We start from the raw sequence: 144,179 nt of genomic DNA, 5'->3' as shown, positions 1-144,179 counted from the left end.
TGGAGGAAATACAACATAATGTTGCTCTTGTAGAAGTAGCTACATATGGGTTGCAGGTATACAATAAGGGAGATGATGAAGGTGCAAGAGCTAAAGGTGATCTGTGGCCTTATGTTTTGAAGACAATGGAAGCAGGCAAGGTGACTTATGGAAAGCTATGCCAGGTTCGGAATTGCATTCGAGAAACTACAGGGTGGGTTGATCCGGTGGATTCTCTTTCAATATATGCATTTATTGCCAAGTCTAATGAAGCCATAGTAGAAGAGGAGTGAAAGAGATGAAGATACTATAAGAACATAAAAAAGAGCTACTATATCTAGCAGCAAGCAAGCTGAAGGGCATGCTCCCAAACCTTCTCCCAAAGTGGTTATGGAAGATGCACCAAAAGATAAGAAGCAAGGTAAGCTCAAGGGACCTTCTTATAAGGTGATATCTGACATTGAATTGGCTACATATATAAAGAAGGTTTTTGAAGAGCGCATTCTCAATAGCAAGGTGGAGCTCACATTGGGTGACATCTTGGGAATTGCCAAATGTGAGTTTCATGAGGAGATTATTGACATTATCAAGAGGAAACATCAAATATCAAGTGGGCAGGAACCTACAGTTTTTTGTTTCGAGAAAAGATCCTAATGAAAACTGCCCATAGGGCTACAACCACCTCTGCAATAGAGGGCTACAACAAACATGATGGGGAGACTCTCCCAATAAAAAACAACATATATACAATGAGGCTAAATCAAGAGATGGGAGGAGGGAAGAGCCACACAGGTGGACTGTAGTGCCATCTGAGCACACCCTGGACAATGGTGTAGAAAGGCCCAGGGCGCCAGAGTCGGAGGAAAGCCTCGCAGCGCTCCCGCATGCGGTCGAAGCTGCCCTGTAGTCCCTCAAGCTGTCCTCTAAGAGTATGGATCAGCTCTAGCCAAAAGTCACGAACAGTCTCTGCTGGTGGCACAGGGCGAGCCTCAAAGATGCGAAAACAACGGGCCCGCCAGATGAACCAAAGTGTCAGGCCACTGATGAGCTCCCAACACTCCTCTCTCTCACTGCACCACTCGTGTGGAGTAAGCTCTGTAGCAGGCTAAGGTGTAGGTCGCCCCCCCTGTATCACCATCATCCTGCTGGTGGAAGATAGCTCAAACTGAAGTGTCGGGCCCGTGAGAGTGGACCAAGCCGCTGCCCCCCAAGTGTACTGTCTAGCTGTGGAGAGAGTAGGCATCAGCCGAAGAACTCGTAGCCACACCTGCTGGGCCGAGGGACAGTCCCACAGACAATGACGCTGACTCTCCACCAACTGGTCACAGGCTGCACATGCGGCCGAGAGACCACTATGCACAAGCCAACTCCCTACTGATGTAGCTCTGTGTGCAACCAGCCACTGAAACAAAGTGACGCGCCTCGCTGTCTGGAGTCCCACAGCCTCTGCCAAAAGGCTGCCAAGAACTCGACTGTGAGGCCCTCCTCCTGCCAATGACGTGCTGCAGCGGGGAGGGCCTCTCTCTGTGCTGCAAGTATATGACGTCCAAGCCGAACAGTGTACTGAAAGAAGGGGACTCCGTCAGCCCATCCTCACCTGGATAGCTACCACGAGGGAGGGCCCTAAGAGCCGTGTGCAGCTCCTCAAGCTGAAGCCAATTTCCTAGATTTTTTTCTCCCTATCCTGCTCGTGTAGCCCCTCTTTGAGCTCCTTTTAGAATTTTGTGTTAAGGTATATGACGTAGCTAAGTAGATAATTGAGTAGTTTACTTAATGGAGAGAGATAATTTTCACACACGAGAGATTATTGGAGGAGAGAGAGAGAGAGAGAGAGAGAGAGAGCACACAATATATGTGGCTCACCCAATGTGGGTTGCGTCCACGAGAAAGCAGCCACTCAATGGCTTTAGTACTTCAAAACAAGAAGTAGATTACAAAGGGATTATACCCTTTTTGGAGCTCTCAGCTTGCTTCACTCTCACCACCTCACATCAACTTCACAATGCTTCACAATCCATTTTGGTGTGTAGAAAAGGCCTCCTTTTATAGCCCAAAAGGGTTGTCTCTCTCATGAGAGACAACCGTGTGTAGTCGCCCTTGTGTAGACAAGTCCGAGTTGAATTCTCCCGTGTACCCATGTGTGGCCACCCTTGAGAAGACAAGTCCAATTTGAATTTGCCCATCAGCCATTGACTTTTGGCCACCGGCCATTGACTATTGGCCATTCGATCGGCCGTTTTTCGACTATTTTTCAGCTATTATTTAGCCATAATATTTTGGCAAAAAGGAATATTCTAACTGGCCGTGAAAATTTTGGCTTTCGGCAAGTGATTTCTTTTCATGCACGATGGCTTCTCCTCATAATGGGGGCCTTACAAATGTGCATTTTTAATACAAAAAATTACAAGGGGTAAATTAGGCTCCATACTTAACAATCTCCCACTTGAAGACTGATATCCACACCAAACCTGTGACTTCTTTCCATCCTAGCTTACCCTTGAATGCCGATTGAAGATGAGCAAAAGCTCAACTTCTCCTTGTTGACCACCTTTGTAAACATGTCTACAATATTTTCACTTGTATGCACCTTTCTTAGCTTTAGATGTCCCTCTTCGAAAAGTGTGCATATGAAGTGATATCTCACCTCAATGTGCTTTGTCCTTGAATGTTCTTCGGAAGATGGATAGCGCTTTGGCTATTGCTGTACAAGACACAATTGTCTTGTTTGAATCCAAGCTCCTCTAAGAATCTGTGAAGCCTTTGCTTGCCTCTGTCATTGCTACATACTTTGCTTTCATGGTAGAAAGTGAGACCACTTTCTGCAGCTTTGAAGCCCAGCTTATTGCTGTGCCTCCAGCTGTGAAGACATAGCAAGTAGTGCTCCTTCGAGTACCTCAAACACCTTCGAAGGTGGAGAGAGCTAGCAGGGAATGAGGGTAGGGAAGAGGAAGAAGAAACATTTCGTAGGAGAAAGAATTAGTTCCTCACTTATCATAACTCTTGTTGCTAGCATACATAATAGCATAGTAATGAAGAAGAAGGAGATGGCAAGCTTAAGCATTGAAGCATGGCTCTTGGTTGGATTTGCACTCCATATCCAAGAGTGTTGGTGTAGGCTCTCAACCTCTACTTGCTTGGAGAAGGAGAGGGAGCTCTTGCACTTTGCATAGCACACAATGAGAGTGTTTGTGAGTGTGTGTGGGTGAGTATACCCCCTAAGCAACCCCCCTCCTTGCTAGGTCGACCCCCTCTTCTAGCTCATCATTGAAGCTCATTGGCTCATGCCAAGCCTAGCCAATCACAAGCTTGAGCCATTTCTAGCAATAGGTGTAGTCTTGGGACAAGTGCCCCCCTTTCCCCTTTGAGAGAGAGGACTTGATAAATGCAAAAACAATTAGATAATTGTTGTAAATTATCATTGGACCCGTTTGAAGCCTAGCCAATAGAGTTCAAGCACCTCATGGAGGTAACATGGGTAGGGGCTTGACATGTGTCCCTGTTGCCTCTTTAAGCTTGGGCTTTCCTTGAGAGTGTGTGTGTGTGTGTGTTCTCTCTCTAGCTCCTAAGAAAAGGGCTCGCCCCCCTCTTTGTAGGGATCTTTTTGACCTTTGGTGCTCAAGCACCTTAGTCATCAAGCATGACTAAGCACTTGGACTAGGGGTGTTCCCACAAGCATCTCAGGCAAGCATGTCAAAGCACCTCAAGAACCTTAATCATGCAGCAGGTCAAGTACCTCAAGCACCTTAATCAAGCACCTCAAGCACGACAAGCACCTCGATCTTGGGCCGGGTTCCCACCTCAAGCTCAGACCTAGCTTACCTAAGGTCAAAGGACTTTTACACACATTATTGGAGGTCTTCAATGAAGCCAACCCTAAGGTCTTATGCTCCATTGGCTAGCCTTGCTCTTTGATAGACCATCTCTCATTTGGGCCCCTTTACCATTGGCCCCGTGTTGAGATAGATCTATAAGCACATATCTATATCTTAACACTTGTTCCCGTTCATTCTCCCACATTAAGTGATCAATTTAATATGAGAAAATCATTTGGGTTGGTTAGATATTAGATTTTATGACAACCGAGAACTTCCTTTGGTTGGGATTGTGTAGCTCCTTTTCCACTTCCATCCTTTGACAGCAAGGATTGGTCTTTGCCAGCTTCACAAACTAGTGAAAGCTTTAGGAATAGGTTGTTTCAGGATATACAAAAGCCTCTCAAGTATTCAATTGCCACAAAAATAGTTCGGCTTGCACTATTTATGCCTCTTGAAGTGTTTGTAGCTTTCTTCTTTGATGAGCAAATAAGAACTACCGCAACAATGTTCATTTGCAAGTCTAAGAGCTGTTTGGACTTTTTAGATGATAATTGGGATAGGAAACAATCACAGGGGAAAATATGTATTTTGCAAAATCTATCGTTTTACTATTTTAGATATCATCTTTTGAGTGGAGAGCTTATTCCAATCAACCAAGATACAGAGTCTAGCCCTAAGAACGAACCTTTATCAATGGACCTCTACTTTTGAGACAGCTTACTTACTGTGATGGAGACAATGTCAAGCACAACTCTTGCACAGCTCAGGGTAGATCTTACATGTGAAGAACTTCCACTTTTGCCAAAATTGTATGCATTCAGTCTCAACAATAGAAAGGTGCTTACTAAATCGATGAATTTTGATTGTCTTTAATACATTGAGACATAGAATCTAACTCTTTCTTCTTCTCAGATTCCAAGACACAAGGAGAAAACAACATTGTGCAAGGAGTCCCTCTCAAATACACTTCACTTAATTGCTTCCACCGGAAGCTAGGTCACATACATTGTGCACGCAATGAGATTTGATGCCATGCAAACCATGATGTACTCTTCAAAATGACTAATACAGAGACATTTTGTACCGCTCAAACAATGTTTAAAAAATGTACACTTTTCATTGTCTCAAAACTTTACAAATTGTGTTGTTTCTGTCAAGATGTATACAAAGAGAGGTAGTTATTGCTCCCTTCCCCTGCTACTGCTCCCGTGTCCTCTCCCCCGGTTGGTGCCACTGGTCCCCTACCTTCTCCCTTGGTTGTTGCCATTGCTCCCCTGTCCTCTTCCCCGGTTGCTGCTTCTTCTCCATCGGGGGATGCTAGTCTTGGACATCCTTTCACGTCGTTTGAAATCATGGGCCTCTTCCATGGCTTCCCATGCATCTTGCACCTATGAAGCTTCTCTCTGTTCTTGCTCTTTCCGCTGACGTGTAGCCCATTCCTCTACTTTTGTGGTGTCCACATAATATTGATTGATTACTTCTTGCATATTTTGAACCTCCTCTTGAGTCTGCTGGTAGCGCTACGTCATTTTGTCAATGCGAGCCTGTTCGAACTCCTCAACTCTCGCGCTTTCCTCTCTTGAACGTCTGTTTACCGAGATTATAATATGTTGGATGGCCATTACAAAAAATGTCGCACATCGTTGGTGGTGTAGTTATGTAATTGAAGTTCTTGTAGTAGCGTGATAATAAGAAAGTAAGTAAAGATGTTGCTTCTTCTAATACAAACATTGTAGCAAACAAACAATGAAACAACACGATTACTTACGTTTGGTACATCCAAAATTTGACTGAGGAGCAACAAGGCATTCAAACACGTACGCCAGCCACAGCTATAGTCATCAACCTGCGTGGGCACAATGACCCGTTCGTGCCGGATGGTAGTCCCTAGATCATGTTCTAACAAAACATGCTCTACACAGCATACAATTTTTTTGGCGGCGCTACATACGTAACCACTTGAGTCAGTAACACATTACAAAGAGATACTACTTCCAAATGTATCCAGATGTGCCTTACCTTTTTACACTCTCGTGAAACAACCTGCTTTGCCCGGAGTTTGCGTAGTAGACAATCTTAGCTTCAAGGTCAAATAACAACAGACTCCAATGATCACTACACCAAAACCATGAAGGATGAGGAGAAAGATCCTAAATCCAACATGGTTTTTACAAAGCAAGAAGAAACTCGTGATTGATTGTACGCAGTGACCAAAAAACGTGCTAGATCAAAATTGACTCTGCTAAACCAGCCCAACAGAGCCAAAAAGGAAACTCCGTTGTTCTGCAGCATAGGCGAGATCAGTGGATCTATTACGTATATTTTGTTCCAAACACCAGCGGGCAGAAGCGAGATAGCATACCTAACATGAAACAATGGCAGAGATTAGACTTTTTAGTGGGCTGTCACACTGCCACAAACACATGGGTCAATACCGAGCGATTGGGGTACATAAGCCACTGACTTGCTTGGGATTGACCCATGTCTTAACAGCAGTGAGCCATCTAATGAACCAATCTTGACTCATAAAGAGCTTGAGACGGACCACATAGCAATGTTGATGACTGTCGCAAAGACATGGGTCAATATCGAGCGAGTTGTGTACCTATCAAATTCCATAAACCACTGACTCGCTTGGCATTGACCCATGTCTTAGCACTAGTGAGCCATCTAATGAACCAAGCATGACTTATAAAGAAAAGCTTGAGACGTAACACATAGCAATGTTGACGACTGCCGCAAAGACACGGGTCAATACCGAGCAAGTGGTCTAACTATCCAATTCCATAAGCCACTGACTCGCTTAGTATTGACCCATGTCTTAGCAGAAGTGAGCCATTTAATGAACCAAGCGTGACCTTGAGAAGTACCACATAGCAATGTTGACGACCGCATCCATTGTGTTGGAGTTGGAGAAATTGCACATGCACAAGAAATCTTGTTGATCGAGGTTGAAAATGCAAGACTCCTCTGACCTTCCAGGCAGCAGTATTTGTGCATGCAGAGGCATTGAGCTTATTAGAACTTGAAATTCCTCTTTGTTTTCTTCGTTGATTTGCTCTAAAATAATCTATTCCTCTGGTAACAGGCTCCTTGTTGGATGGCCCTCGTGAAGCAGAGGCTTCCCCTTGCCTTTTTTGAGCTTTATCCATGGATGGCTCATTCTTCTCCCTGGAAGGCACATTTTCCTCCCTTGCTGGCACAAGCTCCTCCCTAAAAGGCTCCACCCTTATCGGCACAGGCTCCTCCCTTATTGGCACAGGTTCCAGATCCTCCCTAACTGGCTTAGGATCCTCCATGCCTTGCTAATTTTGCTTTCTAGTTGTTCCTCCATAACTGTCTATGTTTCTTCAATGACCACCTCAGGGTCCATCGTGGCCTGCTCATGCCCCTCTGTGGCTGGCTCAGCCTGCCCATTTGTGTTGTTTCTCTAGACCCGTGATCGTGTCCTTCTGCTGTTTAATTCAGCCCTAGAAGGCTCTGTCTGTCATGCACAAGGATGGAGAGGGGGGATGTTAAGAATATCCATGGTTCTACATCTCGGATAGATACAGGATGAAGCAGCCCATCGTAGCGGAAGCGTAGCCTCCAAAGAGTGTCAAAATCCCGTGGCATGATAGTAACACGGTGTGCATGGGCAGCCAGGATATATCCATCACTGAAGAATTCAACGAGGTAGTCTTCTGCAATTTCTTGCAGGCAGAGATGTGCACTGCTGGCCCATTGCATGCCCACTCTCCAATGCTCGCAAATCTCTTGCACTACTCGCTAGAAAGGAAGACGTGGAATGGCCGGTTGCATGTGTCGTTCGATCCTTTGTAGCTCTTGCAGGACACCTCTGTGCACCTCATATTGGCGTCTTCTTGCTTGAGCATGCAAAGAGTCACCTGTTGCCCTTCTAGGCGTGGCCTTTGCACGAGGCATCTCTACAAATAGCATAACAAAAAACGACATGTCATTTGTTGCACAAGGGACTTAAGCTTTCTAAGGTCAACACAAAGTGAAGAAGTGCACCAAATACGGTTGTATTGCCTCTACTCGCTTGGTACTGACGTCAGAAAAGTATAATAGCATACCTCCCTTGCACAGAAGGTGCTCCAAGCGACGGTGGAAAACAGATGCAACGAACAGAGTTTGCCTTCCCTTATTTGCTTGGTGCTGACCTCACAAACCTTGCGTAGAAGGTGCTCCGAGCAACGATGGTCAATACCAAGCAAAGAGGTGCAACGAACAGAGTTTGCCTTCCCTTATTCGCTTGGTGCTAACCTCACAAACCTTGCACAGAAGGTGCTCCGAGCGATGATGGTCAGTACCAAGCAAACAGGTGCAACGAACAGAGTTCGCCTTCCCTTATTCGCTTGGTGCTGACCTCACAAAATACAAGTGCACAAAACTGTAGTAGCATACCTCTTCACCGTGTGTAGAGATCTGCGTCACTAAAGCCCTACAGAACAGGAGTCCAAAAAAGCAATGGGAGCACTAGAGAGTAGGAGTAGGATGCACAAATAGGGTTGGGAGCACAAAAGAGATGGTTTTCTCACTGCGTAGCATCGATTGGGGCAAAGTTAAAACATTGGGCAGCAGAGGATGCGAAAAGAGACAGAAGAGCACTCAAGCTTTCACTGTTTTTTCATTGCATGAGCGCTTATCTGGGGCGAGAGTATAATTAAAATGTTTGGCAGAGGTACTGGATCTAAACTTAGTATGCTCACCTCAATGAAGGTGACAACTTCACTTATGCACATGATTACACCCGAGATTGCAGTCGGTAGACCATATTGCATGGGAATCTGAGCTTGTTTATTGCTCCCAAACTGGTTGTCCTTGTGAGCACAACCCACGTGCCATTTTTGAGTGACCGTTTAGAGTCAAACGCCAATCGCGGTTGCAGTTGCCATCTCCATCTCCAAGTAGAACAAACAGATCATCCTTGCATTTGCCTTTTCTATGCTCTTCCCCTTGGCCATCTCTCATGATCCAGCATTGAGCGACCTCCACTGGTTTGAGTCCTTTGCTGCCACGTCACCATCGCCGTTGCCCTTGCCTTTTTGTCCTCATCCCCCTGGCCACCTTTTGGTTCTTGCTCTCAGCGACCTGCGACATCACCATCCACCTCAGCGCCATTGAATATTGTAGATACAGGTTCTTTCTCTCTCTCTCTCTCTCTCTCTCTCTCTCTCTCTCTCTCTCTCTCTCTCTCTCTCTCTCTCTCTCTCTCTCTCTCTCTCTCTCATCGCTCTTCTCTGCCTGTGTGTTGTTAATTGTGTGCGCACCGAAGCCACTACGTTATGGGGTTAGGGCACAAGGGGAACAACACTCCAAGGGCCAAGAGTGGTCGTTAGGGTAAGGTTAGAAGTCTTGCAACCTCAAGATTGGCATAGTTACAAATCGTACGTATTAGTTGAGATTCTCCACGCAACACTGTGAGGTTCAAGGCATGGTTGGAATAATGACTCCTTATGTGATCATGCTTGAGTTTTTTTTCAACGCTATGTTCCAATCCACCTATTCCGAATGGACGTGGGTACAACGTAAATTCAACTTGGGTCAGAACCAAGCGAATAGGGCCCTTTGGAGATTCTTGGGGGCCCTATTCACTTGGTTCTGACTCTAGTCACCTATTATGCATTAGCGCACAGGACAGAACCAAGCAAATAGAGACCTTAAGGGATACTCCAAGCCCAATATACGCTTGGTTATAACACCAAATACAGACCAATTTTGAATAGTAGTTTTGGCTTGCTTTTTCTTGCAGACATGGGGATCATAGTCCTGGAGACACACGATATGGGTGAGGATACATGTGAAGAAAAACTATTCACATTCTTAAACAACGCCCGTGCTCATCATCGTGCACTAGAACTATCAGGAATGTTTAATGCAAAGTTTTCTATACAAAGGATCATAGATTGCTCATTTGAGTACCTACAAACCCATTTGCAAGAGTATGCGGCAGACATTTGTGACAATTCCATGATAATTGATGGCATGAGATATGTGCACCCAGCCGACCTTGCCCCTGACAAGAGTGCGGCAAGGAGACTAAATTGCTATCTAGAAAAGTGTCCCTCCAATGCACTGCTTGTATAAGACAAGTGTATGAAGCACTTAAAAAAGTGTTGCTTAGTGGAATTCAACCACGGTTTTGTCTGTTACTTGTACTTGCAGACGGATGGTGAGTCAGAGACTTCCCAATCATCAACTTTTGGTAGTTGCCCATTGGTGTCGGAGGAAGAGGTAGAGGATGTGGAGGTGCAATTTGACCCGGAAGAAGAGTGGGTAGAGGTACTAAAGGAAACATTTGATGCGGGCTTAACTCTTGATTCTCTTGCAAATGCAGCATTAGCATACAAGCAAGAAAGCCCAAATAAGGAAGTGACTTTGCCTCTGAATTGCACTCCCAGCTTTGCTATGGCAAGTGACACCCACTACGTTCTGCTTATAGATATCATGCATGAGCTGAATATACGGGAGGACTACTGCCTAGCTGCAATTGCAAATTTGTGAGGCAAACATGGGAGTTGTGGATTATGATGGAGTGGAGCAACATCTTCTTGCTGACACAGCTGTCCACGACTCACAGTTCACTTCAGGGTGGCAACTAATCAAAGATACATTTAATGAAGTGAAGTCCGGAGAGGCCAATTTGCCAACAGATAAGCAATTCCAATTGACAACAAAACAACTCAGCTTGGAAAACATGGGTAGGCCTGTGGCACCCAAAGCTCAGGTACTGAATAGTCAGTCTATTCACTTGTGGGGAAGGTCGATGCTAGAAATGGACGAGAATCAGATGGTAATTTTTAAAGGCATTCAAATGGTATTGGAAATGGCCCAATGATGAAATATCATGATCAATCTTTTTGTTGACAAGTGCTAGTGTTTAACGATAGTTTCCTTAGAAGAGCGGGAGGCTCACAGCAAGGGCTTATCACTGGAGTAGAAGGCAAGGATGTGGTGTTGTATCACTACATCGGGTGTTTCAACCACAAAAAGGTTTGTATAAACAATTCAAATACTTGGCAATTGTACTCATCTCACTTACGACCCATAAATGTTTTAATATTGTTTTGTAGATCATAATATACCACAAGGAATACTCCGAGGACAATGCAAAGTTCCCACTGATTGCAATGAAAGTTATTACAAGATTGTGTGGTGGGCACCCCCTCCCACTAAATGCAGAAAGACTAACTTTGATTGAGAAACAGTTTGCTCTACGCGTCTTCGGCATTGGGTATGGGTGCTAAGCACTCAGAGTCCCCTATTTCATGTCCTACACAGCTCAGGCTCTAGCTGCAGGGGTTGAAGACCCGAAGATCTTAGATCCATACAAGAAGCGGCTATTTATGAGGGAAAGAAGACGCCTAATGCCTGTGGGGATGCTGCCATCAACAGAGGAACGAGCTCGTCTATGGAGCTTGCACATCAAAGAGGTACAGAGTGAGGAAGAAGGAGGTGCATCAAAGAGGATAAAAACGACGAGCTCAGGTCCATCTTTTCCCACTCCTGACTCGTGACTGTCGGGAGCTCGCATGGGCTCCTCCACATTTGAATTTCCCCAAGCCATTTGTTTCTTCTCTTTGTGGATGTGTTGTAAAGACCATGTAGTTTTTGAACTCTTAAGAAGCTCCTTCTGCCTTGGTCTATGAATAAGTCGTCTATAAGTCCATTGGTGTAACTCTAATAGGCTATTGGCCTTATCCTTTCCTCCCCCATGTCTAGTGTGCTTAAAATATCATGTTCTTGCCATGTAGTGGGTTTTTTCCATGCCTTGTGTGGACCATATTGATAGTGAGCCGTATGTCTTGGCAAATTATGGACCATGGTTGAACAGTATGTGCTACATTGAAACAAAACAAAATGGTGAGTTGAGTACAATTTTAAATTTTGTCTGTGTATGTAGCATGCTAACCCACAATGTAATGTGTGATATGTTGCCCTCACCACCCTGTAAGGTAATCCTTCTTCCAATCCAGCAAGGCTGCTTGAGATGATGTGAACTTACTTTGATCCCAAGAATGCTGTTCAACGTAGTGAAAAATTTTATTTAGTGATTTCCACACATTTTCCTTGTGATTTTGGATTGCCCCACCACCAGCATTGTCTTTAACCATTTTATGTAACTGTTTCCGTTTGTTGAACAGGTTTCTCCTCTCTTCTCTGTTTGAATCTTTTAGGCTAAACCCAAGAAACCTTCTAGCCTTCACGCCGCCCATCAATGCTTTCCTAGGTACCTTGTAACGACTTTGAGACATCTTGGGGTCCTCTTTGATTTTGACATGGCCTCCATGTAAACCAATGTCTGAGAGCACTTTCTCTAATGCTTTGATCGCTCTTTTCAACTCACTCTCTAGATTTAATGTCCATGCAAAACATATCTACAAATGAACCACTTTTTCAATTATTTGACAGAGTGCATGAAATGTACAGACGTGAACTCTACTTAGAGGAATATCAAGCATTGGCCTAAAAGTTTTATCTTGAAGATGTCTGTTGGGAGCTCTATTCCATTGCACACTCTCAAGAGATTTTGCATCAGCCATGCAATATAAGCATGGATTTTCCACAGTTGTTCTGTGTGTTATGTTCTACATACACTTAAGAGTCTTTAAGTCACCTACCATGTGCCATTCCACTATATAGTCACCAAATCCTTCCACTGAAAGTACGACTCTGTTTCTTTGTTCATTGATGATAGAAGGAATTTGGGTTTGACTAAAAACCCAATCGAGGATTTCAAAATCTTCCTTATCAACCTGCAATGAAAAATGAAAATAGAAAAATCAACAACCAAATAATCAATATTTTTGTTATTATAGAGTGAACTAAGTATACCTGAAATGATCCTAGGGTTAGAATGTTGTTTTCGGATTGCACGCTGAAGTATCGTGTGCCATGCCATGAGGATATGATCAGTCCACAAAGGGGAGTAAGCCCAAAGCTTTGCACAAAGCTTCAAACTTTTCACGAGACAATGCCCTTGCGAAAAGATCTGCAAGGTTGTCCTATGTTGGCACATAACCCAAGTTGATCTCTCCTACTGAGAGCATCTCCCTAACATAATGTTCATGCACCTTAATGTGCTTTGTGCGAGCATGAAAAATTGGGTTCCTTGCAACAACTGCCAATGCACTCTGACTCTCAGTGTAGATAGTGTTGGCAATGTCCTGTCCAACACCCAAATCAGCCATAAAGCGTCTGAGCCATACACACTCAACCATAGCTATGAAGACTGCTCTTTACTCAGCCTCACAACTAGAAGTGGCCACATTAGGTTGCTTCTTGCTCAACCATGATATACATGAACTGGCAAGCATGAAACAAAAACCACTTGTGGACACTCGCGTGTCAAAACAACCAGCCCTATCTGAGTCTAAAAAAGCATGTAAGTTTGGCGGCAATGATCCCCCCTTGGGATAAAACAAGCCAAGATGTAAAGTGCCACTCAAGTAGTAGAAAATCCTCTTGGGGTGACAGTCTGCCAATGCTTAGACCCTGGGCTATGCATAAATCTACTGACCTGTGAGACTGCAAACTGAATATCCGGCCTCGTGTTGCATACATAAATGAGGCCTCCAAAAACAGTTTGGTAAAGAGTGACATCTGCAGGATCACCAACATCATGAAGGATCAATTTCAAACCTATTTTTATAGGAGTGGCAATAGGTTTGCAATCCTCAAGTCCAAACTTACGTAGCAATGTCTGTATGTAACTTTTGTGACACAAGGCAATACCACCATCACACTGCTTAAATTGTGTACCCAAGTAATGATGCAACAGCCCCAATCTTTCATCTTGAAATTAGCATTCAAATCAGCCTTAAATTCAGCAATATGTGCATCATTGGGACCAGTGATCAGCAAATCATCTACATAAAGAACCACAATGAGAAGTACATCATCCTCACGCTTTACATACAGTGTGCTTTCTATTGGACTGTTACGAAAGCCTCGTTTGACTAAATGAGTGTCAGCCTTCTCATACCAATCACGAGGAGATTGCTTCAACCCATACAAATCATTGTTACATTTACATACCTTTTCCTCTTGTACATACCTTATCCTGTTGTACTTTCTTGACAAAATTGCAAGCTTGCTTTACATAAACTTCCTCAAATATGTCACCATTCAAGAAAGCAGTAACAATGTCTGCTGATTGATGTACATCCCAACCAAAATGAGTTGTCAATACACATAGAAAACGCAGAGTAGTCATACGACAAGTGGGAGCAAAAGTTTCTTCATAATCTATGCCTTTCTTTTGTGCATAGCCTTTTGTAACAAGTCTAGCCTTATGGCAATCAATTTCACCATCCGGCTTGCGTTTCAACATGTAAACCCACTTTGTACCAATGGCCTTTTTGCCAGGAGGCAAATCACATAAAGTCCATGTATCATTTTCTAAGTGCATCATATTTTGATTGCATGGAAGCCATCCGATTTTTTTAATTTTGTGCTTCATCAAAAGACAATGGTTCCTCAACATCATGTAAGCTAGACACAACCAAAGCATAACAATCTGATGCATAAGATGCATGGCAAAAGCATGAACGAGTATGACTAGACAAAGATGTATCCAATTTACTGTCAAGCAATGTATGCACCAACCATTTTGGCATACCTTTAGCCTCTAGCCTGCTCATTTTCAGGCCTTTCCTCATCATGTACATCTACATCAGTAATAGGCTGATCTCTAACATTTTCAAAAACCCCCATATGTTGTACATTGGCCTCATTGGAATTTACACAAAAAAGTGTCATAAATGTCATGTGAGCTTACATTACTGTCTCTAGTACATGACAACAAGGGCTGAACAGAATCTTCCACAAACACAAAATTTCGTGAAACCAGAATACACTTTGTTTGTGGATGATACAACATGTATTTGCTTTCAGCACTATAACCAACAAAAATACATTTGACAGCCTTATCATCCAATTTTCTGTGTTGTGTTTGTGGCACCAAAGCATATGCCAAACAACCAAAAACACGCATGTGCTCAATAGAAGGTTTTGGACACCTGTATAGTACATAAGTGGCACACATGATGGCCTCGAGCCAAAAAGAATGCGGCAAAGCTTGACTTTTGACCATATATCGTATCATTTTTGTATGTGACCTGTTTTTCCTCTTAGCAACACCATTTTGTTGAGGCGTATAAGGCACTATACATTGGTGTTTTATCCCACTACTAGTCATAAATGCATTGGAACCAACATTTGCAGTAACCACCCTCTTTCTTCTTAGCCTCTTTGGCCTTCAACTTAGGACACTACTAGATCAAGTGATCATTAGCTTTACAATAATGGCAAGTTGGCAACGCATCTTCTTTTTTCCCTTATCACCAAAATTCCAGATGAGTTGTTTTTTGCCAGCAGAAGCATTAGGAACATGTGATTTTTCACTTGCAGAAGAACCATAAGAAGTGGCTGCATTGCTATTACCACCCTTTCTTTGAGCATCAATAAAAGCATGTTCAATTGCACGCTATCTAGTCCTTTGTTTTTTAGAAAGTGACTCTTACAACAGCAATGCACACAATGCATCAAACTTGACAACTTCAAGATTTCCTTGGGTCATAAGTCTCCAAGTACTAGCAAAAGTCTGGTAAGAGTCTAGAAAGGCATCAAGAACAGTCTACACAAGGGAACTGTCAAAAATGACTTCACCTGCAGAAATAAGTTGCTCATTGATATCCTTGACACCAGCAAGGAAAGTGTCCATATCATCTTCCTCATGCATAATCTTCGACTCCAGTTCTTTACGCAGCAATGCAATTTTTGCCTCATTGCGGCTTGCATAAGGACCAGCCAAAATATCCCAAGCCTGTTTTGCAAATTTTGTTGAACGAATGTGAGGAGTAATGGTGCACTTCACAGAAAACGCAATCAATGCATGAACATGCGCATCCTCAACATCCCAACGAGCTTGTTCTATCATAGGCAAAACAACTCTAACAGCAGTAATCCTTGCAGCAAGACCTGCAACATCTTTAACATCACCTACATCCTCAGAACCAGGACGTACATCAATGTCATGCACTATGTTCCAAACTCCCTTTGATATAAGTACATGTTGCATCATGTAATCCCACATATGGTAATTGTCTCCATCCAATCTGTCCTCAACAGAAAACATTTTGAACATATTTGTGTTGTTATCAGCCATGGAAAATGCCTGCACCTAATGTGAAAACTGCCGACATGAGGAGAAACTGAGTGAGACAAGCACGTGCTATATAGCACAACCCGCAGTAGACTATATGGGACCTGTTATGCAGTAATTGGCACTGATAGAAATTTTGCACAAAATGAAGAAATAGCCTGTGCAGTACTGCTTGTAGTGGAAATGGAGGCCGAAATGAGCCCAAATCAAAAATCTGAGCAGACTAAGCTCTTTGAGATTCCTTGAAATTTTTGTCGACCTACGAACGCTTCCCAAAGCTCACTAAATTCGGAGAAAGTGAGCAGGCGTATGCTAGAGCTGCTGGCGACTAGGCCCGGGAGGATGCAACCTACTCTGATACCAATTGTTGGAATTAGGTTGCGGAAAACAAAAACACACAGCTTGGAGAAGACAAAGGAAGCTCAAGGCACACAACAGAGAGTATTTTACTTAGTGTGCAATGGAAATATAGATAGCCCTAGAGTGATGGGCGTATATACAATGCAATGGGGAAAAAACCTCGTAAAGAGGGGAAAAATGCCCCGATGGTCCTAGTGTGTTCACACACATTACTACCACATGTATATGGCAACATGAAGCAAGCCATATCCTTGGCATGCGCATTAGGCGAGATAGATGCAAGAAATTGGTCTATCTGTTACAATCTGAGTACATTGCTAAAGTGCTCAAGCGTTTCAATATGGAAAGGGGGAAGGCATTGAGCACTCCATTGCCTCCATATGTGAAACTTTCTAAAAATGATTGCCCTAAGTCTGAAGAGGAAAATGCTGAAATGGCACAAGTGCCTTATTCATCTGCAGTTAGGAGTTTGATGTATGCTATGATTGCTACATGTCCTAATATTGCTTTTGCAGTGGGAGTTGTTAGCAGATATATTTCAAATCTAGGTAAGAAACATTGGGAGGCAGTGAAAGGGGTTATGCGATATTTGAATGGTACAAAATACATGTCCCCATTTGCTTTGGAAGAAAGGAAGCATGTGTAATGCGTTACATGGATGCAGATTATGCAAGAGACTTGAACAAGAGAAGGTTCACTTCAGGCTATGTTTTTGAATTCACTAGAGGTGCAGTTTCATGGGGATCTCGTTAGCAAGATTGTGTTACCTTGTCTATTACAGAGGCTGAACATGTTGCAACTTCAAAAGCTTGCACGGAATCTATATGGTTTGATCGAATAATGGGAGACTTGGGAATTTATGTTGAGATGCCTGTGTTACATTGTGATAGCCAAAGTGCTATACAATTGGTGAAGAATCTAGTATTTCATGCAAAGACAAAGCATGTGGATGTGAAGTATCACTTTGTTCGTGAGGTGCTTGAGGACAAGCGATTGCAGCTTGCCAAGATTCACACCACTGAGAATCCTGCTGATCTTCTAACAAAAGGCTTACCTTCAAAGAGGTTTCCACATTTTCGGGCACTAATGAGCATTGGGTAGATGATTATGGTCATTGTCTACCTGTATTGTATGTATATATACATTGTCACCCCATCTTAAAGGCACATTGTACTTTAAGATGGGAGGTTGTTGGGGTGGTAAAGCCCAATGTGCCGCTCCTAATTGTTTGGCCTAGCCGGGAACCAACACTGACAATTCATTCTACATAAAACAATAAGGACTCATAAACCTAACACTATTGTGTTTGGGAGTCCACCCAAACCTGTGTCTCCTCTCTTCTTCTCTCTTCTACATTGCTGCACACACACACACACGTGCGCGCTCTCGCACGCACATTTCACATGGATGTTATCTAAAATCATATTGGACCTTGCTTATTATTACAGTAGAGAATTGCATCAAACACTTGCTCTATTTTCACTATTACGGCAATTGTAGCTAGTGGCTCTATTGAAGATACATGTCCAGCTTCTATTGTGGTCTCATCCTAAACTAGCTGGTCTCTAGGGAAGGTGGTTGGAGAATGTGTTTTGCTGGGACTTATATCTATTGACTCATTTGGCAATGAGTGATCGACCTTTGGGCTTTCCACTGATTCCTGGTTTTCTATAACCTCAATCTCCTTTGCCTCCTATATTGATGGTAATTCCTTCTCATTACCTTTGTGGTTGGTACCTTTTGTGTTTTAATTGCACTTGTTGTTGCCTGATTTGCTTCAAGCTCTTCTGAGGTTCTATTGGGTGAAAATGAAACAACTTCAATAAGCTCTACTTTGGCCTCTATTTCCACTTGTATTGTACTTGAAGAATTTGTGTTGTCTTTCGTCGTGATAATGTTAGGTTCTCTCCATTCTTGGTCATGTTACCATACTTACTAGTGGTAGTGATGTGTGTGAACGCACTTAGGACCACCGAGGCATTTTTCCCTCGCACTATGAGGTTTTTTTCCTCGTGCATTGTATATACGCCCATCATTCTAGGGCTAACTAATATTTCCATTGTGCACCAAGCAATACATACTCTCTATTTTGTGCATTGAGCTTCTTCATCTTCTCCAAGCTATGTGTGTTTCCTTGCAGCCCTAATTCCAACATTTGGTATCATAGTAGGTTGCATCCTCCCGGGCATAGTCGCCAGTATCGCCAATACACACTTGCTCAATTTCTCATATTTGAGTGAGATTTGGTGAGTGTCAGCAGGTCAATAATACTTTGGGTCAGCTTGTAGAGTTTGGTTAGCTCAAAATCTCCATTCGGGCTCATTTTGGCCTCCGTTTCTACTTTAGGCAGTACTACGCATGCAATTTGTCCTTTTGTGCAAAATTTTTGTGAGTGCTATTTTCTACATAACAAGTCCCTTACATTATTCTTTGGGTTGTTCTATATAGCATGTGTTAGTCCTGCTTTGTTTCTCCTCTTTTCGGATAGTTTTCACATCAAGTGGTGCAGACACTCACCATGGTGACAACAACACATATGTATTCAAGATGTTTGTTGGTGAGGATAAACTAGACATGGACAATTACCCAATGTGGGCTTACATGATGCAACATCTTCTTGTGTCAAATGGCATTTGGAATGTTGTTCAAGGCATTGATGTGCATCCAGATTTTGTGGATAAAGGCTCTGTTGAAGATGTTGCAGGTTTTGGTAGTAGGATTGTTGCTACTAGAGCTGTTTTTCCTACGACTGCACAGTCCTATTGGGATGAAAGATGTGCAGGCTCATGCATTGATTGAGTTATCTGTAAAGTGCACCATTACTCCTCACATTCGTTCATCTAAATCTGCAAGATAGGCTTGGGTACATAGCGAGCTTTGGAGGGAGCTTTTTCTGGAGAATGGACCGATTCGTAAAATTATTGAAAAATCTCTCTCCATCAAGTTGTGCTACATTCCCATCTTGTCAAAAAAGATCGCTCCACCAAATGGGTTCTAGCTACACACTCCTACTCCATGTCACTTCTCTTTCTCAATTTCTCTCTCTCTCTCTCTCTCTCTCTCTCTCTCTCTCTCTCTCTCTCTCTCTCTCTCTCTCCCCCCCCCCCCCCCCCCCCGCCCCCTCTTTCTCTTCTCTCTTCTCTCTTTATCTCTTTTGCACATATCAAATCTTCATATCTCTCTCACAGTCCACGTAAAAGGTTACAAGAATAGAACAAATCCATATAATCACAGGATTGGAACACTTAACAAAAAACATATCTCTATTGAAAAACATGGTAAAAGCGATTGTTCATAACGGTTTACAAAAAAGATCATTATCTACATAATGCTAGGTGTAGCCTGAAATATCTACTCTAAGTCATGGGTTGGTGGATCTAACTCCACAACGTTTGAAAGTGGCCCAACCAAATATGGTGCCTTCAGCGCACGATCCACCTCATATGCATGCCTCTTGTCTCGCTTCTGCATCTCTTTAAGTCAGTGGGCTTGCATTTCCAAAACGGTGCGTAGTCTGGTGGTGAATTCTTCATCGCTTTTGAATATATCACCATACAACCCATTTGTCTCCCCAACAAAGCAATCGCCCCACAGTCTCCTATGTATTGAACGACAACGTCGTGCTCGTTTGTATATTGCGCAAGCAATATCCAAACAACCCAATGCTCGTGTTCCGTACTTCTTGCATAACAAAAGAAAGTTAAACCAAGATATAAAACATTATTTTTAGATAGAAGATGCCAAAATGTACCTCACAAAGGTGTCCCATATTCGTCTTTTGTCCAATCCTCCTCCTCTAGCAAATCAAACCAAGCATCCTCTTTCGGTATCTCAATGGGCCTTGATGTCTCGGTGTGCTCTTTCCTCATTGCGGACACCAATCATGTGTGCATAGACCTACTTTCTTTCTTGCAGATTGGTGTCTTACAAATAGCCACATTTAGGCGCTCTTCATGCCATCCAACAACAACAATGACATCATGAACCATGCCATGCTTATTTGATTGGGAGACCACTACAAATACGCCTTTGTCATCAATTGTTGCAAGTGCAAGCCAAGCGAGTTGTCCAACCTAGAATACATCCATTTTGTTCCAATCTAGCACATTAGAATTGCAAAGACCATACACAAGAGTATTGGATGGAAAAAACAAAATAGCGACGCTCACTGTAGACTCAATGATCGACCCATCACGACACGGCTAAAGGAATTTCTCCATAATGTGTGGCTTCATAGTGCTAAACAAAGCATTCTTGAGGTCATCCTCTGTCTTGTCCAAGGTGAATGTGCAATCTGAATGTGACTGCCATTACTATCTACAAAAATCCTCAAACAAGAGCAAACCACATCAGCAAATCAAGCAAGATCCTAATCTACACGACAAAAGCTATCAATCATGAAGGCCACTTACCGATTGATGAGTGCATAACTAATGGCATGCAATATTTTTGTAATAGTGGGGGGGTCCACACAAGCCAACCAGTACAATCCTTCTTTCGTCACCCACTTTGGACGGTTGGTCCACTCACTTGTGCACAATATCCTACATGGACATCCACATGGATCAAAATTAAGTTGCACCCCATGCATATTTTCGTACACCATTACAGAATTAGGCACAACTAACCTCCACTGATCATCTCCCAAGGCTGGATCAACAATCGCCAATGCATGTTTTCTCATTTTTTTAGATGGCCCATCTGTTTCAAAGAATGCTTTCTTATATTGGGTCTAATACTCAGAGGGCAACATTCTATCCTTGTCTACCACAATCTTTTTTAGGGCTAGGGTATACTTTTCCTACACACATGGTGCCAATGACGATTCAATCTTTTTGAGAGAAACAAATTGTTCTAATTATTAATTGAGCACTTTGATGCTACTCACGGGATGAAGAAGCTGTGATGCCCGGGATGCAGGAACATTGTACCATGATTTCTTTCTAACTCTCCCATTGCTTGCCATAAGGGATCCCATGTTTGCAATATGTCGTCATCCATATTGACAGAAGGATGGGCTGATGCATCAAGTGAGCATATAAAACATCCCTTGGGCTCATAATACCCCTCCAACAAGAATGTATCAGCCAATGGTTTTAGCCGCTTAGGGTCCCAACTTACCTATCTAGCTGTCTCCAACTTAATCAATTGGCAAAGAGGAACCCAAGGTAATGGAGTATCGTGCTCTGCATGCATTGTCCAAAATATGTTAAAACCCACACTTTGCAACAAGTGTTGCTCCATTAATCTCAAATTCTCTTATTACTTTTAATTTTTGAAGATGTTTCAACAACATATCTTGGCAAATTGTGACATCTCCGTCCTCAAACATTTGCTCACACCGACATGTAAGGCTCCATTTCCTTGTCATCGATCTCTTCTTTGGAGTATTCAACATCATCCACAACTCCAGAAGATGCTCCTTCTTGCACTTTTGCTTTTCCTTCTGCACCCTTTTTAGATGGTGTTTTTTATGTCGAAACGGGTGGCAATGCACAATGCTAATTGTCTTGCTCTTGGAAAGCGAGACACTAGCAGATGGGGAAATTTCTTGTGGTTCTTTCCTTGCTGTCTTGGTGACTCTCTGACAAACGTGCAGTACAATACTGGTCCTTTAACATTTTACACACATAGAGGAGCTATTGTGAACCATTCGAGATAAAGCAAAATAATAACAGATCGCTTCTAGGCCATGCAATAAGACTATTTTTTGCCTTCTTCAAGGTAGTCATTTCTTCATTCGTCAAAGGGAGATGAGGGAGAGGAGCATCGTTACCATCATATACTTCTAACATTGCAGCAAAAAGCAACCAGATGGCAATCTGCTCCCATGAAGGTAAGACAAGTTTGATGTCTTGTCAATTTGGCCTACACCAATTTCTTCTCCATTTCAATGAACTCAACAAAAGCTGCGGCATCAGATTTCTTTGCCATTTTAAGTTTGAAAAAAATTGTAGCACAAATGCTCTAATCTACAAAATAGTGTTGTATGTGTTCTTTTTATTTTCTCTTCACCTCTCTCTCTCTCTCTCTCTCTCTCTCTCTCTCTCTCCCCCACTAATCTGGCTCCACCACTCTTTCTCTCTCTCTCTCTTCCTCTACACACCCCTCCCTCTCTCGCACTATCGCAGCCATTCAACGTAGCCCCCACTCCCTTCAATGCACGATAGAGTGTTGGGGCAATGAAGAAGAGTCAAATCGATTGTGCACATTATGTTCATTGCAAGTTCGAGAGTCTGAGTACCACACACTACTAGAGTGCTCAACCTTTAGTCACATTCAAATTTGCTTCTCTCACATTTTTAGCGATGACTCATCTCTACTTTCCTCTCCCAGCCATAGTGTGGGCTCTCCATTGCGACTCTCATCACCACAATTTGGGAGCATCAAGAGTCACTCATCAACCATACACATACTACATCACATGTAATTTTGGTCCCATAGGTCATATTTGGCCAAGGATGATAATAAAATCTCTCTCTCTCTCTCTCTCTCTCTCTCTCTCTCTCTCTCTCTCTCTCTCTCTCTCTCGCTCGTGCATCCATTTTTTGACCTAGTAGACATCAATTCACTCCTTTGATCATAACTTCTTCATTCAAACCTCGATTTGAGTGATCTATAGCCTCAATCAAAGAGCACAACACCCTCTACGCATTGATGTAAAGATAGAAATTTTTAGAGTTATGGAAGGCATTTCTATAGAAACATTTCTGAAGTGAACAGGTTCAGGAAAGTTGACCCTCATCTCATATTTTACATACAATGTCTTCTGGCACTCACAAGGGTTCTTATTCTTCAACAAGGTCCACAACCATTGTAGAAAATGATCCAAAATCTCTGAAGTGTGGAGATAGCAACACAACCACTCAACCAACGACATCAAAAACCATGATCATGTCATACCTGGTATCGTTGCAAGAGACTGTATACAAACAGGGTGAAGGCTTACAGGCACTTGCAATGTAGAATGGCACACTAAGGGTTATTGTGGTTGAAAATGAGAATCTCAAGAGGACATTTGAGATGCAAACAACACGTTTGATGCAACTTAAAGAGGAAGTCAAGAAATGTAAACGTTCTCTTGTGGACTTGAATGCTTTGAAGGAGCGCATGAGCAAAGTAGAGCATGACCATGTATTGAAAGAGGATAAATTTGACACCATGAGCCGGGATGTATGCGATATAAAAAATGTATGCATAAACAAGTCTTGGGCTGATGTATGTGATAGCAGTGTGGTTCCTAATTCCTCCCTCATGTAGGCTATGGCTCAAACAAAGAATGTTTAGAATATGAATGTGGAGGAGTTGAAGGAATGGCAGCGATGTTCCAAGAACATTGTGATTCATGGAATTTTCAAAGAGAAGTTAGAGACGCCTCCTTCTCTTGCCATTGTTATCGAATATTTCTTCAAAACCCACTTTGATATGTCTGGAGTTATGGTCTATGGAGCACATAGAGCGGGTAAGCAAGGAGCACCTCGCTCGAGAGAACGGCCAATTGTGTGCACCATACCAAATGAGACCAAACGAAAGATTATCTTTGATAATAGTTGGATCTACTTGAGGGATACAAAATGTTTTGTATGTGAAGATTGCACTATTAAGAAACAAAATATGCGTCACAAGGCATATGAGGAAAAGAATAAGAAAAACAAGGAGATCTCTCACGAAGAAAATGTGCCCAAGGAGGAGGCAAGTCCCTTGAGCAAATAGGGATGTGCGACCTATGAGGCTGAGTTACAATTGAAAATATGCTTTTGGAATTGCAAAGGATACCCATGGAATGCGGGGGTTGGCATTGATGAACTAACAAGCAAAGCCAATGTTGTACTTCTTGTTGAAACTTGGGATGATACACAAATGATTAATGGCTTGGAGGATTATAATGTATATTCATTGATGTGGTCAAAGAATCTCAAGCAACGAAGACGGAAAGGAGGGGTAGCATGTATGGTTAAGAAAGGATTGGAAGATTTTGTATCGATTATAAAAGACGTCAAAAAGGGCACACAGTTTTGTAGCCGATTGCTACATTCCTCATCATGATTCTCCCTTTTATGCTTACATGGATAGAGATCAGCCATTTTTTGATTTAGAAGAGGACATTGCTTATTCAAAGGCAAAGGTGATATTATTGTATTTGGGGATATGAATGCTCACACAAAAACATTGCAGCATGATACTCAACAATTTGATATGCCATACATTTTAAGGGAGTTGGAGGAATTTCACTTGGATGATCGTACTTCAATGGATAAGAAAGAGTCGGAGCACTATAGAAAGTTACTTTTACACATGTGTAATAGTACGGGTATGCTCATCGCCAATGGTGTATCTTTGTGGAGTGGAACCAATGGATTTACACGTAGAAAACATAATGGGGATAATGTGAATGACTATATGCTCTTCTCCAAAGCCATCATGTATCACTTTATGTTTGGCCAATGGACACCGGAATCAGACCATCGGACGTTATGTATTGATCTTACATGTGGAGAAGCAACTAAGCATGATAATCTCAGCCAAAGGGAAGAGTACATTGCAAACTTACCTTGGTCGCGCAACCCTGAGAGTATTCCCACTCCTCCTCAGTCACTTCTTCACCGCACTGTTGTGCGTTTTTCAATTGGTTGTGCAACCATCTTAAGCTCATGAATGTTGATAGGCTCTCCAGACCTGCCGGAGAGTGCATCAGTGGTCGTCTTCCCCATCTCTACTCGATTCGTGCCCTTTGTCGCTCTTGCTTTTCATCCTCATATTGTGAAATCCACTTTTGCATCACTGGATTGTGAAGCATGCAAAATCGGTTGATTTTAGCCTCTAGAACTTCCATCATCTTCTTCTCAACACCGAGATTGTACATGACAATCCCAGATATGCGCTCATCATCTATGGTTCGCCATAGCGTGTCCCAGGCTTTATCAAATCCGTCTAGCCACTCTCCAATGTACACTAGGGACTCTGATACTAGCCAACCTTCTGCCATGCTACCCTCCGGACGTGCCTTCTGACGCACATATCCCTTGAGCATTTTCATGAAACGTTGTAAAAAGAACATCCATATGGAATGTACTGTGCCAGCTATTTCCACCTCATCAACTATGTGAACAAGAAGATGCACCTGAATAGTTAGCATGGAAGTAGGAAAGTGTTTCTCAAACATGCACACAACCTCCACAGCGTTTAGTTTGGTGAATGGTATGGAGTCTACATTGATCTCCTTTTGTGAGATCCATTGCACCAACTTTGTAAGTTTGTAGATTGTGTTACGGACGTCAAGAGACAAATATCCCTCAATGGCCACCGATAAAATAAACTGCAAAACACGGGCAGCAATGATATTAAATTCCACACACGAATTTGTTACACAATTCCCACCATGATAGATTCCACTATGAACATACCTGACACATTTTATGCCAGTCGTATGACTTCAAACCGGTAAGCTTTCCTTCTTTAGTAAAACATGGTTCGAAGCGAGTGCATTACACCAGTGGGGGTCCACACAGATCGAATGGTCTCTTTTAATTTGCATTCTTTGAACAAATGGATTTATGCCATCCATAGCTAGGCCTAGGCGCAAATTTCGAGCTTCCTTGGCAAAATCCGACCATGTTTCATCTATATGTTTCTAGGCTGCGCAATTTGCAGGAATCCGTAGCACACCATCCGAAGATTTATTCTCCTCATGCCATGATGCTAGGGCAGCCATGGACTTACATTCAAAGAAATGCTTGATGTGAGAAAGCAGAGGAAAATGTCGCAAAACCTTTTGTGGGATTTTTGTTTCGTGGAGATCTACTTGATATCTCTCGAAATCACATTTCGGACACTTCTCCATGTCTATGTATTCCCCTTTGAAAAGAATGTAGTCGTTAGGACAAGCGTGGATCGAATTGTAATCCATCCCCAAGTTACGCAAGATCTTTCTTGCTTCCTCTCTGGAATGTGGCATCACATTATCAGCTGGCAGTATGTGCTCTTTGAGCAATCTACACAGCGAAAAAAATACGGTACAATTGTGTAAAAATCTATCAAATCATTATACATCTAGAGTTTTTTATTAAAGTAAACACATTGTAATAGATCACCTGAAAAGCATTGTGACGCTAGTGTCACTCCATCCAAACTTTGTCTACATGTTGAGAAGAACCAAGAGCGCCTTCAATCTAAATTTTGATACAGCCTTTTGCACACATGTTCCTATAGGTCTTCCTAGCACACTTTTGAAATATTTTCAAATTTGGACATGTTTTTCCTGTGTTTATTTAGTTTCCCAGTTTATGGCCATGTTTTTTCCGTTTTGACCATATTGGTTTTTTTAAAACCACTTTTGGGTACTTCCTTTGATTGACATCTGTTGTTGCCTTGATTCTAGATGATCTGTGTCTAAAAAGTACAGCTTTGCCTACATCTCCACCAATTTTCATAAGTATCTGAATCTATCTGAAGGGGAAATTGGTCCCGGTAATTTTCTCAATTTTGCAGGTACTCTTTTGCTTTGCTTTGACCCTAATTACATCTTTAAGTTCGATCTCTTTGATGAGGGTCTTACCATACACCGAGCAAACTTTACCAAGCGAATGGTAAAACCGAGCAAATCCCACCACAAAGAATGAACACTAGTTGTATACAAGATATCCTCCCCTCTGTCCATGTTTAGGGTGTGGGCCCATGGTTGTAAGACATCAAGCGCTTGATAGGTGCATTGCTCTAATTGGGATGAGTACTTTTTTCAAACTAGGAGGGTCCATCTCCATCTCTCTCTCTCTCTCTCTCTCTCTCTCTCTCTCTCTCTCTCTCTCAACCTTCAATGAATTGTTAGGCACAAGGGCCCACAGTGGAAGACAACACCTGAAATCCCATGTGACACAAACCTATGGACTCCAATAAGATTTCTTGTAATGAATTTTCAAAGTTTGGCTATTAACTATCACTTTCCTTAGAAAGGAATCTCATCATTAATAGAGATGTTTAGTAGAGAATTATTTTGGTTTTGGGGTTTATTAGGAGGTCTCTCCAAAAATACATTGATTTGAATGCAAAAAAGGGGGAGGGAGGGATATTATCAGAGAGGGGGAGGGAGAGCAAGATTTTTCTACAAACGAGAAAGGAGGGGTATAGATTAGAGAGAGCAATGTCGTGCATGAACTTGAGCGCGCAAAGTAGGGAGTGATGAGTCTCTCTCTCTCTCTCTCTCTCTCTCTCTCTCTCATAATGCCATCGATTATTGCATCCTAACAAGTTCTGGCACAACATTCATTGTGCTATTAATTGTGATAGGATAGGAAGGTGATGGCTAGAGTGTATGCAAAAAACTCCTACTCTACTACAGATTTGAGCCATCGACAAAGGTAAGCACTAAAGTCAAGTAAAAGAACTCCATCTTCCCTTCCCATGACACAAAGTATAACACTCTACTTTACCAAACTACAGATCGAAGAGAGCCAATCCCACTGCACTCTAAGAAGGGCCGCAAGAAAAAATCATGACTTCAGATCAGTGCCCGATGAGTACGAGCCCTCACTCAACTAGGGTACCTTTCACTCAACTAGGGCACCTTTCACTCAACTAGGGTACCTCCTTGACGAGCAGGATCTATTTGCCAATACCATTTCTTATTGCTTGTATAATCCTCATATTCACCGGCCCCTCTGAATGATCTGTCGTCTTTAGTACTCACTCCTGCCTGCAGGTGTGCTACAGGCAGGGTGACACAAGAGGGCATCGTAATGCAAAGCACGTCTGATAGAGGTCTCTCTCTCTCTCTCTCTCTCTCTCTCTCTCTCTCTCTCTCTCTCTCTCTCTCTCTCTCTCTCTCTCTCTCTCTCTCTCTCTCTCTCTCTATGGGTGAGTGTGTGTGTGTGTATAGTTGTTCCCTTGAGCTTCCTGCTCTATGCTTGAACCTGCACCTGCACGATTCTGCCCCTGCACGCGAGCCTGCAGTTTTGCAACAGGTTCGTGCTGTGCTCTGCTCCTTGCAAGCCTCCTGTTGGTGTGCGCCATTGAGCTCTATGCGCGACCTATGCACTTTCAGCGACCAGTGACCTGCACGGTATAGCTCGTTGTTGTGAAGCTGTCAGCCCCTGCACAAGATTTTTTGGGAGCTCTGTTTAGATCGATTTAGGCTACTGTTTAGACTTACTACGTGTGCGTGTGAGTGTGAGGGATTGAGTGTGTGTGTGTGTGTGTGTGTGTGTGTGTGTGTGTGTGTGTGTGTGTGTGTGTGTGTGTGTGTGTGTTTATGTGAGAGAGAGAGAGCACGTGAGTGAAATCTGTGTCGAGCTGTGGGCATCTTCCAACCTACGCACGCCACTGTGTCAAAGGTGGCTTGCCTACACGCTGTGGGTGTCTCCTCTCCTTGAGCGAGTTGGTCCTGCACAAGTTTCATGACGCTGTAGGTGTCTCCTCTGCCTGCGCAACTCTTTCTGTGTGTGTGTGTGTGTGTGTGTGTGTGTGTGTGTGTGTGTGTAAGGTGGCACCACAAGGTGGAGATGCCAATGAGGGCCACCTGCAAAACAAGAACGATGCTCTCTCTCTCAGGCACATGCAGCAAGACAAGTTTGACAATTAAATAATTATTTTCAAATTGATGGCGTCTTTATAAAAATGATCCCTACCTGGTTTGCTGCTCTAACTAGTCTGCGCCAGCGCGGAATGGTTCCAACACCAAACCAAGGAGGGATAGGGTCATGCGGGGACGGTTGTTTCGGTTTTTTTTTTAAAGTCAAGTAATCAAGGGAGCTGATGTAGCAAGCAATACCATAGGGAGATAAAGTGGTGCATGCGATGGTTTGCAGCAGGAGATCAATCAATTACCTGCCCAATCATGAGGCGGCATAATGTTGAGGTATTGAGGATGGATGACAATATATAACCACTACCATGTGATGGAGAGCAGTGCGAGGCCTTTTTATTTCCATGATTGAAGGGATTGGGGCATTAAATTGCAGCCACAGATGTTGGCATGTAGACGAAACAACTCTGCTCTTGCGATGGTAAACTCATAACCATACCTAAAAAGTAATCTAGTATGGTTATTGTAAACTATTAAACAACTCTGCTCTTGCGATAAAACTTTTGAACTAGTAAACTAGAACTTGTCAGAACCCTTTTAGTAACTCTTCTTGAAATACCTTGCAACTTTGCTTTTGTCTTGGACTCCTCCCTTAAAATATGTTCTAAGACCTCATGCATGTTAGTAGCTATGTTCACAAATCCAGAAAACAATCAGTTACCACAAGGTTAGGTAGATCTATGACAGATAGATATGTTAATAGCCTCTCAATCAATTTAATTGGCTTGTATAAGCACCTGCTAAATTTTTGGAACTGAACTCCATTTTATTTAAATTTTTCACTTTTGTGGGTTTAAGAGGCTTCTATACAAAAAATAATTCAATAGCTATTTAGATGCCTAAACAAAAAAACCTCTTAGGGAAATTCACACAACACATAGAATGAGTTGATAAAAAATGTCAAGAAAATAAATCAAGGGTTGAAGTTGTATTTTCTACATGGCCATCTCTAAAGAATAATTTAATAAAATGCGGATAATTTTACTGAATTGATTCAATGGTAGACCAATTTGTTTTTAAATTACAGACTCACACCTCTTTGAAAATTCCCTCAATATGTATGTAATGAGCCTATCACACTTCTATGTTGCTTACATAAAGACTCTCATGTCTTAGACACATCCTAACAAGATGTTCAAAGAGTTTCGTGAAGTTTTTATGTCATATGCAAAAGTTATGCTTAAGATACTAGAATCTAAGCATGAGACACTTTAAGGGCACCAACCACTTTTGTGACCCATTACAATAGTAGTGTTAATTACAAGGATTAACTATTAGTCAAGTATGGTAAAAAGTAATAGAAAACTCACACCTCAATACTCTGATTGAGATGGTCATGAGGCAGTTGGGTTGCTTGAGCTCATCATGCATTGGGCACATCACTTCATCATTGCCACCGCATACGTCATCGATGTAGTTGCAGTGGGTGTATCCACGTCTTGATGGCAAGGGAAAAGAAAAGGCAACTCAAGGATACTGCACTACGAAGTTGAGAGGAGAGAGAGCGAGAGTGCGCTTGTTTTCTCTTGCTTTAGGAACTTGTTTTTTCTTGATTACAAAGGTGGAGTTGTTTCAAGCTTTAGGAGGCTCTCATATAGCATTATAGGCTCACGAGGTTGTGTGTTGAGTACTTTTTTGCAAAATCTAGGTGCCAAATTTTTGGTGGGCTTTTATTGAGAGGAGGTATGCCACATGAAATTGAATTATATACGTTTCAAGTATGAAGTGATTGCGTGTCTCGAGTATTCAATTTTCATAATGTTTTTGAAATCTCTTTTTTTATCGATTAAGTGTCAAGTTTGTGGTAGTGAAAGTAATGTGCATGGCATAATTTTTTTCTTTCACCATTGTTGCTCTTGTATCAATTTGCTCGGATTTATCTTTGCTCGATTTTTTTTGCTCAATGATTAGAAACCCCCCTTTGATGATTGTCTTTCACTTTCTTCCGGACTTCCTTCTGTTTCAGCTGGTTTTGGAATAGAGTCCTAAAAAGTTCCACTTGGCCTGTGGCGTATCTTCTTACTCTTCTCCTAACCCTACTCCATGAGTTTTTTGGTGGAAACAAACCACTTTTCCTTTTATTACTGCCAAAAGACCATTTGCAGACTGAAGGTAGCAAACCATGAGGATTTGATGATTTTAAAATCCCTTTTTGTGACTATTTCTGCATGGTTAGTCATAATTTTGCATCCCGTAGCTAGTGAACCACTCCTGCCCTGATTTTAGCAAAAAGGTACATGGATCGCGATCCATGTTTGGAAGCATTTTTGCAATTCCAGCTAGTGGAAGTTGTTCCTAGGCATATGGGGATGCTCCTGTGCAATTTTTTCTAATTTTAGGGTTTGGGAAACATGGATCACAATGCATGTTCCACCACCTTTTGCAAATGTTTTTGCACTGCCTGATTCTGCCAATGACCAGGGGTCTAGTGATAAAAAGTTTTTGGTTTTGGGTGAGTTTTGAAGTCCCCCTTTGGCCTTGACAATTTGTAGATTTTGCGACTTTGATCTACTCTGATCTGTTGTTTTTGGTATTGTTGGTGCAGCATGGGGCATACGCATATGTTCTTGTAGGGTTAATGATCATACCTGTCGAATCCGGTGTAGTAAGAGCTACCGAGGTAGTCGCAGAGGGCAGAAACAAGGCGGAAAACCCTATGATTTTGTGGCTCTCTCTCTCTCTCTCTCTCTCTCTCTCTCTCTCTCTCTCTCTCTCTCTCTCTCTCTCTCTCTCTCTGATAGCAAATGAGGTTATGTTGCCCCATTTGGCTATATGTTCCCAATCTACTTGGAATGCCCCATTCATACTTACCTCCATTGATCATATCTTGCTGTTCATATCACCTGCAGTTCAAACCTTTCTTCATTCTGATATTCAATCAAAATGGCCTTCAAACTGCAGTTTTGATCCTTAGAAGTTGGCTCAAAATCCGTCGTGTGTCAAATCTTTCCATATTTGCCATGTTCAAAGCCCTTGCTTTGAAGTTTTGACGTTTGCTTTCAAAAGTCAATTCCGGCTTTCCTAGTTCAACTTATTAATTTTTATTGAAATTTTTTTGTTTTAGCTTTTTAATAAAGGAAAATTAGTTATAATTATTATTATTTGGCCACAATTTTTCCAAAATTAGTATAATCTCTCATACATACATATTCTTAACTTGGCATTTAGATGGTGTCAATATGGCTCATGATTATGCCTGCTAAGAGTTAAAGGGTTCTGAAAAACTGTTAAAGAAAAAGAAAGAAAAAGAATGATGCTAATATATACAAAATGATGACCTTGCTGCATTTTCCCCCCTTCCTAGAGTGAGTCGCCCCAGACGAACATGTGTCAGAGTGCATCGGAACGAAGTATGTGTCTATGCATAGCCGTATGTTGTGTCTCTATGATGTGACTCAAGGATATGCATGTGGTAACAAAATGTTGTGCAAGAGATGGGTTCTGAAAATAAGTTTAGCGGTTTTTGATGGTGAGGTTATGTTGAAGCTGCATGGTCCGAATAGAAGTAATTATAGAAAATGTGCCCTTTGTTGGATAGTGGCCTCTAGAAGTTGTGACCCAACATTGTCTTGTGATTGAGGGCTTTGTTTTGGTCGCCACTGAAATTGCTTGGATGTGGTCTTCATTGTCGAGGCATCCTGTGAGCTAGTCTGTTTTGGTTTCCATACACACTTGTCCTCTTTTGCTTGTCGATGTTAAGATTGGATTGGCCTAGGTTGGTTGACAAAAGCCTTGGGCAGACTGGAGAGGTCGAGTTTTGGGGGATGCATCGTGGTTGGACTTGCATTGCCATGTCATTTGAATATCCATAATTTCTTTGGATTGGTTTGCATAATGTACTTTTTTACCCAAATATTTTTGGATTAGATCAATTGTTGATTGAAGAGGTTCCCATACATAGTTTGTTGCTACAAAGGGTATGGCAAAAGATTGGTCATCTTGCTTGAGCTACAGAGTATTATCATGTTAGTTTGGTGTGGCTTGATAAGTGTGCATCCATGGCACTCCCAAAATAATTGCTTCGTTAAGATCCTTATCCTTGTCTACATGAAACTAATGAGGATAAACTGTGCCATCAATCGTTATTGGTAAATTTACATGTCCCAGATTGTTCATTGTGCCTTTGTTGGCCACTTTGAACCCCACAGTATTTGGCGTTAGAGGTTCCTTTGTTAATTTCCTAAAAGTGGAGTAGTTGACAACATTTTCTCTTGCCCCAGTCTCCACTAATGCACGCTCTGTGGTGCCATCGGCAAGTTGCAGCATAATGCGTAAATCCATGCCACCAAACCATGTAGCCTCTGTTTGTATGGATGATATTGGAGGGGAGTTGATGCAAATGTTATGTTGGGCCTTGCTCTAAAGGTTTGCCTGTTCCTTCCACTTTAATATTCTGATTTTGTCTTCTTGTTGTGCCTGTTCTTGAATGTCATGGGCTCGACTTCTGCGCTGAGCTGCCGCATGTATTGTTGGAGTTCTTATGTTGTCATTGGAAGAAGTTATTTCTTTAACCTGCAGCCACTCATCCAATTAGGCATCTCCTCTATTGCCAATGTTGCAAGCTTGATGGCACCACTTTGTGATATATCATGTATTACAAAAGGTCCCATCCCTAGCTTTTTGAGTTTTTTGGAGTGTTGTTATACACTAAAACATAATCCCCTTTATTGGAACTCCTTGCTAATCATATGTTGATCATGGAAAGCTCTCATTTGTCTTTTTTGAGCATATATCCCTGCTACCACTCTTACTCTCATTTTATCCAGTTGCTCCAATGTGTCTAGTCTCTTTGACAGCTTGTGTCCCGTCCATCCTAATTGCTCCAGTGTGTCTAGTCTCTCAAACAGCTCGTGTCAAGTCCATCCTAATTGTGTTGCGACTTGTAGTGTTTTAATTACAAATTACATGGACAGAATTGCATTAATCCCAAACATAAGGTTAAAAGGAGTCATCCTGATGGAAGCTTTAAAAGCTACTCTATAAGCCCATAATGCAGTGTGTAGATTTTGGTCCCAATCATTTCTTGAATCACTGACTAATTTGGTGAGCACCGTGCACAAGATTTTGTTGGTGCTCTCGGCATGTCCATTAGCTTGTGGGTGATAGGGTGTTGATTTCTATGGATTACCACAAATTTGTCAAGTAATCTTTCAATGACATTGTTCAGGAAGTGTGTTCCCCTATCGCTCACTATTTCAATGGGTAGACCATATCTTGTAAAGATATGTTCGAAAAGGAACTGAGCCGTAGTCTGTGCATCGTTTTTCTGTGTTTCCTTCACTTTTGCCCATTTGGTCATGTAATCTGTTACTATATGATGTATTGTGCATGCGACTATATGCAGGAGGTATTATGGGGATAATAAACTCGATGCCCCATTTGACAAAAGCGCGTACTCCCATCATTTGCCTTAATGGAATTTCATCTCTTCGTAGGAGTGGTTTTGTGCGCTGACATTCATCACATCGTTTGATATAGGCTTCTGTATCCCCAAATAGGGTTGGCCATCATATGCCTGAGTGGAGTACTAGCTTCGCTATTTTATCAGCAGAGAAATGTCCCCCTGGCTGGCTCGAGTGTCAGCCATACTTGTCCATTATGACCACGTGAATACTTCTCCCCTCTGTGTAAGTGAAAACGTACAGTTTTATGAGGTCAGTCGGTTCCTTGATGCGGGGTTCATCACATCTATAATAGAGTTTTTTTTCTCCATTATTGAATTTATATAGCCCCACATAAGTGTTGTCTGTATTAAGCCGCTCTGTCTCATTGGTGCATCTAAGCACTGCGTTTTGCTTGCCCATTTTGGGTGGTTCATATGCTAGCTCTTCATCTATCTTGTCCTTGGTGCCAGTCATCCCCATTTTTCCACAATAAAGGGGTTGTGAACCACTAAGTACATCATTCTCTCTCTGTTGAAATACCTATCCCCGTCATAATCCAAATCTACAAGGTCTCTTAACTCACTTGGCTTATTTTCCAACTTAACACAGTAGCGGTCCATTCCATCCTTGTAGATTTTGGCCTTAAGCACATTTCCAAATTGAAACTTCAAGTACAAAAATTTTACATCAGATGCAGGTTGAGAAGGACCCGCCCCCATGGAAGCTGGTTTCTTAAGGGTTCAACTTGTTGGAGTCCTCAGTCATTAGGCTGTATGATCTTTTTGATGAGGTGTCAAAAATGCTTTCCTCTACAATGGATTCTAAAGGATGCAGTGGTCTTTGATTCACGCTACCTTCAGTTGAGTGATTGCTGCTTGGTCTATGATGCTAGGATTCCTATTCTTCTACAATCTTCCTAATCGCAAATTCATGAAGAATTAGTATTGCAAAATCCAAACCGGGTCACCTCATTAGCTAGTTTGAATTCACCGTTTTGATCTTACTTGTTGGGTAGTATTCTCTAGTACCTGCAATCTGTCAAAAAATGCTTGATAGTTGTGAGTTTACAGCCACCCCTATTAGTTTTAGCTTATCGACAAAATTTACGCGGTTTTTCAATAGCACATAATTTTACGTACAACGTCAACAATTCAAGTCTAATTTCAATTTTGAAAAGGCCACCAGGTTCCTGTGGGCTACCTCTCTGTGTGGTAAAATTATGTTTTTATTCTGACTCAGAGGAACATGGATCACAATCCATGTTGAGAAGCCAAATTGACTTTTCTTGGTACCATTAGATTTAGCATGATTAGTAGGTACTATGGCATCAAAATTTTTGGAAATGGATCTTTGGATTGGAAATTAGGTCAATTCTGACACTTTGCCAGAGTTCTTGTCAAATTTGGACTTTTGGTCTGGTTTTTTATATCCAAATTCAGTTTTGAAAGGGCCACTAGACTCCCTGTGATGTCCTCTAGCTATGGTGCAAATTTTGTATCAAATTGTGTCAGAGGAACATGGATCGCGATCCATGTACCTCAGTGCCTGAATGTACTGCAACTTGATACACAGCTAGTCCTTGGTCTACTGATGTTGGCTATATGGTTTTTGAGTGTTTGGAGTTTTTTAGGTCAACCAAAAATCAACTTTAGGGTCTGTTTCAGTGGTTTCCCCCTTGATCTGTTTCTTGTCCTTTTGGCCCACCTTTTGACCTTTTTCTATAAGAGTGATTTTGGAGAGAGTACTTCAAATGTTATCACTTTTCTACCTGTCAAATATCAGCTCAAAATTCCAAAAAGGTACATGGATCGCGATCCATGTTTAACAAGACTTTGGCATGATCTTTTGTGAATTTGTGATAGAGAGTATGGTGATGCTCTTCCCCAAATCTTTTTGAATTTGACCAACTTTTTCCAAGTCAAAAGCCAGATTTTGTGTCCGCTTTGCGGTTTTTTGCAAACAACTCCTTTTTTGGTATTTTGATCAGGTTTTTTCACTTTTTGGCTATGGCTCCTTTTGGAAAAGTTGTTCCCTTAGTAATCAGGAGTGGACTGGTCAAATTTCCCTTACAAATGTCTACCAGGTGCATGGATTGCGATCCATGTACCTCAGCATCTGGTCATGATTTTTTGTCATGCTTGGTTCCCTGCTTCTAGTTGATTCCAATTCTCACCCCTTTTCAAATTTGGACAATCGAAAGTTCAGTTTTCCCAAATTTTCTCAATTTTCAAGGTTTTGCTCTGTTTAACCCAATTTCTTGATTTAAATGATCTTTTAGCACTCTATTTCTGGCCAAACTTGAAGGGGTTTGGTTCAGTTTTGAGGCTCTGACCATCAATTTTGCAACTTTTTAGAGTTATGATCTTCGGCACCAAAATAAGGTTTTGGACAGTTTTTTCCTTGATCCTTTTGGCCCAAATTGATGGTGGAAATTGTTGACCTACTCCTATAAACCGAAATAGATGCACAAACATAAATGAGTTTAACAGTACAGAAACGACAACAAAGTGTGTGGGGAAACAGTCCTTTCCAAGCATGAGAAAATCAAAGAACGAAATATACTCTTGTACTTCACTCACAGCTTTCTTTGCTCATAAGGATAGCACTGGCTAGTCTCGCACTCCAGTCTATATTAAGCACTAAACCTACATCTAGATGCTTTACTGTCTATGTGTAAGCAAATTGGGTGTCAAAAGCTTTGGAGGGGATTTTTCATACACTGAGTCACTCACCACCTAAGGATTGACTTCCACGGCAGCGGTGCCAATGTTAGTGGGTCGCCGTTGACAGACGTTTGCAACATATCTTTTTGGTACTAACATAATGTCAATATGCAAGGAAGCGACTCGGGATGGGGACGAAGACTTAATGAGAGTGTCAAAGTGAACTCAGAGGGCTATTCATACTACGACAAAAGCAAATCAACCACTTCCTAGTCAAAAAATCAGTATATGTCCGATCTCACCGCTCTAGGTTATTACGCCTTTTCAGCATCCAAACAAGTTCGGAATGCAATGAAACTTAAGGAGAGGTATTACAACACCTAACGGTACAATCCTACCAAGTTCTGCAGCCATCTAGGAAGGTACATAAATCACGATCCATCACAAAAAATGTACAAAAAATTGAAACAGAACTATACGAAAAGGTCCCCCCTTAAGCATAGAAACACTTATCCAAGGTCAAAACATAAAAAAACAACCATTTAAGAACTCAAATCAATGCATTTAGCTCACAAGCAAGACTTCGTGAATCACAGAAGAATCAAGAATTATTACACTTAGATTGTAGAGCAAGAGACAAGGAACACAATGTGCTATTCGGAAATGAATTCTGATTACCAGACAAGGAGAAAAGTGGATTACAAATTGTAGCAGCAAGAGGCTCTCACGGTGAACGTCCAATACTCCTTTTTGCTAATGATAATGTTTTTGTTAAAAACTAAGGGTTTTGACTTTAAAGCTAAGGTAACTTTCTTGCGGCCTTTTCGGCCACTTACAAGGGGTGTAGACTCAGAGAGGCTAAGAGGGCATGACAAAATATATTACAATTACGAATCCTCATTAGCTAAATTACACCGCTTCTTTCGAAAAAATGAGTGAGTATTACAAGGTTGGTATACATCCGCCTTTTACGTGTCAGTCTGCTATATCCACCAAACAGCCCTGGTGGAAGGTATAAGGGTTGGAGCAGGCTCTTTTGGTGTGTGCACATTATACACCATTAAAGGCATCTCTTTCTTTTGAGAGCACATTACATATGTAGGAAAATGCTACAAGGGAGGGAGTGAGGTAAAATTTGATAGCTTTTAGATAGAGCAAGAAACACAAACACTTCACCCCTCCATTGTAAGATGCATTGCCTTTACCAACAAGGCTCCTTGGATCACAATCTTTCCATACTACAATGGGGGCACCTTGGGGGACATGATTTGCCGCTTGCCATTTGGAGCATTCAGATGCTACACATGCTACAACATGGCTGGAGGTCTCTATCACCAGCAAATTAGCACTGACCAAAGATAGAGATTGCATGGATCAAAGCATTGATTGAGTAGATGCCATCAATCTTACACGCTTTAATTGATGGTGTTGCGGCTGCTCACTCAGTTGGTATAGTGCTCATTGACTTGCACCCTTTCAACATGATGTTAGACTTTACTCGCACAAATAAACCCCGCGTCGGCATCATTGATTGGGGCATGATGCTTAGAACGCCAGCCAAGCGCGTATCAAATAATTATTTTCATCCGAGTGCTCAATCGGACTTTGCAGTTTTGGAGGCACAATCAGCAAGGGGAAAGAGAGATTGCAAAGCGACCGTGGATTGCTCCAAAAATATATGATCCACAGTGCGCAGATGCATACACAAAAGCAAGAAACATTTATGCATTAGGGTTTCCATTTAACATGTTGATAGACTTTTGAAGTGCAGCTAGGAAAGTCTATTTTCCAAAAGAAGTATTTTACCACCCCGATCAAGATGCCATGAGGGCTATTCATATAAAAGTAGATTGTTGGTGGATGAAGTTAAGAGAGCGGGAAGCTAGAAGAAACACATATGATGTTTTGATCTTTTTCAAAGAGCATCTAAAGATAGACCCTAATCCTGTCAAGTGACGGCTTATTGAACTTGCGTTGTCTTTTTACCCGGCCCGAACATTTTTGTACTTTGTGCTTTATCTTGTTGTCTGGGTATTTTATTTGCATTGGTCTATTATCTGGATTTGGGGTGGTTCACCTCATTGAGTCATTTGAAATATATTTGAATCTATATGTCTCTAATCAATTGTCTTGTAGTTCAATTTGATCAATTGTCTTGTGGTTAAATTGGATCCATTGTCTTTAGTCAATTGTCTTGTCGTTCAATTGGTTCAATCAGTTGTGATTTTGTTTTTTGCATCAATTGTGATTTGATTGAACTAAGACACGACATGTTGTGGAGTGGATGAGACTGCTGCATGTTGTGGTATCTTTGAGACTGTTGAATTGTGAGAATAAATTTTTATCAAAAATATTGTATATTTGTCTATTTGTCCATTGTAGTTATAAGATACTAAGGCCGATGAAGAATTAATTTGTGGTACCCAAACGGTGCCAGATGATCAATAGCAAGTAGCTATTAATACGTTTCAGCCCATGAAATCTCTAGCGCACAGTATGTCGACACAACAAGCGACGCGCACTACTCGACAACTATCAAAATGGGCAAATCCAAACCACATGCAATGGAAAGATATCAATAAAGAAGTGACCAAGGATATGATTAAACAATATGTCCATGTGAGGATGCGAAGATAAAGAAAGGACGGTGGAAAGTATTGAAGTGCCTTCACAAAGTGATCAAAGATAACATTGAGAGGATCTATTTGGAAGTTTATGGCCATCCATTGCACAATGCAGATTGTGCGTTATGTTTTGCAAAAATGTTGTATGTACATTTTGTGCTGCAAACATTATACTTTTCCTCAAAGGAGACAACTGTAGCCACCCATGAAATCAGGGAGAGTTGTGTCACTTTCACACGGGATGAGTTGACATTGATAGTTGAGGGGCGAACATACAATTAAAATAGGAGAAAGATATTTACACAACACAATTGGCAGAGAAAGATGCAAAAATAACACGGCTATTTGTAGCCACCCAAACACCCCAAGCATCCTAGATCCAAATGGAGAAAAGTATTCATCGGTTAAGCTATGATGTTTAGAATTTGACACATTGAGTGAATCCTCCGCCTGTACAAGGGACACACATTAGTCACCTTGTCCTGCATCCAGAGTTGGTCCCCGCGTCACGATTAGATGCATATTCATCTTCCCAGTGTCTAGTTTGCTACAAGAATTTTGATGAATGGAGTGGATACTATACATTGGCACTTGGTCATTATTATCACCGCATGTGTTTAATTCGTTTAATGCAAAATAGTAGCCCATGTGCAATCTATTCACAAGATATTCCACAAGGAATATATTATATGTTGGCATGGCAAATGAGTATAAATTCAAGAAAGCTCGCCAAGACACCCCTAGCACAATTAGAAATCTATCTGGTAACGTAGATGCAAGTTCTAAGCATAACAATTGAGATCGACATATTATGTATAGTCGCTACTATGAAGCATTGTATATCAAAACATGTTGAATACAAGCTCTTTTATAATGGTTTTTGATGCAATCTTCATTCTACCCTCAAGCTATATTGAATTTGTGAAGTTGTTATCTGGATTTGAGTCCGAATGTTGTGCGTCTCCTTATAATTCAACTTCCACATCTATTATCGGATTCTCTGCTATTTCGTCTATAGTGCATTGAGATACACGAACATTGAACTCTTCTTCGTTTTTGTTTTGACAATCATACAACCAGACTGGCATTTCCTCCTTGTAGCCTTTTGACAATCATACAACCAGACTCGCATTTCCTCCTTGTAGCCAGCACTTTCGATGTGATGCAATATCTTTTTATTACAAAACATATACACTAATTTTTTTACTTTGTCTTCTAATAATCTGTTGTGAACAGTGCTATGAACATACTTGTACATACTCCAATTTCTCTCCGAACTTAAGTTTGCTGCATATTGTGCTAGTACTTTCATTGCAAGGGGACGTAAGGTCGAGTAATGCTCTCCATCATTCATCATCCACCACTTCCATGCAGGTTGCTCTTTTCCCATTGACTGTACAAAATCATTTGCAAAAGGACCTTCTTTTAGTCTAAATGCACTCATTTACTTGATACAATAAATTCAGTCTTGAACAATGGAGTAGAACATGTTGACCACGTGATAGATATCGTTGACCACCTCTATATTGGACATCAAATCTAATGGAGTGGACTATGAGCGCTTTTCCATCTTGCATGAAAATACTTGGCCAAAATTCTTTGTTGTTTGATAGAGAATGGTAGTTGCCACTCCTTCTCCACTACAGACTCTTTTAGCTCCTCGGGATTTTGAAGACTAAATTGGACTGACCACCATTTCATCCACACTTTACCCATATTTGGCACCTTTTGATCAAGGTTGCGAATTGCGAATATAACGGGCATCATTACGTGGTATGCATCCGTTACACTCCTCCACTAAGCAGCCTTGTTTATAGACCCACATAGACATGTAATTTTCTCTTTCACTTTTTCTTTCTACTCAAGCTGCCATTCATCGAAGGCCGCGCAATTGAGAGTGTCAATCACAACACACTTATAGCAGAGAAGTGATTCCAATGTATAAAATTACGTGCAAAATCGAGTTTCAACAGGAAGTTTCAACATCATTGACATGCGTGTTCTATACAAATCGTGCACTCTTTGTCGTTTCAAGATAAATTTCACAACTTGTCACGCTGTGTCAATTATTTTGGCGAACAATGTGGTTTCTTCACTAGCGTACCAATCCTTCAGCACCAAATTTAAGTTGTGTGTATTACAACCATTGGCAAAAATATACGAAAAGCATTTCTTTATTAATTTGCTAGCGTTTTTACAGTTCTTTGCATTGTTTATGACTACTTGAACGACATGTTTAGCTCTGATTTCTTTAATTACATTAATCAAGATCTCAGAAATATATTTGCCACTTTTAATTCAATCAAAATTTTCAATTGCCTTTATGAACGCTTCTCCCCTTGGACAAACCAACATTACATTGATCAGTGGTCTTCTTTGAACATTACACCAACCATCACTCACAATTGTGCATCTTGAAAGCGAAATATTTCCAAGTATTATTTTGGAATACGCTCTTTGACTTTAATGTAACATTTGTCCAAAAGATCATTTCGTATCATGTGATACAAAGGGGCTAAAAATCTTGAGCCAAGCTCATTGATTTCTTCCAAGCGGCCTTTCAATGATTGTTGTCTACCTTGACCAAAGCATTTCCAGTGAAGAAAATCGCTTTGGCGAGTGCGGTTTGTGCTTCTTCTAGAGACTGCATTCAAAAGCTTTGATGCAATGATTTTTGACGTATTTGCCCAAGTCCACCTTTATTGTGACGCTTAAAAGAAACACTGCTTGACATTTCCTCTCCTATACAGGCTGTTCTACAAGGTTAGTTGGTGTCACCACAGGATCAACATATTTAATATTTGGCTCTGACTGCTCTTGACTTACATCCATAATAGAGCTATGTATCCGCTGTCTTTTGCCACCCTTTTTGGCGATCTCTTCTCTCAAACGCTTTGCAATTGCAAGTGCCTGAGGATGTTCACATTTCTTACAATTCTTTTTAATACTACCAAAAAAATGGTCCCTAATACGTGGTGCACCGTCTGGTTTTGTAGTGAAGCAAAATTTACATTGCCACTCCATATATCGACCGCATATGTTGTGAGCATAATCCCAATCTTTGCCAGGGGATTTTTTATTCTTTACCTTCTCTTGTACCACTTGTGCCGACATTCTGCTCCATTGATTTCGATTTAATATGAAAGGTGAAAGTACTAGATGTTCAATTTTTAAAACATTTTTCTTCTTTTCAATATATATTAGAAAAACATTCACTAAGAAAGTAATCAAATCTGCACAGTAAGAGATTTGAAATGCACTCTAGTCAATCCACATTTGATCGCATATGTTATGAGTAAACATACACATTGCAATGCACTCTCTACAGGGCATTATGAATACAACAATGCTATGAATTTGTCAATGCAATTATAAATATGATAATTATTCATATATCTTTTTCGATTTGCAAACAATAAGACACATCTATTTTCAAATGCTACAAAGAAGAATCAACTTCTACACTGAAACGATGATAATTATTTGCAAAACACACACGAAAGCAATAATATTTATGATTGGTCATGTCATGCACTAACAATCTTTCATAATACATAATGCACTCCCTATATAAACCCATTAGGAGAAAGTTGGACTTACTTTTGGGCCCTGTAAGAAGTTCCATGTCGGCTTAAAGAGAGAAAATGAAAATGTTAAATTGTGCATTTTATGTGATACTTTTTTGCACCAACAAAAAGCCAAAATGACATTCTTTGGTAGGTAGCCGCCATCTTTATCATTCTTATCCTTTGTTCTCTTGTCAAGAATCCAACTAACCGTATGACTAATGATTCGAAATGCCAACTTACAAGCGTTCCCTCCAAAAACATAAGCCACAGCAACTCTATCAACTCTAAACATGAGAATATGGCATTCCCTCCCAAAACTTGAGATATTTCATGAGTTTCGAGTGTCTGTCTATTTCTCTATCAACTCTAGGAATGGAGAACGATTCTTTTTCTGATGAAATCACCAATTTGAACTTGCAACCCTCAACCCCTTCATCTTTGACACTTACCCAAAGAAAGAACACACATCATCTTCATGTTGATGCATTGCAAGAGTACGCACCGTTTCAAAAACGTAAGAGGGAGTCTTTCTTATCTCAACGGGAGAAATAACTTAGAAGGAAAAAAAAGGAACATCATTTGGATTTGTGGACCGATGGGTCTATTTATCCAAAGGATCCTACGACAAATACGCCACCTCCCTTTGCTAATATCACTAACCTCTTACATTTCACAGGCGATGGCAAGGATGGGCTATTGGGATACACCGAACATTTGGAAATGAGAGGATTGAATGCGGAAAGGCAAAGAAACCTTCTGGCGATGGACAACATGCAGCTGAAGAAACTTAATGAAGCATGCTCTTGAAAGATTTCATCAAATAAAGAGACAATCCAAAGCCTTGAGAAGAAGATCACAAGTTTGCGAGAGAAAGACACCGTGCTTGGTAGTCGAAAAAGAAAACGAAATCTGTGTAACATTGAGAACATGAAGATTGGTAGTGGTGGCTTGAAAAAACTAATACGAGCTTTAAGGTAACTCGAAGTTTGTTTTTGCTTTTGTATCTTCAATGTGCTTCACTAAGAAACGGATGCACTTTCCTATACATGATCATAATGCATGGTACTTTTTTGGCAGGTCTTTACTGTATCCAAACTCGAACGGTACAGGCTTCAATGCCGGAGTGCATTATAGCCGTCTAGTTCCAAAAGAAGTAGTTGAAGAGATGATAACTCATGAAAAATTTTGTAAGTTGAAAGGGAGGCTCCTTACCTCCTTCATGAACAAGAATCAGCTGGAACCAATGGAAGTGCAAGCAATACTTGATGAGAGTGGCATCTCGTATATGGGATACATGGCACTCTTCAAAGCATTAGCTAAAAAGTCTCAAAATAAACTAAAGAGAGGATCATTGCTGCCAAAGACATCACATGTAAAGGCTGCTCCTCGGCACGTAAACGATGAGGTGTTTGAGAAACTTGGGTCACCATTCCATATTGAAGCAACGTTCTTAGGCAAGGGCGGCAGAGAGGTACAGTTTAACTAGCACAACAACCTCTTCGTTGATCTTGAAGCTTTGCAAAGGTATGCAGTTCACTTCTTTGATATCAGTCGAGAGGAGTGCAATGGTGGGAACACACTAGGACCGTTGGGGCATTTTTTTCCTCTTTAGGAGGCTTTCCCCCCCGTGCATTGTATATACTCCCATCACTCTAGGACTATCTATCTTTCCATTGCACACTAAGTGATATACTCTCTGTTGTGTGCCTTGAGCTTTCTTCGTCTTCTCCAAGTTGTGTGTGTTTTCCCACAACCCTGATTCCAACACTTCACGCATGTCTTTCATTTCAAAGTTTGCATGTAACTATGACTTCAAGGTTAAAATCTCATGCCTACATTTCTCAAAAATTAACATATCATCCACATAAAGGACCAAAATCAGCAAACTACCATCTTTAGCTCGTTCAGTGTAGAGGCAATGGTCCATATCGCTATGTTTGTAGCCTTGAGGACCATGAACAAGTAGAATTTACGATACCGCTCTCTTTATGACTATTTTAGACCATAAAGAGTCTCTTCTAACTGACATGCTAAGTCTTCATTTCCCTTCTCAACAAAACCTTCTGGCTCCTGCATATAAACTTCTTCTTGAAGATCACCATGGAAGAATGCCGCCTTGACATCTATCTGGTCAAGTTCCATGTCGTCTTTAACAACTAACACAAGTACACACCGTAGAGTAGTCATCTTGACAATCGGAGAAAAGATCTCATCAAATTCAATACCCTGCTGCTGCTTAAATCCTTTAGCAACAAGTCGTACCTTGTACTTGGGTTTATTATCTCGTGAGGTGTAATTTTCTGCTTATATACCCATTTGCATGGTAATGCCTTTTTACCTTTAGGCAACCGAACCAACTTTCAAGTTTGATTCTTATGCAACGAGTCCATTTCTGATTGCATAGCTTTCTCCCACTTTGCTTTGTCATCCATTGACATGGCTTCCTTATAACAGGAAGACTCTTCGCGATTTGTCAACATAATGTAGTCCAATGAGGGAGTACATCTATCAGGAGGCCTTGAAACTCCTGTAGACCTGCTAATAACTGCTTAAGCCGATTGTCCCTCATCAACATCTTGTACTACAGGAGGTTCTGTCCTTGTTGTCTGACATTAGGTACTTCAGCCCTATTGTGGACAAATCCATCTTCTGGGAAGATAACTCTCCTGACCTCCACTGTATGCACATGCTTCTTATGCATCTTTTCTTCATTGAAGTATACGTCATTGCTGTAAACTATCTTTTTAGCTTCAGGATCCCACAACCAAAATCCCATCTCGCCAGGATTGCCATAGCCAAAAAATATGGATGTCTTTGACTTAGGAGCTAACTTGCTTTGGAACATGGAAATACGCTTCACAACCAAAGACTCTAAGATGCTTGTAAGAAGGTGGCTTCCCAGACCAAAGCTCTTCAGGTACCTTCTCATCTAAAGCCTTGTTAGGAGATCTATTAATAAGATGGACAACAATTGCTAACGCTTCCACCCAAAATCCATGAGGCAACTCAATATTAGACAACATGCTGCGTAACTTCTCTTGTATGGTACGGTTCATCCTATGAGAAACACCCTTTTGTGGAGGGTTATATGGAGCAGTCAATTCTCTTTTGATGCCTTTGGAATCACAAAATTTCTAAAAGGCTTTAGTGACATACTCATCACCATTGTCTGACCTTAAGCACTTGACTTTCTTGCTAGACTGATTCTCCACTAATGCCACAAAAGTCTGAAATTTTGAAAGAACTTCATCCTTCTTCTTGAGAGGATATACCTACACTTTCCTTAAGAAGTCATTAATGAATGTAACAAAGGACAATGAACCTCCCATGGATACATTAGGCATAGGTCCACACACATCACTATGCACTAACTCTAATGGCTCACTTTTTCGAGTGCTTCCCCTTTTGTGTGGTGACTGTGTTTGTTCACTATAAATACAATGCTCACAAACTAAAAAGGAGCTGAAAAATCTGAGAAATTGAAGCCAGGAACATAACCAAAACGAGACAAGATTTTCATTCCCTTTTGAGACATATGTTCTAACCGGTGATGCCACAAAGAAACACTTGACTGATCGGTTACACAAATTACATGGTTTTTAACATTGGATACATGGAAAAATAGAATGCAAGAAAAATGAAGATATGTCACGATGTGAAATGAAAGGTAAAATAAAAATATCCATGTAATATTTTAAAACTGATTTAACATTTAAGGTAAGTCTCAATCATCATTGAAAATATTGAAAGTATACCTAACCCAAGTCTCCTCTATGACTTCTTTTAGAAAGCAAACAAAGTGAAATTACATGAGAAAGATTGTACATGGCCCAATACCCCCTTTTAAAGAGGGAGGTACACAAATGTCAACACCCTCTTACGAGGACCTACAAAAAATACTAGAAAAAAAAAGTTTTTTATCATTAACTTGCCATATGGTAATTTGCAAGCTTTATTCAATGGTCTAGATTTGCACCCAAAATCCAACCCTTTAGTGAGGACCACTTATGTAGTCCAAAAAAAGAAGATGCTGCCGGATGCTAGTTACTTGGTGAGCCAAAGGCTCTTTTGCCCCTATTGAATCGCACAAGCCACCACGTGGCAGCTTCTCATGACTCACAACTTTTCACGCCAGCAAAAATAATAACAAAATAAAAACGCCACATGTATAGCACCTTCGCACGTACACTACGACGTCGCAGGCTCTCCAGAAGTAGTTCGCAGCACCACAGGCAGCTCTCAGGTTTCCCACAAGCAGCTCGGACAGGCAGTTGTAGTTCGCAGGTTCCCCAGAAGCAGCATGTTTGGTGATTCGACTCCAGATTATGCCAACTGATCATCAATTGAAATCTGATATCTTCTGTTTCAATAGCACTAGAACAAACCGCTGCCATGGCTTCATCGCACGAAATATCTTATCTTTGAGAGTATATCTTTAGACCTCTGCCATGACTTTATCGCATGAAATATCTGATCTTTGAGAGTGCTCGTCACGTTGGCAAGCATCCGAAGTACCTTCCAGCTTGATGATATGTGAAATATAACCAGGGGTTTCAAGGTCTCCGGTACTCCTTTTCGATTCCATCAAACTGGTCATTTGTGCTATCATATCACTGAGCGTCAAAATAGTCATCTATGAGCAGCAAGTGGAGGGTGGCCTCAACAACAGCGACAGTAGAAGAGGGCTGGGCCGGCCATATTTTGGGGTCATAACCCAAAGGTCAAGGATTGAGTAATTTTAGGATTCGTCTGCAGAACAATTGTGAGTAGCAAAGAGAGCCTTGGTTGCACTTGCAAAGAGAGAATGAGCTATAGAAGGTTGACAACAGCGACAAGAGAAGGAGATTAGCATACAAAAGAAGAGGAGGTTGACAAGTGAGCAACATTGTGGGAGGGAGGCAAGATCTTGGAAAAGGGGACGAGCCGGAGCAAAAGAAAGAGATCTGAAGAGCCTTGGCATTTGCAAAGAGGCGAGCTAAGCACAAGAGAGCACCAAACTTGGGAAGCTAGCAGAAACGGCCCAGCAGCTTTAAGAGGGTGAGATGCAAAGCTACTTTTGTTCAGGGAATATATCTTCTTTTGGAATTCATAGGCTGCAGGATACACCCAGCATGAGCTCTACAAGAAACAACGACGTGAGAAGCTACCAAAAAAGCACTCTGTGTTACTCAATTGGTCGAGAGTACTTCGGATGCTTGATGATGTGATGATAACTCTCAAATATCAAATATTTCGTGCAATCAACCCATGGCAAAGATCTGTTCTAGTGCTACTGAAATAGAAGATATCGGATTTCAATCGATGATCAATTGGCCTAACCTAGAGTGGACAAATCACCAAAACTCATTGCCTTCGTAGGCTTGTTCATCACAATTTTTGTTGATGCTATCAGACTGTTGGCTTTGCAGGCTGCAGAGGCCGAAGAAATGGAAAGAGTAAATGTCAAAGTGGACATGAGGGCAGAAAATCTTAGCAGGATCGATCACACCGAATTAAGCTTATGATGGTTATCCTCGAGTAATTAAGCCAGCGGCTTCAGTGCTAGCTGCTTGCACTTTTAGTAGAGAGTGTGAGGGGATTAGTGACAGACAGCTCAATGTCGAGGGGAAGGCATTGGGGAATATTGCCAATTATAGTGCAAGTCATGGTCTGATGAGCTGTTGGCTTTAGTCGCATTCCTCGATTAGCTCTATTGATAGCGAATTTGATAAGGCAAGCAATTCGAAACGATCTGCAGACAAACAAAAACATCTCTCATGATCAAATCTGCGGGAGTTGGTTAATGTGTAGCTCCAAGGAGATGGAGCAGCATTGCAGCAGAAGTCAAGTAGTCAATCATGCAGGTGCCTATGCTACCAACCAGGCTCAAAAGAATAGTCAAAGAGCAGAAGCGGAAGCTAATTCTTTTTTCCACACAAAGAGATTTGATGCTGGAGAAGATGAAGAACACGGACTGCAGAGTAATGGCATTTCTAGAGACATGAATACCAATATGTCATCACCTATTAGCCACTAGCAACGATTCACTTATGCCCATTCAACAAATGGGTGGGATAGCAAAAACTTTATAGACAATATGGCCAATATTGTGGCCTGTAAAGAGATTCTCTCGCTAATACCCACAATTCGGTGGTGGATCCTATTGGCAAAGGTCCATGTACACAGCGGGTATCGAATCAAGTTCAAATGGTTGAAGATGGCACACATCAGTTTGGTATTGTAGCCAACAAAAACCCTCATTTTGCCTTGGAGGAGAGCTACTCCAGGACGGGCAATGAGAATCTATTCACATCTTCTCAAAGGGTCTTTTGTCCAGCTCGACAACATTGCAAGGTTCGTTGTCTGCATCCAATTTTCCATGCGCATGCGTTTGCTTGGCAGTCCGAGCGTCAATAAGCTAGGGAGAAAATTGGATCCAATTTGAAACTAGCTTACCATCCATATGCTAGGCCATGGTTTAAAATTACTGCATTGTATAAAGATTGGACTATGCAATGTGGCATCGATATCTTTGCTCACAATGTAGAAATATGTCTCTCCTGTGTGGCAGCATATCTCACATATATAGGATAAACGAGGTCGACAGACAAATAAAATAGACACTCCTGCTTCCCTCACTTCTGTATTATTGTTGGGCGCTTTGCCATCGGAGCAACAACAACAAGACGTAGCGGCATTGTATCTACAGTTCATTACCAGTTCAAGATACCAACCACCAACCAATAGTATCCCCTCTCTATTCATGAGACCGATGAGCGATATTTGGACATGAAAGTGGCAGATATTATAGTTATAAACGAGCTATCCATGTTAACCCAAACGACTTTTACCTTATCGTAAGACAAAATATCAACGTAACAACCAGTACATTGGCAGATCCCTTCAATAAAAAACCTGTTTTCTTGCTCGGTGATCTTGCCCAACTACCCCGAGTTTGTAGTTATACACGGGAGCTTTGTAACACATGCGATATCACAAGCTCGGTCCACTATCTACATGCAACTTTCTACAAGATATCATGCTTTGTAAGACATGCAAGGACAGACCTGAATTTCTTCAGTTCTTGATCATTATTTGTGAAAGAAAACCAGCTGTAGATGAGATCTATTGTACCTTAGATGCATATATTATAGAAGAAGCACATGTGCATGACTACATCAACAACTCCACTTGGATAATCTGTACTCACATATCAGGCGTCCAAAACTATAACAAACTTGCCTTGATTAAGTTGTACAATCAAACTGACATTACAAAAGTTGAAATGAAGACGAACGGAGGCAACATAAATGTTCTTCATTAGTGGCTTCTAGACCCTAAGTTCAACAAGCTACATTCAATCGCGATTGACATGCACTGCATGATCATTGAAAACATAGACTTGACAATCGGTGCGGCAAACAGTGCAACATGCATTGTCAATGCCATAACACAGAACACATAAGGTGAAATTACATTTATCACTGTCCTCATTCATTGTACCGAGAATAAGTTCAAAAGAAGAAAGGCAAAACACACTCGACATCCACCTTCAAAAATGCGAGTTGAAGTTTTGTGCTACCAACCATTCCATGGAAATTTTCTTCTTGGAATACTTTTTATTTGCAAGAATTTAGCACGTATACTAGAAAAAAACATTCAATAGTAGACAACCTCGCTTGGATATAATATCAACTGTAATCATCCCTATAATTTCTATTAATTAATGCACTTGACTTTGTCTCCTCACATAGACATTATAGCATTTTTCAAATGTATATCCCTTGCACGGAATGTGTCCTTGTCAAATTAGTCATGCTCTTGCTCCCTTCAATGCTAATTACTAAATATCAATTTGCATATGTCCTGTTATATTCTATAGATGTTATATAGCAAGGCCCACCAAGCAATACTAGTTGGGAACTAGGTAGCCAAAGGTTTGGCTGCAAGTAAAGTTATTGCACGCCTGTGAAATAACTCGATACGTGAGCCTCATGATGGGCCTGCATGCAGGCATTTCTTTGGTCGACCATGGCGAAAGCTCTTGAGCAGGCACGCACACATGCACATACGTATGCTTCAACACATTCTCTCTCTCTCTCTCTCTCCCTCTCTCTCTCTGTGCGAGAGTTCGCCGTCAAGAGTTCATGTTAAATCTTAGTTTTAATGTTACTCCATTCAGGTAGCCGCAGTCATAAATCAGACCACTGAAGCTAAGGCGTAGCAGTCGATTATCTTGGACACTCAACAACTCATACAAGCATGAAGGTGAGGATCTCCTTCCTCACTCAGAATTGGCTGCAGTGCCCAATCGAGTCTCTCTCTCTCTCTCTCTCTCATATGTGTTGTTTCTTAATGAGGGTTTTCTTCACATGCTGTTTACGTCTGATAAATCAATTTTTCTAAATAAAGTAGTTCATGCAACACAGAAATCTTCAAAGAAACTTATGGGAAAACCCTGAAGTATGGTCTGGTTATGTTCGCTTTCAGCACATGTGATGCTACAATCGTTCATAAACTTCTTTCCATAGAAGAAGGATAAGCTACCCACTAATTGCCTTTCTAAGATTTAGAATTATTTGTTAAAAGGCGTTGAAGATAGTGATACTTATAAGCTTGAATTTGTAATGGAAGTAGTAGATGTTACTGTTATAAGCCAACAATCGGACCACTGAAGCTAATAAGGCGCAGCAGTCGATTATCTTGGACACTTTGAAGGTGAGGATCTCCTTCCTCACTCAGAATTGGCTGCCGTGCGCAATCTAGTCTCTCTCTCTCTCTCTCTCTCTCTCTCTCTCTCTCAAATAACAGTTCTTGAGTTCAACTCTTGTCGGATAGATCTTTGAGGTCTCTTGGGATAGTTTCCTACGATGTTAAAATCCTCTCTTTCTTCTTCTCTCTCTCTCTCTCTCTCTCTCTCACTCATATATGTTGTTTCTAAATGAGGGTTTTCTTCACATGCTCTTTACGTCTGATAAATCAAATTTTCTCTTTTATCGATAATAGAAATTGACCTTCAAACTTGAAATAAGCAGCTCATATAACCCAAAAATCCTAAAACAAACTTACGGGAAAACCTTGAAATAAAGTCTGGTTATCTCTTTCGTTTTTCTTGCAATCAGTGCTCTCTTCCAGCACATGTGATGGTGCCATTGTTCATGAACCTAGTTCCATAGAAGAAGGATAAGCTAGCCACTAATTGCCTTCCTAAGAGAGAGGTATTATTTGTCAAAAGGCGTTGAAGGGTAGGGAAAGGTCATTGGCTGACCTTTCCCTGTAATCCAGACGACTCATGGTGACCGACGGACGTGGATTGCAGGGAAAGGTCAACCAATAACCTTGGGCAGCCAATGACCTTTCCCAACCGTCAAGAGTTGGGGAGAGGAGGGCCAATCACCATGCTTGAATCGTACACAAGGTCACAAGCAGGGGCTATTACAATAGACTGCACACGAGTTGACGACAGACTGCACACACGTTGGTGATAGCTGCAAGGCCAACCACTTCTTGACGTGCCAATCACAGCAAGCAATCTGTAAATCATATTGCTGATGTGCTGGTTGCTCAGCTCATTCCCGTAGCTGACTTGGCATCATTTAAGTGGAGGTTGCAATAGTCTGTTTTGATTGCTGATGTGCCGGATATCAACTCGCTGCAGCGGCAGATTCTGCTCAAGAATGCCAGCGCCTTGGATGGCTGAGATCTCCTGCTCTTTGTAAGAATCACAAGTTACAGTGGATAATGATGACTCGCATTCATAATAATGGACAATTACTTTCTTTCAAGAAGGGGGGGTGTCACAAATTGCTAACATGTCAAGCCTTGAAGAATGGAGCCAACTTGCAGATGCCGGCCGAGGGGCCTAAACCCTAAGAAGAACAAGCAACAGAAGAAGAAGTCCTACCAACTTATGGGACTCCGTCTGCGGGGCCCCAAGTGACATAAAGAATTAAAATAAAGCAGGACCTGCAGTTGATAACGTTTCCCGAAATCACGCGGACAGTGCTGACGTGGCAGGCTGTACGGATTTCCGCGTTTTACGTTGGCAGTTGTACGGAATTCCATGATTTACGCTGACAGCTTTTTGGCATTGCTTTTGGACCAGAAGCTTTTGAGTTTGAAGGCTTTTCATGTAAATTGCTTTTGGGGCCTAGGGCTTTTAAATATGAGGCCATGGGCTCATTCTCAGGCATGCTTCCTGGAGAAGGTGCAGAGTCTGGAGTACCGGCTTGTACCGTGTTGATGCAATATAAAGAAATACCGAAAGGGGCGCCAAGGTTTGGGGCCAATACTCTCTGGGATGGAATTTCGCCACTTCGTGTCGCTTGTCGTCTCTCTCTCAGTTCAATTGTTATTGAAGTGCTAAAAGTCTGTTCAGTCTGTTCTTTTCTATTGGCACGTGGTGTCCGTCTTGTGACAATTTTTACTTGAAATCACGTGATAATATTATACAAGAGAAAGGATGCAATGAATTATATTACAACAAGAGAGAGTTTGTACAATGGAATTCCATTTATAGATGGAGTGATACATGCAAGTATTGGAGGTGGCAGATGCTAATGCATCCACATAGGTAGCTAGATGTAATGTATATGAGGAGCTTTAGGATAAGTGTCTGCTCCATGTGGCATGAAAATAAAGTGCTAGGTGTAGGAATGCTTCCCATAGTGATGTGAGGAGCTTGGACTGGGCATGGTTCACATGAGTGAGGTTAGGGTTATCCTAACAATCGCCCCCTTAAGCCTATTTTCATCCTAGATGTGCCCAAGATACATTATGCCTAGATCTCAACGGATGCAATAGGTCATGGTCCATACAAGGCACTCTAGATAATACATGGGTTCACAATTTGATAGCATCATAGCATGGTTCAAAATGGATACATCATGCTATGGTTCATTTTGGATACATCATGAAGTGGCTTAGAGGGTATTTGCAAACCTTTACAGTACATCAGCAATGAAAAGGGCTTGTGATGGCTCCTCTTTTCCTTCTCCATCATTGCTGAGGTTGACGTTGCCTTTATCCCTGTTTTAAGTTTTCTTGAAACATCTTGAGGGTGTATGACCAAGCTTTTCGCATAGGGTGCATGCTTTGACCTTGAAACAATCACTTGATTTGTGATTGCGCTTGCCACAATGCTTGCACTTAGCCTTCTGCATAACGTAAGCTCCGTTTGACGTAGAGTTGTCGTTAGAGTGCTTCTTTTCTTCATCCTGAAGTGAATTGACCACATCTTCAAACCTAGGTACAGGTTCCTTTTCTTTAATTACTGTGACTATGTGATCATACTCGAGCGGAAGTGATTTGAGCAAGACTGCAATTTTGTCCTCATCATCCACTTTAGCATCTAAAGATGCCAACTGAGTGCAAATGGATTGAAGCCTATTGATAAGGCTAGCTAAATCTTCATTAACATCCATCACGAGTCCGTAAAGCTGCATTTTTAGGCTAATTTTGGAGTGTTTAGTCTTTGCACCAAACATTTGTGCCAAGGTTTCCCATGCTTCCAATGAAGTGTCGCATTCATCTATGTAATGAACATAATTATCATCTAATGCGGTGATAATAATACCTAGGGCTTGTTCGTCTTTTGACACAAATTGTGCATATGTGCCTCGTGTCATAGTGCTCTCCCCTTCCCCAATTGGCTTTACAACAGCCCATAGGTTCTTTTTCATTAAATATCCCTTGATTTTGACTTACCAGGTGTGAAAGTTCTTGCCATTGAACTTATCCAGATTATCATCTAATGCAGTGATAATAACACCTAGGGCTTGTTCGTCTTTTGACACAAATTGTGCATGTGTGCCTCGTGTCATATTGCTCTCCCCTTTCCCAATTGGCTTACAACAGCCCATAGGTTCTTTTTCATTAAATATCCCTCGATTTTGACTTGCCAGGTGTGAAAGTTCTGGCCATTGAACTTGTCTAGATTCTTGGTGCTCTTTGTGCGGAGCGGTCTTACTTGAGAGACTCTCTCAAGCAGTGTTTATACTCCTTAAATACAAGAATTTATAAGTTGAGAACTTTGTTTACCTGTTTTTTTTTTTGAGCATAAGCTTGATATGCCTTGTTGATGTCGTTCGCCGCAACTTTCTCTACCGACAGTGAAAATCTTTGTCGTCGTGAATTTACCTTCTCGCCAAAAATCTCGATATTACTCCCGTGTAATCCTCAGTGTGTGCGACTTAGAATTGCCAGGTTGATTTATTGAATCGGAGTTGCTTTGCATCACTCTTTTATTACTAGTGCAAGAATCAAAGGCGATAAAGCAAGTTGATCCGACAATTGAAGTGTTGCCTGAAAGTTGAGACAAAAAATCAACTTGAAAAGAACAAAAAATTGAATACTGTTGGGACAACGTTGTGCTGCAAGTCGCAAGTGTGTAAGGAGTTGCGTCTGTAGATGATGACCGAGCTCAGTTGGAAAACACTACAGGTAGCGAGGGGTAATGGGCGGTTTGTAGGTGGGCTTGCAGCTAGTAGGCAAACGGCGAGACCGGACGAGCAGGATTATCGAGCATCTTGAGAGGTGGGCAGGGGCCGCAAGCATTGGCAGTGGTTCAAACACTCATGGGCTTGTGCATAATCTGACACAAGAAGAGGCCTTCGATTGCAATGGGCTCGCTTAAGCGAGGCTCTATGGTGAACTTGGGGCTACAGATGAGACAACAAGCTGGGAGCTCGCTGACTTGATGGCAAGCCAATGCGAGGTATGCAAATTGTTGAAGGCAGTTGCATCCGACACTCAATCTGATGCTTTGTGGGCATTTATTCTCTTCGCTTGCCTCAGCCACACCCTCTCGAACAGAAGCACACAGAATGTGACTAGAGAGAAATTGGACATTGATGGTGAGGTTTTAAAGCTTCGGCTTATCAAAGGAACTCATGAGCTGGAAGGCTATACGATCACCAATGTCTCCTTTTCTCATTAAATGAAGAGCAACAAAGCTCTAACACTTGTCCGAAAACCTCACTTCTCTGTGCCACTTAGCATGAGCTGAGTGAGGCACTAATTCTCTCAATAAAAAGAAATACAAACACAAAATAAAATAGCATTTACAATAGGATGTTTTAATAACTAAAAAATAAGCGAACCTTACATTCTGCTCTGATACCACTTGTAAGGATCACAAGTTACGGTGGATAATGATGATTCGCATTCATAATAATGGACGATTAAATCCAAGCTAAGTTTCCACTTGAAATTACGTGATAATATTATACAAGAGAAAGGATGCAATGGATTATATTACAACAAGAGATCGACTTTGTACAGTGGAACTCCATTTATAGATGGAGTGATACATGCAAGTATTGGAGGTGGCAGATGTTGATGCATCCACATAGGTAGCTAGGTGTAATGTGTATGAGGAGCTTTAGGACAAGTGTTTGCTCCATGTGGCATGAAAATGAAGTGCTAGGTGTAGGAATGCTTCCCATAGTGATGTGATGTAAAGGTGGAGCGGAAGTGAATGTTGAACTTTGCTCAAGATGAGTGCTCCGAATTGTGCTCAAGGCTCTTTTTACTTACGGAAGGGAGAGCCTTCCATTCCTTTAGTGAGAGAGTGCAAATGATCACAAACAAAGTGGCGAACACTGTGAATGAAGGTGCATGAGACTGAGAGATAGAGAGACGAATACGACACCAGAATGCTGTCAAAACCCCCCTCCGAAGGCCCCACTCCTATGGCGAGAGCGGTCTACTATTGATTGCACAAACTCTACAATGCTTTGGACTTGCTGACGATGTCGACCACGATGAGGACGACGACGAAACGGGCTGAAATCTGCAAATCTGTATTTGTTAAATTCTAACTCTATGTCGGTGACGATGTCGATGGCGATGATGCGACGACGACGCGCTGAAAATACAGATGCTGAAATCTGCGTTTTCCGGGCTGGATCTGCAACTGTGCTGGATCTGACCGCGTGGCGAGGATCTGTTGCGGGAAGGTGAGATGTGCGAGGTCTGGGGGTTCTGCTGCGGAGTATTGATGCTGAAAACTGAAAACGCAAGTGCTATCTGTGGATCTTGTGGCGGAGAATCTGCAAAACGCTAAGGGGTCATGCTGATGCAAAAACACTAGGGCTGAAAATTGTCTTGCTGTGGAAATCTACTACCGCTAGCGCTGATCTGTTGTTCTGCAATTGTCGGGGCTGATCTGCTATGCAAAATGCCGAGGCTGGTCTGTCATGCAAAAACGCTAGGCCTTGTTGTTGATGCAGAAAACGCTAGGGTCTCTTGTGGGGGTGCTGCTAAGAAGGTGCCTGTTGAACGTGAAGTTCCTGCTTGCCTCTTCTGCCAGATTTGCTAGTGCTAGGTTTTCTTATATACTTGCTAATTTGCCCTACCGAGTTCCCAACAAAAGTCACTTAAAAATAATAAGTGAAAAATGTCAAAAATAGGGAAAATAGGTCTATGCATTTAAAAATGCTCTTGATGGGTTTTGACTGAAATTTGATGATCATGCTGTGTGCAACCAAAGGATATGCATCTAACCTAAGCGTCTGGATATGCATGGTTTGCGAACAGACTCACAAAAGTGCCAGAACACTTCCTAATCTAGGCCGACTGAACTGAATTGAACCCTTGCCATGAAGTAGCTTGTCCACGTACACATAGGGTTAGATGTGCACGTGACATCCCCTCCTTTTCAAAGTGAGGTATTGGTACCGAACTGTATGGCGTCGAGGGAGATCACCAATAGTGTCTGGAATCCTGGAAAGGACTCTTCGCCGGCCCACTCTGATGTGTGGGTCATGCGATACTTGAATTTCATAAAGGTCTGCAACACTTGCTTTTTTGGGCCGCGCCGAAAGCGACATAAAGTCATATGTGGCTCCTTCAATGCTTCAACTTCGTCGATAGTCATGCATCTACCTTCTTCAAGAATCTCCGAGGATGAAAGTTCCTGAAACCACTTCCAACATAAAAACATGAACATACCCATTCCATGTAAAGTGACTGGAAAAAGACTATCCTTAGATAAAACTGTGCATGCAGAACAAAGTGACGGAGTGCCAAACCGTCCATCAAACACACGCAAAAAATTGGGATTGAATCTTGACTTTTTGACCTAAATTAATCAACTGTGGCAAATCACAATGGAAATGCCTATGCTTGATGCTCAATCCTTCTTGTGCTCTTTCTGATACTGTGTCATGCCAAGGAAGAGACATGAAATAAGAATTCCTTGAATCCAAACATTTCATCTTTTCATGAATAATCCGCATACATCTGTGCTCATTCATGAGTGACTCGTGCTCAATGTACAATATGTCATGCCTGTGAAAAGGGATCACATAAGGACGGTGACTAAAATACAGGAAAGCATCACGAATGAAACACTTGAACAATGTGTGCTGACTAATCATTTGTACATATAATACTTCCTGTGGGGGTTCTTTGGACCTCGACTCGAGAGCCAAGATCGGTTCTTCGTGATTGATCGAATCTTCAATGAGGTTAGCTTCATTAGACAAAGTATGAACTAAACCATCATCCTTGTGAACAATCACATCTTTGTCATGCACATCATCTTGCTTGTGAGTAATCACATCTTGATCACGCAAATCATCATACTTATCATTATCATGCAAATCATGTGTGTCATGCTTTGGAAAAGAAGAGACTAAGAGAGTTTCCTTTTCCGGATTTTTTGCCATCTTTGTCTGCACATTAGAAATGAGAGATGAAGAATGAACAACTTGCTCTCCACGAATGACTAGGGGAGAGTCACTTTTGGCATTAAAAATGAACATATTTTCCGCCCAATCAATGAGAGGATTATGCTCACGAAACCATCGAATGTCCAAAAGCATATCACATCTTGAAAGAGGAGAGACTACAAATTTTTGCGGAAGGATACTTGTTGAACAATGAACAAAACATCAAGGCACTCTTGTGTGATGAGACAGTCTATACCGGGAGAGAAGCCTGACACCTCGAAAGGAGATGTATTGCGAACCTCCAAGCAGACTCTTTCGACAAGAGAGTCACTAATCAAATCATGCATAATTCCGGGGTCAAACAATATGACAAAACGTCGACCCTTCACATGACCATAACACTTAATGAGAGACTCATCAATGGGAGGATCATGAGAAACTTGGGTCACACTCGTGTTCTCATTTATTGTATTGACAAAGGAAGTGGGTCCTGTGGGTTCTTTTGATTCATTAGATTCAAGCTTACGGAAGAACTAAAATTCCTTGTTCTGCCTTTTTATCTGGAGTGAGCTTAGGTTTAGCAATTGTGTTAGTTTTACCCTTAGGTTCATTTTGTGAGTTCTTTTCTGAGAGACTATTGGAAGATTGGTTAGAAGAGTTACCGTTCTTACCATTCTTACTGCTCTTACTGTTCTGAGGGTTTTGAGAAGTCTGAGAGGTACTTGTAGAAGTCTTGTTTTCCTTAGGCTTTCCCTTGTTGTGCTTCCTGTGCGAGAGCAATCGCTACCGCCTTGTTGAGATCAATTGGGTCGAGGACTTTGACATCAAACCTGATATAGTCGTCCAACCCGAAAATGAAAGCCTCCTTGCGCTCATCATCCGATTTGCGTAATTGAGTGCCGAGTTGCAAAACACGATTAGAGAAAAACATAACTGGCATACCATTTTGCTTGAGACTGCGCCAATCCTCTTTCAACCGTGCTAGGTACTGTGGGTGCATAAACCGCGCCTTGAGCTTGTCTTGGAAGTTGGCCCAATTGAAGGAAAGGGACATGCCTTCCTCGGCTTCCTCTAGGTGCACGGTCAACTGTGCTTCTTGCCATCCGTGGTATCAATTAATGGCATCACCGGCAAGGTACATAGCTGCAATCAAAACCTTGCTATTTCCTGTCTTCTTAGTTGTCGCAAAATAAGCATTAAATTGATGCAACCAAGAATGAATAATCGTAGCATCCATCTTACCATCATACTTATTGAACGTGATCTTCTCTGTGACTGGGTTGTTGGAGTCCGAATCTCGGCTTGCGCCACTTGATGAACTACCAACATCTTTGGTTGGCTCGGACTTCGAGGTGAGAACTTGTCGGACCAACCCTTGCATGCGTAGTTCTCTCTGTGCCTCACGCTCGGCCTTCAAGGCCGCTTGTCTTTCTTTGGCCGCCTCCTTTCTTTGTGCTTTTCTTTCTTTTCGTTCTTCGGCCGCCAAGCGCGCTTCGCGGTCCAAGTTTTCTTGTATGTGTTGGCGTTCACGCTCCACGGCCACGCGATTCGCTTCTTGTTGTGTCATCGCAACGCTATTCGCTTCTTGTTGTTGTGCCATCATGTTCATCATTGACTTGACCAAAGCCTCCATAGGATTTGGTGCAAACCGTGGGTAGATGGGGAAGGGGGAAGGTCAGAAAAACCTCCTAGTGGGGAAAATTCTTCTACACCACTGCCATGCTCATCACCTCCATGCGAAGTATCCATTCCGCTTCGGGTAATGACCATACACTGAAGTCTTGGGTTCTTAAGTTCACAAGGAACTTGGGTTCTTGTGGGTCTTGGGTTCTTGAGGTTCTTGAGTGCTTGAGGTTCTTCTTTAGCTGGCAATGTGTGTTAGAGAAGGATCTTCTCTGCACCCCTTGGCGGCCTTGCGTTGACACCAAGGTTGCTTTTTCCCACCTCACGTTGATTGGCCGGCCGCTAAGTGCATAGTCCGCTCGCAATGAGTGAGAAGAGAGCAAGGGGAGGCTGGACAAGCCCTTCTCTTGGGTTCCTGTCACTCTTCAAAAACACGATTAGGAATCGACACGCCCAAGTAGACTTGGGTTACGTGCGACTGCAACAAGCAAAAAAAAATTATGTGGTTCTTGTGGTTCTTTCCTTGAGTGATACAGAACATTCCCAAAGCTTTGATACCAATGTAAGGTGCAGCGGAATTGAATGTTGAACTTTGCTCAAGATGAGTGCTCCGAACTATGCTCAAGGCTCCTTTTACTTACGAAAGGGAGAGCCTTCCGTTCCTTTAGTGAGAGAGTGCAAATAATCACAAACAAAGTGGCGAACACTGTGAATGAAGGTGCATGAGACTGAGAGATAGAGAGAGAATAATACGACACTAGAACGTTGTCAAAACCCTCCTCCGAAGGCCCCACTCTCTATGGCGAGAGCGGTCTACTATTGATTGCACAAACTCTACAATGCTTTGGACTTGCCAATGATGTCGACGACGATGAGGACGACTACGAGACGGGCTGAAATCTGAAAATGCCAAAGGCTGAAATCTGCAAATCTTTATCTGCTGAATTCTGACTCTATGTCGGTGATGATGTCGATGGCGACGATGCGACGACGACGCGCTGAAAATGCAGATGCTGAAATCTGCGTTTTCCGGGCTGAATCTGCAACTGTGCTGGATCTGACCGTGCGGCGAGGATCTGTTGCGGGAAGGTGAGGGGGTTCTACTGCGGAGTCTTGATGCTGAAAACTAAAAATGCTGGTGCTATTGTGGATCTTGTCGTGGAGAATCTGAAAAACACTAAGGGGTCATGCTGATGCAAAAATGCTAGGGCTGAAAACTGTCTTGCTGTGGACATCTGCTAACGCTAGGGCTGATCTGTTGTTCTGCAACTGCCGAGGCTGATTTGCCATGCAAAACGCCAAGGCTGGTCTGTCATGGAAAAACGCTAGGCCTTGCTGTTGATGCAGAAAATGCTAGGGTCTCTTGTGGGGGTCCTGTTGAGAAGGTGCCTATTGAACGTGAAGTTCCTGCCTGCCTCTTTTGCCAGATTTGCTAGCGCTAGGTTTTCTTATATACTTCACTTGCTAATTTGCCCTACCTAGTTCCCAACAAAAGTCACTTAAAAATAATAAGTGAAAAATATCAAAAATAGGGAAAATAGGTCTATGCACTTTAAAAATGCTCTTGATGGTCATACACAGAGATCATCTGCACACATCCTTACTTCAAAGATGCTCGCTGCTGCTGCACGCTCCCCCCCCCCCCGTTGTTGCACCATCTCTGCCCCCCCCCCCCCCCCCCCCTCCCTCCCACCCTCGCTGCCTCCAGCCCCCGCGCTGCCTCCAGTCCCCGCGTCCTCATGCTGCCCCCATCGCCCTCGCGCTACCTCCCTCGCCCAGCCCTGCCCGCCACCCTTGCCCTCTGCTGCCCGCTGCCCTCCCCCCTAGCTGTCCCCCAGCCCGACTGCTGCCCCCCATTCCCTAGCCGCTTCTCCCCCCCTCCCCCGCAGCCTTTTAAACTTTCGCTCGCCGCTCTATCCCCCCCCCCCCCCCCCCCCCCCCCTTGTCCTCATCGCTCCCGAAGGTCTTCTGCACCTGGCTCTGCATCACTTCTTCTTCTTCGGACAAGTGCTTGGCGTACTCGGTTGCAAATTTTCTTCACCGCCCGCTTCTTCGACTCAGCAGTAGACACAGATGGAGGCTCCAGCTCCGCCACAGAGGGACTCGCCTGAAGCCCCCCTCGCCGGACCCCGCTGAGCCCACCATTCGACTTGCTCTTTCGCCGACAGAGCAAGCGAGCCTTGCCGCAGAGGTAGAACGCTTGCAGGCGACTTCTGTCATCTGCAAGGTTCTCGGCACCCATCCTAGCAGAGGAGAGCTGCGAGACCTTCTCCAGGACCGCCTTCTCGCAGAGGTGGGCAAGATCTTGGATGTCCAGATTCTCGGACGGGGGTACTACCAGATTGAGTTCGAGACTTCCGAGATGGCCTCCAAGGTCATAGCTATGAGTCCATTGGCCATCCGAGCATCACGCGCCCACTTTCGATAGTGGCGACATGGTTTTGATCCGACTTCGGATGTGCTAGTAGAGGAGGCAGACATCCCCATCTCAGTCTGCTTTCCGGGTTTACGGAGGGAGTACCTTCCACTTCTCTCCAGGATTGGCTCCGCCATCGGGACTGTCTTGGAGACACCTCGTACGGTAGCATCAGTGGCTGCCAAGGCGGCTGGCATCCCTTCAGTTCGAGTTTTGGTCAGAGATACCCACACGCTCCGAAGGTCATCCTTCTGCCTCCGGTGAGTGGGGGGTGGTTTAGACAGAGTGTGGAGTACTCGGGTCTCTCGAACCAGTGCTTCATTTGCAGACAGATGGGCCACCTAGCGAAGGCCTGTCCACGGAGGAGACCTCGACCCGCACCTCAGCCTCAGCCCCAGCCAATGACAGCGCATAGATCCAGAGCCACCCTCCGAGCCTGGGGCTCCAGCGGAGGAGGGGTGGTAGCAGGCCCGTGGCCGTCGACGCCAGGGGCCACAGCGACAGCTTGGCACTCAGAGTGGCCCTCAGGTGCCTACTCAGCAGCAGTGGGTTCCCCGTGGGAACCACTTTGGTCCTCTTGAGCAGGAGGAGCCCCCTACACCAGCCTCCACCTCCGCTTCACCCTCGCCAGCCGCCCCACCATCCGATTTCCCCTCCTCCTCCTCATCCCCTCCCCCGCCCTCTGCTCCCGCCCACTCCCCACCTCGCCCCACCCCGCTTCTCTTCTCCTCCGTCCCCCCCCCCCCCCCCCAAGCTCCTTCTCCCCCTCCTCCTGCTTCAGTACCACAGTCGACTCAGGAGACTGGTCCCTCGCCGGCGGCTAGGAGATCTCTTTGCAGCGCCTTTGCCACGAGTCGCCTAGCGAGAGAGGGTCAGCCCTTCTTGCGGCCCCCTCTACAGATTCAGACATCTTCCCTTGCAGCTATCCCTCGTGGTCTGACGAGCATTGACCTCCGACGCCGTTTGGATTTCTTCGATTACGGGTTCACTCGCTCTCGGCGATTCCGCAGCAGACCAAGAGGCAGCCTGCTTCAGGGTCCACGCTTTGTTCCTCGCCGCTAGGGGGACAGAGGCCTTGGACTCAGCAGTTGGTTTCTCCTTCCCCCTCTGTGGTAGGACCGAGACAGAGTGGTCCCTCGACTTAGTGGTGGGATGGTTGCATACACAGGTTCTCGAGTTCTCTCACCACATGGGAGAACTTGGCATTACAGATTTGCTGTTGACTTTGTGGCCACTGGCCAAGTTTGCGGTGACACCCCCAGACTCAGCAGGATGTAGGCACATTGTGGTGTACTTTTTTGCTGATACGCAGTGGTTGCCTTGCTATGTATACATTCATGAGGACTCCTGGACACAGGAGGTTGCTTTACGCACGGCTCGCTCTGCTTGGGCTTAGACGAGGCACTCACTGCAGTCTCGCCTATCTAGAGGACGCTCGGATGCGGATTACTCCCCATCTAAGCCAGCCTCGAAGATAGCCCGTCTTGCTGCTGCGGCCGCATCTGTTCTCTCTCGCTCCCCATGAGGATCGTCTCGTGGAACATGCAAGGACTAGGTGGGCCCCAGTTTCAGCGACAGCGGGGCCGATTGTGTCAGGAGCTTCATCGTTGCCTTGTGGGAGGAGAGATTGATCTCCTTATGCTTCAGGAGCACCATTTGTCTGAGAGCCGCATTCGGCGATGTGGTCAGATTTTGCGTGGACGCTATGATACCTTTTGGTCAGCTGCTTTTGGACCTGGAGGCATCCAGGGTGGGGTATGTATGACTATTGCGGACTCATTGCAGCAGGCCATTGTGGGGCAGAGGGATTATTGTGCTAGGCAGGGCTCAGTGGATTACTATGCAGGTTCAGGGTGGCCTTGTGGGCTTCCTGAACATCTATGCGTCCAATGTGGCGAGTGCTCGTGCAGAGTTTTGGTCACAGATTGTTGAGTCTTTGCCACAGGTTTATCATTGGTGTGTAGGAGGGGACTTCAACATGTTGGAGGACCCTTCTGACAGGATCGGAGGCAGCCATGCTACTGTGCATGGAGTCGAGTTAGCAGCTTGGGAGAGGTTGTGTATGACTTTGAGGGTCTCGGATACATGGCAGCATTCTGGCTTTGTGAGGCCTCCAGAGAGTCTTGCCTTCTCTAGATCGGACCGCAGAGTGGGAGGAGTGAATCTATCGCGCATAGATCGCTTCTACACTAGTGACCACTTCAGTGACTTGGGGGGATCAGTGGGCATCCTGGCAGGGACATCCTGCTCGGACCAAGCACCAGTGATCCTCACAGTGGCAGACAGGCAGAGGAGTGGGAGCACGATGCTTCGCATCCCAGAGCGGGTCTTGTTGGACTCAACACTCAAAGAGAGGGTAGAGGCTCTCTGGACAGAGGGCATGGACAGCCAGGCTCCACCTGCAGACAGAGTGGCCTTAGGCCTAGCTCATCTTAGCCACTTTTTTCTCCAGGAGTCTCTGGCTCGATGGGCTGCAGCGAGAGAGGAGGAGGAGCATCTCAGACGAGGCATTGCTTCACTACAGAGGATGCAGGAGCAGCATCCAGACAGTCCATGGTTGGAGGAGCAGTTACAGCAGGCTCGACAGGAGCTTGCTTGCACAGAGGAGAGGCGCCATGAGTTTGCCTTTCACCGACAGGCATCTCAGTGGACTCAGGTGGGTGACAGAGTGACAGGTGCTTTTTTTGAGACAGTGGGGCCTCGGCACTTGCATGCCAAGGTCAATCAGTTGAGGAGACCCGATGGGTCAGTTGTTTGTGAGCCTGAGGATATGCGTGCAGTTGCTATTGACTTTTACCGTGAGTTACTGTCGGCTGAGCCCCAGTCAGAGAGACAAGATGCATGCAGGGAGCAGGTTTGGGCACAGATGCTATGTCTTGTGACTGAGGAGATGCGCCAGAGGCTAGAGATACCTCTTCAGCTTGAGGAGCTGCACACGGCTCTTAGGGCCCTCCCTCGTGGTAGCTGTCCAGGTGAGGATGGGCTGACTCCCAGTTTTTTCTTGGAGTACTGGGACCTGCTTGGCCCAGATCTTTGTAGTGCCTTTCAGTACATTCTGCACACAGGAGTGATGCCGGATAGCATGAGTGAGGGCCTGATTTACCTCATTCCAAAGGAGGGTGGCTCCTTGGATGAGATTCGACAATGGCGCCCTATCACCATCCTCAACTCAGCCTACAAAATTCTTGCCAAGGCTCTGAGTTTGAGGATTCAGCCACTTTTGGAGAGCCTTATACATGGGACTCAGACAGGTTTTGTCAAGGAACGCAGTATCCTTGACAACATCTTCACCTTTTGGGAGGCTTTTGCCCTGGCACGACTCCGTGGGGAGGACCTTGTGATTCTTCTTCTCGATTTTGAGAAGGCATACGACAGAGTTGACTGGGACTTTCTAGAGGGCACACTACGCAGGATGGGCTTCTCAGATACTTGGATCAGAGGGGTGTCAGCTTTGTACAGACAGGCTCACAGTCAGGTGCTTTTGGCAGGAGGTAGAGGTGAGTGCTTCATGCTCACACGATCGGTCAGACAGGGTTGTCCTCTCGCCCCCTTTCTCTTTTTGTTCTATGCGGAGGCGATTAGCAGATTTTTGGTGTCACAGCAGGTTGGTCTGAGGGGCTTAGCACTCCCTATACGGGAGATGAGCTTCTGGACGCTGAGTTTGCCGACGACTCAGCCTTGTACTTAGAGGGCTAGGAGGCCAATTTACACAGATGTGAGCAGGCTTTGGAGACCTTCTGCCGTGCATCAGGCGCACTGATCAACTAGAGAAAGACAGTGGCTTTCTCGGTTGGCAGTGCTCCTGTGCCAGATTGGATGCCAGGAGAGGGTTTCAGGTGGATTCCTCCAGGGACTGCAGTTCGGTACTTGGGTTGTCAGGTTGGTTTGGACTTGTTCCCCGAGCAGCAGATTGCTCCTCTTCTCCTGTCCATTAGGAGAAAGCTGTTACATTGGAGCTCAGCACGACTTTCGCTGGCTGGCAGAGTAGTAGTTGCCAACCAAGTGTTGTTGGCGACTATGTGGTACATCACTTCTTGCTGGATCTTCTCGAGTTCTTGTATCAGCCAGGTAGAGAGGCTGATGAGGAACTTCCTTTGATCAGGTCGCGACACTCAAATTGCCCGAGCCAAGGTGGCTTGGTCGGTCATCACACTTCCTTGTTCTCAGGGAGGGCTTGGGATCATTGATCCAACACAGCAGAGCAGAGCTCTTCTTGGGAAGTTCGTCGTCAGAGGACTTCTTCCAGGCGAGGAGCCCTGGAAGGAGTTCTTGCTGCAGAGGCTTCGTGCCAGGGTGCCTCAGTCAGGAGGCCCTTGGCAACCTTCGACCAGATGGATCTTTACAGAGTTGCGCCGAGTTGGTTTGAGCAGGAGACTGGAGGACCGATTCGCTGTGAGTTTGCTTCGATCTTGGGAGCTCTTACGGCGTGGCCTAGAGCAGAGACAGTCGACGTGCACGGAGGAGCGCCTACGGCAGCCCCTCGTCTGGAACCCCATGGTTAGCACTCAGAGAGGCCACTTGGTTGGGAGTCGGCCTCATGTTTCTTGGGGTCCCATGGCAGCAGGTCCAGCGCGCTCTCTAGGTGACTGGCTAGCGTTCACAGGTTTGTCAGAGGAGGTGCAGGCTGTCCAGCTTCAGGGCATGAGAGGGGTGCAGAGCATGTGTCAGGACATCTCAGAGTCAGTTCCAGCTGAGTGGCTCACGTCTCTCGAGCCAGTAGCACCCCGGTGGATGGGAGCCTTCACACGACCGGAGGTTCTCATTTCAATCAGGGCTTGCTCAGGGACTGTCCCAGCCCTGTTCTTCGAGCTTCAGGGTGGGGGACGATTACAGCGAGTTGCAGTAGAGGCCCCGTAGGTAGCAGAGTGCTGTTTCCAGAGGATCCGAGTTGTGGGCATCTGTGGGAGGACTTGCGTCATCGACCCTGACCCAGTAGCTCTTGAGACAGGACACTGGAGGCTATGGGCTTGGGAGTGTTGTCCATTGGCTCGAGTATAGTGGGATCCTGGTGAGTGGCTTTGGAGGGACCCCTTCTCTTCTGCAGACCGCCCAGGAGTCCCCTTTTTTCAGTACACTGTTCGGCTTGGACGTCATATACTTGCAGCACAGAGAGAAGCCCGCCCCGCTGCAGCACGTCATTGGTAGGAGGAGGGCCTCACAGTAGAGTTCTTGGCAGCTTTTTGGCAGAGGCTGTGGGACTCCAGACAGTCGAGGCGCGTCACTTTGTTCCAGTGGCTGGTTGCACACAGCCACAACAGTAGGGAGCTGGCTTGTGCATAGTGGTCTCTCGGCCGCATGTGCAGCCTGTGACCAGTTGGTGGAGAGTCAGCGTCACTGTCTTTGGGACTGTCCTTCGGCCCAGCAAGTGTGGCTACGAGTTCTTCGGCTGATGCCTTCCCTCTCCACGGTTCGACAGTACACTTGGGGGCCAGCGGCTTGGTCCACCCTCACGGGCCCGGCACTTCAGTTTGAGCTATCTTCCACCAGCAGGATGATAGTGATGCAGGGGGGGCGACCTACACTCCAGCCTGCTATAGATCTTACTCCACATGAGTGGTGCAGTGAGAGAGAGGAGTGTTGGGAGCTCATCAGCGGCCTAGCTCTCTGGTTCATCTGGCGGGCCCGTTGTTTTCGCATCTTTGAGGCTCGCCCTGTGCCACCAGCAGAGACTGTTCGTGACTTTTGGCTAGAGCTGATCCACACTCTCAGAGGACAGCTTGAGGGACTACAGGGCAGCTCTGACCGCATGCGGCGCATGCGGGAGCGCCGCGAGGCTTTCCTTCGACTTTGGCGCCCTGGGCCTTTCTACACCATTGTCCAGGGGGTGCCCAGATGGCACTATTGTCCACTTGTGTGGCTCTTCCGTCCTCCCATCTCTTGATTTAGCCTCATTGTATATATGCTGTTTTTTCATTGGGAGAGTCTCCCCATCATGCTTGTTGCAGCCCTCTCCTGCAGAGGTAGATGTAGCCCTATGGGCAGTTTTCATTAACAAATAGAAGTATCTTTTTCTCGAAAAAAAAAAAAATGCTCTTGATGGGTTTTGACTGAAATTTGATGATCATGTGGTGTGCAACCAGAGGATATGCATCTAATCTAAGTGTCTGGACATGCACGGTCTGCGAACAGACTCACAAAAGTGCCAGAACACTTCCTAATCTAGGTTGACTGAACTGAACCCAACCCTTGCCATGAAGTAGCTTGTCCACGTACACATAGGGTTAGATGCAGAGTTACCGGGGAACGCCCCCTAGCCCCCGTTCCGGCGTTCCGGGGGACAGTTCCCTTCCCGAACGTTCCGAAACGTCCCAGAACGTCTGACGTTCCAGGTGGCCAGTGCAAACCGGAATGGCCGTTCCGGAACGTTCTGGAACGCCCCCGGAATGTTCCGGAATGCCCTTGGAACGGCCAACGGCTACAAACAAATTTGGCAAAAATTGGAAAAATTGAAGTAAATGTTTGGGCTTCTTTTTGAAGTGTGCAAGGCCTCAAGGACTCATAAAATGCACCCCCTTTCTCTCCACAAGCTAATCCTCAAGGGTCAAGCTCTCTCCCTCTCACACTCTCAAGATCTCTCCCTCTCAAGACTCACTCTCTCAAGGCTCAAGGCTTCAAGCCTTCAAGCTCTCTTCCTCTCCCTCCCACTCTCTCAAATCTCTCCCTCTCCCTCTCACTCTCTCGAGTCTCTTCCCTCTCACTCTCTCAAGCTCTCTCTCTCTCTCTCTCATCTTCATCTAGTCATAGCAAGGTTGAATGGTCTTCAAAACGAGTTTTTTGTGAGTATCAGAGTCAAAGCACTCTAATACTCCTTGTATTTAAACACAAGGAGCTAAAAAATGCACTATTTGGGTGTTTTTTAACCTCCCGTTCCGCGCCGTTCCCGTTCCGGACCCCTAGCCATTCCCCCGTTCCGCAGGGATCCCGTCGCCGTTCCCGTTCCGCGTTCCGGGTAACTATGGTTAGATGTGCACGTGACATGTGAGGAGCTTGGACTGGGCATGGTTCACATGTAGTGTAACACTCTTCAACCCTCGACCTTGACGATAGTGATACTTATAAGCTTGGATTTGTAATGGAAGTAGATGTATTGTACTTCACTAAATAAGTCTACCGAGATCTCAACCCGAGGGTGGAGAGGCCAGAACAAAGAAAGCTTCCAAAGACAAGCCTAAGAAATAGGTTGTGTTGCTCGCTTGCCCTCATTCAATCTTTCCTATATCCAAGGCTTTGTAAAAGATTCTCTTTCTTTTATACAATTCTCCGCCCTTTTATGGTGAAAAAATATAAAGAATGTCACTGATGTTTTGTGACAGAAAAGGGAGCTCTCAAAAGGGCCATCCAATTTTCAAAAGTATGTTCACTAGATATGTTTCCAAAACAGTCCCGCGTTTGTGGACCTTTGAATAGGTAGACTTTATAGCCTAAAGAAGTTGTATAAAGATATAAACAAATATATAGTACTAAGACTAATCAGATATTGTATCACCAAACTATTTTGCAGTGTGGTAGAGAGTTGGCATAGTATCTACCAAAAATTTTTAAGAATCGGGTGTGCTGCGCCGTTTTCAAGTGGATAGCACACCGTACTAAGAAAGAGGCATAGAAATCGAGAATAAGTCCTCCACTAGAGCATGTAGAACTCGGCAATAAAACGTGTATGCTTTTGTAGCTGTAGCAAGAATAGCCCAAAGCATCTCTAGTCAGCGTAATCCATCACCTTGGACAGAGTACTTGATCCTTGTCTGAAGAGAATGAAACTCTCCCCACATTGACATGTGTATTCTAATCAATTCAATGGTGCAAACTTTTTATTGCCAATATTTCTATCACTGTCATTTAGTGTGCTCACGACGTGTACATTTAAGAATTTCAGAGTGTGCAATGGAAAGAGAGAGCAATGAAACAATGGATGGAGAGAGAGGGAGAGAGAGAGTGGGTGGCTTTTTCCTGAGGAGATCACGTGTCTTTTTCCCATGGAGATCATTGTTGAGGAGGCTCCACTTTGGTGACTGGATTTGGTAGGGCAAACCCCTTGTTCAGCTGGACTGGGATCCCGGAGAGTGGCACTGGCCTTCATTGAGCAATGATGAAGCCCCTCGTCCTTTGTGAGTACAGTCTCCCTTGGGAGAAGGCTTCTTTTACGAACCCGGACCATCCACGCCAATCAAAGGCGTGGCAGGATCAATGCATCCTCTTCCAGCGAGAGTTTTGGTCCTGCATCTGGACCCTACGGATCAGCCACAAGATATGTTTTTTCATGTGGATGATAGCAAATGCTGGATTACCTGTAGGCACTTGGTCGGCAGCCACTGGTCATGATCCTACTCGTCAGAGATGTACTTTGGAGCCCGAGTCTTTGAGGCATTGTTTTCGGGTTTGTCCAAATGCGCAGCCAATGTGGATGGCAGTTTGTTATTTGTTGATTAGAGTCGGCATCCATGATGGGTTTGTGACGTGGGGGGCAGTTGCATGGCTTCTGTAATTTCCGGGGTCACACACCATTTTTCAGGGCTCGCTGACAGATCCGGTCTTCCTGTTTACTCCCTTAGGATATAGACCAGGCACTCTACAGATGATACCAGATGTAGGTCCAATTTTCACCACAATACGCAGCATCACGTTTTGGACCATGTAGAAGGCTCGCTGTGCCACATGTTGGGCTCTTAGTCCTCCCTACGTCCACTGTTTTCACAGCCATTTGGACAGAGCTGTTGCATACTCTTCTAGTGAGTGGGATTCTTCAACCGGCTCCTCCAGGGTACGGAGCAGCGTCGATGCGTCTTTCTTCATAGATGGGCGAGATCGTTAGTTCTTTTCCGTCGAGATCATGGCTACATCACATGGCATTATGCACCCCCATAGTGGTTCCTTTTACATTCGTCATACAGGTCACCTTGATGTTTAATTAGCTCACACCTTGTTAGCCAACTTTTGTACTTTCTCTGGGTGATAGGCCATTGTGCATCTCCAAAGGTCTCTGATGTACGTAGAATACAGCCCCTTTTCATGAGAGAGAGAGAGAGAGAGAGAGAGAGAGAGAGAGAGAGAGAGAGAGAGAGAGAGAGAGAGAGAGAGAGAGAGAGAGAGAGAGAGAGAGATGGATGGATGGATGGATGGATGGAAAAGGCTTGTGAACTGAATAACTCTAGATGGAAAAATCTGCGAGTGATACAAGACAAAGAACAAAGAGGCCCCTAGGCCACATATATAGTGATACAGGGTAAGGTCGGGTAACTATCAGTAGCTGTTGAATTGTAATTTCGTGCTAGATTAGATTAGAATTGTTTCACCTAGATTAATTTCACACATTTGATTCACCTACTTTCTCCATGATTGTACATAAACACCTTGTCACATCAATAGTGAATTCAGTCTTGGTGTATTCTCTAGCATTTGTCTTTACGACATTCCTTTCATTGTTTGTCTGTAGATCCTGATTTTTATCTTTTCATAGAGGGAGGATTGGTGACACTTGTTATCCTCTATGTGGATGATCTTGTGATTATAAGTAGCCATGATCTACATATACGCAACACTATGGAGACCTTGGCCAAGGAGTTTGAGATAACGGATCTCTGCTTGCTTCATTATTTTTGTGGACTAGAGATATGGTAGATAGAGGGGGACATCTTTCTCTCTTAGCCTATGAGTTCTTAGAAGCATTTGGTATGACTGAGTCTAGACCTATCTCTTCTTCGATGGATCTCAACCAGAACTTGTCCCAGTATGACCCCTCTTATGCAGTTGATGCTACAGAGTATCAGAAGTTGATCGGCTCTCTTATTTGGTTTCTGAACACCTGTTTTGACATTAGTTTCCTAGTGAGACTTCTTAGTTCTTTTATGTAGAGGCCTACTATAAAGAACTTCGTAGTGGAAACCATTGGAAGAGCTCTCATGTGAGCTTTCTAGTTGGTCCTTGTCACAAACTGCTGACGTGTCAAGCCACTAAAGACCTGAGCCAATGTGCACATCCCGACTGAGGGGCCTAAACCCTAGAAGTAGTAGACGAAGCAGAAGTTCTCACCAACTTACAGATCCTCGTCGACTGGGGCAAATCATTAAAGCTCTACCAACTTATGGGACCCTGTCTGATGGGGCCCAAGTCACTAGAAGTAAAGCCAACGCGCTCGCGCACACACACACACAGACACACTAAAAGCTGTGTAAAAACTTGATGATGTGGCAATTGTATGCAGGGTAGTTTTCGTACGACGTACGGAACGTCTCGTTCCGTACTGCGGGTCACGTACCGTCCCGTACGTCTCGTACGTTTTGTTTTTTGTTTTTTTGTTTTTTTTTGTTTTTAATAATAAAAGCAAAATTCACAATTGTGAATGGATTACATTGAGCAGCCCAACTCTCTCTCTCTCTCATGCTCTAGCCTCTTCCTATTTAAGCAATGCCTCTCCATCTTGTTCTCCAACACTTCCAAGCTCTCAATGCTCATTGCTCTCAAGCTCTCAATGCTCTCACTGCTCAATGCTCCCATGTTCTAGCTCTCAAGTGACAAGCTCTAGAGACTAGAGTCTTGCCTCTCCATCTTCTCTCCATTGGGTCTCTCCCTCTCAAGCTCCCATTGAAGATCTCATAACGTCAAGTTTCTTTAAGTGTAAAGTTTAAACCCAAGGGCCTGAGCCTTAGACGTAAGAATTCTTTGTTTTTTTATTTTGAACGTACGTAACGTCATCGTACATCTTAATATTTTTTAGTTCGTTTAGTACCGCACATCATCGTACGTGTACAAAACGTACGGGACCGTACGAGACCACTATGGTTGTATGGACGCCCGTGTTTGACGCTAATGACGTGGCATGTTGTACGGACTTCCGTGAATTGCGCTATAGGCGATGACGTGGAAGATTGTATGGACAACCCTCTAGCGCTAGCTTTTGGGAGCCTAGGTGCTTTTAAACTAAATGCTTTTCATGTACTGCTTTTGGATGGGCCTAGGGCCTTTAAAGAGAATGGGTGGTCTCTCTCTCTCTCTCTCTCTCTCTTCTTCTCGGAAGTGTGTGTGTGCTAATAAAAAGAGGAAAATGGTATAACCTTTCTATCACCCAAGTGTGGTAGATTGGTTATGCCATTTCCCTCTTGAATAACAGGTCTTGAGTTCAACTCCTCGTAGGCTAGATCTTTAAGGTCTCTTGGGATAGTTTCCTACGACGTTAAAACTCTCTTCTCTCTCTCTCTCTCTCTCTCTCTCTCTCTTTGCTGGAGCAGGAGTAGAGCAGAGCAAAGCCACCTTCTGTGTACTGAGTTGAAGCAATATAAAGAAATACCAAAAGTGGCGCTAGGGTTTGGGTTTTGTGCTCCCTTGGGGTGGAACTCCGCCACTCCGTGTCTCTTGTACCGTGCGTTCTTTTCTGTTATGGTGCTTAAAGTTGTCTCATATGTTCTTTTCCGTTGGCACGTGGTGCCCTCCCGTTATAGTGGAATCAAAGCTCGAGTTGTGTGCTTTTCTAGAAGCATACTGGTCCTACTAAGAACAAACATAGCATCGTGACATTTATGGATTTGGCAGAGTACCCGTAGTGTCGTCTTGATGAGCTCCGCAACATACTTTCGCGGCATTCTTGGCAGAATCTCCCGATGTTGCAAATCTTCCAATAGTTTTTGCAGTACATGTTACCTCCTGTGATGCCCCAAGTGGTACCCCCTCCTCCGGCACCAGAAAGTACGAGAGCTTCCACCCGGCAACCTTCCCAACCGTCTGTTCCGATTGGGGGTGTCTTCAGGAACATGGTGCAACCATCTGGCCCTGATCCAGTGTAACCGCCTCTGCCACCACCGTTGCCACCTTATCCCCCCCCACCACCACCACCACCACCACCACCACCACCTAGGTACAAAGGTTGCAGCCTTATTATCCATATCTAGGATTCGCGCCTAACCAATTGAAGGATTTCAAGGATTGCGGCACGAGAGTAAAATTTTTCACCTTTTATGGAGAGCACAAAAAAACAGCAAGCTTCTTCTCTCTCAATCAAGTCCAAAACGGCACCAAATCAGAAAAGCCTTGCAGTTTCTACAACAATTTGACAACATCTATGCTTTGGGGAATTATACGGGCTGGTTGTGGGACTTGTGAGTTGATTGGGTTGAGGAGATTAATGTTAGAGCTGGATTTACTTTTAGCGGACAACGTTTACTTCCTAGACATCTTTCGGGGGTAGTGGTTGGATGGTATGCAGGCCTCATACTTTCGACCTCGGAGTTCTATTGCAAATCTGTGTCCACGAAATCCTCTCTTTACAGTTGCAAATTGCTCACTCCAGCTTCCTTGTCCGTCTTCCTTTCCAGGAGCTTAGGGGGCGTGTTAGAGTTATGGCATCTCTATGGATTCGTCCAGTCCGTCCTAGTTTCTTCCAGGGACAAATATTAGGGAGTGGGGGCTGTTTTGTGGCTGTGCCTAGCTAGTTTGAGGGAGTTTTCTCATGTCAGATATTCCAGCCATGCCTAGCCTAGGCTTTTGGCTTTGTTCCTTGGCCATACAGACTCTTGCTTGCCTTCGGTATTTTTCCCTAGCCGGGTTCTTGCCTTCCCAAGACCCTGGGGGCCCGTGGGCCCCTTTCATTGCTATTTTCCCGTTTTCAGGGTTTATTGCTGGTCGTGAGGGCTGGGCATGTGGATCAGCCTTATTACAGGGAATGGCTATTTTCAGGTCCCCGTTCCCCGTTCCCATCTCAATTTCCCGTTCCGGATCTCTGTTCCGTGTTTCAAACGTGAGTATCCAAAACAGGGAATGGCATTTCATGCATGTTGTCGTTTGCCGTTCCCCGTTCCGATTTTCCCGTTCCGGGTAACTATGGGATCAGCATGTTCGGGGGAACCTATATTAGTTCAGCACGAGAGAGGGGCACCCTCCCTTGGGTGCCCTAGTGGGCTTGTAGATGGAGGCCGACGGGTAGCAGGCAGAGGGGGGGCAGCCTTAGTGTTTTTGGGCAGCCAGCCATGAGTGGCAGTAGGAGAGACGCGCAACAGCAGGGGCAGCCAATCAAATACCCAACGATCCTCCCAAGTTCACTGCAGGTGATCTAGACTTGTTGTCTTCGTGCTTGCTCGGTTGTTTTCCAACTGTTGCCAGAGGTCTTGTGTGTAAGGAGAGTTGGCAGTGTCAGTAATAGTTGCACCATTGGGGCATCACATCTATGCGGGACCACCCTTGGTCACTTATATGAGCAGTTTGTTATCAACATGGAGAGCCTTTCCCAGATCTCTCTCTCTCTCTCTCTCTCTCTCTCTCTCGGATGTCATATCTCTTTCTACCTCAATGATCTTTCTTCTCCACAATGCCTTGTTTATTCATGTGGCATTGCAAGTGTTCTCTTGTATCAGACGAGCTAGATTGGAGTTGGGCTAGATTGGAGTCAAGGTGTCCACCAGATCGGAGGCGAGTTCTTGTCTTCATTGCATTGTCTATTTTGACAATCAGGGCCAGCGTTTTGGGGTTTTCTCCAGCAATCTAACTCTCTAGTGGTTTTCTTGCTACCCTTTCTCTAGCATTTTTGCTGTGGCAACGTTTTTCTCTTTCATAGTGATTTCACTTCCCTCTCTCTAGCCTCCTACTATAGGTGCTCTATGTGCAGAGATTGCAAGTGTGCTGTCCGACCGGATTGTCTATCCTGGTGCATTGTAGTATTCTAGAGAGGTGTGCTTGATGTAATGGTGGATATGACTTGCAGATTACTTCATCACTCATGGAGACCCTAGATCCAATGCTAGAGTATTTTGTAGAGGTGTGTGATTGATGCAATGGTGGATTGGACTTGCAGATTTCTTCGTCACTCGTGGATCCTTGGTCTTGTTGTGTACCTGGGATCTGAGAGGGAACACTGAGTGAGGCCTTCTTTGGGGCTTTCTAGGCTTCATGGGATATTTTTCCTAGATTTTGTCCGATGTGCCACTTGTAGCCTTTTTGTTGGACGTCCTATTTTTATGTTTTTGACCCTTCATATTTCCATTTATTTGACATGGTTATTGAGATGTGGGCCAGGCACTCTCTTGTGATAGCAGAGTCGTGTCCCATAGGGCTTGTCCACTCTCTCTCTCTCTCTCCCCCCCCCCACCCCTCCTGTGTGCTCCCTTGTCACCACCCTATTTGTTGCACTTTGACAGAGGGGAGGGCACCGGTGGGAAGGGAATATTGTCACAAGATGGGCACCTCGTGCCAATAGAAAAGAACAGACTGAATAGACTTTTAGCACTTCAATAACAATTGAATTGAAAGAGAGACAATACGCGGCACGGAGTGGCGGAATTCCACCCCAGAGAGTATTGGCCCCAAACCTTGGCGCCCCTTTCGGTATTTCTTTATATTACTTGAACTCAGTACAATGCCGGTACTTGCGCTTTGCACCTTCACCCAGAAGAGTGCTAGAGAATGAGCCCTCTGCATATATTTAAAGGCCCTTGGCCTATGAAAAGCAGTTTACATGAAAAGCCTTCAAACTTAAAAGCAATTGGCCCTAAAGCAGATGCCCAAAAGTTGCGAGTGCAAAAGCAGAATTTCGTACAGCTCTGCCACGCCAGCAATTAGGGTAAAACCCGGAAATCCGTACAATTGTGCCACATCAGCATGTCAGCGTAACATCCGAAAATTTGTACAATTGTGCTACGTCAGCATGTCAGCGAAAAATCCGAAATCCGTACAAGTTGTTAGGTCATCTCCTCCGCGTGTGCGTGTGTGTGGGCTTTCTTTATTTTAATGTCTTTATGTCACTTGGGCCCTATCGGACGAGGTCCCATAAGTTGGCGGGAACTCCTAGAAAATAGACCCACTCGGCGAGGATCTGTAAGTTGGTGAGAACTTCAACTTTTTCTGCTGCTTCTAGGGTTTAGGCCCCTCGGTCGGGATCTGCAAGTTGGCTTCATTCTTCAGTGGCTTGACACGTTAGCAATTTGTGACAAACGTGGAGAGAAGCGTTTTCAAAAACTCGTGTACTGTCCAAAAACATTGATGAAGAAGGAGAGGGTTAGTGCGATGAAACTCAGCCATGAGGTACATTTGGAGAGTAGGCGATGGTAAATCTAGCACGCACGAGCTTGATGCTTTGATTTTATGTTAGAGTGTGATATGGAAGGAGAGGAAAGAGACTATACACACACACACACACACACACACACACACACACACACACACACACACACACACACACACACACACACACACACACACACACACACACACACACACACACACACACACACACACACACACACACACACACACACACACACACACACACACACACACACACACACACACACACACACACACACACACACACACACACACACACACACACACACACACACACACACACACACACACACACACACACACACACACACACACACACACACACACACACACACACACACACACACACACACACCACACACACACACACACACACACACACACACACACACACACACACACACACACACACACACACACACACACACACACACACACACACACACACACACACACACACACACACACACACACACACACACACACACACACACACACACACACACACACACACACACACACACACACACACACACACACACACACACACACACACACACACACACACACACACACACACACACACACACACACACACACACACACACACACACACACACACACACACACACACACACACACACACACACACACACACACACACACACACACACACACACACACACACACACACACACACACACACACACACACACACACACACACACACACACACACACACACACACACACACACACACACACACACACACACACACACACACACACACACACACACACACACACACACACACACACACACACACACACACACACACACACACACACACACACACACACACACACACACACACACACACACACACACACACACACACACACACACACACACACACACACACACACACACACACACACACACACACACACACACACACACACACACACACACACACACACACACACACACACACACACACACACACACACACACACACACACACACACACACACACACACACACACACACACACACACACACACACACACACACACACACACACACACACACACACACACACACACACACACACACACACACACACACACACACACACACACACACACACACACACACACACACACACACACACACACACACACACACACACACACACACACACACACACACACACACACACACACACACACACACACACACACACACACACACACACACACACACACACACACACACACACACACACACACACACACACACACACACACACACACACACACACACACAATTATAATGGGGAAAGCCCGACACGTGACGTGAGCTGATGCAACTGGCCAGTGTGCCTTGAAGGTCCGACGACTGCGCGAGACTGAGAGAGAGAAAAAGAGGTTGTCAATTGCGTGATACAGAGTCAAAGAGAGAGAACGAGGAGAGAGGTTGTCGATTGCACGAGAGAGAGAGAGAGAGAGAGAGAGAGAGAGAGAGAGAGAGAGGCTTGCCGCTTGCCCTCAGTCAGTGATTCGTCGCCATCTCTCCTGCACACCTGCTCCTGGCCCTCGGTCCGCCCCTCTATCTTGCCTTCCTTCCTCTCTGTGTTGTCTACTATGTCCACATTACCACGAAACCCACTGTTAACTGGTCATCGGTGGCCATTGTGGGTCCTTCTCCCGTTTGCCTTTGTTCCCTATGTAGACCCCCCTCCTCTTACATTTGCATGTACTCGGCCCTTCCTCTCTTGCGATGTTCGTCTTGCAAACTTGGTTGGCCTCCCCCTCTCTCTCTTCATCTACGCACCTCGACCATGGCCTTGCATCTCCCTTCATCTCTCTTCATGGTTTACTGAGAGCAACCTTCCCATGGCGCTGTCAAGAGTTTTTTGGAGCAAGGGATTGCAAATATTGAGGCGGTCCGGGGCGGGCAACAAGAAGAGTGGCCTCTAGACACCCTTCAAGGCTCCCGTGCTGCTCAATGGGGCTGGGGCACAACACAACACAAACCAAAACAACAAACCCACCGCCAAATCCCAACTACACAAGGGGCACCACCTAGTTTAAGAGCGAACTAGGACGCAAAAGAGGAGAATCGTTAGAGCAACCCACAAACAAGCAAGGAATTTACACTAACCCTAACACCAATGGAATACTCTCACACACTAAAACACGAGAGAGAGAGAGAGAGAGAGAGAGAGAGAGAGAGAGAGAGAGAGAGAGAGAGAGAGAGTGCTCGGGCTGCTTTGAAACGTATCGGCGATGATCAAGCAAACACAACTATATATTTAAGAAAGAGAGAGAAAGGGGGAGGGGGTGCTTGTTGCATTAATACCTTCTTACAAATCTGTCATGACAAATCAAAGTGAGATTAGTACTTGTTCAACATAGCTTGCGTAAATTTCACCACAACACATCACAAGAAAAGCCACCCCAATCACTGTCTTAAGGCCAGGGGAGTCCTCTCCACCCTGTCGCCCTCTTACAGTATGTGGGATTTATGGCTAGATTGATGACAACACCAGAGACAAGCTATCAAGAACTTAGCAAAAAAAACACCAAGACACTTACGCATCATTGTTGTCCATTACTTCACGTTGGAAGGGAGACAAAGTATCCAAGCTTAGTCCAAATCCACCCTCCTTGATTCAGCGAATGTTGGGCTTACACTAGTAGGAGAAATGATAGATTTCCTACTCTCAATTGAATGATCACTCTCTCTCTTACAATGGCATAGATTTCCCTTGCTAATCCCCTATTACAACACATGCACATGCATAAGACAATGAGCTTCCACTCAAGAGCTCCTTCTAGAGAGGTTGAGCTTGGCTTCTCAAGCTATAGCATAGTGCTCTTGCTTATGGCTCCCCCCCTTTTATGCTAGCTACACCCTCCTTTTATAGCAATTTTGAAGGCTAGGGTTACTCCTCTAACCATGGTTGGGTTAGATTTTCAGCAATTTATCTAATTTCTTTTGCTTGGAATTATCAAGAAGTTGGTGGGGAAAGAGAGAGGAGAGAAATGGAGGTGATAGGACTTTTCATAGTGGGTTAGTGTTAGTAGAGTTAGTATTAATTTACATATGGAATTGGATATTTACAATGGGAGTATCCATGTAGGATACAAATAAGGAAGAAAAACTCTTAAGAGGTAAGAAAAGGTGGATTTCTTACAAGGTTGATGCTCCAAGTGTCTTGAGTAGGGCCAATTTTGACGCTTGTTGTCGATCCACTAGCTTTGACGGTACATTTTTTCTCCACTCTTGACCTTCCTTGAGAGACAAGGTAATTGAAGCTGAGTAATCAACCACCATGATGCTGTCTTTTAAGAGAAGAGGCTGAATTTTGTGGTTTTTTGATAGATATGGGTAATTTGGAGGAGGAAAAATGAGACTAGGTGGTCAATTTTGGAATGGAATTGTGTGTGGGAGGTATGAGTTCACCATGGTTTCTCTTATTCTTCAAGGTTGAGGAGAAGGTGAGTAGTGTGCAGAGAGGAGTGGTGAGAGAGATGGGGATGATGAGTGGAGAAGTGTGTGTGAAAGAGGAAAATGATAAAGTGGAAGAGAGAGTGTGGCTGCATAGCATGGGAAAACTGGGGTCCACTAAAAAAATCATAGCTCACAGCTGGTAGCTCCAAAAATCATGAAAAAATTTGGGGTGATTATTCAGAGCGTGGGCTACATTTTCTCTTTTGACCACCGCTCCAAATTCGGAGTGGAGATAGGTGCCAAAATTCTCACCAAAAAGCCTGTTTTTTATGCCTGCAAAAGTCTTTTAGTGGCCCCCTCCTTTGTTGAATTTGTACAATGCATCCAAGAGTGAGCCCCTCCTTTGTCATATTATAATACAAAGCATTCAAGTTGCCCTTGACCCATGCATGGAGGAGGATTATTGGTGAAATAAGAAATATATACATGGTGGGACTAGTGTATGGACTATTCATGGACTTTAGCTCAATGAGCACATGGTGTTAGAATAATGAGTAAAAATAATAATAAAAATATGGAGGAGTTATGGATATGGAAAGATATTGGAATCATATGATATGGTCCCTCCTTGAATTATTTTGGGTGAAAGAGGAAAAGGTATGCAAGTAAATAATATAATAAAAGTAACCAATGAGTAGAAATCAATTTTTTGTTTTCACGAGGGTGAGGGTGAAAATGTGGGAGTGATTTGTGTAAAGGAAAAATATGAGGTTAGAGTATGTACATATTGGCAAAAAATAAAATAAAAAAAATATATATAATTATGGTGTAAGAGGATGGAAGAAGGTGTACATAGGTTTAATAAAACACACACCTAAGTAGAAATATTTAAATAAAATACCAAAATAATTATAAAAAATCCCTATATTTAGGCCATATATACAATGAAATATTTACACACAAAGAGACCATAATATATTTTTATTTTTTTATTTTTTTTATTTTTTTATTTGGCTCACTTAGCCCAGTGACTAGCTAGCTGAGGGTTTTTAAGAAGATATGGAAAAAGTCCCGTGACTCACGCACGCCTATGTACAGTGAAATGGTAGGGATAGCCACAGTGTTTGGGTGATTTTGGTAGGGTGAGGTAACTCACTGTGGCAATTACAAAGAGCCGAAAAAACGACTATCATTAGCCCTCCCCCTGGATGATGGTATATTCATGTACCATCATAGAGCATCTTTTCCAAAGAGAGTGCTTCAGAGTCCTTGACGAGATCTTCATTGTTTGGCCCCTCAGAATTTTGGCTGGAGTTACACTCATTCTTCATGTAACAATACTTACATAAGACAACGGCCTTTGGACAGATCTTTGGTAGATCCTTTGGTAGAAGGCGACTCAAATAGGGCTTCAAGCGATACCCGTTTACTTTCCTGGAGTGCTCTTTACCATTCAAGTCCATAAGCTGATAGTAACTTGAATTGAAAGCCTTCTTGACTATGTAAGGCCCTTGCCATCTTGTTTCAAACTTGGCATCAAAACGATTGTCAAGTCGATTGTCATACCTTAGCACAAGCTCTCCTTCCTTGATGCCTTTGTCCTTCAGTTTCTTGTCGTGCGTTTCTTTCGCTTGTGTGGCTTTCCTCTTGTAGCACTCATATGCTGCTTCTCTTTTCCACTCAAGCTCCACTAACGTAAGAAGTCGATCCATCCATACCTCTTGATCATCTTGTGCTCCTTTGCCATGAAGTCGCATTGTTGGAATGTTGAGCTCGATAGGCTGCAAAGCCTCTTGACCATGGACCAAGTGAAATGGTGTGAACTCCGTGGCTTCCCTATATGTGGTTCGATATGCCCACAAGGCACCATCCAAGAAGTCATCCCATAATTTTGTCTTGTTTTGCACCATCTTTCTAATGATTCCTGCAATGACACCATTAGCCTTCTCCACCAAACCATTTGACTGTGGGTAGTATGGTGTGCTATGACGATGTAGAATGTGAAGCTCTTCACAAACTTCTGTGAGCAATCCTTTTCTAAACCCTGGACCATTATCAGAAACAGTCTCCAAAGGTGTGCCAAATCTACAACAAATGTGAGTGTAGACGAATTTGCTCACTGTCTTCTCATTTACCTTTGCCACACTTTGTGCTTCCACCCACCTAGTCATATAGTCTACAGCCACTAGAATGTAGAGTTTACCATTTTTTGTCCTAGGCAGAGGACCCATAGCATCAATGCCCCACTTTTCAAAGGGTCCATTTGCAAGCACTATTTGCCTCGGGCCATGCACCAACCTTCTATTTCCATTTATCTGACAAGTGTGACAGCTTTTACACCAATGTTGAACATCCACATGCAAACTTGGCCAAACATACTCCGAAAGCAAAATCTTCTTCACAGTTAATTCTTGGGCAAAATGACCACCACATGCCTCTTCATGCAAACCTTTTAGAATGGCTGGAATTTCCTTGATAGTTGGTACTCGTCTGCACACTTGATCCTTCCCTCTTTGATAGAGGGAGCCTTCTAGGAAGAGATATACGCTTGCCTTCTTCATGAGTCTCCTCTTCTGAGCTTTTGTGAAGTCTGGTGGAAACTCACCCTCCAAAATGTAGCCAATGATGGGAGCCAATGACTCCAATCCCTGGTACCTCGGTTGCTTCACAGCAGCCGCCACCATGATGACCTGCACTTCTTTCTTTACACATGAAACGGCTTGTTGTGCAAGTAAATCAGCATCTTCATTCTGTTTCCTAGGAATATGATATAGTTGCACTTCTTCAAATTGATTAAACAATCTACGAATGGCATGAACTTTTGTCCGTAAGCTCTCATTCTTGCATGCCCAAATGCCTAAAATCTGTTTAACAATGAGAAGTGCATCTCCCTTTACCATGAGGCGTTGTATCCCTTGGCCAATGCACATCTTCAAACCATGAAGTAGAGTGTCATATTCTGCTTCATTGTTGCTAGCTGAACTTGGTAGATTGAACTTCTCTTTCATGACCACCTCTCCACTTGGGTTGAGCAACACTAGCCCTCCCCCTGCTTTTCCTGTGGCTCGACGAAAAGCTCCATCAAAGAACAAAGTAAAAGCATTGGGAATACTTTTTGGTGGTGGCAATGGTAGGGTCTTTACTTCAAGCACCTTAATCTCCTTTTCGTGCACCCTATAAGTGAGAATCCCTGCCAATTGTGCACGCACACTATCTTCTACCTTGAAAGAGTATTGAAACTCTTGCAACTCCATAATCCACTTTGAGATCCTAGTACTAAGATTCATTTGAGATGACACCCAAGGGAACAAATTTTCTGCAGTGAGAATTACAAAAGGTTTTGGTAGCAGGTAGGATCTAAACTTTCTCACCGCAAACATGAGAGAAAGCATCATGAGTTCTGCTTCTGTGTAGTCTCTCTCCAAAGCATTCATGACCCTACTAGCAAAGTAGATGGGTCGCATCCTTGTACTGTGGGGATCTTGTTGTAGCAACACAGCACCAATTGTTTCTTTCCCAGCACTAGAGCTAACAAAGAATGTGTACTCCCAACAAGGAGGCATGAGTGTTGGTAGCTCTGACAAAATGACTTTAATTTTACAAAAGTACTCTTCAAGCTCATCAGACCATGCAAATTCTACTTGTTGTGTCAACTTTTGCAAAGGGTGAAGTAACTCCGAGGCTAAGTGAATGAAGCGTGACATATACTTCACCTTTTGAATGAATGAGATGACCTCCTTAAGACTCTTGGGTGATGGTAGCTCAATAAGAGCCTTTGCCTTCGAAGGATCCACTTCAATGCCTTTGTAAGAAACTTTATGACCAAGCAAGATTACTTCATCCTCACCTATATGGCACTTGTCGGGGTTGAGTTGACCTCCCATGTCGTAGAGCTTCTTTAAACCTTCTGCTACCCTTTGTAGATGCAATGATTTTGAGCTATAAATACAGAAGTCATCAATGAACACCCTAATTGACTTTCCAAAGAATGCTTGAAACACCATATTCATGAAACGTTGGAATGTTGCAGGAGCATTTGTCAGACCAAATGGCATGACTCTAAAAGCAGAACAACCCCAAGGAGTGATAAAGGTTGTTTTCAATTGATCCTCCAGTGCAATCCCTATTTGAAAGTAACCTGAGTAACCATCGCACACAGTGTACTTCTCATGACCAGCTACCTCATTTAGTATCTCATCCTGGAATGGGAGGGGAAAGTGATCTCTCTTTGTTGCCTCATTGAGGGGACGGTAATCCACACACACCCTCCACTTGCCGTTCTTCTTAGGAGTGACAACAATAGGAGAGACCCACTCTGAATTCTCCACTGGATAAATGAACCCTGCTGCTAGAAGCTTTCTTACCTCCTTGAGTAAAGCCTGCTCCTTGATGACCCCTAGCCTTCGTAGCTTCTGAGCCTTAGGTGTGGCCTCTGGCTTCAACTCAATTTTGTGTTGAACAGCATCTACTCCACGCACATCGGTGTAGTCTTTAGCAAAAAGCCTAGGAAACTTCCTTAGCACACATTTGAACTCCTCTCTTTCATCCTTTGTAAGTGTTGTTGATAGCATACCTTCCAGCATCCCTTCATCTTGATCACCTTCGTTCTCTTGAGGACCTACCTCCTCCAAGCCTTGACAAGAGGTCTCTTGGTTGCTTGGCTTAAACCTTACCCCCATGACTTCGATGGAAGACTCCTCTTCAGTAATGCGGCCGCTACTTTCTTCTTCTGAAGTGCTATCGGTCCAACCTTCTTCCGTCTCACTTTGAGATGATTCTTCATGGAGCTCCTCTTGGCGTTGCTCCTTCATGTCAAAGACAACCTTCTTGTGATTGTCATTCCTGCAAATTAGCTTTCCACTCTCCCAATCCTGCAAAGCTCGCATTTTCCTTAGCCATGGTCTTCCTAGGATAAATGGGTAACCATTTCCCTTGGTAGACATGACATAGAAATCCACTGCCTTCTTAATGCCAAAGGCCTCCACAAAAACATTTTTACAAATGCCTACGCACCTAGCCTTGCTATTGTTTGCCATCTTGACCCTAATTTCAGGTGTCTCATGGATGTGCATGCCTAGTTTTTGCATGAGTCCCTCTGTCATGATGCAAATTTGTGCACCCCCATCCACTAGACCTTTCCTAACCAATCTCCCTTTGATGTAACAGTCTAGCACTGGTGTAATGTCCTCATTCATTTCAGCTTGTGCAATTTTTACAACAGGCACACTCTCTTTTACCTTTCTCCTAGTGCTAACTGCCCTTGTTAAATCCCTCCTAACTTGTGGACATAATGCAAGAAATTGAGGCCATGAAATATCAGGACCCTTACCTCTCATGTCTTCCAACAAGTTGTACGGAGCCATACCATGTCCAAGAGGGAAGTCTTGGAGGTTGATACGACGTCGAGTCCTCTTGGTTTCCTTGGTTCTCTTTGCCTTCTTGCCTTGTCCATGGTCACTCTGTGATGTGACTCCTTCTTTCTCTTTACCTTTTCCTCGGCCACGCTTAATTCCATTGGCTTCCATGTCAACCTCATTTGAATTTGTCACCTCTACCACATGCACATTTGGATCTGGCAAAGGTGGAACTCCTTCTACCCCTTGTGGAGGTGGTCTTGGTCCATTTGGCCTTTGTAGAAGCCTTGGTTGTTGACCAGTTCCTTCACCTGCATTCATCACTGGGTAATTCAAGTTAGGCCTCCCTGGCTCCCCACGGGGCCAAGGACAATTATACATCCCATGTCCAGACTCTCCGCAATTCCAACATTGCAAGACTCTCCTAGGTCGTGGATCTCGCTCTTCAGACTTCTTTGCTTGTCCCTTTGGACCTACAGCTTGTGCAAGGTGAATTGACAGGCTGCTTAAAGATTCGTTTAACTTCTCAATTACTTCTGCCGTTACCTCAGGAAGCTCCCTCGATGTTGATGCTTGTGACTTACCTTTGGGTCTAAGACCTTCTATTGGAACCTCTCCCCTTAAGCACTTGAGTTTCCTATACTTCTCAGCAGCCCTAGTTTCAGCTGCATCAAAAGTAGCAGGTGCACCCGCCTCAACTTTTACCTTAAGGTCAGGAAAGAGTCCGGCTATGAAGCTCTCCTTCTTTAAAAATTCTGCACCATCACCAGGGTTAGTAACATTTCGTATCCATAGAGCCCAAAGACGTAGAAACTCTTGCTTGTACAAGTAGTAGTCATCTAAGTCTTTTTGCTTATGAGAAACAATGTCTTGCCATAGTTTTTGAGTGTTTTGGGGATCAAAGAAGTATCTCTTAAAACGATTCAAAACTTCTGTGTAATTCCCCTTAACTTCCTCAGGCAAAGAGTCAAACCAAGTACTAGCATCTTTCCTAAGGACCACCTCAAACATTTCTACACGTTCTTGATCGGTTACTATCCTCTTGATACGGCAAGACATCTTGAAATTTGCTAAAATTAATTCTGCATCCTCTCCAGGCTCTCCAAAGAAAAGAGGATATCCAGACATTTGGTGTTGGCTCTCCATTATTATGAAAGATTACAACACGAGTTACAATAAGGGATACAATAGAGATCTAGAACCACTCGCCTGCAAATGAAGAAGTGAGAAAATACCACTCTAGGTTTTCTTCTTCAGCTATCCAAGCTTCAATAAGGTCTCAATTTGTTTGATCAAAACAAAAGGGTAGACTATTGATGAGCTCTAAGAAGGGTTGAAATTCTTCAAAGCTAAGGCGATAAACAGAAATCTCTAGAACTTCATTTTCTGGATCCAAAAGAGAAACCACGTCCCAAGTGATAAATTGCACTTGCTCTACAATTCCCAATGCACAAGCGGTTTGTATAAAAACTAGATCTTCATGCTCGTCGAAGGCCGTGAGAAAGTAGCAATTGACTAGGAGCTCCTTTCCTTCGAGTTCCACACAGTCGGAGTGAGGCAACCTTCTCACAATTTCATAAAGAACATCCTCATCAAGTCCAATCAAGTTTGCAAGATTTAAAGACTCCACTTGTGCTACAAAATTCCTGGACAAAAACTCCTTAGGATTATGGTTAAATCATTCAAAAGCATAAAGAGATTTACAATGTCTCTATGAACAAAGTGTCATAGAAAGTAGAGAAGGATGAGAATTTATACAAATTTGCAATCTTCTCTATGCTCTCTTTATTAAGACAAGCTCTGAATAGCTCCCTATCTCCTTTGTTGAAAGCGAAAGGAAGACTATTAATAAGACGCAAATGAGGGAAAAATTCACCAAATGTGAGTCTATGAAGCATGAACTCTGGCCGCAAGTTTCTTGAAGAGTCTTCCTCAATGGTGAAATGCACTCGCCAAACGCCAAATTTCACTCTATTTACCAATCTTAGGGCACACACTAGTTGGATGAATGCGTGGTCTTCCTTAGTGCCCAACAATAAGAGGAAAATGGAATCAACGCGTAGGACCTTCCGTCTTAACTTCACCACCCTCTTGTTATGAGGGAGACGCCTTACTACTTGCTCCTGCAACTCAATTGGTAATAGAGCTAGATCTCTAAGGATTGAACTTTCACTGCACACACATTCCCAGTTAGAACAAATGATCGTTTTTTTGTTTCTTGTAACAACTTGGACAAAGAAAAAACAAACATACACACTACTTTGCCGGGCTGCACTTCATTTTAAAATAAAATGAACACATGTACATCAAAAGAAGTGTGGTAGTTGATGAGAGGTAGAATGACAGGGTTTGGTGATGCAAGAATTTCTCCTGCTCTTTGGGCACCAAACATGAACACCATTCGTTGTTGAAAATGGATCTTTCTACTAATTGCAACGTTTATTCTAATGTGTGGAGTAAAATGAAAGGGAAAAACCTCTATTCCTGGGCCATTATCCATGGCCTATGCATGTCCTAATGCTTAAAACAAAACAAAAATATAGACGTCCAAACTAAGGTCGTACCTAATGAGAGGCAAAATAAAAGGATTTACTGAAGCGTTTATCTCGGCCAACCTAAGAGGACCTGAAATTCTACGAATGACACGTTGAAATTGCAACTTAGTACTAACAATTATGTGTACCTTTTGCCTTGCAATGGGAATGAAGGGATCTGATTCATACAAATCTTCGTGATTCATGCAAACTACTTGACTATGCTAAAGGTTGATTCTACACAAAAATACACAAGCCGTTCCTCAATGGGGGCACCAATTTGAGGCGGTCCGGGGCGGGCAACAAGAAGAGTGGCCTCTAGACACCCTTCAAGGCTCCCGTGCTGCTCAATGGGGCTGGGGCACAACACAACACAAACCAAAACAACAAACCCACCGCCAAATCCCAACTACACAAGGGGCACCACCTAGTTTAAGAGCGAACTAGGACGCAAAAGAGGAGAATCGTTAGAGCAACCCACAAACAAGCAAGGAATTTACACTAACCCTAACACCAATGGAATACTCTCACACACTAAAACACGAGAGAGAGAGAGAGAGAGAGAGAGAGAGAGAGAGAGAGAGAGAGAGAGAGAGAGAGAGAGTGCTCGGGCTGCTTTGAAACGTATCGGCGATGATCAAGCAAACACAACTATATATTTAAGAAAGAGAGAGAAAGGGGGAGGGGATGCTTGTTGCATTAATACCTTCTTACAAATCTGTCATGACAAATCAAAGTGAGATTAGTACTTGTTCAACATAGCTTGCGTAAATTTCACCACAACACATCACAAGAAAAGCCACCCCAATCACTGTCTTAAGGCCAGGGGAGTCCTCTCCACCCTGTCGCCCTCTTACAGTATGTGGGATTTATGGCTAGATTGATGACAACACCAGAGACAAGCTATCAAGAACTTAGCAAAAAAAACACCAAGACACTTACGCATCATTGTTGTCCATTACTTCACGTTGGAAGGGAGACAAAGTATCCAAGCTTAGTCCAAATCCACCCTCCTTGATTCAGCGAATGTTGGGCTTACACTAGTAGGAGAAATGATAGATTTCCTACTCTCAATTGAATGATCACTCTCTCTCTTACAATGGCATAGATTTCCCTTGCTAATCCCCTATTACAACACATGCACATGCATAAGACAATGAGCTTCCACTCAAGAGCTCCTTCTAGAGAGGTTGAGCTTGGCTTCTCAAGCTATAGCATAGTGCTCTTGCTTATGGCTCCCCCCCTTTTATGCTAGCTACACCCTCCTTTTATAGCAATTTTGAAGGCTAGGGTTACTCCTCTAACCATGGTTGGGTTAGATTTTCAGCAATTTATCTAATTTCTTTTGCTTGGAATTATCAAGAAGTTGGTGGGGAAAGAGAGAGGAGAGAAATGGAGGTGATAGGACTTTTCATAGTGGGTTAGTGTTAGTAGAGTTAGTATTAATTTACATATGGAATTGGATATTTACAATGGGAGTATCCATGTAGGATACAAATAAGGAAGAAAAACTCTTAAGAGGTAAGAAAAGGTGGATTTCTTACAAGGTTGATGCTCCAAGTGTCTTGAGTAGGGCCAATTTTGACGCTTGTTGTCGATCCACTAGCTTTGACGGTACATTTTTTCTCCACTCTTGACCTTCCTTGAGAGACAAGGTAATTGAAGCTGAGTAATCAACCACCATGATGCTGTCTTTTAAGAGAAGAGGCTGAATTTTGTGGTTTTTTGATAGATATGGGTAATTTGGAGGAGGAAAAATGAGACTAGGTGGTCAATTTTGGAATGGAATTGTGTGTGGGAGGTATGAGTTCACCATGGTTTCTCTTATTCTTCAAGGTTGAGGAGAAGGTGAGTAGTGTGCAGAGAGGAGTGGTGAGAGAGATGGGGATGATGAGTGGAGAAGTGTGTGTGAAAGAGGAAAATGATAAAGTGGAAGAGAGAGTGTGGCTGCATAGCATGGGAAAACTGGGGTCCACTAAAAAAATCATAGCTCACAGCTGGTAGCTCCAAAAATCATGAAAAAATTTGGGGTGATTATTCAGAGCGTGGGCTACATTTTCTCTTTTGACCACCGCTCCAAATTCGGAGTGGAGATAGGTGCCAAAATTCTCACCAAAAAGCCTGTTTTTTATGCCTGCAAAAGTCTTTTAGTGGCCCCCTCCTTTGTTGAATTTGTACAATGCATCCAAGAGTGAGCCCCTCCTTTGTCATATTATAATACAAAGCATTCAAGTTGCCCTTGACCCATGCATGGAGGAGGATTATTGGTGAAATAAGAAATATATACATGGTAGGACTAGTGTATGGACTATTCATGGACTTTAGCTCAATGAGCACATGGTGTTAGAATAATGAGTAAAAATAATAATAAAAATATGGAGGAGTTATGGATATGGAAAGATATTGGAATCATATGATATGGTCCCTCCTTGAATTATTTTGGGTGAAAGAGGAAAAGGTATGCAAGTAAATAATATAATAAAAGTAACCAATGAGTAGAAATCAATTTTTTGTTTTCACGAGGGTGAGGGTGAAAATGTGGGAGTGATTTGTGTAAAGGAAAAATATGAGGTTAGAGTATGTACATATTGGCAAAAAAAATATATATATATATATAATTATGGTGTAAGAGGATGAAAGAAGGTGTACATAGGTTTAATAAAACACACACCTAAGTAGAAATATTTAAATAAAATACCAAAATAATTATAAAAAATCCCTATATTTAGGCCATATATACAATGAAATATTTACACACAAAGAGGCCATAATATATTTTTATTTTTTTATTTTTTTTATTTTTTTATTTGGCTCACCTAGCCCAGTGACTAGCTAGCTGAGGGTTTTTAAGAAGATATGGAAAAAGTCCCGTGACTCACGCACGCCTATGTACAGTGAAATGGTAGGGATAGCCACAATGTTTGGGTGATTTTGGTAGGGTGAGGTAACTCACTGTGGCAATTACAAAGAGCCGAAAAAACGACTATCAATATGTACATACACATGCATGGTGCATCAAATAAAGGATTGCCTATTTTCCAGAGCCAAGTGGTGACGTGGGGCCCACATGTGTACAGGTAGGACAGGTTGTACATAGTGCATCGATTTTTACCATTACCAGTACCAGTGTGTTTTTTCTATAATAATGAGGAGTTGGTAGCGCGTAAAACCTCTCGAGGAAGCTATCCGCAGGCCGACGACATGAGGTAAGCAGGTGCGTCAGATGGCATCTAGTGGCGTCAGGAGGTCGAATGGGGTCAATACTTGCACGTGGATAAGTACGGACACAACGTGGGTGTTTTCTTGTGATAATTATGCAGAAAGGTCATCGTGAGGACCATCTTTTGGGGCCACTTCACGTGGTGGCGGGATGCATTATTGGAAAATGTTAGAGTGCCAGGTGTGCGGATGGATGCAACAGGGTGACAACTATGCACTGCGAGGTCAGTTTTTGGCCTGTTCGGGGTCCGTTTGAGGTCATCTAAAAGGCCAAGGGTGCTCAAGTAATAAAGCTAAGTGTGGGAATTGAAAAAACAGAGAGAAAACCAGAAAAAACGTGGAGAGAAGAGGAGGAACAGTCGCAACTGTGTTTTTGCTCATTTTGGAGCCTGTTTTGGCCGTAAACTGCTCATCCGAGGTCGGATTTGAGCACTTTGACATTGTAGACTGGGGTTTTGGGCCGTTCCGGACGCGATTGCGTTGTCCATTTTGCCAAATTCCTCACTCTTTTTCTACTGTTTTTGTTGTGTAAGTTTCTCCTATGAGCGAAGCTTCTGCTCCCGTTTGTGATTGTATTTGGTATATTTTACCCATATTGTGTGAGCTGTTTGCCCCATTGGTGCTGGCCCAAGCTCATTTGTATCTAAACATCAAAAGTTCTCCTCTTTTGAGCTGAGTTTTTTGGGTGTGTGTGTGTGTGTCTCTGTGTGGAGTGGACAAGTGGATAGTCTCTCCTCTCACTCCGTCGGTGTGTTCCCTGTCTCGGCCAGGTGGATTGTGTAAGCCGAGTGGTGCCCCATAGTGTGTGTGTATTATCCCAAGAGTGTGTGTCGGATCATTATAGAGGCGTTGTGTGTGTTTTCATCCCGTTCACAACGCCGTCAAGTAAAGGCGAGTAAAGGCCTGTCATCACTCTTGACTTTCAAGCTGCTAGCTTTGAGTCTCGAGATCACAACAGTGTTCTGGCAAAATCATTTTTCTAAACATACAAAATTCCTTTCCTTGAATTTGCCAAGAGGAAATTTTTAAAAATTAGGTGTATTTTTGGAGTTTTTACACTATTTTTCTCTATTTTGGAGCGGAATTTCTCCTTTTCCCCTTACTCTCAATTGGCATTTTTGAAATTGAAAACGGCATGATATTAAGCAGAGATACATTTTTCCCGAACATTGGATCACAACAACTGAAGAGAACATGCAACAGTAGTACGGCTACCAACTAGCAGCTTTACTTGCTTTAAGAGTAAGCAAAGAGCTCGATTTGGATTCTGTAATGCAGTCTATCTAGCTCTAATTGTAAGCTTGACATATACTCAAACACTATGAAAAAGACCAAGCCTACATTGCTTTAAGCCTCCAGTCGGCTTCACACCTCTAGGCTCTTACATGTATGGAGCATGTACACACTCTAGGACTTTCATAGAGTAGAGACTTTTCAAAGGCAGAACCATTGTTGGGGAAAAATCATTTTTCCAAACATATAAAATTCCTTTCTTTGAATTTGCCAAGGGGAAATTTTAGAAAACTAAATTATCTTTTGGGTTTTTACACCATTTTTCTCTATTTTGGGGCGTAATTTCTCCTTTTCACCTTGCCTTAACTGGCATTTTTGAAATTAAAAATGGCATGGTATTAAGTTGAGACACATTTTTTTCGAACATTGGGCAGAACCAGTTAGGTGTGGAGCTCCCTCTAATCTAGGATATTGTACGTTGCAATGCATTGATTGCAGAATATGCCCAAGAGGGAAGCTGTGGGTTGTTCTTAGCGAATCTGGAGCAAGCAAACGTAGTCACCTGTGCTTGCAGGCATGTGGAATTACGGAAGAGACTAAAAGAGACTCGGTTGGGAATGTCTTGGTCGACATGTAAGCAAAAAGTGTCGTACTTAGGAGCCTTCCATCCAGAATGTCGTCTCCTAAATTGCATTGATTGCGGAATAAGCACAAGAGGGGCAAGGCGAGGAGGCTTTGGATTTTTACACTATTTTTCTCTATTTTGGGGCGGAATTTCTCCTTTTCACCTTGCCCTAACTAGCATTTTTGAAATTGAAAATGGCATGATATTAAGTTGAGACACATTTTTCACGAACATCGGGCAGAACCAGTCAGGTTTGGGCTCCCTCTAATCCAGGATATCGTACCTTGGAATGCATTGATTGCAGCATATGTCCAAGAGGGAAGCTGTAGGTTGTTCTTAGCGAATCTGGAGCAAGGATATGCAGTCACCTATGCTTACAGGCATGCGGAATTACGGAAGAGACTCAAAGAATTCCGGAAGATACCAAAAGATGTGCTTGGGAATGTCTTGGTCGACTTGTAAGCACTTAGGAGCCTTACCTAAATTGCATTGATTGCGGCATAAGCACAAGAGGGGCAAGACGAGGAGGCTCTAGGTTGTCTTTAGCATATACAAAGTGAGGGCATACCTCCAGATGCAATCACCTTCACCTATGCTTGAGGACTCCCTATCCGGAGCAGTGCCCCTTGGAACGCATTGATTACGGCATATGCCCGAGAGGGTAGGGTGAGGAAGCTATGAGTTGTTTCGAGAGACATGGAGCGAGGGCATCCCTGGATATGCAATTACCTACGCTTAAGGAGCTCACTATCAAAAGCATCATCCCTTGGAACGCTTTGATCGTGGCATATGTCCAAGAGGGCCAAGGCTAGGAAGTTATGGGTCGTAGGCTGTTCTTAGCGAATGTGGAGCAAGCAGATGCAGTCACGTCCTCTCCGGGCATGTGGAATTATGCAAGATGCTAAACGAATCCCGATGATACTGTTAGTCAGGCGCTGTTGAAAAAAGACATGATTGCGAATGTCTTGGTCAACATGTAAGCAAAATTGTTGTTCTTAGGAGCCTTAAGTGTGGAATGTAAGCGGGTTTTTTCCTTTTTCTCTTTTTATCAGAAAGAATCTTCAAATTTCAAAGCGGCGCAAGTTAAAGCACAATTTTCTCGAACACTGGTGAGCAGCCTTTGGCAACTAGGTAAAGCCGCAAGCTTCATGCAATTGAGGGGCTGACTGAGGAACAATGCAGAGAGATGCTAAGTAAGAGCAAGGGGTTTGAGAAGGTTTGCAAATCCATTAACCCCAGATGGCAAACTCTGTGAATGATACAAGACAAAAGGGCAGAGAGCCCCCTAGGCCATGTATATAGTGGGCTAGGGTAAGGTCTGGCCAATATCTTTGCCAAATATTATGATTCAAAACAAAAACCCTAATCCGAAAATAATAAAATGGCCAAAACAGCCTGAGATGGGAAAAGTGTTGGTGCAAACCCTTAATGTGCCTGAGATCTTTGTCTAAGAGGTGTAGGTGTCAAAGGTGGCAGCAGAAAATGCAATGAAGACAAGAACTGGCTCGTGATCCGGTGGACACCTCAACTCCGATCTAGAATACTTGTAATGCAAAACACATGAACAAGGCACCTGCGGAGAAGAGAGATCACTGAGGTAGAAAGACAGGACATCTGAGAATGAGAGAGAGAGAGAGAGAGAGAGAGAGAGAGAGAGAGAGAGAGAGAGAGAGAGAGATCTATCTGGGAAAGGCTCTCCATGCTGATAACAAGCTGCTCATACAAGTGACCAAGGGTGGTTCTGGTATATATCTGACATGCCTCACGACTAGACCCAGACTTGAAAAGTGGCTATCATCAGATCACGATTGCTTCTGGAGATGTATACAAGACTGCGTTTAGGACGTCCTTGATTGTATGAGCATCTGGTGATGCCTTTTGGTCTCATAAATGCTCTTGCAATGTTCAATAGGGAAAACATTGTGCGTTGATCATGAGCTAGGCAACCGCAATTTCATAGACACCTCATCCCATTTATCTTTTTAATGACTGGAAATAGACTATACATCGTAAACGATAACTTTGGACACTTCTTTCCTACTTGTTTAAGCGTTTTCTTCATGATTCTAAAATACACCCAATCCCCTTCCTTGATAGTAATATCCTGACGGTGCTTATTAGCCTGCCTTGAATAAGATTCCCAAGCCTTGCTTAGCCGAAGCTTCACACTCTTAGTAACCTATCCAAGGAATGACTCTCAGCATTGGCATCAAGCAACTGATTGACCCATCGAGTCAACAAAGACTGGAATGGACGGCTAACTGTTGCCTCATATAGAGTTCTACCAATGGTTTTGAATAGGAGTCATTGAAAATTGCTTGAAGTAGTGGGAGACAGTGCTCCCAATGAGGGTGTTGATCATGCACATATAACTACAAAACATTGAAGGCTATCTGATTGTAAATCTCAATTTGACTATCGGATTGTGAATGAAATGTAAATGAAAAATTGAATTTAGTACCATTTTCAAAGAATGCTTGTAAAAAATGTGACGTCACAATCGACTTTGGCAAACCACAAAGGGAATACCATTACTTAATGAGCAAATGTACTACATCTTGTGCTGTGATTGTAGCTTTACAAGGAATGAGCATGAAAACTTACTCAAACGGTCAACAATGGCTAAACACTATATAATATACCTAGATGAATCTAGGATAAGCCTAGATTCACCCTTAAAGGAAAGTGCAAGGCATAATAAACCCATGGTAGTCACCCACAAGACAATATAACCATCAACTCCATCATGCATAGTATTGACTAAATACCAGGACATACCCACTAATGTCGTCATTGTCCAATAGTGGGTGTAAGACTAGGTAGTGACATATGCTCCCAAACACAACACACCTGTCCACAAAGTGATGACGTGGCGGACAACAAAAACCCTAATTTTTGCCAAAAACCCTAATTTCCGAAAATCGCGGAGGCTGAAAATAAATAAATAAATAAATATATTTATTTTAATGATGAGCGACGCGAATCTTGCTTTTTCTCCATGCCATGAGAAAGAGAGAGAACTTGCTTTTTAAAGAAAAAAAAGAGACTCTCTAAGAGAGAGAATTGATGCTTTTTATTTTTAAAAGCTTTTGGGGCTCTGCTTTTGGGCATCCCTCGTAACTTTTAAATAAGTGGTGAGGGCTTCACTTCTCAGAGCATCTGGACGCAGATTCTGAGAGTGAAACCCTAACCGCTCTCTTGTACTTTGATGATTGATTAATACAAAAAAGAAATACCGAAAGGGGCGCCAGTCTTTGGGCCAATATCTCTAGGCACGGAACTCCCCCGGGTCAGCGCAAATCTATTGTGATCTGTGAATTGTTTGAAGTGGTTATTTGGTGCTGTCGTGATTGATTCTTGACTTGGAGTGTCCAAGTTTGATCAGTCGACTCCCTCTGCATTTGGAGATGCGGGCAGGAATCACAATGAAGATTCCGGCACGGAGTATGGCCCGCCTAGGCCTACTCAAGCGGAGCAGCAAGAGATGGAGCGTCGTCAATTGATTGGCGATGCAACAAAGATGATGCTCAATTTTGCCAAGGACCCGAAGATGGCAAAATATATGAACCAGACCTCCTTGGAAGAGGTAAAGACAGAGTGTAGAGAACCACAACACCACTCCCGAAACCCGCTCTCAAGAAACCTTTTGCCTCTAAGAAATATACGGAGAAGGAACTGGAGAACGTGGTTGATGCACGGATTGCTCAGCTTTTCGACGTGCAAAAGAAAGACAAAAAGCACTGCAAAAAGTAGAAGAAAGGCACTGACTTCCCGGGATATTTGGGTCGTCGGTCGACATTCGACAAGGCAAAGAAACAGAAGAAGCGTGTCAAGTTTAAATGCTTACCCAATTCTTCTTCTTCTTCTTCTGACAGTTCTTCTAGCTCTTCAGACTTGAGCGAAGAAGACAGAAAAAGAAAAAAAAGCGAAGCAAGAAACAAAGCTTCGAAAAGGGCAAGAAAAAGGCAAAGAAGGCTACATCTCGCCCAGAGACTGACAGTTCTACTGAGGACTCGTCTACAGACAGCTCAGATTCTGATGACGGAAACTTTTATGCGAACAAGAAGAATTTTTTTTTTACAAAGCTAACCAGTATGACTTTCTCGAAGATAAAAGCATGAAAGTCCGAGAGTTTAAGGAAGGTGGCCACTCGATCAAGTTTGATTCTTTTTCAGGATACTCAGATGCTTCGAAGGCTTTGTCTTTTATGCAGCAGTTTGACATCGCTTTCACAGGAGGACGCTATTCAGAGCACTCCAAGATTCGGAGAGCTGCCTCTTACTTTTAGAGGAATGCTCGTACTTGGTGGTCCAAGCTTCTTTTAAACAAGACTGCGCCAGTTAAATGATTGAAATATAAGAAGCTTTTTATTTCTTCTTGGTTGACGCAAGAATATGAACGAGATGTACGAGTTGCTTGGAACCATCTTCGGATGACCAAGAAAGATACAATCGATGCTTATTGTGAAAGATTCTGGAGCTCTTTTCTACCCGCCTCTTCATTCAAGAAGATCTCATTCAGAGAACAGATTGAGCGCTTTACCTTGGGTCTACCTACAGAGATCCGAGATCACTGCTTGGAACAGAAGTCAGCTTCTATTCAGGAGTTGATGAGTCATGCGAAGCGGGGCTTTGCCATTCACTCTGACAGTCTGACCTACCCCACAGATGAGGCCATGACACAACGAGCCGAACAGACTTCTGGGAATGAAAGTAGAAAGAAAAAGATCAACCTAGAGAAAAAGGATGCACGACCCAAGCTTACTCTTGAGGAGAGAGCTCGCTTCATCAGAGAGGGGAAGTGCTTTGGATGCGGGGAACATGGACATATCTCCGCGAAGTGCCCTAAAAAGGCACAGAAAGAACAGAATGATAAAGACGACGACAGGTCTGAGAGTTCGAGAGCAGTTGAGGAACATGGCAGAAAAGGCAGATAGGAAAACAGAACTGGTACCACACTGCACTGAATCGAATGAATGAAAGTACAAACTTTGCCGCTTTTGGGGCAAAGTGAAGGATCAGGAAGCTCTTTTGAAGGAGCCAAGGCAAACTTCTTTTCACTTGGAATTGGCGGCTCGATTTGGAAATTACGCCCGACAGACTGACGCCACAGGCGGAGGTAGTTCGACTCGCACCCGGATGGGATGTTGCCATTACACCGAGCATTGGCAAACTTCGTTTGCAATGACAGGGGTGTTCAGGGCACGCGAGTGACGTTCTACTCAGGATCCCTTGGTACCACAAGAACTATGCTGTGGTTGACTACCGGGCCGAGAAAGTGACTTTGATAAATGAAGGGCTTAGAGATTGTACTTGATGAACTTCAGTTTCTTACTCATTCTTTTGGGAGAGAACTGAACGATGGATAAAGGTTCAATATGTTTTGACCTGATCAAAAGAACGCCAAGATTTTTCTCCACACTCATGCCGATTGCTTTTCAGAGGGCTTGAAGATCAAACCATTGATCTGATACCTGGAAGCACGCCACCGAATCGGCCACCTTACCGTGTGAGCCGAGTACAGAATGAAAAGATTATGAACCCAATGAAAGACCTCTTGGAAAAGGGTCTTGTCTAGCCTAGTACTTCACCGTATTGCTCTCCAGTGTTGTTTGTTTTGAAGAAAGACGGATCTTGGAGAATGTGCATCGATTATAGCGCTCTCAACAAAATCACGATCAAGAACAGATTTCCGATTCCTAGGATCGATGATATACTCGACAGGTTACAGGGATCCTCGTGCTTTAGCAGGATTGACTTGAAGAGTGGATATCATCAGATCAGGATAGCACTAGGAGATGTCTACAAGACAGCTTTTCGGACGACTTTTGGGTTATTTGAGTTTTTGGTGATGCCTTTTGGCTTAACCAATGCTCCTGCGACATTTAACCAGATGATGGACAAGATTTTTCGAGAGTACAGGCTATTTGTTGGCACTTTCTTTGACGACATCATTGTTTTCTCCAAGAATGAGGCAGAACAAAAAGATCATCTGCTTCAAGTCTTTCAGGCATTACGAGATCAAACGTTAGTGATTAATGCAAAGAAAAGTGAATTTTTCCTACCAGAGATACACTTTTTGGGACACATTGTGTCAACAGCAGGAGTGCAAATGGACCCGGCCAAGATAGAGACTATCCGTGATTGGCCCGATTTGAGAAATGTCCATGAAGTTGGAGTGAGTTCATACTACAAGCGGTTCATACGAAAGTTTGCAGAGGTTGCTTCCCCTTTGCATATCTTGACACAGAAAGGAGGCCCTTTCTCGTGGGGATCCACAGAAGTGACTGCCTTTCAGACATTGAAAGAGAAATTGACTACAGGACCTGTTTTGACTTTGCCGGACTTGCAGAAGTCATTTGAAGTATATTGTGATGCTTGTGGTCGTAGTCTAGGTGCGGTCTTGATGCAAGAAGGCCATGTCATAGCTTATGAGAGCCGATTGTTCTCTAGGCCGTAGATGACAGCATAGATATACGAGAAAGAGATTTTGGCGGTTATCCATGCTCTTACTCAGTGGCGGCATTACCTACTCGGAGTGGATTTTACAGTCTTTACAGACCATCAGAGTTTACGCTACTTCTTGTCACAGAAGCAACTTTCGGAAAAGCAGATGCGGTGGGCGAACATCTTATCACAGTTTCACTTCCAGATTGTCCACGTGCAGGGACAGAAGAATGTGGTGGCAGATGCTTTGTCTCGGAAACCGTTGGTTCTGGCTATTTCCGCGATACATCATAGGAGCTTCGAGGATATGGTCGATCATTATGCCACAGATACAGATTTTGCAGATATTTTCACACAGATACGGGATAGGGAGACAGTAGCTGGATACTCCCTTCGAGAAGGCTACTTGATGAAAAAGACTATGTTGTGCGTTACACAGCCGTTGAGGAAAAAGGTTATGACTGAATGCCACTGTCCACCTTTTACGGGTCACGGCGGCATTGCTACCACCATGAAAGGGGTAGAGAGATACTTCTTTTGGCCGTGACTCAAAAAGGACGTGGAAGAGTTTGTGCGCAGTTGCTTAGTATGCCAGAAGGTCAATTTTGATAGGCATAAGGCACAGGGATTGTTAAAGCCTTTACCCATACCCACCCACCCCTGGAAAAGTATTGAAATGGATTTCATTTTTAATCTCCCGAGAACACAGAATGATCACGATGATTTTCCGATTACATGGCACGTCTGAGACGATTGTCTCCGACAGAGACCCCAGATTTATGAGTTTGTTTTGGAAGGCAATTTGGGAGAACATTGGCACGCAGTTGCAGTTCTCGTCATCGTTCCACTTGCAGACTGACGGGCAATTTGCGATTGCCAATTCAGTGATTTTAGATTTATTGAAGTCTTGTATCTCGGATCAGAAGACTCAATGGGAAAAGAACTTACCTTTGGTGGAATTTGCCTACAATAACACGATACACTCTTCAACGGGGAAGACGCCATGTGAGATTGTTGAAAGTGCTGCGAAGGTTCCATCCTTCTTGAGCACGGAAGATTAGATATTTGAAGCGGATGAATATTCGCGAGATTTGGATACGGCTTTTGCCAAGGTTTGCGAGACTTTGCAGGAGTCTCAAGAACGACAGAAAAAGGCAGCGGATCGCCATCGTCGCGACTTGAAATTGAAGGAGGATGATTGGGTGCTCTTATGTTTTGAGAAGGCACGCCTACGAAAGAAAAAGGGAAAGGAGAGGATTTTTCCAAAGCTTAGTATGCGATGCTACGGACCTTTCCAGATCACTGACAAGGTAAATAATGTCTCCTTCCGATTGAAACTGCCAGATACTTGGAGGATTCACAATGCATTGCATGTGAATCTCTTGAAACCTGTTAACACTAGGTTGGTAACCTAACAGGACATAAAAGTGTCCTTTCAGGGTTTTGAAAAAAACCTCCAAAACCATAGTAGATCCACTCATTTTGTAAAATCCTTTTATGAGGTTATAGTTCAAGGCCTACTACACATGGAAAAAATAAGAAACTTGTAAAATTTCTCATCTTTTGGTCACACCAAGCCTCCAAAGTTGATGGACCACTACATTTTCATCAAAACAGTCATTTCTTATGTTTTGTTGCATAAAAATAAGATTAGGGATTTTTGTAGGACTTGAGATAAATTCCCTAGTTAACTTCAATGGGTTGATGATTAGAACATATGATTGCTTCTCACTCACTATTTTTTGTTTTGCCAAAAGAAATAGGTACAAAAAAGTTGAATTTTTACCATTTTGCAAACCTATCATCAAAGTTTCTATAGCCACGCTCAATACAAATAATATATGCATGTTTTCTTAGTTCCCTATTGTCCTTTAGGTTCATAAGGAGCCATGGAGCATGTCAAAAGAATAATACATCTCTTACCAAGGGGAATCTTGGGGACAAAGATGAAGTACTAAATACAACAAACATGAAAAAACTGGGTTCAACATTATGAGTTGTAGAATCCCATAGAAACTATTCAATATCTAGCCAAATTTGATCCTTATGACTAGATATGGTTACTACCTACAAAATGCATGTAGTTGTCACAAGAAACTAACAATATTGGAAAAGCTATACTTGATATACTAGAATGTTTTGTTTTCTTCTATAATTGAAAAAATCAACCATCGTTGTCTACTATGCAAAATAGGGTATTAGGTGCCCCAAAACTCAAGGAATATTAGCTTTATGTCACAATATGCGACATAGAAAATCAAAACTGCATTTGGATATCATGAAAGCCACCAAAAAAATCATAGAAGAGCTAAAATTGGCTAAAAAACAGGATTTGACAATTTTTGTAATTTGGTCATAACTTACAACTTAAACATTTATTTCTCCCTAGAAGCATCAGGACATGTTGAGGACTACTAAAGATAGTTCTCTAGCATTATAAACCTCACAAACATGAACTCTAGAGTGGTATAGTTGCAAAAAGTTGAGAAAAGCCAAAAACAGGACCCGTTTTTTCACACAGTTTAGGTTGTGAAATGTTGTGCAAGGACAAGGTTAAAGATGTTAATACAAAAAAGAAATACCGAAAGGGGCGCCAGTCTTTGGGGCCAATATCTCTAGGCACGGAACTCCGCCGGGCCAGCACAAATCTATTGTGATCTGTGAATTGTTTGAAGTGGTTATTTGGTGCTGTCGTGATTGATTCTTGACTTGGAGTGTCCAAGTTTGTTACACACCACATGTGCACACATGAGCATACATCAACACAAAGTTCAGCGTGCTGAGTTTCTGTCATGACTTTTGAGATCAAGGGCATATTCAACCGTAATGAAGCCCAACACTAAAAGAAGCATTAAATTGGAAAATTAGCACAAGAATGAGGTAGTTGATGCCACAAGTTGCTGACGTGTCAAGTGCGCGAGTAAGAGCGTGTGTGTGCATGCAGCAATGGAGAAGAGAGGAGACACAGGTTGTGGTGGACTCCAAACACAATAGTGTTTAGGGTTATGAGTCCTTATTGTTTTATGTGGAATGAATGGCCAGTGTTAGTTCCCGATTAGTGTCTGGCCGCCCAACACTGGACACCAATAGGCTACTTGGGTTGTCAGGTTGGTTTGGATCTATCACCAGAGTAGCAGTCTTCTCATTAGGACTCCATTGGAGCTCAACGTGGCTCTTTCCGGTTGGCAGGGTTATGGTGATCAACCAGGTGCTGTTAGGTACTATGGGGTGCATCACATCTTGCTAGATTTTCTCTGGCTCTTGCATCAACGATTGATCACGAACTTTTTGTGGACAGGGCGAGATACACAATCGGCTCAGGCCAAAGTTTCCTAGCAGATGATCACGTTACCTTGATCTTAGGGAGGGTTGGGGATCATAGACCCAACACGACAGAGTAGAACCCTCCTTGGGAAGCTTGTGGTTAAAGGACTTATTCCAGGGGAGGAGCCTTGGAAGGAGTTGTTGCTTCACCGGATTCAGGTAAGGGTCCCACAGACGGGAGGCCCATGGAGCCCTTCCACCCGTCGGATCTTCATAGAGATGGGTGGAGTAGGTCAGAGCTGGAGATGGGATATTGTAGAGGCTGTTATACCTGCAGAGCGGTACATCCCTATGGAGCCGGTAGCTCCTTGCTGTGCTATGGGGGCTTTCACACAACTAGAGGTCCTCATTTGAGTTGGGGTGTGCTCACACAGAGTGTCTTGCATTTTCTTCGAGGTTCAGAGGGAGGGCCGCCTCCACAGTCATCGTCGAGTCACCAGAGGTGGTTGAGTGTTGCTTTCAGCAGATCAAAGTTGTAGGCATCAATGGGAGGACTTGTGTCATAGAGCCTGACCTGACTTACTGTGAGTTAGGACACTGGCAGCTCTATGCTTGGGAAAGCCGTCCTTTGGTGCAAGTATAGTGGGATATGGGAGAGTGTTTTTGGCGGGATCCCTTTGCCCGTTAGTCACCTTCCTTTCTCTGATGGCACGGTCTCTGATGCTCGGCATCCCTTCATCGAAAGGACTCTCAACATTAAGTTAAGTGTCGACCGTCCCTTTCATCAGTAGTAGCAAACATAGATGGAAGCTCATGCTCCGCCACAAAGGGTCTCAAATGAAGTCCCCTCGCCCGACCCCGCTGAGCCTAGCAATTCGACTTGCTCTGTCGCCAGTAGAGCAAGCGAGCCTCGCAGCAGAGGCGGAGCGCCTTCAGGCCACCTTTGTCATCTGCAACATTATTGTCCCAGACGCGGAGAGATACGCGACCTTTTGCAGGTTCGCCTTTTAGTAAAGGTGGAGAAGGTCACTGACATCCAGCTTCTTGGGCGAGGATACTATCAGATAGAATTTGCGACTCCCGAGATGGCTGGCAAGGTCATCTCGATGAGCCGGTTGGCCATCCGAGTGGTTAGAGCTCATTTTCGACAGTGGTGCCATGGCATCGATCCAACATCAGATGTTCTTGTCGAGGAGGTAGACTTGCCTATTTCGGTTTGCTTTCTTGGCCTGCGAAGGGAGTACTTACCGCTTCTTTCCAGGATTGGTTCCTAGATCGGGATAGTCTTGGAGACCCCGCGCACGACAGCTTCAGTTTCAGCCAAGGCTGCCGGTGTGCCTTCAGTACGCGTTCTAGTTCGTGACACCCATACTCTCCCATAGGTGGTCCTTCTACCTAGGGTGAGTGGGGGTTGGTTACACCAGAGGGTGGAGTATTCGGGACTCTCGAACCAGTGCTTCATTTGCAAGTAGATGGGTCTCTTAGCAAAGGTCTGTCCTCGCAACAGATCTCGACCCATAGCCCATGCGTAGCCTCCAAGGCTGAGCATGCCCAGCAGACAGGTACCCAGGGCACACAAGCTGGTACCTCGACAAAGGCTAGCAATCAGATAGCTGACAGTTGGCAGCAGATGCCCGACCGCCGTCATTAGGGACGGGGGCTCGCCACACTGTCCCCCCTTGTGGCCGACCTCCTGCAGCTTTGTAGCATGGGGTTTCGACAAGGAACCGTTTCCCCCCCCCCCCCCCCCCCCCCCACCACCCCCCCCCCCCCCCCCCCCCCCCCCCTCCACCTTCAGACTCCTCTGTTTCGTCTCCTCCTCCCCCTCCTCCACCCTCACCCCCACCTCCCCAGTGGGGCCCTCAACCTCATCACCCGATCCATCTCACACTCCTCCTCAGATGCAGGGGGCTCGACACACATCCGCAGTGAGACGATCTCTTGGTAGTGCTTTCGCTACAAGTCGCATGGCTCGGGAGGGACAACTCCACCTGAGGAAGCCACTTCTGGTTCGGACCTCTCCTTCTGCAGCAGTCCCTCGGGGTTTGACCAACTTTGACATTCGTAGACGATGGGACTTCTTCGACTACAACTTCGCACGCTTCCTTGGTGACTCTTCTCCCGACTTTGAGGATGCCTACTTTCAAGTCCACGTCCTCTTTCTAGCAGTTCGAGGCACCGAGGCTCTGGATATTGCGGTAGGTTTCTCCTTTCCGTTGTGCGGCAGGGATCATACAAAGTGGACCTTGCACACAGTTCTTGATTGGCTCTAAGTCCGGGCTAATGAGTTCTCACACCACACAGGGGACGTGGGGGTGACTGATCTGGTGTAGACACTTTGGCCTTTAGTCAAGTTTAGTGTGATACCGCCGGATGCAGCAGGTTGCGGGCACATCGTGGTGCACTTGTTTGCTGACACTCATAGCTCTCCTTGCTATATATTTGTACATGAGATTCTTGGACACATGATCTAGCCCTACAGACTGCACGCTCAGCTTGGGCCTCTCTTCAGATGCGTTTGTCTAGAGGTTCTTGGATGCGGATTACTCCCTATCCAAACCGGTCTCAAAGATAGCAAGGTTGGCTGTTGCTACATCATCTGTTTTTTCTCATTGACTCCATGAGGATCAACACGGAGTGGCTTGGAGCAACACCAGCCCACTTGCACGGAGGAGCGCTTGAGACAATCCCTTGTTTGGAACCCCATGGTTAGCACTGAGAGAGGCCACTTGGTTGGTAGTAGGCCTCATGTTTCTTGGGGTCCCATGGCAGAGAGCCCAACCCGCACTCTCGGCGACTAGCTTCAGTTTTCAGGTTTGCCAGAGGAGGTACAGGGCATCCAACTATACGAGGCATGAGAGGGGTGCAGAGCATGTGCCAGAACATTACAGAGACTTTACCAGCTGAGCGGTTCACCCCTCTAGAGACAATAGCTCCCAGATGAATGGGGGCCTTCACACGACTCGAGGTCCTCATCGCAATTCGTGCTTGCTCGAAGTCCGTACCCCCCATGTTCTTTAAGATCCAAAACGAGGGTCGACTACACAGAGTCTCAATAGAGGGTCCACAGGTTGCAGAGTGTTGTTTTCAGAGAATATGAGTAGTAGGCATCTGTGGGAGGACTTGTGTCACAGATCTTGACCCAACAGATCTTGAGACAGGCCACTGGAGGCTTTGGGCTTGAGAGATCTGTCCTTTGGCACGAGTGCAGTGGGACCCTGAAGAGTGGTTTTGGAGAGACCCCTTCTCTTCAGCCGACCACCGTGGGATCCCTTTCTTTCAGTACATTGTTCGACTTGGGCGTCACATACTGGCAGCACGGAGAGAGGCTCGTCTTGATGCAGCACTTCATTGGTAGAAGGAGGGTCTCACAGTTGAGTTCTTGTCAGGCTTTTGGGAGCGGTTGTGAGACTCACTCTAGGATCCCTTTCTTTTAGTACACTACAACTGGGGCGTCACATACTAGCAGCACTTCATTGGCAGGAGGAGGGTCTCACAACTAAGTTCTTGTCAAGCTTTTGGGAGCGGTTGTGGGACTCCAGACAGCCGAGGCGAGTCACTTTGTTCTAGTGGCTAGTTGCACATAGAGCTACAGCAGTGGGGAGCTGGCTGGTACATAGTGGCCTTTCAGTGGCCTTTCGGTAGCCTGTGCAACTTGCGACCATCCTTTGGAGAGTCAGCGTCACTGTTTGTGGGACTGTCCCATGGCACAACAGGTTTGGTTTCGGGTTCTTCGGCTGATGCCAACTCTTTCCACAGCGTGACAATACACTTAGGGTGCTACTGTGTGGTCCACCCTCACGGGCCCTGTGCTCCAGTTTGAGCTATCTTCCACCAGCAAGATGATAGTGATCCAGGGGGGTCGACCTACACTTCAGCCTGCTACAGAGCTTACCCCCTAGGAGTGGTGCAGTGAGAGAGAGGTGCTCGTTTGTGGCCTGACACTCTGGTTCATTTTGTAGGCTCGTTGCTTCTGTGTCTTTGAGGCTTGCCCTGTCCCACCGGTGGAGATTGTTCGTGACTTTTGGCTGGAGTTGATCCATACTCTCAGGGGTCAGTTTGAGAGACTTCAGGGCAGCTCGAACAGCATGCGGGAGGCTTTCCTGCTACTCTGGCGCCTAGGGCCCTTCTTCACCATGGTCCAAGGTGTGCCAAGATGGCACTACTGGCCACCTGTGTGGCTCTTTCCTCTCATTTTGTGATTTAGCATCATTGTGCATATTTTGCTTACTCACTGGGAGAGTCTCCCCATGCTTTTGATGTAGCCCTCTTTAGTAGAGGTGGTTTGTAGCCCTATGGGCAGTTTTTCTTAACTAATGGAAGGATCTTTTTGTCGAAAAAAAAAACTGTTCTCGATGCATTGTCAGATTCTTAGCAGACTTTTGCTATTACTTAGAGACTTATAACCCAAGGAACTTCTCAAGCTGTCAAGTTTGATGCATTATGCACATTGCTATTGCAAGAGTCACGTTCAAGAAGAACAGGGCTAAACAACGTGCAGCTGAACAAGCTTTTGTTGTTGCTCAAAGAAAAGGTGATAATAGTAATGTAGCCACTTCTCATGCTCTTTAGTGAGTGGCAAATCACCTGTTCCTAATACTTCTGATGGCAACACCTCGTCTAGGACTTCTGGTGAAACGGGCAAGTCATTATTGCAAGGCTAATGATCACTTGATAAAGCAATGTCCTAAGTTGAAAGCAAAAGAGGCCAAGAAGAAAGAGGTAGGCTCCTCTACAAGTGCAGCTATTGTAGAATCTTCTGGGAAAGGAGATTGTGATGATGTAGATGCAGAGTGGGCATTTTCGTGCGGTATTTATGATCCTTCTGTCCAAGATGCATGTATATCAATTGCTGCAGATTCACATGTGGTACTTTGATAGTGGTGCTACAAAGCACATTACTTCACATTGTGACTTGTTTACCTCTCTCGAGTCAGTCCCTCATGGGAATACAGTCACTTGTGCCAACGATGTCTCTTATCCGGTCAAGGGAGTTGGAAAGATTGTTCTAATCGTTGCGAATGGCAGTTCTTTTGCACTTGTTGATGCACTTTATATACCACTATTAATCACATGCGCGTTTTTGGTTGTTTAGCTTATGCTTTGGTGGCACAAATGCAGCGCAGAAAAGGCTGTTAAATGCATTTTTCTTGGCTACAACACTAAAAGCAAAGGTTATAGGTTTTACCATCCACAAACGAAACGTATCTTGGCTGCACGAGATGTTTTGTTTGTAGAAGATTCTGTTCAGCGTTTGTTATCATGTACCAAAGATAGTAATGCAAGCTCACAAGACATTTATGACACTTTGTTGCCTCTTTTTAATGGTGGGAACATGAATGTAAATTCCAATGCGGCACATGTACAGCTTCTGAAAATGTTACGGACCAGCCTATTACTGATGCAGATGTACATGATGCACTTTATGTGGAAAGGGTTGAGAATCAGGAGGCTAGAGGTACGCCAAAATGGCTGGTGCTTACTTTGCCTCACAGTAAATTGGATGCACCTATATCTAGTCGTACTCGTTCAGGTTCTCGCCATGCATTCAGAATATGATACACTTATAGAAAATGACACATGGACTTTATGTGATTTGCCTCTTGGCAAAAAGGCCATTGGTACGAACAAGGGCACTAGTGTGTGGGGCTAACAGGGTGTCGTCGTCTACTTGGGAGCTCTCTAGCTTCCAAGTCATAAATTGTTTGGAAGTGGTAAAAGTCACAGGTTCATTTAGGTTCATTTGTCATATAGTGCAAGAAAAGTTGGGACAATTTAATTACGGATGAAAGCTAAAGTTTACCACCATTAGGGAGGCTATAGGTCGGTTTTAGGTGTGTGCCACCCTGTTGGTGTAACCTCGACGAGATCTTGACACATGCTGTGTACCCCCCTCATGCTGCGCAATTGGATGCTTTGATCTCCTCAGGGAGTTCTGTAAACTACAACCAGTCTCCTAGGGTGCGGGTTGGACCCTCTTCCATCGGACCCCATGAGACATGGTTGTCTGCCAACCATGTGACCTTGTTGTGTACTGATCAATGCGTTCCATGACCTCTACTCGTATGTCCTCAAGCTCTGTGGCAACATACGCATCCGAGCTCCTCAACTAGCGAACACTGGTATGCGCATGTCGGGGACCCACCATCTCAAAAATCTCTCCAGTAATAACTGTCGCCCACCTGGGTCCACTAAGATGCCTGATGATGGTAGGCAAACTCTGGTGCCGCTCCTCAATGGTGATCAGCTCCTGTTGAGCTTGTTGCATCTGGTCCTCCATCCAAGGGCTACTTGGCGGCCGCTCCTGCATCCTCCGTAAGGAGGCAATGCCCTAATGGAGCCGCTTCTCCTCCTCGCCAATCGTGTTGTCGATTCGTGGAGAAAGAAGTGACTAAGATCTTTGAGGCCATTGGCCACAAAGACCTTGGCCAATGGCCACTCTAGGAGCAACGTCCCCCTGTGTGTCCAGACTCTCTGTCCAAAGTGCAACAACGTGCTCTCTGAGCTTTGTATCTAGTAAAATCCTCTCTGGAATCTGTAGCATACACTACCTCTCCTCTGCTTGTCGGACAGAGTAAGGATCACTACCGCATGCTCAAAAAAAGCTGTCCTTGCCAAAATGCATATTGTACCATCCACGTCACCTATGTGGTCACTAGCATAGAATCGATCTATCCTAGATAGATTCATGCGTCTTGCTCTATGATCAGACTAAGAAAAGGAGAGGCTGTTTGAGGGTCGTGCAAAGCCAGCACACTACCATATATCGGAGATCCTCAAAACTAGCCTTGCTTGGTGGGCCTTTGCTGTACATAATCTAATAGATTTTGGAGCACAGCTGGCTACCTGGTTAGTTGGTTATGATTGTTGTCGCCTTGGGTTTTGTTGTGGTAAAATGCATAGAACCAATTGATAGGCACCAATAATAGCTCAGCTTGGGACTTGATGAGCATTGGGAAGAAGTAGGTTGTGTTCCATAGTGCTCCATATACGGCAAAGGGCTACTAAAGAGAGTAATTGAATCGAGCAAAAGGGTTGCGACTTAGCCTAGTTTGGTAGTTGTTTGCAAATTGCACCATTTAACCTAGTAATATCGACCACTTAGTCTCTAAACCATGGAACCATCTTTGAGACACTCATCTTATCCTCAGTGAAGCGTAGTCAATTTTCCTTTAATTCATTATATAGGTTGAATTGCCAAACTGTGAGAAAAGAAATGCATGTCTATTTGATATATAGATACGATGATCGAAATTGAGCATGCACTGGTGAGGAAAACATGGGGCCAAACTAAACTTAAGGAAGCTTTGACAAACTCAAAAATACAAAAAGCATAAACAGACTATAAAAATTGAACTATACTGCCGACGTGATCATCGTGTACGAATGTCATCCAATTGTGCAAGCCGGAGGGCAATGTTTGAGTCAAGCTACAAAAAGGCAATGTGAATAGTTAAACATATCGTCTTGCAATAAAACGTCACAGATTGAAATTGCAAAGGATATAGTGCACGTCATGTAGAGGTGCCATACAAAAGTATGGTGGAGAGCTGGTACTGTGGGCTCTCCAAAAATTATAAGAAGGGTTGCAACTTAAGCTAGTTTAGTAGTTGTTTGCATATTGCACCATTCAACCTAGTAATATCGACCATTTAGTCTCTAATCCGTGGAACCACCTTTGAGACACTCATCTTATTCTCAATCAAGCGTAGTCAATTTTCCTTTATGCTCCATATACGACAAAGGGCTACTAAAGAGAGTAATTGAATCGAGCAAAAGGGTTGCAACTTTACCTAGTTTGGTAGTTGTTTGCAAATTGCACCATTCAACCTAGTAATATCGATCACTTAGATTCTAAACCGTGGAACCTTCTCTGAAACACTCATCTTATTCTCAATCAAGCGTAGTCAATTTTCCTTTATTTCAATATATAGATTGAATTGCCAAACTGTGAGAAAAGAAATGCATGTCTATTTGATATATAGATATGATGATCGAAATTGAGCATGCACTGGTGAGGAAAATATGTGGCCAAAGTAAACTTAAGGAAGCTTTAACAAACTAAAAAATATAGAAAACATAAACATACTATAAGAATTGAACTGCACTACCAACCTGATAATCGTGTACGAATGTCATCCAATTGTGCAAGCCGGAGGACAATGTTTGAGTCAAGCTACAAAAAAGCAATGTCAATAGTTAAACATATCGTCTTGTAATAAAACGTCACAGATTGAAACTGCAAAGTATACAGTGCACGACATGCAGAGGTGCCATACAAGAGTATGGTGGAGAGTTGTTACTCTGGTCTCTCCAAAAATTATAAGAAGGGTTGCAACTTAAGCTAGTTTGGTAGTTGTTTGCATATTGCACCATTCAACCTAGTAATATCGACCATATGTTCTTTAAACCGTGGAACCATCTTTGAGTCACTCATCTTATTCTCAATCAAGCGTAGTCAATTTTCCTTTATTTCAATTTATAGGTTGAATTGCCAAACTGTGAGAATAGAAACGTGTAAACTTTGAGAGTAGTGGAAATTAGAGAAAGTACTTTTGTGAAATTACTTTGTGAGCATAGCGTGTGAACATAATTGATGGTAGCAACATAAACATAGCTTTTAGTTAACTTGGCATGAACAATACTTTTGCAAGAGAGAGAGTTTAGAGAACATGACGACAGTTGAGGACCGGATTTATGTGGAGCCGGCCCCCCCTTCAATAGGCATTTGTATTATAGTTTCTCCTATCAAGAGAGACTTGTTACAACACAATCTTTGTGTTCCTTGTGACCTAGGTGATGCAATGAAGATGGAAAGCTTTATGCATCACGAGCATAACATAAACTTTGTGGAAAGCATTAACTATCCCAAGCCTCAGTCCCAAGACCTCCAACACCTTTGAAGGTGGAGAGAGCTAGCAGGAAATGAGGGTAGGGAAGAGGAAGAAGAAACATTTCATAGGAGAAAGAATTAGTTCCTCACTTATCATCACTCTTCTTGCTAGCATACATAATAGCATAGTAATAAAGATGGAGAAGATGACAAGCGTAAGCATTGAAGCATGGCTCTTGGTTAGATTTGCATTCCATAGCCAAGAGTGTTGGTCTAGGCTCTCAACTTCTCTACTAGCTTGGAGAAGGAGATAAAGCTCTTGCACTTTGCACTTCACACAATGAGAGTGTGTGTGGGAGAGTATACCTCTCAAGCAACCCATGCTTTGGTCGACCCCCCCCCTTGTAGCTCATGTTTGAAGCTCATTGGATCCCTCCAAGCCTAGCCAATCACAAGCAAGAGTCATACCAAGCAACAAGGGTAGCCTTGGGACAAGTGTCCCCCTTTCCCTTTTGAGAGAGAGGACTTGATGAATGCTAAAACAATTAATTAAATCCACTAAATTATCATTGGACTCCTTGAAAGGCCAACCAATAGGCTTTAGGCACTGTAACAGACTTGGACACTCCAAGTCGAGAATCTACCGCGATACCTCAAAAGATCACTTCAAAATAGTTCACAATTCACAATAGATTCGACATTGGCCCGGCGGAGTTTCGTGCATAGAGATATTGGCCCCAAAGACTGACGCTACTTTCTTTTTGTATTAATCTGTGTTCAAAGTACAAGAGTGCAGGCAGACGCTCACACTCAGACTCTGTGTCCAGATGCTCTGAGTTATCAGGCCTTGCCCGCATATTTAAAGATTACAAAGGGATGCTAAAAGCAGAGTTCTCAAAAGCATTAAAAGCTTTGAAAAATAAAGCAAAGGCTCTTTCTCTCTCTCTTCTTCCTATGCTTTAGTAAAATAAAGCAACTTTCAAAATTGCGTGGGATTCCAGCCTTGCGTAGCCAAAGCCTTGCTTTTTAGCTGTCTTAAAATCCGCCGCGATTTGCGGGCTGCCACGTCAACAGTCGTACGGAATTGCCACGTCAGCAGTACGACAGTTTTCTGTAGTCAGAGCCAGCCACGTCAGCATTTAAACGCATTTTTCGGGGGTCCATTGCTTGTGTATGTAGTGGGCAGCCACGCCACCAGTTTGTGACATACCCCCCCTCTTGAAAGCATTGTAATCGCCATCGATCACGCCTGCAAAACAGACAGAAGCCATAAGCTGCCTTAGCAGACACTGACTGCTAGTACCGACGCACTAGGAACACACATCTAGCACATGTACCAATCGACAGTCACATCACAGGACATCACTAGACATCACAAGACGTCACATGACAATTCACATTCAACATTCATTCGGATCTTCGACCATGATTTATCGGCAATGCAGTTAGCAATCGCATCTAGATCTACTCAGGACCTCATAGATGCCCGATTGACTAACCCCTATTGCAACCATGTCTATTCGAGATTATTCAGACCAAAATGCCGCAGTCATTTCGTCTATCAGTTCTTGCACTTAAAAACAAGTCAAGAACAAATCAGTTTCATATTTTTCCGGAATTCCATTCCATAAAGTCATACATCAGAATACTGTCAGCTCTCAGTATCCTTGGAGCTCAAAGAGACATCAATGACTCTAATATTCTAAAATCAAGGCATCTGTTGACAAAGGAGTAGAGTAACTCCCCTCTTGTGCAACCCACTACACCAGATCTCCGGCCAAGCTGAATTTGGGGTTCCATTTGGAGTAGACTATGCTAAACCAAAATCTTCAAGGTAAAGGTTCACAATCTGAGGAGTATCTGCTAGGTCCTCCTCTTCACATCCAATACATGATAGTTCTTGAATTTAACCAAGAACTGCCTTCGTACTTTACCCTTAATCTTTCTGTCCTTATGTGCCAAAATCTGTTCAGGAACAAGGATCTCCTCGTTTTCTTCCACTTCGGGTTGCTCATCGGGCTTCCCATCTTCGGGCACATCACCTTTAAAAGGTTTCAAGAGACTCACACGAAATGCATTGTGAATCCTCCAAGTGTCATGCAGTTTCAGTCGGAAGGAGACATCATTGATCTCATACTAAGCTTTGAAAAAAGCCTCTCCTTTGCCTTCTTCTCTCTCAGGCGTGCCTTCTCAAAACGTAAGAGCACCCTATCATCCTCCTTCAATTTCAAATTGCGACGATGGCGATCCACTGCCTTTTTCTATTCTTTCTTGAGATTTCTGCAAAGCCTCGCGGACCTTGGCAAAAGTTGTGTCCAAGTCGCACGTGTACTCATCGGCTTCAAAAATCTTATCTTTCGTGCTTAGGAACAGTGGAACCTTCGCAGCACCTTCAATAATCTCAAATGGCGCCTTTCCCGTCGAAGAGTGTATCGTGTTGTTGTAGGCAAATTCCACCAAAGGTAGATACTTTTCCCATTGAGTCTTTTGATCCGAGATATAAGACTTGAAAAAATCTAAAACCATTCAATTAGCAATCTCAGATTACCCGTCAGTCTGCGGGTGGAAAGAAGACGATGTCAGGAGTTTTTTGGAGCAAGGGATTGCGCATATGTACATACACATGCATGGTGCATCGAATAAAGGATTGCCCATTTTCCATAGCCAGGTGGTTACGTGGGGCCCACGTGTGTACAGGTAGGACAGGGTGTACATAGTGCATCGATTTTCACTATTACTAGTACCAGTGTGTTTTTTCTATAATAATGAGGAGTTGGTAGCGCGTAAAACTTCTCGAGGAAGCTATCCGCGGGCCGTCGACATGAGGTAAGCAGCTGCGTCAGATGTCATCTAGTGGCGTCAAGAGGGCGAATGGGGTCAATACTTGCACGCGGAGAAGTACGGACACAACGTGGGTGTTTGCTTGTGAGAATTATGCAGAAAGGTCATCATGAGGACCACTTTTTGGGGCCACTTCACGTGGTTGCGGGATGCATTATTTGGAAAAACTCAGTGCCAGGTGTGTGGATAATGCAAAAAGGTGACAACTATGCACTGCGAGGTCAGTTTTTGGCCTGTTTGGGGTCCGTTTGAGGTCATCTAAAAGGCCAAGGGTGCCCAACTAATAAAGCTAAGTGTGGGAACTGAAAAAACAGAGAGAAGACCAGAAAAAATGTGGAGAAGAGAGGAGGAACAGCCGCAGGTGTGTTTTTGCTCATTTTGGAGCTTGTTTTGGCCGTAAACTACTCATCCGAGGCCGGATTTGAGCACTTTGACATTGTAGACTGGGGTTTTGGGCCGTTCCGGACGCGATGGTGCTATCCATTTTACCAAATTCCTCACTCTTTTTCTGTTGTTTTTCTGTGTAAGTTTCTCCTATGAGCAAAGTTTCTACTCTAGTTTGTGATTGTATCTGGCTTATTTTACCCATATTGTGTGAGCTATTTGCCCCATTGGTGTTGGCCCAAGCTCAATTGTATCTAAACATCAGAAATTATCCTCTTTTGAGCTGATTTTTTTGGGTGTGTGTGTGTGTGTCTGTGTGGAGTGGGCAAGTGGATAGTCTCTCTTCTCTCACTCCAGAGGTGTGTTCCCTGTCTCGGCCAGGTGTGTTGTCTAAGCCGAGTGGTGTCCCATAGTGTGTGTGTGTATCTTCCCAAGAGTGTGTGTCGGGTCGTTATAGAGGCGCTGTGTGTGTTTTCATCCCGCTCACATTCTTTTGGTGCCCCCACTGAGGATCTTCTTTGAGTACTTTCTGCTTCGAGCTTCAAGCTTTGAGATTCGGGATTATAGGTTGCAGGTTGCAGATTACAGGTTACAGGTTACAGGGACAGGTACAGGTACAGGTGATTCACACAGGCAGTGATGTCACTTGCAGTGGTTGTGGGTATGCATCACTTGGCGCCTGTTTGAGCGCATTGTCTGTTGGATTGTACGTTACTTGTGGAAACTGCCATTGTACGCCTTTGTGGAGCCATATTTGGTTTTATTTGGCAATCCCAGCCATTTCTGAGACTTGGTCTGGAAGATAGTCATTTCTGAGACTTGACTATACGCGATTTGCATAAGCCTTCGTGTGAGGGTCGATAGTGTGAGGTTTTATTGAGCTGGGGGATTCTCAAATGTGGAGATACTTTCGGTGATACAGGTAGCTGGAGCACCCTTTTCGTGACCTTGCCATAGGCTATGTACTAGTGAGTCCTATTTGATGCTCGGGTTCTATCGTTGGCAGTTTATGCATACAGATACAGTCTATATTTTGGGTTCACAGTGCTCTACTTCTGGGGAAGCTCTGTCAAAATTTTTCCAAGTTATGATGGCTGGTCTTTTGGTCTTTTAAGCCATTTATGTTGTTATGCTGCTAAAATTTTAGCAAAATCAGAGGATAAGTCAGGTGTGCCTTCTTGGGAGGTTCATGGTTCACTTTAATGGATGATCAAAATGGCCCTCAATTCACTCCTTTTCATTTAACTCAGAGAATCCAGATCAATGTTCATGTGTCCAGGAAGATTTTTTTCCAGCAGCGCATAGTCTTTATGTTCGGGCCAAGAAGATTAAGAGAGATCTTGGAATGTCCTTTGCCTGTTGTAATTCCGATGATCAACTATGAAAACTCATTTGATGTGCATGTGTTTGTCCTTATCTAAAGCTGAGCTCCATTGAAGTTTTTGGGGATTGGGTAGTGAAAAGTTTTGGGTTCTTGCACGTGTGTTTGAAGGGGTTCTCAAAGCATTGTAACTTGGGTAGCCATGGCTTTCTCTTATCCGGAATTTCATGGAAGAAGTGGTGAAGATGCGGAAGACTTTCTGGAGCAAGTCGAGGTGGCATGCATAAGCAACAATATGTGTGACGAGGACAATATTTTGAGGCTATTTGGATTGCTTTTGAAAGATGAGGCCCGTGTTTGGTTCATGGATTTGGAAGCTAAAGAAGCAGTGGCTTCTTCTTATGGTTTGAGTCTTGACAAGTTTATAGAAGCTTTTTTAGAGCATTTCCAGGTTGTGGAAGATGCAAATGCAGTATGGAATGAACTCAATGCTCTTAAGCAAGGTTCTTGTCAAGGTGTTGATGCCTATGTACAAGGTTTTACAGATTTATGGACTCGTTGGTGTGTTGCTCTTAAGGATGAGACCCCCCCTTATTCATTGAAGAAAAGTTTTTTTGTTGATGGTTTGTCACCTTGGTTGCGGTTCGAGGTTGAGTTGAAGAGGCCCGAGTCTTTTGAAGATGCAGTATGCATTGCAAAGCACAAGGAATGGAAGTTTAAGCGTATTGAGGAACATGGTATCAGTACAGGTATGCATGTGCAAGATGGATTTGACATGGAAGATGAAGTTAAGCCTAAGCAGGTGAAAAGTAGCCTATTCTACGCTTGAGTAGGCAGAGGCGGGTCGTACTCCTCGCGTGAATCTTTGTTGTGATCCCTTCCCGCATCTCCGGATGCAGAGGGAGTCGGCTGATCTTTACCTGAAGCCATAGGTGCCGCGTAAAAAGGATCTGATTTCCCGTAGGAGAGAAATTAGCCGCGCTCTGATATCATTGTAACAAGTTGGACACTCCAAGTCGAGAATCTACAGCGATACCACAAAAGATCACTTCAAAACAGTTCAGAGTTCACAATAGATTCGACACTGGCCCAGCGGAGTTCCGTGCCTAGAGATATTCGCCCCAAAGACTGGCGCCCCTTTCGGTATTTCTTTTTGTATTAATCTGTGCTCAAAGTACAAGAGTGCAAGCAGGCGCTCACACTCAGACTCTGCGTCGAGATGCTCTGAGTTATGAGGCCCTGCCGCATATTTAAAGATTACAAAGGGATGCTAAAAGCAGAGCCCAAAAGTTGTTCTCAAAAGCATTAAAAGCTTTGAAAAATAAAGCAGAGGCTCTTTCTCTCTCTCTTCCTCCTATGCTTTAGTAACTTTCAAAATTGCATGGGATTCTAGCCTTGCATAGCCAAAAGCTTGCTTTTCAGCTGCCGTGAAATCCGCCGCGATTTGCGGGCCGCCACGTCAGCAGTCGTACGGAATTGCCACGTCAACAGTATGGCATTTTTTGCAGTCAGCCAGCCACGTCAGCATTTAACCGCATTTTCCTGGGGTCCATTGCTTGTGTATGTACTGGGCAGCCATGTCACCAGTTTGTGACAGGCACACCATGAGGGTAACCTAGTTAGGGGCTTGACATGTGTCCTACTTGCCTCTTGGGCAAGGGGTGTCCTTTGGGAGAGAGAGTGGTCAAGCAACCACCCCCCCTTCTTGCATGGCTCGCCCCCTCCTTGTAGGGATTTGCTTTGACTTTTGTGCCACCTCAAGCCCCTCAACCTTGGGCCCTGTTCTCACCACAATCACACTCCTTAAGCCCCTCAAGCTTGGGCTTAGTTCCCACCTCAAGTACAACCCTAGCATCTCAAGCATGACAAGCATCTCAAGCATCTCAAGCATCTCAGTCATCAGGCATGACAAGCACCTCAAGCTTGGGCCGGGTTCCCACCTCAAGCACAGCCCTAGCTTACCTAAGGTCAAAAGACTTTTAACACTAGCTGTCGCAAGCATGTCTGCTCCTTAGTCCATTTCATTCTACCAATTAGAGTGACAAATTCTACTTGGTGTTTGAGAGACGTCGTCATCACAAACATGATTCTAAGCATGTATACTATTCAAATTTGTGCATAATAAAAAGAGCGAACTAGTCTTATAAGAAAAAAACATTGGTCATTTAAAAGAAATTTGTACATTTGCTTATTCTAGTGTGGCATTGTAAGCATTGACAAGGTTCATACTATTCTTAAGCTGTATTCCTTGCATCCATCTAGCATCTTCAAAAGGATAATTTTTGAACTTAATAAGATACCGTCAGATAATCTTACCATGTCTTCATGCCGAAGGATAGCTTCGGGTTGTAGCACCTCTTCTTGGTCTTCAACTTGGGGAGGGTCTTCAATAATTGGTTCTTTTGGTGGCTCTCCTTTGTAGGACTTCAATAGGCTCACATGAAAAGCATTGTGTATGAGCCAATGGTTAGGCAACTTAAGTTGATAAGCCATCTCATTGATGGGCTTTAAGATTTGGAAAGGACCATAGTTTCTTTTTGCTAGCTTATCATAATACTTTTGATGGCCCGTAGGATTTTTGACCCGTCGTTTGCCTCAATCGAGCCTTGGGAAACTTGAGTAAGACCCAATTAACTTCTTTGAACGTTAAGGCCCTTCTATGCTTGTCAGCAATAGCTTTTTGCCTTTGTTGAGAGATGGATATAGCCTCCTTAATCTTTTGAAAAGATTCTTGTAGGTCACGGCTATACTCATCGGCAGCGAAGATCTTCCCATGTACCTTAAGTAGCAAAGGACTTTTAGGTCTTTCCTCAATGATTTCGAAAGGTGCTTTTCCCGTAGAAGTATGTACAGTATTATTGTACGCATACTCTACAAGAGGTAAGTACTTTTCCTATTGTGAGCGTTGATCTACTTCGGTAACATAAGTCTTTAGTAGATCGAGTATCGTAAGATTGACTATCTCACTTTGGCCATCCATTTGTGGAGTGATAGGCCGAAGAGAAATTCAATCTTATCCCTAGATTTTCAAAGAGACCCTTCCGGAAATTACTGGTCATTCTAGGATCTCTATCTGACACGATGGATGTTGGTAATCCATGGTGTTTGAAAATCTGTGATATGACAAGAATGAAGTGTGCTTGCTTGCTAAACCTGTCGACTATTGTCCATATTCTGGTATTCCCATGGATAGACTTGGGTAATCCAAAGATGAAATCCATGGATATACTCTCCCATGGTGAATTTGGGATAGGCAATGGTTGGAGTAACCCAGGTTGCTTCCCTCTATCATACTTGGTCTTTTGGCATACTAAACATTTTGAAACATACTCTTGTATGTCCACTTTCATGGTAGGCCAATAGAAGTACGTTTCTACTCCTCGAAGAGTAGGTTGAATGCCTCTATGCCCGGCATAGGGAGGAGCATGGGATTCATACATGACTTTCTCACGAAGGGAGTGGGTAACACATAGCCTATTACCGTGGAGAAGATAACCATCCTGCAAGGTGAATGGTTCCTCTTTCTTTCCCAAAGCAAGGGCTGACATTATGTCTCTATAGTCATGGTCAGTAACATACTCATCTATCATAGATGATAGATCATTGTGAGTAGCTATAAACACCGCATTAACTTTTGGTTGTCGTGAAAGTGCATAGGCCACTTGATTGTGTGAACCCGCAATGTGAGCAATATGAAAATTAAATTGCGAAAGAAAATTTGCCCACCTCATTTGTTTGTCGGAAAGCTTGGTTTGCGTCATGAAGTACTTGAGACTTTGGTGGTCGGTTTGTAAAATAAATGGAGTTCCCAATAAATAATGCTTCCATGTGTCTAGGGCATGTAGAATAACTAAAAGCTCTTTCTCATAAATGCCTAAGACACGTTCATCTGTATTGAGCCTTCGGCTCTCGTATGCTATGGCATGCCCTTCTTGAAGCAAAACCGCTCCAAGGCAATCACCACAAGCATCACTTGAGAGATCCGGAAGCATGAGGACTGGTTGGGAGGTAAGCTTTTCTTTGAGCTTGTCAAAAGGTTTTTGCTCCTTAGCAGTCCATAAATACTTAACGTTCTTCTTTGTTAAGTCATGTAATGGTCCTACTATTTGCGAGAATTTTGCTATGAAGCATCTATACTATGCACACATACCAATAAAGCTTCTTAGCTCATGTAGATTCCTTGGATTAGGCCATGCTTTTATTACCTCTAACTTCGATGGATCCATACGGATACCATCTTGAGAGATAATATGACCTAAGTATTGAATCTCGTGAAGGAAAAATTCACTTTTCTTTTGGTTGAGAAAAAGCTTGTTCCCCCTCAATGCTTGAAAAATTACTTGTAGATGTTGCTTGTGTTCCTCCAAGGATTTGGAGTAGATGATGATATCATCAAAGAACACTCCAATGAATTTGTGGTAGAGTCTAAAGATTTTCTCCATTAAACGATTGAACATGGCTGGAGCATTTGTCAAACCAAAAGGCATGAGAAGATATTCATAAAGACCAAACGTTGTACGGAACACGGTCTTTACAATATCTTCATTCACTATCCTTATTTGATGATAGCCACTTTTAAGGTCAATCCTACTGAAGTAGGTAGAGCCTTGTAGCTTATCAAACAGACCTTCGACCTGTGGCACGGGAAATTTGTATTTGATAGTGATATGGTTTAATGCTTGATAGTCCACACACATACGGTATGTACCATCTTTCATTTGCACTAAAAGGACTGGAGAACAAAAGGGAGAGGAGCTAGGCCTCACCATTCCTTTGTCTACCAATTCTTGTACTTGCCTCATAATCTCCTCTTGTTGAGCTTGAGAAACTCGATAAGGAGGCTTGTTAGGCGGTGAGCTCCTTGGTAGGAGCTCAATTTGATGGTCATCATCCCCTCGTTTTGGAGGTAAGTCCATGGGATATCATTGATGAACACATCTTGGAATCCTTTTAGGAAATTAGACAAGTCTAACTCTTCTTGATTCTTAGCATTTACATTTGATGAAACATTAGGACCTTTTAGGGACTCTTTGACAAAAATCATGTACGCAAAAATTGAGCTCTTCATTGATTTATCAAAAGCAGGAGGATTTACAAGTAATATAGTACGACCAAACTCACTAGCATCTATATACATGGTCTTTCCCTTGTAGGTGAAGTAGATTCTGCTTTCAGGGAACTTCATGTTGGCAGCCGTGCGGTTGAACCATGGTGCCCCTAGGATAGCATCCTGATGTTGGAGAGGAGAGATGAAAAAGTCTTCTTTGTCGACATAGCTTTGGACATGGAGCCTCAACTTCCCAATCAAGGGAGTAACAGAGGCTCGCTGTCCCTTGAAAGTAGTGTCGGCCGTTACAGCATCTCCCATCTCAAAAGCTTGAATGCCCAACTTGGTGGCCAACTCCGTTGATATGAAGTTGTGAGTAGAGCCAGGGTCAAACAAGATGAAGGCATCATGCTCTCGTCTTTCCCCAAGCATAGGAGAGAGGCGCACCTTTGCAATGAGCATCCTCTTTTGAAGCTTCGATGGTGGAAGCCCTAGGAGTCTCATTGCGAGCATTTTTCTTGGGGCAAGAACGATAGCCATGTCCTTGCTCCCCACACTTAAAACACTTATGGTCCTTGCGAAAAGCTTCAAGCTCTTCAGGAGAGAGTTTATTTTTACCTTTGTAAGCTCCCTTCTCCTTAGACCGATAGTTGTTGTTGTTGTTGTTGGAATTGCCTTGGGAAGAATTTTGGGCATTGGTTTTCCCCTTTGCATCATTTTTGTCTTTATTTTCCATGGGCTTGACATTCCGTCTAGCCCCTTGTTGGAAATTGATGCGCGAAGCAACCATGGTGCGATGGATTACTTCGATGATAGAACCAGGCCGTTGAGAGTTGACTTATCCGGCCATCTCTTCAAGTAATCTTGCACAAAACTGTTGCTTTTTCTTAGCAAAGTCTATCTTTTGGAAGACAGTAGCCTTGAGATGTAAACCCCAAAACTTGTCTACATATTTGTGGATAGACTCATGAGAGAGAAGCTTTAAACTGCGCCATTCGTTGAGCACTTTATCCTTTGCATCGCTTGCAAGGATTTGCTTCATGATAGAAACTCGTAGAGTTTTCCATGTCTGCCGTTGCCACGAAGGCTAGCCCACCATTGACGAGCCGATTTTTGGAAGTGCATAGCTACATGGCGTGTCTTGGAGGACTCCGTGAAGCCCTCGTCTCCAAAGGCCGCTTCAAATTGCTGGATGAAGACCAATACTTTGTCGGTGGCACCAAAAGTGCCATCATAGGTGAAAAAAGAGATACTCTTTCCTCCCTCTTTGAACTTCTTGAGCTTTTGTGACCTTCGCCATGTAGAGTATGATTTGCGATGTCCTCCCCTCTTGTATTCTCTAGGAGAATAGCCATAGCTTTCATCGGAAGAGGAGGAAGGTGAAGAAGAGGGTGACCTATTTGTTGCCCTTTTCTTTCTTTGTTTCCTCTCTTCCCTTTCTGGAGTGACGAGGAGAAGGACCGTGTGTCGAACGTTTTCCTCTTGGGAGGAGTTGGCGATCGTCTAGACCGCCGTCTTCGTGGAGCCACGTCTTCGGAGGAACTTACAGTTTCATTGCTTTCTTGCTCTTTGGATTCCTCCTCTCGTATGGGAGAGAGTCTTCTTTTGGGGGTCTCTTCAAGAGGCCTCCTAAGCTCTCTCCTCTTGGAGAGGGAGGGAAATCCCATAAGCGCGAAGTTGTGGCTTGCAAAGCAGGGTTGCCCATAGCTTGCTGTAACTTAGTAACGAGATAATTGACAACCATGGGGGCATCATCATTAGCACCTTCATGTGCAAAATCAAAGTTATCAATGTGTCATTCTACTCTCTTGGTTATTGTCAGCCATGTTAACTAAATTTGTGTACTTAGTGTATGCTTTGGCAATTCAAAACCTTAGTTGCCACTCTTCTTAGCCTTTGAAAATTGACACTTAAGGATCTACACCCACGGCTCGAAGTGGTTAATTACAGAGAGTAGTGGAGTGGGTCTAATATTGCAGAGTTGCCGAGGGCTAGCTCCTTTCAGACTTCTTATGGCTCATAATGGTAAAGCCGCAGGCAAGTCTAAAAAGACCCCATTATTAAGTCCAAAGCTCCCGAGGTGTGCACCATATCCCACACAGTGGGCTCAACAAAACCGATAATAGATCCCAGTCCCACTTACCCTTATATAATTAACAAAATCAACCATTTATAGGCTACTTAAGGACCTCTCTTCTTAAGCAAGAAAAGAGAAACCAAATGCTCTGATACCAATGTAATGGAAATGGCCTATTAACTTTGAGAGTAGTGGAAATTAGAGAAAGTACTTTTGTGAGCATAGCGGGTGAACATAATTGATAGTAGCAACATAAACATAGCATTTAGTTAACTTGGCCTGAACAATACTTTGCAAGAGAGAGAGTTTAGAGAACATGACAACAGTTGAGGACCGGATTTATGTGGAGCCGCCTCCCCCTCTAGTAGGCATTTGTATTATAGTTTCTCCCATCAAGAGAGACTTGTTACAATACAATCTTTGTGTTCCTTGTTGTTAGATTTTCTTCATCTCCATTCGCACACTGTCTACAGGCTCCTCACCGCTCACGTGCACTCGCCCTTGGTTGTGGATTGGCTACCCGTACACCTACTGGACAGGGATCTCAGGCACACCTAGGGTTGTTCAACACATTTTTCACTTTAGACCTGTTTTGGTCACATATTCCCCCATTTATATTGGAGGGTCATATTTTTAGGTCATTGGGCTATATTGAGGATTATTGCTCGATCGGCCCCTATTCTCCTATATATAGGAGGGGGGGCACACTCATTTTATTGTATCATCATCATGTAGAGTTTGCCATCTGGAGTTATTGGGCTGCCAGCCTTTCCACCATCTGTCTCCTGTGATATCTCTTCTCTCTCTCTCTCTCTCTCTCTCTCTCTCTCTCTCTCTCTCTCTCTCTCGTGCCATTGTCTCTTTCTCTCTCACCTCCGCTGCACACTCTGACACTTGTGACCTAGGTGATGCAATGAAGATGGAAAGCTTCATGCATCACGAGCATAACATAAACTTTGTGGAAAGCATTAACTATCCCAAGCCTCAGTCCCAAGACCTCAAACACCTTCTAAGGTGGAGAGAGCTAGCAAGGAATGAGGGTAGGGAAGAGGAAGAAGAAACATTTCATAGGAGAAAGAATTAGTTCCTCACTTATCATCACTCTTCTTGCTAGCATACATAATAGCATAGTAATGAAGATGGAGAAGACGGCAAGCTTAAGCATTGAAGCATGGCTCTTGGTTGGATTTGCATTCCATAGCCAAGAGTGTTGGTCTAGGCTCTCAACTTCTCTACTAGCTTGGAGAAGGAGATGGAGCTCTTGCACTTTGCACTTCACACAATGAGAGTGTGTGTGAGTGTGTGAGAGAGTATACCCCTCAAGCAACCCCCTAGTATGCTTTGGTCGACCCCCCCTTGTAGCTCATGTTTGAAGCTCATTGGACCCCTCCAGGCCTAGCCAATCACAAGCAAGAGTCATACCAAGCAACAAGGGTAGCCTTGAGACAAGTGTCTCCCTTTTCCCTTTGAGAGAGAGGACTTGATAAATGCTAAAACAATTAATTAAATCCACTAAATTATCATTGAACCCCTTGGAAGGCCAACCAATAGGCTTTAGGCACACCATGAGGGTAACCTAGCTAGGGGCTTGACATGTGTCCTACTTGCCTCTTGGGCAAGGGGTGCCCTTTGGGAGAGAGAGTGGTCAACCGGCCTGTAGTGTATTTTCGAAGGACAAAAATTGAAAATTCTCGGTTAGTTTTGAGGGCCGCCTTGACGGAAACCGGCTAAATTTTGAGGATTTTAGTGTAAAAACCAACAAAAACTGACTAAATTTCTCTAAAAATTGGTAGATTTTCAAAGCTCTCCTTTTTTTCATTGGTTTCTAAAAAAGTTTTTGGTAAACACTTCCCCTTCTTGCATGGCTCGCCCCTTCCTTGTAGGGATTTGCTTTGACTTTTGTGCCACCAAAAGCCCCTCAACCTTGGACCCTGTTCTCACCACAAGCACAGTCATTAAGCCCCTCAAGCTTGGGCTTGGTTCCCACCTCAAGTACAACCCTAGCATCTCAAGCATGACAAGCACCGCAAGCATCTCAATCATCAAGCACTTCAAGCATCTCAGTCATCAGGCACGACAAACACCTCAAGCTTGGGCCCACCTCAAGCACAGCCCTAGGTCAAAGGACTTTTAACACTAAGTATTGGAGGTCTTTAATGAAGCTAACCCTAAGGTCTATTAAGCTTCATTAGTTAGCCTTGCTCTTTGACATACCATCTCTCATTTGGACCCCTTTACCATTGGCCCCGTATTGAGATAGATATGTAAGTACATATCTATATTCTAACCCTTGTTCTCGTTTATTCTCTCACATTAAATGATCAGTTTAATATGAGAAAATCATTTGGGTTGGTTAGATATTAGATTTTATGACAAAATGCATGTCTATTTCATATATAGATACGATGATCGAAATTGAGCATGCATTGGTGAGGAAAACATGTGGCCAAAGTAAACTTAAGGAAGCTTTGACAAACTCAAACATACAGAAAGCATAAACATACCATAAAAATTGAACTACACTACCTACCTGATAATCGTGTACGAATGTCATCCAATTGTGCAAGCTGGAGGACAATTTTGAGTCAAGCTACAAAAAAGCAATGTGAATAGTTAACCATATCGTCTTGCAATAAAACGTCATAGATTGAAACTGCAAAGTATACAGTGCACGTCATGCAGAGGTCCCATACAAACGTATGGTGGAGAGCTCGCACTGTGGTCTCTCCAAAAGTTATAAGAAACGGAAGCCGTGCCCTGTCCCGTAGTGTTTATGTGTTGCGCCAAGCAAACGCATAGTCATGTGGTGCTAGATGCAAATAATGAACCTTGTAGTGTTGTCGAGTTGGTGTCGCGCTTGTGCAATTGAAACGTCAAGTGTTGTGAACATATGCTCTCCCTGCCAAACACAAAACACGCATTAAGACAAATACATGAGATGTGGCATATTGATTAAGTTTAAAGAGAAGAAGATGTAATTTTATATTCTATGTCAAAGGTTCGCTACATAAAGAGTCATGGGTGCTTGTCGATAGATTTTCCCTTGTTAAAATTGCACTATCTCTCTCTGCTTGGTCGTGAACTCTTTCTCCTGTCTTAATGTGAGATTGCGCGTGTGCGGAAGCGTGAGCGAGAGAGAGAGAGAGAGAGAGAGAGAGAGAGAGAGAGAGAGAGAGAGAGAGAGACATTAGACACAAACGCAAGATATAATGAAGAGGGGGTGATCAGTCCCCCCATGACTACCATGAGCAAAAGACCCAATACAATCAGATGTGTATGGAAGTGGGTACCCCCCTGGCACCCATAAATAGGTGCCCAAGGGGAGGTAGGGCAAGGCCTGATCAAAATCCCCACGACCCAATAGAAAAATGATATATGGAAATATATGTGGGCGCCCGGACAAAGTGGGCAGCCGTTGCCCCAAACTCGGGCGGCCGGACTATGGGTGGCCAGCCTGGAGACATACTAGCCGTATAAGTATGCCCTAGACCTGTGAAGCAATAGAGTGGTGTAAGTCTAACACCCCCTCTCAGCACCGGATGCTAAACAAACCGCATGAAGCCGAAGATGTGAGGCAAATGATGAAGATGTCTGCTGCAATGTCCACTGAAGGACAATACTTCGACAAACTCTGCGAGTGTAACAGCAGTCTGGGGTGTCCCAACCGCCAAGAAATCTCCATGGTAAAGTGCCGTCAGGAGCAGTGTAGCAAACTGTTGTACTTTGCCGATACACGGTGAAGATACTGCGTGAAGGTCCCGAATTGAGTGTGAAAACAACTCCTTGTCGTGAAAGAAGTGCCAATAGACCTGCAAGTGTCCTACCCAATAGGATCTGTGGTGTCTGTAGTCAAACCGTCTGGAGAAAATGGAGAAGCTCAGGAACCGTCATGAGAATGCACGGAAGCTTGTCAATGCATAAACCTGCAACTTAGTGTGGCCAGGTGGCTAAGCTGTGTAAAACTCCAGGAAGGCCAGATGTAGTAATTTGCGTCATAAATGTCCTCCGAATCAAGGAAAGCTAGACTAAGGATTCTGCATTGTAGAAGCTACCGTAAGCTGCGGCAGTCACTGATAGACCGCACGGACCACCATTGGATGGTGTCCTTTCAGTAGGTAGGGTAATCCAAGATGAGGGGAAAGCCAGACTAAGTAGTTTGCGCTCTGAAGGTCCTTTGAGAAAAGGTGTGGTCAGACGAAATGTCTACACCTGGAAAAATCCTTCGTGAAGTAGGGAAGCCAAACTAAGCAGTCTGTGCTAAGGAGAATCTGGGAATCAGTGGCCAGACCAAGATGTCTGCGCCGACCTGCCTGTAACTCCTGCCTCTAGTCCTCCGGTGTCAACCAAAACATAATCCCGCCAACAATGCCACTAGACCTGGTCGGGTCGGTGTGGCTCTCAAGGTGAATGGGAATGGCCTACTGCCCAGGTCGGGGGAGGAGTCTGCTGTGAGGTTGCCGAGGATGAGTATGAGCAACTCTGAAGGTAAAAATCCAAAGGATCAAGAGTGTGAAGGAGCAACTGCACTGCCGTCCAAGCCAAGCTTTGGGTGACTCCAGAAGTAGTCGCATGAAGATACCTGATCTCCCACATCTCGTGGGTAAACCCTCCAAGAGAGTCAAAAGCAGTGAAGTCCCACTCTTGGTTGTAGATCCAAGTAAATGAACCTGTCCAAGAAGAGATCCAAGATCCTCTCCCTAAGTCCATGTAGATGCTCCTGTGTAAGCAAGTAAAGTTGAAATGTTGAGGTCAAAGTGTCTGTCCACCCAAGATGATGGTGTCCTCTATGGGAATGTCGGAATCCCATATGCCATGAGCATATCCTCTCCCTAAGTCCATGTAGATGCTCCTGTGTAAGCAAGTAAAGTTGAAATGTTGAGGTCAAAGTGTCTGTCCACCCAAGATGATGGTGTCCTCTATGGGAATGTCGGAATCCCATATGCCATGAGCATGGCCACATCTCGTGTGAACTCCTCTGATGAGTGCACATGTGTGTCCATAGCAAACCACAAGTCACCACCCCCTCTGGAGTGTGCAACCACCGAATGATGGCTGGAATGAATGGATCTCCCGAGGATTATACGCCGATGTCGAAGATACCGTGTACTGTAGCAGTCACAGAAAGACCGCACGGACCACCATCGGATGGTGTCATGGCAGCAGGTAACTTCATCCTCTGAAAAAACTCAAGCTAAGAGGCTGCTGTCCACCCAAAAACGCAACTGCAAGGTGATGAAAACACTGCTGTCCAGGGATTTTCAGCGTGCTCGTACGCTCCCGGCAGGGTCCGGAGCAGTGCAGAGGGTGTAGGGAAGGGTGGTGAATCACTGTCACTGTCCCAGATGGGCTGAAAACAGAGAAAACAGCAAGGGGTAATGGCTGAAATCTGATGAAGATGGAGAGGATACTCGCTGGCAATGCACCAGATGCAAAGCCAGGAAGGTGGGGCTAGATTTGGGGTTCAGACGTTGAGCGTTGCCCTCCTGTTGCAGAAACGCAGGTCAATTTGCAGTCCACTTTTGCTGCACTTGTTGGCACCAAAAACCTTCTGTTTGCAGGTGTCAACGACATGAAGTGACCAATAAAACCAAAGAAAATGGGCTGAAAACCCAAAAACGCAGATAGAACAGAGGAGGTTTCTGGCGATGAAATGATCCCACAAGTGAAGCGCTAGCAGCCTGATGCAAAAATGCTGAAGACCCAATACAATCAGATGTGTATGGAAGTGGGTACCCCCCTGGCACCCATAAATAGGTGCCCAAGGGGAGGTAGGGCAAGGCTTGATAAAAATCCCCACGACCCGATAGAAAAATGATATATGGAAATATATGTGGGTGCTCGGACAAAGTGGGCGGCCGGCCCCAAACTCGGGCGGTTGGACCAGGTACAACCTAGACTATGGGTGGCCAGCCTGGAGACATACTAGCCATACAAGTATATGCCTTAGACCTGCGAAGCAACAGAGTGGTGTAAGTCTGACACTTACGTTGTAGCCAGTTTCCTATTTGCAATGCACACTCTCCTTGTAGACCAAACAGGGCTTCTCCTCAATTATGTAACTCATCGGCCATGCACTAGCATGCTGTCATATGTAGGGTCTGGCCTCAAGAAGTCTAGGAGTCTTTCCAATCGTAGCGTTCTATTCATGGGACCGGCCGATGCTTGAATTTGACCTTGGAAAGAGAACTCGTTGCAAACTTGCATTGGCCAAACAATACGTTTGCCTGTTGCTTTCTCTATGCAAGGTCGCATGATAACGGGCATCTTGAGTTCGGCGTCCGCATAGAGGAAGACACCATATTTAGTCCGCTCATCACTATTGCAAATATGGGTCTGACGAACTTTGTACTTGTTTATTTCAGTGCTAGATGCTTGTTGTCAATCTGCATATGTCCTGTTATATTCTATAGATGTTCTATAGCAACGCCCACCAAGCAAGTCTAGTTAGCACAAAAGGGTGTGTATAAGAGCAGATGGAGAGGATGCAATGTGTGTGACAGGAGGCTTACGATGAGTTTGTGTAAGGGTGTGTATAAGAGCAGATGGAGAGGATGCAATGTGTGTAACAGGAGGCTTACGATGAGTTTGTGTGGAGCATTTATCAAGGCATTGAGGCTTAGAAGCAAACAGACTCTAGGAGGCCGCCTCGTGGAGAACGGCTCTTAGACTATCAGAATCTACGTCATGGACTGAATGTTCTCACGAACTACCTCATCTGCTCGAGCCTGGCAAGGAGGCTCGGCAGCCAGCCTGTGAAGGAGTTGGCCAGTTAACCATGAATAACCGAACAGTCAACCATGAATAGCCAACACTAAACACGAACATAGACACACACTCACACACACACACACACACACACACACATACATCCAGAAACGCCGAGAGAGCGAGGCACGCATGAGAGGCAAGGCAACAAATGAGGGCTCACGATATGCTCTCTTACCCACGTGCAGAGTCGCCAAAGGCGGATTCTGAACTATATAACCAGAGGCAAGTTAGCATGGCGATGGCATTTTCTGAGCAGGCCTAGTGCCCTTTCATCACCTGCGCTCCCGCTCTTTGCTGATCGACAAGAACGGTTACCATCTCTCTCTCTCTCTCTCAAAGAGTGGCCACCTGTCGCTAGCCTCTGGCATGGAATCTCTCTCGTTGGATAGATCTTTGAGGTCTCCTGGGATAGTTTCCCACGACGTTAAAAACTCTCTCTCTCTCTCTCTCTCTCTCTCTCTCTCTCTCTCTCTCTCTCTCTCAACGAATGGCCAGAGACTTGCCTGAAGAATATTGAACTGCTGGCTTTGCAAAGCTGCGTCTCTGAACTGCTGCGCATCTGCAGTTCGCAGTGAAGCTCCGAGCTGGCGCCTCTGCGAACCTGCGACATTGCTTTTGTTTGCTTGCCAACCAGCGTTGCTTTTCACGGTCTTTTTTTTATTAAATTTAATTTTGAAGCTCTGCCACACGGTGGCTGATAGAGTAAAAAGAGCCTTTGGCTCACCAAGTAAACATATAGCAAGTCTCTGCGTTCTCCATCGCCATCACTGCCAGCATATACATAATTGAATCTATACCTGTGATCATCATGCTGTCCTTCGATCAACATCCTTGTGGCTATGATCGCTTCTCTATCATCCTCTTTGTCTCTTTTATACCTTCTCTTATGTCGATTATGTCTACCGCGATCTGCATCATCATGTCGATTATGTCTACCGCGATCTGCATCATCATGTCGATCATGTCTACTGCAATCTCCATCATCATCTCTTCTGCTGCTGTGACTTCTGCCATCATGGCAATTGTCAATGTATACTTCTGCTATCATGTCCATCACCACTGCTTCAGTTGTTGTTCCTCTTCTTTTTTCGCTTAGCCTCATGCTCAAGCACCTTTTGCCTATCCAGTGCAAGACGAGTCCTGTTACCTACGGGCAGTCTCGGAGCAAAACAATTGCCTCGTGTGAGGTTTGTTGTGCTGTGCGCACTGTGCTGTTTGTTTCGCACGACAATCAAATCTAAAAGCTTTGCTTGAGCACAGCCATTAAAAGTGGGAAATTGTTGGATATAATTGAGTTAAAAGCATCGCTACAGCAGCCATCAGATCTTTTACTGATCAACGATCGACACAAGGCCAAGTGGTTCACTCGGCTCAGAAAGTGGAAAGTCACGTTGGGCTTACCAAGTAATCATACATAGATGTTCCCAAGCAGCCAATCCCCCTTAATGCACCATTGCTCTGCATGAGGTAAGGACTCCACCAGATGAGACCAAAACTCAGCCAGTGCACTCGCTTGGTTGGGCGTATAGAAGTTCAAAAAACCCACAAGGCAACCATGAACCTGCATAGTAACCCATTGAGCCCTGCCTAGCATACTGATGCCTCTGCCCACAATTGCTTGCGGGCCTGGCAGCAACTGAAACTGCCGTACGCAGTGTCTCCAAAACGGTAGCAGGAGGTGCTCTTCTCTCCTCAAGGGGGAAGCAGACCAAAATGGGCAGGTTTTCTTCCTCGATAAGGACATCGGTAGCCAGATCGAAACCGTGGCGCCACTGTCAAAAGTGAGCCCTGATGGCTCGGATGGCCAGGGCGCTCATCGCAATGACCTTGGACGCCATCTCGGGAGTCTCAAACTTGTTCTGGTAGTAGCCGCGTCCGAAGAGCTGCACGTCGATGATCTTTTCCACCTTCGATAGAAGGCGAGCCTGGAGCAGGTCACGCACCTCTCCTCAGCTACGTCGGGTGCCGATTATCTTGTAGATAACAAAAGTGGCCTGAAGGCGCTCCACTTCTGCTTCTAAGTTCGCTTACTCTGTCGGCAAAAGAGCAAGTCGGATTGTAGGTTCTGCGGTGTCGGGCGAGGGGGCTTCAGCCGAGTCCCTCTGAGGCGGAGCAAAGTCTTTTATCTGTGTCGGCTGCTGAAGAAGGCGTAATGCTGAGAGGCGGCAAAGGACATACAAGGACAGAGAAGGGGAGAGGCTAAAAAAACCGAATAGGGGCGGGGCGGGAGGGGGGGTAGCGCGAGGGGTTAGGCGAGCGGCGGGGGTGGGCTTTGGGGGGGCAGGGGGTGAGCCAGGGGGCAGTGCGCAGGGAGGGCAGGGAGGGAGCGAGGGGGGAGAGGTTGGGCAAGGGGGAGTGGCGGGGTGAGCTGAGCAGCAAGCCAAAGGATCAAGCGTGTCACAAATTAGTTTGTATACTTCACTTCTAAAGCCTCAAATCAATATATGCATTTGTATATGCCCGAATGTGAAATCAAAGGAAACAGGTCAAGCTCCCAGTAAGAATCCAACATTTAGGAATGTTGTCGTCATTGATTCCACTGCAGCCTTGAAAACTAGAGGAAAGGGAAATCAAGGCAAAGACGCATCTGACTGACAAATGCGGTTGTTGTGAAATGGATTAATCCAAGCACAAAAGACACCACCAACTAGGCAACATGCAATGTAGTCGTCATTGATTCCACTGCCAGCCTTGAAAAGTAGAGGCAAGGGAAATCAAGGCAAAGACACATCTAACAAATGCTGTTGTTGTGAAATGGATTAATCCAAGCACAACAAACAACACCAACTAGGCAGCATGCAATACTATCACAAGTCATTGCCATGATTGTCTAAGCACGGTTTGATTTTGAAGCAAAGAGACGTAGGATTTGCGCAAAGGCGTCTAGCAAGTGTCAAGTATATGGCACAATGGCCTACATAAGACACAATGCCCCTCTCACAGGAGATATAGAGAAAGAAAATTGGCTATCATTAACTTGCCATGTGGCACTAATCGACAAGCTTTATCAAACGGTTTACAATTTCTTCCAAGAGTTCCATGCTTTGATAAGGCCTTAAGCAAAAAATACTCGTACCCTATCAAACTGGAATTGGAATAGAGGAGGAGGAAATTGGAATAGCCTTTCTATCACCCAAGTGTGGTAGATTGGTTATCCTAGTTGCCCCTGGAGCATCAGGTTTTGAGGATAGATCTATGAGGTCTCTTGAAATCGTTCCTACGATCTAAAAAATCTCTCCTCTTCTTCTTCCCTTGTTATATCATCAGTTATCCACAATACGAGAAAAATCTCTCTACTCTTCTTCTTCCCTTGTTATATCAGTTATCCACAAAACGATAAAAATCTCTCCTCTTCTTCTTCCCTTGTTATATCAGTTATCCACAAAACGATATAACGTATATCTGTTTATGAATTTCATATGATGTAGCAAAAATCACCAAAATAACCCTGAGATTTTTGGAAATTCCCAAAATGTCGCCTACCAATTTTGGATTGATTGCTCCAATTTTTGTATGGTTTATTATGTCTTGACAATAGAGGTCTACTTTTAAATGTCTTATGCTCAAATTTTCACCAATGAGCTCACAAATAGTGGCATTGTGTCTATAAATAATGAACCATTCCATTGTGAGAGCCCACAATGCCTTATAAAACCCTAGATCTATCTTCTTCTACTGAGGGAGAACTGATCTTCAAGAAAGGGTCGCAGTTTTCAATGTGTGTATTTCTTTGGTTTGAACTTTGTGTCAGTCTAGAATTAAAATGGAGATGAGAACTTCTTTGTCTGCATTGTTTATTTGAATCCATGCAAAGATGACCGTTGAAAGTAGTTCTTAAGAAATCTTTCAAGAGCATTTCTCTTTGAGGAGTACAATGCCCGAAATCTTTGGATCAAATTAATTGTAGTATTGTTTGTAGATAGAGTAATGCAGCCAAGCTACTAAATGTTCATCTTTACGATGTCATTCGTAGCCAGTTCTGAGGAGGCTTTTTGTCTTTTGCAGATATTTTTGTCTAAGATGGAATGGCTTGCTCTTTGCAATGGAATGAATCAGAAATGGCTTCTTATAGTTAAATTTTGTACGTAACCTTCAGAAACTCATTGAGAAATGGCACAAACGAAACGAGAAATGGGTGACTTTGGAAATGGAGTTTCCCATCCGTTAGGCCCAGGAACTGAGTTTCCGAGTTACTATGTTCCCCAATCTTTCACATAGATACATCATAGCCAAGACACTTTTTGGTTGATTGTTTCTTAAGACATCAGGAGGAATTCTTTGTACATGGTTTTGTCTCATAGCCAGTTTGGCCTCTACAAGATGTCATCCCGCTGTACGAAATCTACAGCGTGCAATGCGTTGGCCAAGCTCTATATGCTTGAAAGGCCAACTTTGTAAACAACAGCTCATTTGACAATGACCGGAATAGTGCTTGGATGTGTGTTTTATTTTTTGTCAAGCTGTGTCAAAGTTACTGCACCTGTGATCAAGTAAAAAAGCTTCTCACCATGTTTCGCATCAATGAGTGATGATCATGAAAATTAGTAGCACTCTCTGATCTTTGATGGTCAACCACATTTTAATGAGAAAAATGCCTGTGGCTCTTGTGTCAAAGAGCCTTATTCCACTCCAAAGAAAGGATGTCCCTCCTCCACTTTTATGTAAATTATCGATGTAATCTTCTCCACCTTGATGCTAGTAGTACTCATGTTTTGTGCGAGGAGAAAAGGATGTCCCTCCTCCAATTTAATGTACATTCAAGCTACAATTGCTGCAAGAAAAAATGAAAACAAGAGGTATTCATTTGTGTTATTTCTTGTCTCACTCATCTATTGATTCTCATGTTGAAGATACTATCGCATTTGAATCTTTAATTACGATCATGTAAGCGATAACCTATACTATTCTAAGAATTTTGTTAAAACAGGCAGTGGCACAATTCAACAACTGTCATGATGATATCGACAAGGCTTTCTTTGTCATTCCGGGGCGCGGAGAGTCGAAAGCTTCTCTCCTAACCTTGGATAATTTTGACACACACACACACACTTAAATCCCTCCCCATTTTCAGGTCAAAATTTGAAAGCATTTTCTGGATTTTGTACTAAAACTTGTAATATCTTACAGCTTTTCTTCAAGGCTACTAAGATGACCACACCACTCTTGGCTTCAAATAATTGTGAATGATTAGAAGTATGTTGTAAAATAAGTATGAAAAATGAGATACCTATATAAAGGACAGCCTTTACAATGGCACACACCATTCAAATTTGTCTTGTTCTTTACAATCATTTACCTAGTCCCCCAACCAATGTATCAAATATGCTTTGGACCTTGCAATGAAGCATGTACACCTTCATCATTAAGTTACACCAACCATTAAAGACGGGGATGAGGGGATCCACGGTGTACAAGTGGGGCATGCATCGTGAGATCACCCCCCACCCTAGATTTATCTAAAGCCTATTCTTCCCCCAAAGATTAGCTTACACACCTCCATGGGCCACATTTAGTTTTAATAACATGCTTATTTTTCTCCATATGTGGTTGGCTAAAGCCCATTGCTCGTGAGCAGTCAGGGGTGGGTTCAAGTCTTGGTTAAGTGTGGGTAGCCTAGTTCAAATTTTTGCCCCAATTTTCTTGTTGCCCATGTTTATCGTGTCTCAAAATCCCCAGCATCGACCCCTACTCTTCCATATGTGTCACTTAGTGTCATGGCATGAAAAGTTGCATGACAACCCTCAAACTAAGTAACACCCGGAATTTAATGAAGGCGGTTGAGAGAATCCTCCACCCGAAAGTCCACGCACAAAAATTGGGCCAATCGTAGCCACAGGTGTCGTGTTAAAACTAAACCCACACGACTTAAACCCCAAAAACTCGGGCAGTGCATGTGTCCTCACAATATAAGATCATAAAAATGGGGGAGGGTACACGATGTGTGTAGCCCATGTGAAGTGAAACCTGGGCCATGATGTTGTGGGTTCAAGTCTTGGGTTACTGGGAAGTGATGGAGCCTCGGTATTGCTTTGGGTTTTAGGCTACCCAAGTTTAAGTTTCCTTGAGATTCTGCCCTTGAACCCTTGAGTTGTCAAAATCACATGAAAAATTTGCGTCGATAGGCAAGTGTGGGTCCCTCCATTTACAGTGTAGAAATCTATTTTCACCAAAAATAAGAGGAGATTTCGGCCATAAAGCTTAAGGGTTGTTCCCATGCTGCAACTATCAATAGTTCTTTAGTCCCACTAAGTTTCAAAAGACTTGTCTTTTTCACCGACATTTATCAACAATTCCAAGGATCTTTTTCGATAGAAAGTTTCACACTAGAAAAAATTCAAAGAATTCACCTTCTCTCAATACGTTGTTTACGTGCATTTCTTTATTTTGGAGCCAAGAAAAACTTGTATTGTCACGCAGCCTCATATCATGATCATATGCCTTGTATGTCGTTTGGGCAACACACTTTGAGAATTTTGAGAGTTATGTATGCAAGCATGCCTCATATTTGGAGTAATTTTAGTCACCACAATAGACTGTGGACCAAATACATTTATTTTTCATTTGACAAAATCTTTGGGCCAAGAACATAATGACAAATAGAAACTTGATAAATAAAAGACGCGCACTTGTCAGCTAGCTTTTATGGACAAAGGTTGTGCCTCGAAACAATTTTTTAAGCATATGCATCAGAGGGTCTCTCAGGACATTAAGCGCGTGATGCTTCCTTTAGGTGTTTGGACATCATCCAAACACAAACTTGTTGATGTCATGCTCGCTAATTATAAGCAGGTGTTTGCTGCTCTTTCTCAGCCCTCCATAGCAGTTTCTCAAGCGCGACAATTGTTGCTCTCTCGTGCGCATCCAATTCTTTTCGCCTCAGGAGGCCCATTATCTTGAGGAACCATTCACTGATTTGGAATTGCTTTGTGCAATGCTTGCATTGGGGCATTGGCGATCCCCTGGCTGGGATGGGATTACTATGGAATTCTTCCTTTCCTTCTGGGAGACTCTTAAAGAGCCTTTGCTTTTTATGTTGAATGTGTCATGGGAGAAACAAGCTTTTCCGACATCCTAAAGAGGGATTGCTTAAATTGTTGCCGAATCAAGCACTCTGTGAGCAATTTTCTCATTGGCAGCCAATTACTTTGATGTGTGTCATTTACAAGATATTGGCTAAGATGTTGGTGAATCGAATTAAACATCATCTTCTCACAGAACTCCACCAGGCTCAGTATGGGTTCATGCCTCGCCGCCAAATCACTGACAACTTGGCTAATATTCTTGTTGGCATGGAATGTAAAAAATGCACGAAACAGGATGTACTTGTTATGCAAGTTGATATGAAGAAGGATTTTGACACTGTGCAATGAGACTACATTGATGCTACGATGCAATGTCTTGGCTTCGGTCCTAAGTTAGCCAAGATTGTTTACTTCTTGTATGCTCACAGTACGTCCTTGAGGATTCTTGAAGGTGAACTCTCGGAATCTTGGCTGCTTGGTTGTTTGGTTAGGCAAGGTTGTGCCCTTTGTGCCTTGTTATATGCCATTGTCACACATCCTCTGCTAATGCATCTTGATCTCTTGACTTCTGATGGTCGTCTTCAAGGCTTGCGCTTACTCTGAGGTTAGAACTTCATTGGGCAGGCTTATGTAGATGATTCTTTTTTTACGTCTTGCAATCGTCAAGCTGACGTCTAAGTGATTATGGATACTTTGGAGCTATATGGTCTTGTGGCTAGTCTTAGAGTCAATTTTGCAAATCAAATCTTCTATCGCTTGATTATTGTGATTGGCATAATCGGCTATGGCCAAGAGAGAGATTACGAGGCATCTGGGGTATCCAATTGGATGGAATATCACTCACGCTCAACAAGTGGATTGGGTTATGTAGCACTTGAATGTCAAATTGCATTACTGGAAATTGTCCACATGGCCATTACATATTCGCTTGCAAATTGTTCAAAGTACCTTGATGGCCTACGTTCAGTTCTATTTGCCCTTGTGGCATTAGCCTTGCCATTGTCTTGCTTCCCTTATATAGGCTATTTTCTCTCATTTGTGGCGATCACATGCTCACAATAAAGGTTTGCGTTTGATGTCAATGGAGAAACTTTGCACTCCTAAGCCATTTGGTGGTCTCAATATCTTGGATCTACATAGGCATGTTATTGCCAGGAAAGCCATGTTATTGCTTGCTCTTGTGCAACAAACTCAGCCTTGAACACTTATGCTTGCCTACCTATGTCAGTATGTGGTTACTTCCTCCTATGGTCATTGGCAACCCGCTCTTTGGGAGGTAGACGAAAGGCCACATTCTCGGATGCCCTTTTACCTCTAGTTTAATTTCTGCTTGGAAAGATATCACAATTCATTTATCATGGCATGGTCGACAACATCGACAAGGGAATTCGCTTCGTCAAGAGAGTCTTCATTGGAGTCAGGCGTTTCCTCTTACTTTGGTTGACCGTTGGCCTCGCCATGCATATTTTCTCTCTTGTCGTGGCCTTCACATAGTTGGTGATGTGGTTCATGAGGCAGGCTACACTCTTCGGTTTCCTTTGGCTACTCACCGTTTTGGATTGAATATGCATTACTGCCGATTTTGGAGAGAGCTTCAGAGCATGCTGGCTGACTTTCTGCCCACTCCGCAATTGGTTGATGGTGCATGTCTGATTGGACTTTGGGATACGCCCTTTGAGGCTATTTTTGCCAGTCGGGTTTAAGCTCTTCTTCTACCGAGGCCCTGGCTTGTTGATCATTGTAATGCCTTATGGTCAATGCACAAGTCTGACACCTGGTGGAAAAAGACACTATCTACCATCTGGAAGAGCCGCTTGCCTTTGAAGGAGCGATTGTTTCTCTGGCGACTTGCTTGGAGGTTTCCCGGTGCGCACTGTTTTTGGTACACGCCATATCTTCTCTTCTCGGTGTGTTCGCTATTCGGCTACGGAAGAGACAGTTAGTCACCTGCTTTGGGATTTGCTGCATTACTCTGGTTTTTCATCACCGTTTATCAGGTTGTATGCAGCTTTGTTTCCCCTCCATGGTTTTCCACAAACCGTTTTGGGCTTTTGGCATTCTCCCACCTTATGTATAGCAGTTTGCAATCTTCTTTATGTGGGTTAGATTTTGGGCTTAGTGGACCCTGCGGCGTCAATGCAATGGATGCATGTTCATAGTTTTGATACGGATCATTTTCATTTTTTCAAGCTTTCTCTTAGGTAATCTTTACGCTTTGCCTTTGATGTTAATGACCACTCTTGAGATGCTCTAGTTTTCCTATGAATGCTTTTAGCTCTTTTTCATAGCCGACCACTATTGTGTTTGTCCCTTTGTACATGATCCTTTTTGTGGGTTTTCCTTGCCTAAGGTTTCCCAATTGTAAAAAAATCTCAAAAGATTTACAAAACAATGTATGTGTGTGTGTGTGTGTGTGTGTGTGTGTGTGTGTGTGTGTGTGTGTGTGTGTGTGTGTGTGTGTGTGTGTGTGTGCGTGTGTGCGCGCACGCGTGTGACAAGGGTTGTTTGATGTTATAAAGCATCTTTTTATGCATAGGAAGGACACTTTGAGAACAAAGACCAAACTATGTAACCCCAAGTAGAGTGTCTATTGGCTCAAAATTGTTTTTAAACAAATGAAGGAAACAAAAAGTTGATGGAGGTGTTGAATAGAGGCACCTTCTTGGGTTACATATATGCTATAAAGTAGATCTTCAAGGTATGTGGAGCTAATCAATGCATGTGATTGGCTTCTAAGGAAGGAAAGCTCAAGTAATGGATTGTGTACATTTGCTTGATAGAATGGCTCCACCTATAGGCCAACAACTTGTAGCAAGCCAATCTTCACACATCACTAGAAAATTGACTAAATCATTTTCTAGTCTTTGTGCTTCAATTTGTGAATTGCTTCTCTTTAATAGCTTTTATCACAACTCTTGCAAAACAAGTTGCTTTTAGGTGTTAAGGCCCAAGATTTGTATCTGAAGCAAGAGCTAAAATCTCTAAACTATAGGAGAAAGAGTTTGTAAAGTAGAATTGTATTAAGAAATGATGACTAGGATTAATTAAAAACTGTGAGGAGCAAGACATGAGGATCTCATGATGTGATACATGTAAAGCAACTACAGTTAGGAAGCATAATACGTGATATGATCAATCTCTATAGATGTGACAATGAAAATGATGGGAAGAGAGCTCCCACTATGCAACAAAAGAGTTGGAAAGAACACTCACTTTTTTTAATAGTTTTTATGTAGTTTTGGGTATAAGTAATTTCAGGGGATTTTATTTGAGGGATAAGGTTCGTGGCCAACCTAGATAAATTGGAGTTCTTTGCTCTTTATCAAAGAATGTGGCTAACATCATGGATGACCACCACATGACTAGACAAAATAGAGGGTTTTCACATGGAACAAGTTGGGCTTACCCAATAGAATGGATGTAAAAATTCAATCAATGTTTACAAATTGATCAAAATTTTCATTCAAATTGATGACACAGGAGTGTACTTAAGTCCACTTTCAAAATGAGATGTTACCCTTATTTGAACATGCAAATTTGGTTGTCTACATTGAAAGTTTCAAATTGTATAGATTGCAATTTATCAAGATTTTGAGTTTTGGTTTTTCAAGAAACACAAATTTTGGAGTCTACAAATTAAATAGCATCGATTTTCTTTGATGTTTCGCATGTTCATGATCAAGCTTTGTAGATTCAAGTAGTTTTTTTTGGTGTGTTTTTAACCTGATTGAGCAGCATTGAACAAGATTCATTGACATATAATGTAGATACTAGAGTTTTTTTTGTGTGTTTTTAACCTGATTGAGCAGCATTGAACAAGATTCATTGACATATAATGTAGATAGTAGAGTTTCATGCATATTTTTATGCATGCTTATATAGTGTAGATATTATTAATATAACCTTATCTTGTATGATATTGAGTCTTCTTTATATGAAAGGCTCCCATCCTTTGCATGTTGCCATAAACCTAGCACTTATATTAACACATCGATGATGAGACGGGATGCACAATACAAAACAATCACTACATTAGAATTATACAAATATAATGAATGTGGTTGTAAATCTTGGATTGAATTCCAAGCACTTTACGTCACACTTGAGCACCAAGGCTCAAGGAAACAAATTTATTGAGTTGGTTTCAAATCCTTCCCAATGTGATATGAGAGGGAAAATGCCGTAATTGAGAAGGTAATATCTACATAATTTCAATTATAAAAGTATATTCGTAAAATGTGAGATGGATTCTATTCTCTCATCTGAAGTTGAAAGGGTAATGTCTTGAGCTGAATAGGCTTTGGATGAAGCGAACCTATCTTTTCTCGAGCCTGTGTGTGTGCGCGCGCGCGCAAAAAAAGACATCAGGCTCTCCACTTGCACAAATTTTGTACAAATTGTATGTTGATCTAGCTCATGCTAGTGAGCAACTCATGTATGGATAAATTTTCCGTCATCAAGCTTCACCATGTGGAAGTTACACCTTCAAGGTTTTGACTGAGGTCATGTGTGGGAAAAAAAGAAGGTTAGCAATATGCAAATAAAAGAACTCAACATGATGAACATGATGTCTCGAAATGCAATGATAGCGCCATCATCCGCATAGGAAGAGAGTGGAAATTTACACCTCAGCTCTCATAGCCCCTTATAACTCATTTTAGGGTTCACAAGTCAATAGGTTTATGACATTAGTACCCCTCCCTTGATGCACGAGTCTTCCCCAGTATAGATTGAGGCAAGAAGTTACTAGGACACAATGATCCCTATTGGATAGTTAAAAGCTACAAACAAAACAAATAAGGTTGGGGTCTCTCAAGTTGAATGATGAACTATTCATGAGCCATTCATAGCATTAATGCTAAATGCAAATACATTTTGCAAGTTGAGAAGTTTGCGTAACCGTACTAGCAATTTTCACTTTTTTTGTTTTGATAGCTTCACTCAAGTTTTTGTATGACTCTTATGTCTCACTATGATTTGCACGATCAAAAGGTTGCTTCATACCACATCAATGTCCCAAGCTTCTCCTTGTTCTTTGCTTACTAGTACTTCGATTTCCTTGCATTGATAATAAGAAACAAAAAATCTATGGAAAAAACTATTTTTCTTGCTGCAACTTGAAGACATTCGACTGCATTTGAACTCTTGAGGATATCTCAAGAATCTCCATTTTATGACTTTAACCAATTAGGGCAAGGATAAGTTGGCCTAGCAGTAAAGGTGAGGGGCTTTAAGCGTGCCCACTATGGTTCAACCCCTACAACATGCAAGAGTGGGGAAGTGGACCTAATCTCAAAAAATATCATGATGCTAGAAGTGGTCTCATTGATGTTGTTACATTTTGAACAAATCCGTCATACTATTGCAAATTTGGCATAAGAGAACAATTAAAAGGGCTTTGAAATGTTGAAACTAAAAAAACCCAATTATCATTATGAATATACATATATTGAGTGTTCATCTATAGAAACCTTAGTTTTTGTTTGGCACATTAGTAAAAAAAAAAACACAGCTATTTGTAATAGCTCTTGTGAAGCCATGCAAACAAGAGTTTTTGTAGGAATTTCAAGATGTTTGGAAAGATAAAAAGAGAGGCTGAAGTTTGCAATCAAGTTCTTATGCAATAATTGGACTTGACTAATGAGTGAGAATTAAGAAAGAAGCCGATGGTGCAAAACATGAATGGATATTGAAGGCATTCAGTGATTGTGCACCTAGCTTTAAGTTGACAGGCTCTCTCTCTCTCTCTCTCTCTCTCTCTCTCTCTCTCTCTCTCTCACCGCATAGCTTGGAACCCTTCCTTCGACGTTAAAATCTCTTTTCTGTGTTGTGGGGGGGGGCGGTAAGAAGAGGAAACTCGAATAACCTTTCACCCAAG

The 144,179-nt window shown here is 43.6% G+C and overlaps 1 long non-coding RNA gene across 1 annotated transcript; it reads left to right on the top strand.

Annotated features, from left to right (window-relative positions):
- Positions 1 to 51,035: 51,035 nt before the first annotated feature.
- Positions 51,036 to 135,716, top strand: LOC147417777 (uncharacterized). The gene is made up of 3 exons (XR_015187282.1): positions 51,036 to 51,191; positions 51,302 to 51,387; positions 135,285 to 135,716. It is a non-coding gene; the product is annotated as an uncharacterized LOC147417777 (long non-coding RNA).
- Positions 135,717 to 144,179: the final 8,463 nt, after the last annotated feature.

This window comes from Adiantum capillus-veneris, chromosome 30 (genome assembly GCF_014529385.1).
Source record: "Adiantum capillus-veneris isolate H3 chromosome 30, ASM1452938v2, whole genome shotgun sequence".
NCBI lineage: Eukaryota > Viridiplantae > Streptophyta > Polypodiopsida > Polypodiales > Pteridaceae > Adiantum > Adiantum capillus-veneris.
This window is presented reverse-complemented; position numbering and strand designations above follow the sequence as displayed.